The sequence below is a fragment of the Malus sylvestris genome, chromosome 7, assembly GCF_916048215.2.
Source record: "Malus sylvestris chromosome 7, drMalSylv7.2, whole genome shotgun sequence".
Taxonomy (NCBI): Eukaryota; Viridiplantae; Streptophyta; class Magnoliopsida; order Rosales; family Rosaceae; genus Malus; species Malus sylvestris.
The window spans coordinates 16787570-16931748 of record NC_062266.1 but is presented as its reverse complement, the minus strand read 5'-3'; the positions used below and the strand labels follow the sequence as shown (position 1 = coordinate 16931748).

The 144179-nt window shown below is 37.4% G+C and overlaps 2 protein-coding genes and 2 pseudogenes across 3 annotated transcripts; 3 read left to right on the top strand and 1 right to left on the bottom strand.

The window, feature by feature from the left end:
• The first annotated feature begins 50755 nt into the window (after nt 1-50755).
• On the top strand, nt 50756-57191 carry LOC126628807 (lysophospholipid acyltransferase LPEAT2-like). Its single transcript, XM_050298643.1, has 14 exons — nt 50756-51320; nt 51838-52018; nt 52132-52191; nt 52762-52925; nt 53011-53074; nt 53175-53243; nt 53377-53478; nt 53697-53741; nt 54468-54538; nt 55177-55243; nt 55964-56014; nt 56309-56419; nt 56530-56577; nt 56685-57191. The coding sequence occupies exons 1-14, from the start codon at nt 50857-50859 to the stop codon at nt 56853-56855; spliced, it is 1668 nt and encodes a 555-aa protein (XP_050154600.1). The 5' UTR covers nt 50756-50856; the 3' UTR covers nt 56856-57191.
• Nucleotides 57192-82571: 25380 nt separating this feature from the next.
• LOC126628809 (MADS-box protein SOC1-like) lies at nt 82572-99499 on the top strand. 2 transcript variants are annotated; one of them, XM_050298645.1, is made up of 9 exons: nt 82572-83165; nt 83342-83559; nt 97615-97702; nt 97789-97850; nt 97968-98067; nt 98188-98229; nt 98428-98469; nt 98828-99000; nt 99266-99499. In XM_050298645.1, the coding sequence occupies exons 2-8, from the start codon at nt 83378-83380 to the stop codon at nt 98957-98959; spliced, it is 648 nt and encodes a 215-aa protein (XP_050154602.1). In that variant the 5' UTR covers nt 82572-83165; nt 83342-83377; the 3' UTR covers nt 98960-99000; nt 99266-99499. The 2 variants fall into 2 exon arrangements, with proteins under 2 accessions (XP_050154602.1, XP_050154601.1); XM_050298644.1 differs by lacking the exon at nt 99266-99499 and having other exon boundaries at nt 98828-99210.
• Nucleotides 99500-100656: 1157 nt separating this feature from the next.
• Nucleotides 100657-128713, bottom strand: LOC126630136 (probable fructokinase-7; annotated as a pseudogene).
• Nucleotides 103705-109499, top strand: LOC126628808 (uncharacterized; annotated as a pseudogene).
• Nucleotides 128714-144179: the final 15466 nt, after the last annotated feature.

Below are 144179 nucleotides of genomic sequence, written 5' to 3'. Positions count from 1 at the left end.
TTCGGTCATAGTGATGATATTCAACAGAGTAAACTCACGCCGAATCGACACCAAAGTGTAAGGGCACAAATACTCAAAGCGGATATAAGTCTTAACAGTAAATATGGTTCGGCCGTCGAAATGCCTAACTCTAAATCCCACTTGAGAGTATCCAATCATAAAGTAACTCGACGTGCATTGTGCCGAGCCTAATAAACTGTAACACCTGACTTTGTCGAGAAGGCTGATAAGATGACCTCGACCAATAAGGATTCGGAAATCCTTCTCGACCGAGACTTGGATAGATAACCAGTCGCCCTCGACGCAGTGCTGCCTATGCCGACTAAAGATGTTGCGAGATCGGCTAATTCTACGGCGACAATGCTATTTATGCCAACTGAAGATATCACCGGTTACCTTCACAGTGCTATTTATCCAAACTGAAGGTGTGTCGGCGAAAAGAGAAAAGAAAAATCTCAAGGTTGTTGAGAGAATTTGTGCAGGGCAGTTGTGTGTTGAATTGGAGGGGCTTCTTTCAATGTCTTCCTTCCCTATTTATAGCAGCCAACCTGTATTGAATCCTAATCACTCCCAGATTAAAACTCCTTCTCATTATCCAATTTCATTTTGGCCAATCCTATTCCTACTAGGACTCCAAACATAACTCGTTATCAGACCGTATTCAATCTCAGCATCCTGATCCCGTTGAGACTCCCTCTCACAACAGGATTCGTCCACATTCTACTTTCCAATAAGATATGGCCAATTTCGACCGTGCGGCTCATGGGCTAAATATCTCCCATTGACACCTGTACACGACTTCTGGGCTGATAAAGGATTTAAACCCGGCCTATCCAACACTGGGCCGAGTTAGCTCTAACTCGGCCCAAACAATATTTTTGGGTCCAAACAAAAGGCCAAATAGAATCTGCATGGACCAACAATAAAATAATAATTACACAAATGTAACAAAATGTGATGAAAACATTTAAAGTCTTTAATAATGAATTAAGAGACAATATACACACATGTAAGTGACCAAATAAAAAAATAGAAAAATTAAAAATCACATGCCATTGACTAAGTAATTAATTGACACAATTTAAAATATAATACCACCAAAAATTTGGAATAGATAATAACAAACATGCAAATTAAATGACAATAATGAATGAGAATAACTTACTATAGTTCAGTTTTTTTTTAACTTGGGGGGGAATTGAGGTTGATAGATGTTGAGAATAACATGAGCATTATATTTTGTTTTGGAGAGAGGTTGAGAATAAGGGACGGCATGAGACCATTTGATTTTATTTGTATATATAGAAATAGAACTACCTAACCATATATATAGAAATATGACTACAACTAATTAGTTAGGTGAGTGAACGTGGTGAGTAGTTCAAAAGTAGATACTTGAAAAGAAATTGTCAAAGATTCATTGTCATGTACAAATTTGTTTCTTGTAAAAAGAATTCAAAACAAAACCATATATATAAATATTTTAGCATATTTTCACAAAAGCATAAGTGATATGGTGGTCAAGGTGTTGAAGGAGTAAAATTGGAGGGGTTCGAGTCCCCTTGGTGTTTTTTTTAAATATAGAAATTTATCCTAGATAATAAATATTAGCTTGCAGACGTCTTAATAACTATATAAATATTACAGGCTGAATATGTAATATCAAACACATATGTAGCAAGTTGGATAAGGCTCAGGTGCGTGGTTGACAAAGGGAGGGGTTTGAATCCCTCTATGCTCAAGATTGAGACTTTTCAGCATTTTTCAAGTATTTTTGGGTTTCATCTTACGATATTTATAATATCGCGATATATTGCCCAAATAATGCATTAAAATGTTGAAAATATTGTCTCCGATATTATCGCCGATAATATCGATATTTAAATTACTGGTCAAAACCAGATAAAATTGGTTCGAATATTTTTGTTGTTGATATAACGATATTATGACACTCAAGAGTGGAGAAATAAATTGATTGCGAACTTACTATTAATGAGATTTGAGCTTAAAGTCTCTTACTTACAAGTAAGAAATAATACTACTAAATTAAATGGGTTTTCAAATTGGTATTATTTAGTTGATTTAAACAATTTCGTTGTTTTCACCTACACCACTAACCCAACCTTCCAATTGCATCATACTGCATATCAACAAAGTGGCTAGGAGATGCAGAACCACACATCACAAAGCAAAAGCTTTATTTGTTTAGTTATTTGGTTCGAAACAAAGCATGTTTCAAAAGTTAAAAGTAGATTATTTTTCAATAGCAGTGGCCCAGTGAGACTGGCTTTAATGACGTTGTGAAGCTGCTTGCTGCGGCCGCGCGGCTTTCGCATCCACGTAATTCACATGTTGCGTTTGCATTGGAATGACTTGTATGAAATTGGTTTATACTGTTATGTGAAATGTTACAGTATCCCTAATGAGAATTTCTAACAGAGGTTTTATTCTTTATGAGGCTATTACATTTTAAGTCTTAATGAAAATTTCAGAATAAATGAGTCGAAAAAATGAGGCTAGATCCACCACTTGAGCTAAGAGCATCCCCAATTGGGACTTTATCCTCCATGAGGCTACCACATTTCTAGCCTTAGCGATAAATTTCATCCCCAATGAACCAGAAAATGGGCTAGATCCATCGCTGGGGCTAGCAACTTCTGATAGGGATTTTACAATGCATGAAAACGAGCTAAAAACTCCTATAATACTAGCAAGAATGACAAGGTTATTGTAATATAAATGGATCTCGCAAGATTGTTCTCCACATGGATTATTAAATAAATCAAAGCAAATCAAATTCCAGTTAATTGTTGTAAAGGAGAAAATTGAGGTGATTGATATTTATGACCTAATTTAATAAAACGAATTTAACTAATAAAAATAAGACAATCTGCAATATTAAAACTGAAAGGAAAAAGGAAACAGTTTTGTCACAATTTGAACTTTTTAGCTTGAAGGGTTCACAAAAAAAAAATTAAGATATCACGTCCAAAAATAAACTTAAGAAAAGCTAACATAAAAAAAATCATCGCTTAATCAAATTACAACATAAATAAATATATATAGCCCCATATAGAGCCCGAAAAATATAGCCCCTAATTGAGAGAGATTCTTTTATAAAAACCTCAATGATTCTTTGGAGCTCTAAAATGGGCTATATCCACCACTTTTCCAGCCCCATATAGAGCCCCTCAATAGGGATGCTCTAACAACTTACTTTTTTGATCAACATAAAATTGGACTACATTTAGCCCCAAAAAATAATGGGTCCCACAAAAAATAGCAACCCATGTGAACAAAATTCTATCACTCTCCATCAACTTGTGAATACACTTATACTTTCTCCTTTTATTTTTTTAATTTATTTTTCTTGCAATTTTGCTAATTAGTGATTGTTTTAAATTCCATAAGAATTAAAATTCCAAATTGATTTAACGTTCATGGGTATTGGTGGGTGAAATTTTCAAATATTTTATTTTTCAAAATTGTATGATCCTAATTTACCAATTGGTGGTAGGTAAATTGTTGTGTTGGACGCGAAAATCAAACTATGTCAGATGACGAAGTGAGGGTTTGTTTCTCTCAACGGATGAGATTGAGATAAGAGAATCTAATCCAATGAACAATTCATAAGTGATGAAATCTAACTTTGTCAGAACTTGAACCATTATAGATTGAAAGGTTCATAAAAAAATTTAAGATAACACGTCCAAAAATCAACTTAAGAAAAGTTAGCATAAAAAAAATATTATCACATAATAAAATTGCATAAATAAATATATACAGCCCCATATACAGCCTAAAATAAATAGCCCCTCATTGGAAGAGATTATTTTATAAAACCCTAAAGATTCCTCGGAGCTCTAAAATTGGCTATATCCACCACTTTTACAGCCTCATATAGAGCCCATAATTGGGGATGCTCTAATGAGGGGTCTTATATAAGGCTGGAAAAATGGTGGATATTAACACACCCTAACTTAGATCGAGGCGTGATGGCCGTCACGTGAGAGTGACGTAGCCATTTGCACAGTGCGGAAGCAATATTAATCTAAGGAAATGCGAATAAATAAAAACCAAACTAACTAGAGCACTAGATAAGGTAAGGTGTAAGTGCGATGATAAGAGCATAAGTAGCCTAAGTGCAGTTCAGTAGGACAAATACTAATTATACAATACCAAAGATGATCCTACATTAGTTATAATCTGTCAGGGATGCCGTGAGTTCCTCGTGAGCCAACAACGAGCACTCCTACCTAAAACTTGGAGGGGCGCAAAACAGAAAGTGTGAGTGGGCAAAAATAAAACTTTCCAAAACCATTTCATTTATCAAAAGTAGTAACCCCTCGTCATAAAACCTGTATAATTTCCAGAAAATAGCATATACAATTATATCTCAAAATCATATTCAAAATAACAAATCCACCGAATATACCATGTCAAACCTTAGAAACAAATAAGTAAGCCAGGTGCAATAAATCAATATGAAACAGTATGCCAGCCGAAGTCACCTAAAGTGACCTGTATGGCTGGGTCCACAACTCATCAATCAAATTTTGCACATGAGTCGGAACCACTTAATGTGGTCTGTACGACAGGCTAGGTGTAAATAAATACGCTCAAGTGCTACGGTCGCGTAAAGGCTGTGCGAAGTATATCAAGTCACCTACGAGTCGGAACCACCTAAAGTTGTTTGTACGACAGGCTAGCACCTGCCGTGGATCCAAGGTAAGCGTGTGGTGCGAGAGGTGAACGATCACGTGAAGGCTAGGCCCTGTCCTAGGGCGGAGCACTAACACCGGGGTATAGGATAATAATCTCGAAATATATCTTAGCACTAATGTATTCACTACCATTATTACCATCAAAATACTCATATGAAGCTTACCTGAGCATCCACAACATTGAGCAATAATACACACACACACACACACATATATATATATATATAACCATACTAATGCACAATTAAACATAGGGAGCATTTGACATGGCATTTCAAAATATAAAACCATTTAATTAATTTTTTTGGGAAAAATACCAAGTATATAAATATATACTGAAAACCAAAAGCCAACTCACTGATAAGTGGAAGGGTCATAACCCCCGAGCCTTGCTTGACTACGCTCATCCTCAGGATAGGTCTCACCTATATGCGAAACAACTATTTAAACGTTATTTTTAAGCACATAAACTTCTCATACATTGCTCAATTGGGTATTTGAATATACCACCACGACCTACTCAATCTCATGAACATCCCCATATTTTTAGAAAATTTTTCCGACCACTCACGCGCTGACCAAGGCACGGCCAGATGCAAGGCCCACGCGCAGGCACGTGCCTGGCAAACTGATGGATTCCCTAACGACATTAGGGAATATTCCGTTAAATAAAATCATATGCCATTAAAGATACTTAACGCCATTAGAATATTCCGTCAACTTTGATGGAATATTCTCCTCCTTCTTCCTTGGTTTGCCGGAGTTCGGCGCCGGTCACCGCTGCGATCGCCAGATTCTGGAAAAATTTTAAAACTTCATATCTTTTCCATTTCTCAACCAAATTCGATGAAACTTAAACCAAAATGAAGCTTAGGACGAAAGGAACAAGTTCTTACCACTTAAGAGTCATAAAACCAACGGGAAGTCGCTAGAAAATCCTTCGATATTTCGGTCACTCCTATAACTCGCCAAACCCAAGCTTCCTGACGTTCAAAACCATCCAAAATTCTTCTAAAAACTTCGTGAAGACGATTTAAGACCTTCAAAAAACTCAAAACTTTAAGAAACACTCGCGATCACGTCGAGTGAACAATGTACCTCCTTGGAGCTTCTTGGTTCTTGAGTTCTCGACGTCCTCATGTCCCACCAAGGGTATGGATGAGCTCCTGAACTAGCAGGGAACACAAAAATCAACTTCACAACCTCGATCTGTGCAAGGAAAAACTGGTTTAGCAAATGACCGTACGATTGTACAGAAATGGAAGAAAATATAAGAGAGAGGAGAGAGAGAGAGTCAACGGGATTGGTTGGTGTGTGTGTGTGGTCCAGTTTGTAGCTAATCAACCAAAACCTTAGGCCTTTTAGTTCTAATTAGGTCTAATTAATTAGTAATATAACTAATTGGTCCAAAACCTTAGCCTATACACACACACGGCTCAACGATTAAAGGGCATAATAGAAATTTCCACGCTCTCGAGGATAAAATAATATATATGTTCAGGATGGGCTGTCACAGAAATACTCCAATTTAGAGCTCTTAGGAATCTTCGGGGCTCTAAAAAAATCTATCCCAATGAGGGGCTATATATTTTTCGGGCTGTATATATATTTATATTATGTAGTAATTTGATTATGCAGTAAATTTTATTTTTGTCTTAACTTTTCTTGTTGATTTTTAGACATGTTATCTTAAATGTTTTCATGAACTTTTCAACCTAAAAAATGTTCAAATTTTGATAAAGTTAGATTTGATCACTTAAGTGCATGGTATCTTAAAATTCATCACTTTTTTTTTATATGAATTTTTAACCTAGGCATGCAATTAAACTCAAAGCACAACACTTTCTTTATCAATAACACAAAGTGCAATATTTTTGGATAAGTATAAACAGAAACACAAACTACAACATTAACAAACTATATTAGAACAATACATAATAATCAAATCTCTCCATGATACTCTTCCAATGCAAATGGGAGTTGAAAGGCATGCATTTCTTTTTCTTTTTTTTTGGAGAACTGAGTTTTGTTCCTCTTATCCACTCCTAGCCGGAGTCTCAATCTTTGATGTTTTCGTCATCATAAATTTAAGCTCTTGTTTGTTGTCAAAACTCTCTTTGCAAGCCATGAACGAGCTAGCTAAAAGTTTTGCTTCTTAGCCAATATCATGTGCAATACCGTTTTCTTTTTGTGCTTTAGCTTTTTTGTTTCCAATAGGCCTTTGATGTTGGGTTGATATTTGTGCACTGTTTTGAGTTTTCGAAACCGACTCCATAAGATCCTCATTGTTGACAAAAAAACTATTTGCTATTGGAGATAACTCATTAATGAAGAGTGTTTCATTCCACTTCGGGGAAGTGATAGGAGCATATTTATGCGACTTAATTGGCTTGTTCTCATGCATTTATGTTGTTTTTCCTTAGTTAGTTTAGTGTTTAAAGTCATTTTCGTGCAATTTCAGGTTTCATTGTCAAAGTATGCAAAAAGGAGCATTTTGGAGCTTTTAGGAGCAAAATTGGGCTTGGAATGAAGTGCATATGCATGGAGCAAGGAGTTTGGACGAATTTGAAGTCAAAAGAGGCTAGGAACATGCTAAAAATCTGGTGAAACAAACATAAGTTGCAAGAAGGGATAGGTTTCTAGAAGGATTGACCAAAATTTCACTCAAAACCATGCCTACCCCAGAAATTCATCAATGCCGTGGGTATTGACTCACTTCCACCAGAAATTTGAGTGATTGTTCAATACCTAACCCACTAGGAAATTGAGAAGATGATTCATCCCTAAAATCACAGAAATTCACATCCTTGCCGTGCATCCTTGTTGCTTTCCACCAGAAATTTGAGTGATGATGCAATGCCTAACTCACCATGACATTTGAGATGATGCAATGCCTAACTCACCATGACATTTGAGTGGATGATTCATCCCCAACTCAACAGAAAATGAGTAGATTGTGCACAGAAATTGAGTGGATGATTCAAGACCTAACCCACCATTATTCTCCACATCAATGCCGTGTGTCACCTACTTGTTTTCCACCAGAAAATTGAATTAAACAAGTCCATCCTCTCCCTATAAATACCCATGGCAGCAGCCTCGTTGAAGGCATCCAGAAATTAACCATTCTCCAAGCCTTGCCTTGCCTCTCCCTACATATCTAAACTCCTTCCCATCCATTCCTCCACATAACCAACCCTTCAAAACATCACTCCAACCTTGTGTTGCAGCAAAGAAGAAGAGGAAAGTTCTTGTACGTGCTTGCTATCCAACATGGATCGTTGGAACGTTTAGGTGTTTTCTTTCTTTTGTTTTCAATGTATAATTCTGTTTATCTTTGTTTTGTGAACATGAGGAACTAAACCCCTATTTAGTTAGGGGGAAGTTTGAAGCCATGAACATGCTTGTGATATGAATTGATTTCTTCCAATTGTGATTTGATAAGTTGTGATTGCAATTCAATTATCTATTTTCTTCATAACTGATTCTTGTATGTTTATTAAGGATGCATACTTAGTTTTCATACATAAATTAGATGCTAGAATATAAATGAGTTTCACCTAATTGTTACAAGTTTATATTCATGAGTAGTGAAGGTTGCTTGTCACAATCGCGTTAATTGAATTCTTGGCAAACGTATCATGCATTCATAGTTACAATTGCCTCGTCAACACTTATGATTTTCATTGAACGTAATGATCTCTGATTGTATCTCTATTATGCATTCATATAGGGGACTTTTAGAGAATAATTTGGATTGTCGCATGCATTCATCCAATTCAATAAGTAAAGGAAAATCTGAGGGTTAATTTGTGCATCACGGTCAATCTGGGGTGTTGAGCATTGATGCGAAAAATAAGTTAACACACAAATTAAACCCTCTTTTTGACAATTGTAGTATAGATGTAAGTAGGGTATCGTTCTAGGCCGGGGATTAGGAGGGATTGCTAATCTATTCTAAATTAATTTAAAAATATTAAATAAGACTCAAGGACATAAAATTAGGCTAAAAACTCTAATAACTCGAAACACACTTAAAATGACTCAAAATAATGAAAACAATTAAATTAAACACTAGGAACTGAAATGGACGGAAATTAAATTAAAAGACTAACAATAAAGAAAACTAACTAAATAATATAATTTAATAATGGATGGGTGTTTGGTTTTGATGAAAAGTAAATTAAACTTAATTAAATTACAGAATTGACAAAAACATAAAATTAAGGTAAAATGATAAATGACGGACTAGCTAGAGGGTTCTTCTCCACACATGACACATATGCAACCTAAATTGATTTTCAGTTGTTCTTTCAATAAATTGTGAATCTCAATACTCCAGATTAACCGTGAACAGCACTTTTTTAATCTTCAAGTTTTCCTTAAGTTATTGAATTGGACGGAAAAACGCATACAACAATTCAAAACATTCTTCAAAAGTCCCCTACGTGAAAAGCACAATAGAGATACAATCAAAGATCATTAAACTTTGTGAAAACTATAAGCATTGACGAGGCATTCGTAACTATGAAAAGCATGATACTCTTGCCAAGAATTTACTTAACGTGATTGTGACTAGCAACCTTTACTACTTGTGAAAATAAGTTCATAACGATTAGGTGAAATTCACTTATATTCTAGCATCAAATTCATGCATGTAAATTAAGCGTGCACTCTCAACCAACATACACAAATCAGTTTTTATACGAACGGATAAGTAAATTGAAATCACAACTTATGAAATCACAACCGAAGGTAATCAATTCATATTACAAATATATTCATGGCTTTGAATTAACCTCTAGCCAAAATAAATTTAATTACACATTATTAAAACAAAAATAAAATAGAAGTTTGGAAAGATTAAACCGAAAGAAAGGATCTGCTGCTTGGACTCTGAACTGCATGGACTCTGAACTGCATTTTCATGCTGACCTCCTGTCCTCCTCGCCACTGACTTCCCTTCCTCAAGCTGCCCAATGGCAGCACTCTCCTCTCGGTCCTCTTCCTGCGTCTCTGCGAGCTGCCCAAAGGGCAGCTCCCTTCTCTCGCTCCCCAGACCGCCTTATCTTTCCGTCTCCCCCCTTAACCTCCCGAGGCTCCCTTTCTCTTTATTCCTAGCGCCCTCATGCGCCCTGCGTCAGCCCCTTCTATTCTATTATTTCTTTCTGTTTCTGCGCCAGCCTGCACCACCTTCTTTCTTTCTTTATTCTTAGTGTCTCTCCCACTCGGTTTCTCCTGCTTTTGTGCTTCTTCCAATCAGTTTTATTTTATTTTCTTTTCTTTCACACTTCTGCTCGTTTCTGCCTTCTCTCTATCCCTTTTCACACGCTGCCCACATGCAGCTCCCTTCGTTTGTCTAGCTGTCTCTCTCCCATGCTGCTTTCAAGCTGCCCAAAGGCAGCCCTCTCTCCTTTTGCCAATCCCGTATATCCTATTTTTCCTCCTGTCCTTGGATTCAGCCTTTTTCGCTGCTAACCTCTCACGTCCTGCCCTTTCTCTTCATGCTTTGCCAGCTGCCAAAGCAGCTGCTCTCTTATTTTATTATATCTCTTCCATGCTTCACACTCCCCGCATCTTCTCCTCCTTTGGCTGTGGATTCTTTTGTTGTCTAATTGAAAAGCCATGCTTGGTAAACAGATATTGGAAAAATCAATACCGTGATGCATATATACATTCTGCATAGATTTAAGGACAGAGATTTAGTTCAATTATAATCGCAATGAATAAACTAAATTAATTGATCTAAAAAAAATCATAATGTTCGAAGTAACTATTCTGTTTATTATTTAAAACTCATTTTTGCCATTTTTATTTTCTTTGCATAACAAATCCTATAAACACAAAAATAACGTAAATAGCTCAAAATATAAAGAACTAACTAAGAAAAGACGAGTGAATTTGAAGTAAAAATATATATAAATATGATCCGATCAAGCATCATAGTTTATTGAAAAGCAATTGGAAATCGATTCATGTACAAGTGTGTCATGTGTGAAGATCGGACCTCTAACTAATCCATCCATCATCTTATTTCTCAAATTCGTTTTACAATCTGCCTAGCTAAAAATCTATTTAAGTTTTAGTTTATTTGTTTTACTTTCAACTTCACCAAACCCAAATCCCCCTTTTACTTTCTTGTTTTAAAGTCTTTTGTTTACATTTTTCACTTTGTTTTTGAGTTAGTTTAGAGGTTTTAGCAAGCCCTCCTAATCCCCGGTTTAGAACGATCCCTACTTACATACTTTGCTACAATTATCAAAAGAGGGTTTAATTTGTGTGCTTATATTATTCGCATTAAAATTTTGGCGCCATTGCCGGGGATTAGCAACTTTGCTAAATCCCCATTGTTTCTTTTTATTTATTTATTTTATTTTATTTTATTTTATTTATTTATTTTTATTTTTTATTTTTTTTTGTGTGTTTTAATTTTAGTTTTAATTTTATTTGATTTTGTTTATTTCAGGTACTAGTTTATGACTCGTGGTTCTCAACCAGTTCGTGCACATATATCGGAGTTTGACGACAATTTTGAACGAACTTTGAGAAGGAAAAGGAAAGTACCAGAACCTAGTCCACCTAGTTCTAGTTCTGAATCCGAATTTGAAGAAAAGGAGGAGGCAGAAAAAGACATGGAGGTGGACAATCGAACAATCAAAGAACTTTCAGCCTCGGGATTGGACAATGTCGCGCCTCTATGCATCCAATACCCCGCAGCAGCCCGAGGAAAGACAGAAGAATTTGAATTGAAGTCAAGCTTGTTACACCACATTCTGAAATACCATGGGTTGTCCATGGAAGATCCTAACAAACACTTGAAAGAATTCGAGGTGGTGTGTTCGAGCATGACCCCCGTCAATGTCGATGGGAGTATTTTGAAGATGAAAGCTTTCCCTTTTTCTCTCTTGGAAAAGGCGAAGGATTGGTTGTACGAATTGGCGCCCGGAACCGTCACATCATGGGAAAGCATGAAATGGGCCTTCTTGGAGAAGTTTTTTCCCAACTTCTCGAGTCATCCTCCTACGGAAAAGGATAAGTGGAATTCAACAAGAGGAAGGTGAATCTTTTCCTACTTATTATGAACGTTTTAAATCTCTTGTTGCTTCTTGTCCATAGCATCAGATGAAGGAGGAACTTCTTTTGCAATACTTCTACGAGGGGCTACTACCTATCGAACGTCAAATGCTAGATGCCTCGGCGGGAGGAGCCTTGGTGGACAAGACCCCCACGGCAGCAAAGACTTTAATTTCCAACCGTGCGTTGAATGCTCAACAATACGAAGGCGTTGGACAAAGGAGTAACCCACGACCACATCAAGTCAATGAGGTAAGTGCCATAACCAAACTTCAAAATCAAATGGCTAACCTTACTACTTTGCTTTCTCAGGTGGTGAAAGGTCCAAAAGTGCAAAACGTGGCAGCTTGTGGCGTGTGTTCCATGCAAGGCCACCTTACGGACAAGTGCCCACAGTTGATAGAAAATGGAGGGTGGGAGACCCTCAATGCCGTAGGATTTGGCAACCAATACCAACCAAGGAATGACCCCTTTTCCAATACTTACAATCCCGGTTGGCGTGATCATCCAAATTTCAAATGGCGAGAACCCCAACAAGGCCAACAACAAAACGGATTTAGGCAACAACCCCCGAGTTTCTATCAAAAGCCGTTTGCACCAACTCAACCCCAAGCACAACCTGCCCAAAAGTCAGGTACTTCTATTGATAATGATCAGATTTTGAATTTACTAACTTCTATGGCGCAGAGCATGCAAACTAGGGACAAGAAGGTGGATGAGTTGGAGAAGCAAGTGGGACAAATTGCCGAGTTTATGGGGCAGTTTCGTGAGCAAGGCAAGTTGCCTAGCTCAACCGTAGTGAATCCAAAGGGTGGTTTCGAATCTGCAAAAGCCATAACTTTGCGGAGTGGGAAGCAAGTAGGATCTGACCCCCAACCTTCCAAATCACGTTCTAACGAGGTGGAGGAGTTGATAATTGAACAGGAGGAACAAGGGAAGGCCACGGCAAGGGTGGACACACCAATGCCGCAAGCTTTAAGTGGGCCTAAACTATCCAATTCATCCAAGGAAGGTAAGAACGTGTCAAATTCAGTTCCTACTAACGTTTTTCCTTCGAATGCTCCTTTTCCAAATAGGTTTAAGCAAACAAAGAAAGAAGAAGCTGAAAAGGACATTCTAGAGACATTCCGGAAAGTTCAAGTCAACATTCCCCTTTTAGACGCAATCAAGCAAGTCCCGAGGTACGCCAAGTTCTTAAAGGAACTTTGCACCACAAGAAAGAGGATTTCGACCAAGGAAGTTGTGAAAGTAGGTGAGAATGTGTCGGCCATTTTGCAACGCAAACTGCCCCCAAAATGCAAAGATCCGGGTAGTTTTACGATTCCTTGTGTCATTGGTAATATTAGGTTTGAATCTGCCATGCTAGACTTATGTGCATCAATAAATGTTATGCCATATTCAATTTATGCATCTATGAACCTAGGAGAGTTGAAAAACGATGGGGTAATCATACAATTGGCCGATAGATCTAATGCCTATCCAAAGGGAGTTTTGGAAGATGTTTTGGTGCAGGTTAATCATTTGATCTTCCCGGCGGATTTCTATGTACTTGAGATGGACGAATCGAACCATGCCCCGTCATTGCCCATCCTCCTTGGAAGGCCATTTATGAAAACTGCTCGTACGAAGATTGACGTATTTAATGGCACTTTGACGATGGAATTTGATGGGGAAGTTATCAATTTCAATCTCTCTGATTCTATGAAGTTTCCTAATGAAAATCATTCATGTTTTGCTATTGACATAATTGATTCTTTGGCGCAGGACCATTTTGACAATTTGAAGGACGATGCACTTGAATTGGTCATTGCACAAGGAATGGACATGAAAAACATTGAAACAGCCACCAAGGAACCCCACGGCAAGAATGAGGAGTCCATTGCCGTGCCCCCTAGTGAGGAAGTCATTGAGATGGTGGCTGCCCTTGAGTCATTGCCATCACAATCCGGTAAGTTTTTGAAACCCATTTTAAGTTCAGTTTCGACTAATAAACTGCTTCCCTCAGTTGTGCAACCACCTACACTTGAACTTAAGCCGTTGCCTAGTCACTTGAAATACGTTTTCTGGGGAGAAGATGAGACATTGCCCGTCATTATCTCATCCTCACTCACGGTACTAGAAGAGAGCAAGTTAGTGAGGGTGCTAAAGGAGTACAAAACGGCCATTGGATGGACATTGGCCGACATCAAGGGAATTAGCCCAACAACGTGCATGCATCGCATACTTTTGGAGGAGGGGTCTAAAACATCTCGAGAGGCTCAACGCCGTCTTAACCCTCCTATGATGGAAGTTGTGAAAAAGGAGATCATAAAGCTTCTAGATTGTGGAGTTATCTATCCAATCTCGGATAGTAGGTGGGTTTCACCCGTGCAATGCGTACCAAAGAAATCCGGAGTGACAGTGGTAACTAATGCCGAGAATGAGCTTGTTCCTCAACGCATTCAAACCGGTTGGAGGGTGTGCATCGACTATAGGAAGCTAAACGCCACCACGAGGAAGGACCACTTCCCATTGCCATTCATTGACCAAATGCTTGAGAGGTTAGCGGGTTATGCTTTCTATTGTTTTCTTGATGGTTATTCTGGTTATAATCAAATTGTCATTGCACCCGAGGACCAAGAAAAAACCACTTTTACATGTCCATTTGGTACATTTGCATATCGTCGCATGCCTTTTGGTTTATGTAATGCACCTGCTACATTTCAAAGATGCATGATGAGCATATTTTCCGATTATGTAGAGAAAATAATTGAAGTTTTTATGGATGATTTTAGCGTCTTTGGTGATTCTTTTGATGGTTGCTTGCATAATCTAAGTTTGATCTTAAAACGTTGCGTTGAAACTAACCTTGTTCTTAATTGGGAAAAGTGTCATTTCATGGTTAAACAAGGCATAGTTTTAGGACATATTATCTCTGAAAACGGCATTGAGGTGGATAAGTCCAAAATAGATCTAGTACGTCACTTACCCTCTCCGACTTCGGTTAGAGAGGTTCGTTCGTTTCTTGGTCATGCAGGATTTTATCGTAGGTTTATCAAAGATTTTTCGAAGATAGCACAACCTCTTTGCCGTCTCCTACAAAAAGAAGTGGCGTTTGAATTCACCAAGGAGTGCACGGCATCATTCAATCAACTCAAGGAGTTGTTGACCACGGCACCCATCATTGTTCCACCAGATTGGAGCCTACCTTTCGAGCTTATGTGCGATGCATCCGACTACGCTTTAGGGGCTGTTTTGGGACAAAGGAAGGACAAAAAGCCACACGTCATCTACTATGCCTCACGGACGTTGAATGATGCACAATTGAACTATTCCACTACAGAAAAAGAACTTCTTGCCGTTGTTTTTGCTTTAGATAAGTTTAGATCATATCTAATTGGTACTAAAGTAATTGTTTTCACTGACCATGCAGCATTGAAGTACTTGCTCACCAAAAAGGAGGCCAAGCCACGGCTAATTCGATGGATGTTGCTACTTCAAGAGTTCGACATAGAGATTCGTGACAAGAAGGGAAGTGAGAACGTAGTGGCTGACCACCTGAGCCGAATGGTGCATAATGAGGAGGCTTTGCCGATTTTGGAGACATTCCCCGATGAACAATTGCTGTCCATAAAGGTTAGTGAGCCTTGGTATGCTGATTTGGTGAACTTTTTGGTGACAAAACGAATTCCAAGCACTTACACTAGGCACCAACGTGATAAACTTAGGCATGATGCACGGTTTTATGTGTGGGATGATCCATATTTGTGGAAATTTTGCCCGGATCAAATTGTTCGTCGTTGTGTGCATGATTCTGAATTTCGTTCAATTTTAAGTTTTTGTCACACATATGCATGTGGTGGGCACTTTGGCACACAAAGAACTGCCCTTAAGGTATTACAATGTGGATTTAATTGGCCTAGTATTTTTAAGGATGCTAGAACTTTTTGCTTAGCATGTGATAAATGCCAACGAATGGGTAACATTGGTGCTAGGGACCAAATGCCGCAGGTTTCTATCCTAAATGTTGAAATTTTCGATGTTTGGGGTATTGATTTTATGGGTCCCTTTCCTTCTTCATATGGTTTTATATATATTTTGCTTGCGGTTGATTATGTGTCAAAGTGGGTGGAAGCAAAGGCCACCCGAACTAATGATTCTAAAGTGGTTGCAGATTTTATTAGAACTAACATTTTTGCAAGGTTTGGCATGCCACGAGTGATCATTAGTGATGGAGGGTCACACTTTTGCAACCGGACCATTGAGGCGTTATTGAGGAAATACAATGTCAATCATAAGGTTTCTACGCCTTATCATCCTCAAACTAATGGCCAAGCCGAGGTTTCCAACCGTGAGATCAAGCAAATCCTAGAGAAGACCGTTGGGCCAACGAGGAAGGATTGGAGTTTACGGTTAGATGATGCACTTTGGGCGTATCGTACGGCGTACAAGACACCCATTGGAATGTCCCCCTTTCGGCTTGTCTATGGCAAACCGTGCCATCTCCCCGTTGAGTTGGAGCACAAAGCTCATTGGGCCGTCAAGAAGTTTAACATGAACCTCGATGAAGCGGGAAGTCACCGGAAGTTCCAATTGAATGAGCTTGATGAGATACGGCACGAGGCATACGAGAACGCAAGCATTTACAAGGAAAATACCAAGGCGTTCCATGATAAGATGATTAGAGGCAAAACGTTCGCAATTGGGCAGAAAGTGCTATTGTTCAATTCCCGTTTACGTTTGTTTCCCAGTAAGTTGCGTTCCAAGTGGATTAGACCTTTTGTTATTACTAATGTTTTTGTTCATGGTGCAGTCCAAATCCAAAGCTTGAGAACGGGACACGAATTCAAGGTGAACGGGCATCGTTTGAAGCCGTACTACGAGAACTTTGAGGAGCATACCGTGGATGACATTCCCTTGCATGCCGTGGACTCCATTGATGAGTGAATGGGTTCTTCGTCCGGCTGTACGACGTTAAAGCAAGTGCTTCTTGGGAGGCAACCCATGTATTCAAATAAGGAAGATCTATGAATCGCTTCACAATCGGTTTTGCGTTTCTAAAAACCTTCCATTTACTACGTTTTTTTTTTTTTTTTTTTTTACCTTGTTTGTCATTTTGAGTTGTTGCTTGTTTAATTATTTTTGGTTATGATTTTCTATTTTGAAACATTAACAAATATGCAAGGGATTTTTGACATTCAACTTCATGGAAATAAACAGGAAACTGGGAAATAAAGAAACATAGCATAATACAAGAGGGAGCCTTCACAAAGGCTGCTTGGGAGAAGTCGCAGTAGTCGGCGGAATCTCAACAGTAGGTGGGGCCACGGAAGGAGGAGGTATCGAAGGTTGATCAGTTGGAGCTTCACTACGCGGTGCCGCCCCAGAAGACGAGGGCAGATGCTGTTGGAACAAACCCACAAACCTCTGATGATCAAGTAAGATCTGACCATCAAATTCCTGCATCTGGTCAATTTTCCTCTTCATGTTTGTGGCATAGTTGTGTGCGAGCTTGTGCAGCTGTTTATTCTCGTGCTTGAGCCCTCTAATCTCCTCTTTGAGACTCATTACTTCAGTCGCCAACGATTCAACTTGACGGGTTCGAGCAAATAGGCGTTGGGCCATATTGGACACAAAACCCGCACACTGCACGCTAAGAGCCAGAGACTCCTTCACAGCCAACTCATCAGATCGTCTAGAGAGCAGTCTGTTATCTCTAGGGGTGACAAGGTTCTGGGCCACCACCGCAGCGGTCATGTCATTTTTCATCACCAAATCCCCAACGGTAAGAGGACCAGTAGGGGATATGAAGGATGGGCGCCATATGTTGTCTAGAGAAGGCAGAGCTGCCTCTTCACCAAGGTTCAAGTCAAATCGACGGTCGGAAGGGCCAGACATTTTCAGAGGTGTTAAAGAAAGAAGAGGTCGGACAAGTCAAGATCGTAGAAGTGCAAGAAGGGAGTTTTTACAGGCAGAAATTCAAGTGTGCTTTGAACGTCCTGCATACCTCTATAAAAAACAGCACGCGATGGGATTTCAGAGATCGAATAGGCCAACTCAAAGATCGAAGAGGCGCCAGCTTTTCTCAAAAGTTGGGCTTGCTCACAAACCACCGATTCCAGATATCAAAGAGTGTCAGCTTTCTCAGCCTCGTCACACGCAAACTCAGCTTTACGAAAATCACGGGCAGTCTGTCGTAGCGCCGATTCCAACCATCTGTCTCTTTCAGCCTCGTCAGCACTGGTCACATGCAATCTCTGCCCTCAATGAAGCTCATAACTCGAAGCGCAAATTCCGGATATTAAAGAGGCCTCTGCTTTATCGAGACGTGTCAGTATCTGTCAAACTGCACATCTGCGTTGCTTAAATCACGCGCAATCTGTTGAATATTTCTGGAGAAGCAGAATGCACGTGAAAACTACTGTTAAATTATCCCAAACTTGCCGACACGAGTAATGGAACAATGCCTTCCCAGCCATTAAGAAAATTCTATAAATGTTGAACTTCAAAGTGAGGCAGCCTCACCCAACTTTCAGCCGCACTTAAACTTTCATCCTCTCTGAAATGGCTTTCCAACAAACCCTCTCGAGTCACTCAGTGTTCCTCATCCCCTGGGATACCTCTGCAAACAAATCTTCAAGAGCAAAAGTATTTCATATCATGAAGGTAGAGAGCAAGAGTATCTCATATCATGCATTCTCCATGTCCTTTTCCTTGTCTTTGTTCTAACCTGCAGGACATGGAGAAATTGCTCTCAAGTACTCGTCTTCCACTGCTGATGTACTTCCAAAGAAGCTGCCACATCTACCTGAAGAACAGATAAGGCAAGCGAAAATGATACCAGCAGCATGTGGAGACAACGTGCAGAAGAAACAAGCAGAGAAGAATGCAGCTTGCTCATTCAACACAGCACAAGGAGTCTGAGTTGAAGAACTAAAGAAGCTACCACATCTGCTTGGAGAACAAATAAGGAATTGAGCCTGCACAATCAACTCGAGAGCAGAAGGAGTCTGAGTTGAAGAACTCAAGAAGCTTCAACAACATCGCCAAAGAGCAAAGCTTCGCCGTACAATTCCAATCCAGTTCAAGATCAAAGCTGTGGAAAGGCAACAAGATCATCTACCTCCATAACCAGATTTGCGTTCCTAAACTCTACTCTGTTTAATTTTTACTTTGCCATACTTGTCATGTTTATTCGTTGTTTGTTTGTGTGAATTTATGCTTGAAACATTGAGGACAGTGTTTGATTTAAGTGTGGGGGGGTAACCATTGTTTTGCATGAAGAAATTCTTTGTATGAAATTCGTAGGAATTTATCACCCATTACTTCTAGTGTTGTTCCTTGCTGTTTTAAGTGTTTTTAAGCTATTTTGGAATGTTTTAGTGTGTTTTGACACAAAAATCCGAAAATATCATAAAAATTTGAAAAATTGTTGTGAAAAGCCTAAAAAGAGTGTTTTGAGTCGTTTTTGTTTATTTTGTGTCTTAGGGTACCTTCCAACAGAATGATGAGGATTTGGTTTTTAATTACATGACTGTTAAAGAGAGTTATAAACATGGATGAACATTTGATTTACTCTTTGGTGTATGCTTGGTTGTGGTTATAATTTATGAATTCACATGCAATCATAAAGGAAAAATTAGTTTTTGTAACATGCTTGAAGGAAGGAACTCAAACAAACGCTACAACCTTGTGAGACTTGATAATCTGTGCATTATTGTTTTCTAAGTCGTTGCATGATCTCATTATTCTTTGCTTGGTTACTACTTAGAAGGCGTTTCATCATTTAGTTCCAAATGCTAGAACTCATGCCCATTTCATTCAAAGCATGTTATTGATTAGCATAACACATATTCAAGATAAAGTTGTGTAGTGACCACCACCTTAGCCAAAAAGCCGTGAATCCCTATGTCATTATGTTTTGTAGGTATTAACCCCATTGAGCCTTGTTTAGCCTTTTCTTTGTTAACCCACATTACCCTCACCTAGCCTAGATTAGGACTATCCATACCCTCGTTCTTAAAGTATAGTAAGCATGATTCAAATTGAATTCCTTTGTGGCAGAAACCAAGTGTGGGGGAAGTTTTTATTTTGTCAATTGTGTGCCATAGGCACGGGTAGAAAAAAAAATAAAGAAAAAAGTATGAAAAGTATGAAAAAAAAGAGTTGAAAAGATGTGAAAAAGTGTTCCAAAGTATTGTTTGTTAAAGTAAGGGTCCAAAACAATGAATTCGACCCTAAGGAGTTGTCTAAGTCTTCCCCTTGTGTTTTAAAGTTAATTTCTGTAATCTAAGTGAATTCTAAGTCTTAATTTCATTACTTTGCGTACTAATGCTTGAAGAACGTTTGTTTTCCCTATCCTTTCTTTGTTAACCAATACCCCAAGCCCCGTTGCAACCCTTAACTTCTTTCTTGAGTGTTATGTGTTTCAATTTGTGGAGTTTGAATTTGGTATGAGCATATGGTGTCACTGGTTCTCGTATCTAAGTAGTAGCGTTCCATTCATGAGATCATATCTAAACATGCTTGTTAACTCCGGAAATTGCGTTCTTTGTGATACATATATGTGAGCATTCGTTTTTATATCTACATCAATTCTCTCACATATAACTAGTATAGGGTGTGCAGTTAGAAAATCTGAGTGAAAATAGAGTGCATATCTTGTAAGGATTGAGGGAATTCTCTAAGGCATGTTACTACATTCAAAACATTGTTTTAATTGGTTAATTGTGAACTAGTAAGTAGTGACTATGATTAAGTATGTGCTTAAGTGTTAAATTCACTCAAATCTGTGGGAATGATAATCTTTAACATGTCATGTGCATTGGAAATCCCTGAGGCAAACGTTGGAAGGTTTAGGTTATGTTTGTTGGTTTTGTTTTGTTTTATTTCTTTGTTTTGCTCGAGGACTAGCAAAAGCTAAGTGTGGGGGAATTGAAGGAATATTTTGTGAAAACATGTTCATTTAAGCAACATCATATAGCATGCAATTAACAATTAAAGGCGGAATCATGCTAGCATGCACTTAAAAACAAAACATTAACCAAGAAATTCAAAGCCTAGTAGATTGGTGAACCATTAATCAACTCAAAACAAAGTGAGTTGAGATTTATACCTTTGTAGATTCCTCTTTGCATAAGCAAAGGCTAATCACCCAAAGAGAGGGCCTTCATTCCTTGCATCTTAAATCTATATTTTTGGATGGAAGAATAGGTTTCTCCAAGTTCCCAAAGTAGGGAACCTCTAAGTCTCTTCACCAAGGAGAGATTGGAGAAGAAATGAGTGACCTTGGAGTAGTGGGATTGCAAGATGCACCCCCCAAGGGGCCGGCCTCCTAGAGAGAAAATGGAGAGACAAGTTCTCACCAATTTTCTCTAAAAGAAACCCTAATGAATAAAAGGCTATAAAGTCATATTTATACCTTTATTCATTTGAGTGGCAAACTTGTAATTAAAGCAAGTTCACTACCCTTCCTCTAAATGGCCGGCCATGGGGTGTTGTTTGGGCTTTTGGGTCTTAGTGAATCATTATTCATTAAGTTGTCATACAACTTAAGTCAATGGGCTTGACGTTCAAAGCCCATTGGGCCTTAAGTCCAAAACCTATCTCGAGGTCTTTAACGAACTTATTCGTTTGATTAATTAACATATTAATTAATCCTTGCCATAAATAAATGATTAAACCATTTAATCATTCTTACTCATCTCCGTTTAATCTCCAATCTCCACCTCTTATGGTGTGCGATCCATTAGGTTCCTTTTAGCGAGGCAGTGGGCGATTAAAACCATTTCAAATCGATTGTGAATTGAAACTTACTTTCAATTCTCCCTTTAGTGATTACACACGTTTAGGGCTTCCACAAACCATGAGTGACACCTTGCAGCATATCATGGTTACCCAAGCTAATCAGAAGAGGTAGAGAAAACCTATTCAGTTTGGGATTACAAATGCAATACGGTCTTTCTCTAATCTAATACTCTTGACCACATTGTTTGGTTTGATAGTTTATTTATTCATGTCTACTATCCAATGTGATTCGTGTGCTTATATGATTTCATTGAATGTGATTTAGAACGACTTTTCTAAATCTCATTCATACTCTGGCCAGAGATTCTAAATCATATCATAGAGTATTCTCCCTCAAACGGTTTGAAGGTTAGAGATCCCTTGTTGCGCATTCACTTGCCTCCATGACTAAGTGGCTTAACCCCAACGATGCCGTGGACACCCCGATGGGGTGACTTTGACATAATCAAAGATCAAGGACTTAACCACAAGACAATTGTGATGCCTCAGGTCAAAGGACTAATTTGCATTATCCCAAACATGAGTTCTCATGTGACATGAGTATGAGAACTCTTCGTTGATCACGTTCAGTGAACTCATTCTCTACTGAGCACCTACGTACTTGTCTTGATGTCACACACACCAATGACTCGAGACTAGTCACTCTCCCTGAGAGAAGACATAGCACGTACCGATCTTGACGGACTGTCAATGCCCAATTGGCAATCCTATGATCAGGAACATTTAGGATGTGTCTACGAAAGAATGGTCTCATGAATCTAACTTCATTAGATTACATTCTTCCAATCACATATTCCTTGGACTTTATCGTTTAAGCATATAACATTTATATGAGACGGCTCAAACAATAATCTTTGCCCTTTATATTAAACTAGATTAGTTTAACATGTGAAATGTCCGTAAAGTATCATCACATGATTGGTTTTAGGGCACATTTCCAACAATCTCCCACTTGCACTAGAGCCAATCAGCTTGGTCATTAGTGATGATACCTCTTCTGTAGTCATTTCATAAATGGCTGAATAGTAGACCTAGACAATGGATATCTATATGTTATCCATAGAAGCAACCTTGAGAATAATGACGTCACCATTATACATGATTCTCAATCATGTGGTTCAGTCTCTCATTTGAGTTCGGACCTTGATGAGACCTTGATTCCCTAGCTTGAGCTATCGCCCCATTAGTGTCATACACTTTCTGGTTGGAACCGAATAGAGAGTTCATAAATGAACTTTCCCATCCAAACAACATTGTTGTAAACTTCTATATGGCAATATATTTTGCATTCATAATGGAACACACTAAAGTCATTACTTTAATGTTTCCATCCAAATATCTCTTTAGTCATAATAAAGAGATATCCGTTTATCTCTTCATTCATAATGAAGAAACATCCAATGATGTATTAGATTCATAATTTAATACATTTACGCTTCCATTACGTTACTCTAATTCTTCCTCAATCTTTGAGGAATTTATCCTTTAGTATTTCTTAAATACTTAAGGACTTACTTGACAGTTGCCATGGTTCTGATCCTGGGCTTACACTGATATCGTCTTGTACCTTTCTAGGTACAACCCATATCAATGTTTTTCATACAATATGAAATACATAAATCACCTTTCTGCTTACGCATAAAGGATTCTATTTACGCATTATTTCTTTGGGAGTCAAAGGGTACGTTCCCTTTGAGAAGAGCTACCTCCTAGTCTCACTAGAGTTGTTCTTCTGATTAAAGTTTATCATCATATAAGAAACTTCCTAGCATCTTTTGTCTATTATTAGGGATTTATATAATCAAATTATATCCTAAAATCTATCAATATAGATTTCCATCCCATGTATATAGACTATGTCTCCCATATACATTCTATCTTCATATAATGTTTAAAGTCATAACTTTAACGAAGAAATATTCTTTTCATTTCCAAAATTAATATATCATACATATATTCATATATATCACATATATATTTATATATATATATATATACAAATTTAGGAATATGATTAACTCCCACTAATCTTTTGTAAAACTAGTAAACAAAAGATTCATTTACATCTTTATGAGAAATCAAACGATTTGACCTTTCTCTCATAAGACGCTTATAGCTCCCACTAGCTTGCTAAGATCCATGATGGATGGATCTCTACAACTTATATGTCTTGTGATTCATAGTTTTAGACATATATTATCAAGACTATCTTAATAATGGTTTCGGAAACCCATATTATGTCCAAACATTGAATCACCATTTAGTTGTAGCTAGCAATCTTCGAATTAATTGAAACTAAGACTACGTCAAAAATGGTTCCTTCAAAGTCAACCATTCTATTTGATTGTAGTCACCTTAAGCTACCAATTAGCTTATTTCGGGTCAAATGGTACTTTACCATTCCCATGAGTATATATCGTATATGCACTCAATGTAGTCATAAGGATTTTCATTCTTATTTCTTTCGAATTAAGAGGTGCAACTCTATGACATAGTCATAAAGTTCAAACCATTCAACTGAGACGGTTTATAAATCCTTCTCGACTACCTTGGAGCTTGTGGTATAGGAACTAGGTTGTTATATTTGTTGATTACTTTCTTGTCTCTCAAAGAACCATTCTTTGAGTTCTATCCTTCGTTCATTTGCTCTTAGGCAAATCACATTGTAGGATTACAATGAACTACCCAACAAAACAACATTTGTTAGTTGGTTTATAGAAGCGATATCCAAAAGTTAATTTAAGGATATCCTACAAGATTGTTATCAAACAAATATTGTGTATTAACACACAACCCCAAATCTTAACATGCTTAAGATTTGTCTTTCTTTCCAACTACATCTTATGGAGTCATGAAAAATTTGGAAGATCTTCTAATTGACAATCATATTGTTTTTAGAAGTATATATCCTATATATATGGGTAATTGATAATATCCAACGAACTAAATCTTATTCAAGTTCGTTCTTCTCCTAATGGAGAAATCCATTATCTTATGATGCTTCTTTCCTTGATATCTTTCAAGAAAACTATTCTAAAGTGTTACCATTCCTTGGATCAAATCTGAGGATGTAAATACTTTAGACGTCTTACTCATCAACTTACATTTCTTGAATTCTTTGAAACATTTTGCAAAGTATTCGGACTTGTGTTTATTCAAAAATAAACTATAGTCCAACCGAGAGTGATCTTCGGTGAATGTTATCCAACATGAGTAGTATTATGTTTGTGGACAAGTGCCACTAACATCTAAGTGAATTAACCTCAACAACTTTGTGATTCTTTCTTCTTTCCAAAAGAATAAAGATTCGAACATTTCGCCTCTATACAATTTTAACAAGAAGGTATTGGATCCGGATCTAATGATCCAAAGCGTCCATCTATGACCAACTCGTAATTTATGTTTTAGAGGTATCACAACTTTAGTTGGGATTAGTCACTACTTTGCAACCTTTTGGGTTTTTAAGCATCATTATATTCTAAACAGTTAACACTACCATATCATCTCTACTATAGAGATAATTAATTAGATTACAATAATCTAATCATTGATTAATAAAGAACAATGTTTTGTCAAACAAAACATTCATCCATCTCTACTATAGTGACGGAATTAAATTCCTTAAAATTGGAATGTAAAGACAATCTTTGGTTTTTCCAATTTCTTTGGTAATTCATATGAGGAAGTAAGTACCATCTGCTTTCGCAGAAATCTATATTTTATTCACTTTCCGAATGTGAAGTACTTTCTCTTCTCTCATATATCTTCTACTTCTTATTAGCCATACTTTTACAACGATTGTAAAACTTAGTTACTAATACGGAATCAAGCATTCAAGTAGAAGAACCAACTGTTTTGAACTATTCAAGAACAATTTACAACGCCTTCGAAAGGTGTGTTCTTGACACTTGCAAGACATTTCTTGCAAATACCCCTTCCAATGTCCATCCTTTCATAAAGAAAGTTTGTTCCCTTGGAGTTATTTCGCTTTCTTCATTTGACTTCTCCTTTGACTACCATAGTCAAGGTCCCTAAACTCCCACTATCTCTCTTGAAACTTATTTCAATTGTGTTATACACATCAAACATTTTTGGAGAGCAAGTGGTTATTGTTCACTACATAGTTTACAATAAACTTAGTGAACCATTAGTGTAGGGAAACAAAGGTGAAGTCCTTGCCTAGTTTCCGTCTCGCTAAGTGGTTTATCACTTCAACACTCAATGATTCAAAATCATCTTAAGTCCATGTTAATGGACTATTTTTGTCAACCAACCATTATGTTCTAAACATAATTACAAATCTTCAAGAGTTGTTCAAAGCAACTCTCATTTCTTCATATAACAATTTGTAAGTGAAGAATCATGGCACATTAAGTGTCCATGCCTTTGTGCTTTCTTCTTAAGTTCTTTGTTCATTTAACAAAGAAACAAGCACTAAGTGTTTGCATTGACTAAGAGTTGTTCAAAGCAACTCCTATTTCTTCATACAATAATTTGTAATTGAAGAATTATGACATTTGAAAGTGTTGTCCTCTTTATGATAGACCTTTTCTAACATGTTCTTCTAATGATACATTATCAATAGGAAGATTGTGAGGATGAGACTACTTAGGTACATTTACAAGCCATTATAGACAATCTATGGTTTTGTAGTACCAAGTCCGGAAACTAAATATTCGGTTTTTATTTGTCAAGTGTTGGATAGCGTTTGCAAATATATTGGTAAACAAATACATAACGAATATAAATTGATTAATTTTAAGCCATTTGATTCGGGTCTTTAAATCAAATAGCACCACCCACTATTTTTGGCAAATTCCATATCCCTCATTGGAATTCGAGAGTTTTGGATGAAACTCCTAGTAGGTTATGGGAGGCTCACTATTACCAAGCCCACCTCACAATGATATGATATTGGCTAGCATTAATAATAATGAGAGAGTACGCTTACTCATTTGCAACTAATGCAAGTACCCATCTTATTTGGCCTCTAGAGAATGTCACCTCACAATGATATGATATTGGCTCCATTGCACTTAGTTAAGTCATTCCCACCATGCTTAGTTCGTGAAGGGGTTCAAGAATAGCCTCACAATGATATGATATTGACTATCCTCGTTGCCTACACTAACCTCATCATATGTTTATGGATTCCTCCTGAGTATAAGCATGCACTTTGTACTCCCCCATGATAGGGTGAAGCCGGTGTACAAGTCATAAACGATTGGAGCCCACCACGGTGGAAGGCCTACGAAAGAGTGTTCTAAGCACTCTCACGCTTATCAACTTAATAATGGTTTGGTTGAGGGTTTTAGGTCTCATCACATATAAACATACATTTTAATCTCTATTAAAACAATTTTGGTCCTATTACAACTATTGGTCCATATGATTGTTTTTAGTTGTATATAATACTCCCACTATGCTTATAAAACGGTTTTTAAAGCAAGAGTATATGATACTACTAACATAACCTTTGCATTCATTTGATGGACTATATAGTTGCCTTAGGGCCTTAGGATGATTATGAACCTTTGTTTAGATTCAACACGAGCCTTGTGTTGAATCTCGGTCTAGGGATGGTGATTGATTTTAGTTACGCGTTTAATCACATTAAGGCGTGTTGTCTTAGGGGCGTTGGACCCAACTACTTCATTTTCATGCATATCAAATAAAGCAAGAAAGAAGTACTTCAAAGTAAAGGTGAGCTTATGCTCATTACAACATTTGCATATAACAAATTACTTTAAAGTAAAGAAGAGCTTAAGCCCTTTTACAACATTTGATCAAATCAAATTACAACCAAAATCTAATCTACACATTCCCATGGTTCAAACAAATTTGAAACGGCCTTTCACATAGCTCAATTATATTAGGCTTAGGTTCATAATCACCCTTTAATTAATTAACACTTTAACTAATTAAATTGAATGCAACATTTTCATTTGGTTTTTGTATCCATAAAATTGATTTAAATGGAGCTAAACAAAATGAAAATCCAATTCTCATTTAAAGAGACAAAACAATTTTGTTCTCAACCTAATTTGGGCCATCATGCAATAACCACAACTTATTTGGGTCATAAAGCAATTAACCTCAACTTTTGGGCTATGTTGCAAAACTTTTGGGGTCACTTTGTAAAGACACAAAAGTCCACTACTTCATGTAATTACAATAGAACCCAAAATTTAATCAATGCAAAAACTTCATTAAAGGATCAAAACAATTTGTCCTTTAGCGTTTTTGGACCTAAACGTAAAAACGTAAACTTTTGGGCCAAAGTGCAAATACACAAAAGTATCAAAACTTTATGTAATTGCATAAAAGCCCCAAAAGTACCCCACTTGCAAGGGTGGCCGGTTTTGGAAGAGGATAGAGTGATGTGTGTGTTGATTTGTGAGTTTTAGACATAAAGCAACAAGTGGTGCAAGTGGTGTGTGTGAAAGGAAATTAATCCTTACACACCCATCACCATTTCCATCACCCTTCAAATAAATATCTTATGCATTAAAACATTTGAAAAACATAAAACATAAACTTAATGTAATAAATCAAAACTTTGAATCAAAACACAAACCTTTTTGTTCTTGGCAAAAATGTCAAGAACAATGAAGAACACTCATGAAAAAAACTCAAAATTTTCCATGAACATTTTTCACCCAAAAACATTCCAAAACCATTCAAACTTTAGGGAAATAACATCTAACCAAACTAGGGTACATAAGGGTTCCAAAAGTCACTTGAAAACACATTTAACAAGTCAAACAAGAACCCAAAAATCCACCCTTTGGATTTGGCCGAAAATCCCCAAAGTCATGGCACCAAATTTTAGCTCCAATATTCATGCTCATATGAACTACATCTACAACATTTGAGATGGCAAATTTTCTAGCAAAATTTACATTCAAAAAACAAGAATAAAGCTTGTAACATATTACAACTTTTAAATCACAAACTATGAACTACAAAACCCAAAAGGATTCACCAACTACTAGACCTAGGCTCTGATACCACTTGAAGGAATATTTTGTGAAAACATGTTCATTTAAGCAACATCATATAGCATGCAATTAACAATTAAAGGCGGAATCATGCTAGCATGCACTTAAAAACAAAACATTAACCAAGAAATTCAAAGCCTAGTAGATTGGTGAACCATTAATCAACTCAAAACAAAGTGAGTTGAGATTTATACCTTTGTAGATTCCTCTTTGCATAAGCAAAGGCTAATCACCCAAAGAGAGGGCCTTCTTCCCTTGCATCTTAAATCTATATTTTTGGATGGAAGAATAGGTTTCTCCAAGTTCCCAAAGTAGGGAACCTCTACGTCTCTTCACCAAGGAGAGATTGGAGAAGAAATGAGTGACCTTGGAGTAGTGGGATTGCAAGATGCACCCCCCAAGGGGCCGGCCTCCTAGAGAGAAAATGGAGAGACAAGTTCTCACCAATTTTCTCTAAAAGAAACCCTAATGAATAAAAGGCTATAAAGTCATATTTATACCTTTATTCATTTGAGTGGCAAACTTGTAATTAAAGCAAGTTCACTACCCTTCCTCTAAATGGCCGGCCATGGGGTGTTGTTTGGGCTTTTGGGTCTTAGTGAATCATTATTCATTAAGTTGTCATACAACTTAAGTCAATGGGCTTGACGTTCAAAGCCCATTGGGCCTTAAGTCCAAAACCTATCCCGAGGTCTTTAACGAACTTATTCGTTTGATTAATTAACATATTAATTAATCCTTGCCATAAATAAATGATTAAACCATTTAATCATTCTTACTCATCTCCGTTTAATCTCCAATCTCCACCTCTTATGGTGTGCGATCCATTAGGTTCCTTTTAGCGAGGCAGTGGGCGATTAAAACCATTTCAAATCGATTGTGAATTGAAACTTACTTTCAATTCTCCCTTTAGTGATTACACACGTTTAGGGCTTCCACAAACCATGAGTGACACCTTGCAGCATATCATGGTTACCCAAGCTAATCAGAAGAGGTAGAGAAAACCTATTCAGTTTGGGATTACAAATGCAATACGGTCTTTCTCTAATCTAATACTCTTGACCACATTGTTTGGTTTGATAGTTTATTTATTCATGTCTACTATCCAATGTGATTCGTGTGCTTATATGATTTCATTGAATGTGATTTAGAACGACTTTTCTAAATCTCATTCATACTCTGGCCAGAGATTCTAAATCATATCATAGAGTATTCTCCCTCAAACGGTTTGAAGGTTAGAGATTCCTTGTTGCGCATTCACTTGCCTCCATGACTAAGTGGCTTCACCCCAACGATGCCGTGGACACCCCGATGGGGTGACTTTGACATAATCAAAGATCAAGGACTTAACCACAAGACAACTGTGATGCCTCAGGTCAAAGGACTAATTTGCATTATCCCAAACATGAGTTCTCATGTGACATGAGTATGAGAACTCTTCGTTGATCACGTTCAGTGAACTCATTCTCTACTGAGCACCTACGTACTTGTCTTGATGTCACACACACCAATGACTCGAGACTAGTCACTCTCCCTGAGAGAAGACATAGCACGTACCGATCTTGACGGACTGTCAATGCCCAATTGGCAATCCTATGATCAGGAACATTTAGGATGTGTCTACGAAAGAATGGTCTCATGAATCTAACTTCATTAGATTACATTCTTCCAATCACATATTCCTTGGACTTTATCGTTTAAGCATATAACATTTATATGAGACGGCTCAAACAATAATCTTTGCCCTTTATATTAAACTAGATTAGTTTAACATGTGAAATGTCCGTAAAGTATCATCACATGATTGGTTTTAGGGCACATTTCCAACAGGAATTTGATAGGAACATTTTTATACGACTTAATTGGCTTGTTCTCATGCATTTATGTTGTTTTTCCTTAGTTAGTTTAGTGTTTAAAGTCATTTTCGTGCAATTTCAGGTTTTATTGTCAAAGTATGCAAAAAGGAGCATTTTGGAGCTTTTAGGAGCAAAATTGGGCTTGGAATGAAGTGCATATGCATGGAGCAAGGAGTTTGGACGAATTTGAAGTCAAAAGAGGCTAGGAACATGCTAAAAATCTGGTGAAACAAATACAAGTTGCAAGAAGGGATAGGTTTCTAGAAGGATTGACCAAAATTTCACTCAAAACCATGCCTACCCCAGAAATTCATCAATGTCGTGGGTATTGACTCACTTCCACCAGAAATTTGAGTGATTGTTCAATACCTAACCCACTAGGAAATTGAGTAGATGATTCATCCCTAAAATCACAGAAATTCACATCCTTGCCGTGCATCCTTGTTGCTTTCCACCAGAAATTTGAGTGATGATGCAATGCCTAACTCACCATGACATTTGAGATGATGCAATGCCTAACTCACCATGACATTTGAGTGGATGATTCATCCCCAACTCAACAGAAAATGAGTAGATTGTGCACAGAAATTGAGTGGATGATTCAAGACCTAACCCACCATTATTCTCCACATCAATGCCGTGTGTCACCTACTTGTTTTCCACCAGAAAATTGAATTAAACAAGTCCATCCTCTCCCTATAAATACCCATGGCAGCAGCCTCGTTGAAGGCATCCAGAAATTAACCATTCTCCAAGCCTTGCCTTGCCTCTCCCTACATATCTAAACTCCTTCCCATCCATTCCTCCACATAACCAACCCTTCAAAACATCACTCCAACCTTGTGTTGCAGCAAAGAAGAAGAGGAAAGTTCTTGTACGTGCTTGCTATCCAACATGGATCGTTGGAACGTTTAGGTGTTTTCTTTCTTTTGTTTTCAATGTATAATTCTATTTATCTTTGTTTTGTGAACATGAGGAACTAAACCCCTATTTAGTTAGGGGGAAGTTTGAAGCCATGAACATGCTTGTGATATGAATTGATTTCTTCCAATTGTGATTTGATAAGTTGTGATTGCAATTCAATTATCTATTTTCTTCATAACTGATTCTTGTATGTTTATTAAGGATGCATACTTAGTTTTCATACATAAATTAGATGCTAGAATATAAATGAGTTTCACCTAATTGTTACAAGTTTATATTCATGAGTAGTGAAGGTTGCTTGTCACAATCGCGTTAATTGAATTCTTGGCAAACGTATCATGCATTCATAGTTACAATTGCCTCGTCAACACTTATGATTTTCATTGAACGTAATGATCTCTGATTGTATCTCTATTATGCATTCATATAGGGGACTTTTAGAGAATAATTTGGATTGTCGCATGCATTCATCCAATTCAATAAGTATAGGAAAATCTGAGGGTTAATTTGTGCATCACGGTCAATCTGGGGTGTTGAGCATCATAGTTTATTGAAAAGCAATTGGAAATCGATTCATGTACAAGCGTGTCATGTGTGAAGATCGGACCTCTAACTAATCCATCCATCATCTTATTTCTCAAATTCATTTTACAATCTGCCTAGCTAAAAATCTATTTAAGTTTTAGTTTATTTGTTTTACTTTCAACTTCACCAAACCCAAATCCCCCTTTTACTTTCTTGTTTTAAGGTCTTTTGTTTACATTTTTCACTTTGTTTTTGAGTTAGTTTAGAGGTTTTAGCAAGCCCTCCTAATCCCCGGTTTAGAACGATCCCTACTTACATACTTTGCTACAATTATCAAAAGAGGGTTTAATTTGTGTGCTTATATTATTCGCATTAGGAAGGTCGTAGAATCTCCCAACATTTCATGAACTGGAATGATTTGCCCTCTTTCTTATAATATGAGGACTCTACATCTTCTAGCTATGAATGTGTGGATTAAAGTTTAAAACTAGTAAATAAAATAATATACTAAAATGCAAATAAATTACCAAAACAAGTAAAATCAATAAAAAATCACATGGTTCTTTTCACAACTACCACTCTTGTGAAGGAATATTTTGTGAAAACATGTTCATTTAAGCAACATCTATAAGCATGCAATTAACAATTAAAGGCGGAATCATGCTTGCATGCACTTAAAAACAAAACATTAACCATGAAATTCAAAGCCTAGTAGATTGGTGAACCAAGACTCAACTCAAATCAAGGTGAGTTGAGAAATATATACCTTTGTAGATTCCTCTTTGCATAAGCAAAGGCTAATCACCCAAAGAGAGAGCCTTCATTCCTTGCATCTAAAATCTATGGATTTGGATGGATGAAAAGGTTTCTCCAAGTTCCCAAAATTGAGAACCTCTAAGTCTCCACACCAAGGAGAGATTGGAGAAGAAAATGAGTGACCTTGGAGTAGTTAGTATGGCTAGATACACCCTCCAAGGGGCCGGCCTCTTTAGAGAGAAAAGGAGAGACAAGTTCTCACCAATTTTCTCCAAAAGAAACCCTTAATGAATTTTTGGCTATAAAGTCATATTTATACCTTAGTTCATTGGAGTGGCAAACTTGTAAATATGTCCAAAACCTACTCCAAAACCAAATGGCCGGCCATGGGATATTATTGGCCTAATTGGGCCTTTGTGAATTAAGTTGTCATACAACTTAAGTCAATGGACTTGACGTTCGAAGCCCATTGGGCCTTGAGGCCCAAAACTATCCCGAGGTCTTTAACGAACTTTATTCGTTTGATTAATTAACATATTAATTAATCCTTGCCATAAATAATTAAACCATTTAATTATTCTTACTCATCTCCATTGTTTCTTCAATCTCCACCTTACACGGTGTACGATCCATAAGGTTCCTTTTAGCGAGGCAGTGGGCGATTAAAACCATTTTACATCGATTGTGAATTGAAACTTACTTTCAATTCTCCCTTTAATGATTACACACGTTTAGGGCTTCCACAAACAATGAGTGACACCTAGCAGCATATCATGGTTACCCAAGCTAATCAGAAGAGGTGAAGAACCTATTCAGTTTGGGATTACAAATGCAATACGGTCTTTCTCTAATACAATACTCTTGACCACATTATTCGGTTTGATAGTTTATTTATTCATGTCTACTATCCAATGTGATTCGTGTGCTTATATGATTACCTTGAATGTGATTTAGAACGACTTTTCTAAATCTCATTCATACTCTGGCCAGAGATTCTAAATCATATCATAGAGTATTCTCCCTCAAACGGTTTGAAGGTTAGAGATCCCTTGTTGCGCATTCACTTGTCTCCATGGCTAAGTAGCTTAACCCCAATGATGCCGTGGACACCCCGATGGGGTGACTTTGACATAATCAAAGATCAAGTACTTAACCACAAGACAACTGTGATGCCTCAAGTCAAAGGACTACTTTGCATTATCCCAACTATGAGTTCTCATGTGACATGAATATGAGAACTCTTCGTTGATCGTGTTCAGTGAACTCATTCTCTATTGAGCACCTACGTACTTGTCTTGATGTCACACACACCAATGACTCGAGACTAGTCACTCTCCCTGAGAGAAGACACAGCACGTACTGATCTTAACGGACTGTCAATGCCCAATTGGCAATCCTATGATCAGGAACGTTTAGGATGTGTCTACGAAAGAATGGTCTCATGAATCTAACTTCATTAGATCGCATTCTCCCAATCACATATTCCTTGGACTTTATCGTTTAAGCATATAACATTTATATGAGACGGCTCAAACAATAATTTTTGCCCTTTATAGTTAAACTAGATTAGTTTAACATGTGAAATGTTCGTAAAGTATCATCATATGATTGGCTTTAGGGCACATTTCCAACATCTTGGGCCTCCGTTTAATGTATGAAAGTTTGAAAACCAAGATACTTCAAGGTAGTAACTGAGAATTAACCTTCATTTATTTTGTCAAAATAGAAAAAAAAAAAAAAAAAAAGGAAAGAAAGATGTACATATGTTTATCATTTGGGGAATTTACTTGTCCACTCATTTATGACCAATGTATTTTTATCAAACAAACATCATAATCAGAACTGTTCATTCTCTTTACTATTATTTAAAGATCATCTTTACCAAATATCACTTTTTGATGCACAAAATCAGTGAGGACTTTGGTACAACAGAAAGTGTTAAGTTTGTGACCTTCGCTAGATTGCTCTGGTCACTAGTATGAATAAGTATGTAAATAGATAGAGATAGGGAAGCAAACACAAGATGTACGTGGTTCACCCAGATTGCCTACGTCCACGGAGTAGAGGAGTTCTCATTAATTGTGAAGGGTTTACACAAGTACATAGGTTCAAGCTCTCCTTTAATGAGTACAAGTGAATGATTTAGTACAAATGACATTCAGAAATATTGTGAGAGAATGATCTCTATTTATAGAAGAGAGTTTCTAGTTTCATTCTGACATTGACACATGTCATGTTGTGATTGGCTTCTGATGTTGACACGTGTCGCGCTATGATTGGCTTCTGATGTCGACACGTGTCGCACTGTGACTTCTGGGTCCTTGACGGTATAACGTTAACCGGTGCTCAATAGTTTCGGGGTTGGTCAAGTATGGTACAAATAGTGCTCCCCTAAGTTCCTGAGTGAGGGAAGCTCATCGGTTGGGGACTTGCAAGATCCAAGCCATTGAGTAATCACGAAACTTCTAAGTACCAAAGTGTGGTATCATTTTCACTTGCCTTATGTGTCTCATATGTAGATGTGGCATCTTCTCTGAAAGTACTTTTCCTCCATCCAAGGGTGGTATCTTTAACCGATGAAGATGCACAAGGTAATGTATCAATTTCACTTGAAGCTTACTTGTAGTTTCGGGCTTGGTCAAGTGCGATACAAAACCCTATAGTAGAAGTCCCCCAAGTCGTCGAGCTAGGCGATTTGCCGAAAGAGGTAACAAACAAGGTAAGCAATCAGACTTCCAAGCAAGCAACCTCAATCGGAGGTTCGACTTCAACTTCTGGTTGATTGTTCTCCTCTTCCTTGTGTCGTAAACAGCAACAAGGATAAAGAGAAGCAAATGGAGAAGAGATGATATGAGATACTTTTACTTTTGAATAAGTAACTTTCCACAGGCTTATTCTTAAACTGGGCTGGATGGTTTTCTGGTTTCCTCCAGAGTATAAGGCCGACTCACGAATTTGAGGGTCAAAACAAGTCCATCAAATCAAGAGTGCGTTCAACCTTGATGATATGGGATAATTTTGCTGTTGACGAAGTAATAGATGAATCAGCATGTGTTCTGTTGCGCTTATCTCCACATGCTTCCTTGTATCCTTCTCACTTGCCCTATCTGTTCCTCAGGCAAATGTGGTATCTTTTCTAGAAGCATAAGATGTTGAAGATGAGTACTCGAGAGCAATGCCAGGTAAGTAATCAGGCAAGGGGTTCCAGGCAGTCAGTTCCTGACTGGAAGCTTAATTCCAAGTGTTGACTGATTGCTCTCTTTCTCCTTGTCTTGCAGGTAAGAACAAGGGCAAAGGAAAAGACAGGGAAAAAGTATGATATGGAATACTCTTGCTTTTGACCCTGATGATATGAGATACTCTTGCTCTAGTGTGGCTGGTTTGCATAGGTATTATTGGGGGAGGGAAGAAAGCTGAGTATTTCAAGAGGCTTCGTTGGGAGTGCCCTCTTAGATATGAGGAAGGGTTAAGCATTTTTGCAGGTCTGCCTGTCCGTGGAGGATGGAGGTTGACATATATAGGAGTATCTCTAACAACAAGTAGTAATGCTATTCCTTTACCCTTCTTGGTCGTAGCAATGTAGTGGGAGTTGCAAGCTTCACGTGTTTTAACTTTGTCAGAGCACTTTGAAAAAGTGGTATGTGGTATCTAGAAAGTTGATGTTGCGTGTGAAGATTGCAGACAAGCTTTATCCAAGGAAATCTGGCTCTCGAAGTTTGAAGAACGATGCCTTTTTGGTTTTCGAACAAGCAATCATGTCAGGGATCTGGCTCTCGAGATTTGGAGGGCGGTACCTCTTCGATTTTTGAGCAAGTAATAATGCTATTCCTGTACCCTTCTTAGTCATAGCAATGTAGTGGGAGCTGCAAGTTTCAGATGTTTTAACTTTGCCAAAGCGTTTTGAAAAAGTGATCTGTGGTATCTGGAAAGCTGATGTTGCGTGTGAAGATTGCAAAACAAGCTTTATCCAAGGAAATCTAGCTCTCAAAGTTCGGAGAACGATGCCTCTTCGGTTTTTGAACAAGCAATCCTATCGGGGATCTGGCTCTCGAGATTCAGATAACGGTGCCTCTTTGATTTTTGAGAAAGCAATCATGTTGGGAGTCTGGCTTTCGAGATTTGGAGAGTGGTTCCTCTTCAATTTTTTAGCAAGCAATCTTGTTGGGAGTGTTTTCTCGAATGTGAGTAAAGGTTGGGCATTTTTGCCAGTCTGCCTTGCCACAGAGCATGAAGGTTGACACACATTGAGACTTTCTAGTTATCAAGCAGTGGTGCTGTTCCTTTACCCTTGTGGGTAATAGTAGGGTAGCTGGACCTTCAAAATTTATGTGTCTAAAATTTGTCAAAGATCTTTGGCAAAGTTATCTGTGGTACCTGAGGAGCTGATGTTGCGTGTGAAAAGTGGTGCCTCTTTGAAATCCGAATAGTGGTGCCTCTTCGAAATTCGGAGAGTGGTGCCTCTTCGATTTTTGAACCAACGGCCCTGTTGCCCTTTCTTTTATAAGGGCACCAATTGTGTGCAAAGAGTTCATTAAGAGAGTTATTGCTTGTAGGAATTTTCCCCTTACTTCAGAGATTTATTGCACCTTATTTCTCCTTCATCATTTCTAAGAATGTCTGGCCCATCCGACCGTCGTTTTGACTTGAACTTTGGTGAAAAGGCAGCCATGCCTTCTCAAGACAACATATGGCACCCATCCTTCTTATCCCCTACTGGTTCTTTTACTGTTAGGGACTCTGTGATGAAGAATGATATGACCGTTGCGGTGGTGGCTAGCAACCTTCTCACTCCCAAAGATAACAGACTACTTTCCAAACGGTCTGATGAGTTGGCTGTTAAGAATTCTCTGGCTCTCAGTGTTCAGTGTGTAGGTTCTATGTCTAATATAGCCTAACGCTTATTTGCTCGAACCCGCCAAGTTGAATCATTGTCGGCTGAAGTGATAAGTCTTAAACAGAAGATCAGAGGGCTCAAGCACGAGAATAAAAAGTTGCACAGGCTCGCACATAACTATGCTATAAACATGAAGAGGAAGCTCGACCAACTGCAGGAATCTGATGGTCAGATTTTACTTGATCATCAGAGGTTTATGGGTTTGTTCCAAAGGCATTTATTGCCTTCGTCTTCTGAGGCTGTACCGCGTAATGAAGGTCCAAATGATCAACCTTTGGTGCCTCCTCCTTCTGGGGTTCTACCTAGTACTGAGGCTCCGAATAATCACCCTCTGGTGCCTCCTCTTTCTGGGGCTCTGCCGACTACTGAGACTTCTCATGAGTAACCTTTGTGAAGGCTCACTCTTGTTTGTTTATTTTGATTCATGTATATGTACATATTTGTAACTTATCAGAGATATCAATAAACAAGCTTTGCTTCATTTCAACGTATTGTGTTAAATACACCAAGGCCTTCTTCACTAAGTTCTTTGAATTTTTCTTTTTGTTGAAGCTTGTATATTGAAGCTTTGTGAGTGAAGCATGTAGGTTGAGGTAGTGCTCCCTTACTTTCCCAAGTGAGGAAAACTTCTTGTTTGGAGACTTGAAAAATCCAAGTCACTGAGTGGTCGTGAGACTTCCGAGTATCAAGGTGCAGTAGCATATGGTAGGAGTCCCCCAAGTCTCTGGTCGAGGAAGTTAACAAATGAGGCATTTCCTTTCTAAGTGGTAGCCCAAAACTCCTTCTTCATATATATTTGTTATGAAAGTTGTTAGGCCCAAAGAAGAGGATGCCTAGGATTTTTTTTTTTTTCGATTTTTCGAATTTCCGAATTTCCGAATTTTTGAATTTTCGAATTTCTGAATTTTTGAATTTTCGAATTTCCGAAAAAAAGAAAAAATATATATATATATTTTTTAAAGCTTTGTAGGTGAAGCTTTGGTGTTGAAGCTTTGTAGCTGAAGCTTTGTTGGGCACCATGAATTGATTTTGCTTCACACTACCTTGATCAAGATAGTGTGAAGCTTTTGTAGGTGAAGCTTTTGTGTTAAAGCTTTGTAGGTGAAGCTTTTGTGGGTTAAGCTTTTGTGGGTCAAACTTTTGTAGGTGAAGCTTTTATGGGTCAAGCTTTTGTAGGTGAAGCTTTTGTGGGTCAAGCTTTTATGGGTGAAGCTTTTGTAAGTGAAGCTTTTGTGGGTCAAGCTTTTGTGGGTCAAGCTTTTGTGGGTCAAGCTTTGTGGGTGAAGCTTTTGTAGGTGAAGCTTTTGTGGGTCAAGCTTTTGTGGGTCAAGCTTTTGTGGGTGAAGCGTTTGTAGGTGAAGCGTTTGTGGGTCAAGCTTTTGTGGGTCAAGCTTTTGTGGGTCAAGCTTTTGTGGGTCAAGTTTTTGTGGGTGAAGCTTTTGTAGGTCAAGCTTTTGTGGGTCAAGCTTTTGTAGGTGAAGCTTTGGAGTTGAAGCTTTTGTGTTGACGCTTTTGTGGGTGAAGCTTTTGTGTTGAAGCTTTTATAGGTGAAGCTTTAGAGTTGAAGCTTTGTAGGTGAAGCTTTGGAGTTGAAGCTTTTGTTGGGTACCATGAATTGATTTGCTTCACACTATCTTGATCAAGATAGTGTGAAGCTTTTGAGAATTTGTAGTTGTCCTCCATTGATGAAGCTTTTGTTGGTGAAGCTTTGGAGTTGAAGCTTTTGTTGGTGAAGCTTTTATGGGTGAAGCTTTTGTGTTGAAGCTTTTGTAGGTGAAGCTTTGGAGTTGAAGCTTTTGTGGGTGAAGCTTTTGTGTTGAAGCTTTTGTAGGTGAAGCTTTGGAGTTGAAGCTTTGTAGGTGAAGCTTTTGGAGTTGAAGCTTTTGTTGGGTACCATGAATTGATTTGCTTCACACTATCTTGATCAAGATAGTGTAAAGCTTTTGAGAATTTGTAGTTGTCCTCCATTGATGAAGCTTTTATTGGTGAAGCTTTGGAGTTGAAGCTTTTGTTGGTGAAGCTTTTATGGGTGAAGCTTTTGTGTTGAAGCTTTTGTAGGTGAAGCTTTGGAGTTGAAGCTTTGTAGGTGAAGCTTTGGAGTTGAAGCTTTTGTTGGGTACCATGAATTGATTTTGCTTCACACTATCTTGATCAAGATAGTGTGAAGCTTTTGAGAATTTGTAATTGTCCTCCATTGATGAAGCTTTTGTTGGTGAAGCTTTTGTGTTGAGCTTTGTAGGTGAAGCTTTGGAGTTGAAACTTTGTAGGTAAAGCTTTGGAGTTGAAGCTTTGTTGGGTACCATGAATTGATTTTGCTTCACACTATCTTGATCAAGATAGTGTGAAGTTTTTGAGAATTTGTAGTTGTCCTCCATTGATGAAGCTTTGTTGAATTTCCCAATATTTTTTTTTTTTGGGAAACTAGAAATTTGAAAATGTGGGAGAGACAACATATACAAATTTTGCTTCCACACTGTTGAGCAAGAGATTGTGATACAAGCCACACCTTGTAGTAGTCGAAGGTTTGGATGAACCATATAAATAGAATTTGCTTCGAAGGTCTGAGAATTGTAGTTGCCCCCCATTGATGAAGCTTTTGTTGGCACCATAAATTGGTTTTGCTTCACACTATCTTGATCAAGAGTGTGTGAAGCTTTTGAGAATTATGGTTACCCTCCATTGCTCTTGTTGGCACCATAAATTGATTTTGCTTCACACTGTCTTGATCAAGAGTGTGTGAAGCTTTTGAGAATTATGGTTGAACTCCTTTGATGAAGCTCTTGTTGGCACCATAAATTGGTTTTGCTTCACACTGTCTTGATCAAGAGTGTGTAAAGCTTTTGAGAATTGTGGTTGCCCTTCATTGATGAAGGTCTTGTTGGCACCATAAATTGGTTTTGCTTCAAACTGTCTTGATCAAGAGTGTGTGAAGCTTTTGAGAATTGTGGTTGCCTGATGCGAAAATTAACTTAACACATAAATTAAACCCTCTTGTTGTCAATTGTAGTAAAGAATGTAAGTAAGGATCGTTCTGGACTGGGGATTAGGAGGGCTTGCTAATAACCTCTAAACTGACTTAAAAACATATAAACAAAGTTAAAAACACTAAACTAGACTCAAAGAATTCAAAACAAACTCAAAGAACTCAAAAGAAGCTAAAAACACTCAAATCTGCCTAAAAACACAAACTGGGCGGATTTGGACTCTAAACACACTTTTGGACGAATTTTGGTTTCAACTTGGTTTGAAATACTTAAAAGCACAAACTAAATCAGTTTCTAACTAATATGACTCAACAAGGTAAAGGGGGTTTTGGTTTTGATGAATTTGAAAACAAAACAAGTAAATTAAAGAACTAATGAAATCTGCACGAATTTGAGTAAATTGAATGGATGGAAGGCTAGCTAGGAGGTTCTTCTCCACACATGACACACTTGTAAACAAAACGATTTCCAGTTGCTTTTCAATAAACTACAAATTCTCAACGCCCCAGATGAACTGTGAATTGCACTAATTAACCCTCAAATTTTCCTAATTTCATTGAATTAGATGATTACATACAACAACCCAAAGCATTCCCTACAAGTTCCATACATGAATTGCATAATAGAGATACAAGCAAGAATCATTAAGTTCTATGAAAATCATAAGCATTGACGAAACACTTGTAACTATGAATTGCATGAAACTTATGCCAAGAATTTACTTAACACGATTGTGACGAGCAACCTTCACTACTTGTGAATATAAGTTCATAACGATTAGGTGAAACTCCCTTATATCCTAGCATCAAATTTATGCATGAAAATTAAGCGTGCACTCTCAACCAACATACACAAATCAGTTTTAATTCAAATGGATAAGTAAATTGAATTCACAACTTATGACTCACAACTGAAAGTAATCAAATCATATTGCAAGCATGAACATGGTTTCGAATTCCCCCTAGCTAAAGGGGTTTAGTTCCTCATACTCACAAAGCAAAGATAAACAAATTTAGATATTGAAAATAAAAGAATGAAAACACCTAAAAACGCTCCAACAATCCAACTTGAATGGCAAGCACGTCCAAGGGTCCTCCTTCTTCTCTTTATTGCGGCACAAGTTTCTAGGATGTGTATGGATATATGGAAAGGTTAGGAATGTATTTAGGATTGGTGAATGTCTCAGCCAAGGAAAGGAAAATGTATTTGTGTTTGTGAAATGTGGGATTTATGGATGTATGGATGGAATGGATCTCATGGCATGGAAAATGGAAGTGTATGGAGATGTGTTTGAATGTATGGATGAAATGGAATGGAGCTCACGGCAAGGGACTTGTGTTTGTGAATGAAGCTTTTTTTTTATGGATCGAGATTGTTCTCCTTAGGAATGGGAATGGTGGATGCATTTATAGGCTAGGGAGAGGACCACTCCATTTCCTTTGCATGTACAGTTTGCATGGGTGTGTGCTGTCCATGTTTCCTTCTACATTTGCACACACATGCACTCATCATTTCAGCCATAAATCACTACACTTTCTGCCCATGTCGTGTGTCTTTCTTTCCCTTTGCATGTATTTGTTCCATGTTCTTGTGGCAGAAATGTTAAGTAATGATGAAGGGTTGCTGATGCACAAGTGTGAAGGATGGTGCTCAAGACCTCTTTGCATGTGTCATTGCTGTCATGTTATCATTATTTCCACTTCTTCATTCTTCATTTTCTGATTTCCTACTGCCCATGTGCCTTCATTCTACATTTCCTGCCGCCCATGTGCCTTCATTCTATGTTTCCTGCTCCCCATGCCATGCCTTTCCATGTTGTCTCTCCTTTATTTTTCCAAACTATCCATGTAGAGTGTGTGTATGCCCTCCAACCTGTGCAGTTTGCATGTGTGTATCTGTCCATGTTTCTCTTTTGCATATGTTGTACCTTCTCTTTCTAGCTGTACATTTCCACTTGCTCCAAAGCCAAATGAGTGCAATCATAACCCCATTTGCTGCTGAGTGTTGATGACAAAGCAAAACACAAAACAAGTGCCTTTACTTTCTCATTTTATTAGCCAAATCTGCTTAGCCCTTTTCTGAACCTTTCAGTGTTATAATGCCCATAACTTCTTCTAGAAAAAGGATATTAGCAATCCGTAAATTGCTCCAGAAAATAGACATCCGTAGCTTTCCAAGCATATAAGGCTAATTCTCTCATTCATTCTGAGCTGTTCGTAACATGCTTCCAAAGTCAGCTAATCTGTACAAGCAGTTTTGACGAATTTGTTACTTAATATCTCACTTGTGCTACTTTTCTTTTCTTTGCTTGATAAATCACACAAAACACAAAAACATAGTAAATAGCTCAAAAATATAAGGAACTAACTAAGAAAAGACAAGTGAATTTTATGTAAAATATGTATAAATATGAGCTTATCAATGCCCTCTATTGATGAAGCTCTTGTTGACACCATAAATTGGTTTTGCTTCACACTGTCTTGATCAAAAGTGTGTGAAGCTTTTGAGAATTGTGGTTGAACTCCTTTGATGAAGCTCTTGTTGGCACCATAAATCGGTTTTGCTTTACACTGTCTTGATCAAGAGTGTGTGAAATTGGTTTTGCTTCACACTATCTTGATCAAGAGTGTGTGAAGCTTTTGAGAATTGTGGTTGCCCTCTATTGATGAAGCTCTTGTTGGCACCATAAATTGGTTTTGCTTCACACTATCTTGATCAAGAGTGTGAAAATTTTGAGAATTGTGGTTGAACTCCTTTGATGAAGCTCTTGTTGGCACCATAAATTGGTTTTGCTTCACACTGTCTTGATCAAGAGTGTGTGAAGCTTTTGAGAATTGTGGTTGCCCTCTATTGATGAAGCTCTTGTTGGCACCATAAATTGGTTTTGCTTCACACTGTCTTGATTAAGAGTGTGTGAAGCTTTTGAGAATTATGGTTGAACTCCTTTGATGAAGCTCTTGTTGGCACCATAAATTGGTTTTGTTCCATACTGTCTTGATCAAGAATGTGTGAAGCTTTTGAGAATTGTAGTGTTTGCATTGTTACAGAGGGGAAATGTTTGAAGCAGATGCAAAAGGGCTGAATAGCTTAATCTTCGTATGCCATGCACTGAAGTTGTTGTTAGCTTGCAATAAGACTTTGTTGGTGACTATAACTCTTGTTGGGCATAAGTGCTCCCCTAATTGAGTTGTCAAGCTTGAGGGTTTTTGATTATTTGTGAATGCTAGGAGTTCACATGTACAAGTTGTACCACTCGTCTTCTGGTAGGTGGAATGAATGGTGAGTTGCTTTCATCACTTGGTTGGTGGTACGAAGGTGAGTTCCTTCATTACCTTTCATCACATTTCATCACTTGGTTGGTGGCACAAGGATGAGTTCCTTCTTCACCTGGTTGGTGGCATGAATGGCAAGTTGCCAAATGATATTAGAGTACGGGTTGTACATTTTATCACCTAGTTGGTGGCATGAAGGAGAGTACGGGTTGTACATCTCATCACCTGGTTGGTGGCATAAAGATGAGTTCCTTCTTCACCTGGATGGTGGCATGAGTGGCAAGTTGCCAAATGATATTAGAGTACTGGTTGTACATTTCATCACCTGGTTGGTGGCATGAAGGAGAGTACGGGTTGTACATTTCATCACCTGGTTGGTGGCATGAGTGGCAAGTTGCCAAATAATATTAGAGTATGAGTTTTACATTTCATCACCTAATTGGTGGCATGAAAGAGATTACGGGTTGTACATTTCATCACCTAGTTGGTGGCACGAAGATGAGTTCCTTCTTCACCTCGTTGGTGGCATGAATGGCAAGTTGCCAAATGATATTAGAGTACGGATTGTACATTTCATCACCTGGTTGGTGGCATGAAGATGAGTTCCTTCTTTACATTTCATCACCTGGTTTATGAGAATAAGGGCAAGGTGTCGAGGCACATTGTAGCAAGTGTCGAAGACACAAAGTATGTTGAACCCTTTCGAAGCACAGTTGGCTTATGTATGGATGTGTTGGAATGTATGATGTTTATGTATGGATGTGTTGGAATGTATGATGTTTATGTATGAATGTGTTGGAATGTATAATGTTTATGTTGATTGATATGAGTGATGCTTATGAATGTTTTGCTATGCATGAAGGGATCCATGCTTTTAATATGTGAACCATGTTGGTTGTAACACTTAGTATCACATACTTTGTGTCAAAGTACGCATGTTGAAGCTCTAAGTTATAGTATAGGGGTAGGTCAGCGTAGACCAAGTGTTCCAATACTAGGAACACAAAAGACTCAGAAGAAGTTGTCTGAATTCCCTCTTCTTTAAATATTTGCCGAATGGCTTGTGTGACAAAAGATCGCAAGCGGTTGAGAGTAAAAACATTTGTAATGTGTATGCCTTCTTCTAATAGCATTTCCTTTAGTACCTAGTCCTCCACTTTGAAAGAGTGAAGCTTAGCCCCATAGTCATAATAGTCGACGGTACGTTAACCCCTGGTTGTCTTGATACGAACTTTTATCCCTTTTGTTGTAATGGGCTTACTGAGAGTAAAAATCCTTTCTCTTACCTAGAGACAGATACGTTTGGTGACTTAGCGAGTAGCTAAATGAGGCAAGAGATGATGCAATGGGTGTCTGAATGGCCAATATCTCCTCACTTGGTAGAACTTTACTTCCACTTCCCATTTATTGATAGGGGTTAACCATATAGGGGTTCCTTTGGTATGTCCTTGCTTCGGCGGAAGCGTGGTTGTAAGCCTATGCCATCACCTCAGAGTAAGTTTTCCAAGTGTTGGCATTGATCATATATTTGAAGAAACAATCATGTAGGCCTGCCGTGAAGGCCTTAAGGGCGGTCTTGTCATCTACCTCAGCGCAGCGAGAATACTTATGGCTGAAGCGACCGACACTCTCGTAGTGACTCGCCCGGCTTCTAGTAAATAGTGTACAAGTCATCTGCATAATGCAAGTGATTGGTCTGGAAGATGTGTTAAGAGACAAATAGTTTCCTCAATTCCTCAAATAAGTCTATTGTCTCAGGTGGAAGACAGTAATACCAGTTTAGAGCTCTGTCAAATAGGGTGGAGGGGAATAGAAGACATCGCTCTTCGTCGGTGTGCATCCGATATGCCATGGTGGACTCAAATAGGTTAAGGTGTTCAATTGGGTCATCCCTTCTAGTATAGGGTTGTAAACCAAGCTTTTGTTTTGTTTACGCTTAAAGGGGGTGTCGAGGATCCTTCTTATGAGAGGGCCAGGCCTGGGTTGGTTCCAGTCAGGTATCTCGCCCTGACGTTCAGCCTTCAACTTGTTTACTTCCTTAAGGAGCTGTAGGACAAGAGGGTCATGAGTAGAGTTATGTACCACTGGAATTTTCTTTCGTAAGTCTCCATCGCCTCTTGGAAGTAGGAAAGTTTGAGCATGGGCATGTGGTTTTTTCTTGGACTCGTTGTACTGACTTCTAGGGCTAGTCTGTCGGAATACCTCAGAGTCCCCCGTACCTTCATGTTCCTTCCCTAGATTGGCAGCTGGCCCGGGTCGTGGGAGGGGACCGAGTCTTTTAGAAACCCTTGGGTCATTGATCTTGGAGCATATGTGGAAAGGATTCTCCCGACGTTGCTTTAAGAAGTCTCGACAGTCATGATAAACAGCTTTCGATCCTTCCAACCCTTCTGCAAGGAGGTGTCTTCCTCCACTTCTTCTACTTCGGGTCGAAGCATCTGGGTTGCAAGAAGTCTCATGTTGATCAATGTTTTGATGAGTAGCTCGCTCCTCATCAAGGATACCCATGTCGAAGGGAGGTGACCCTCCCTGTTGGGAGGCACCCAGATGATGGTTGACGTCCACAGGGGCAACGAGCTCGTGTGTTTGAGTGCGCCTAGTTTCGTGGAGTGCCTCAAAGAGCTTCTCATATTGCTCCTGGAGGACCTCATTCTTCATTGCTATCTTGTTGTTCTGAGCTTCTAGCTCATCGACTTTTGCTTGAAGAGCAACCCTCTTTCCGTCCTTCTTTCATTGTTTCACACTAGGTGCAAGAGGGGTGTCATTTTGTGTGTTGTGGCTTCCTTCGCTCCCCATGTTGGAGAGGGATGCCTGGTCAAAAGAGAGTACGAATGGTGGAAACTAGCTTGGCAAAGCTGAAGAGAGTGGGAATAAGTGTCGTTTCCCACAGACGACGCCAAATGTTGATGCACAAAATCAGTGAGGACTTTGGTACAATAGAAAGGGTTAAGTTTGTGAACTTCGCTAGATTGCTCCGGTCACTAGTATGGATAAGTATGTAAATAGATAGAGATAAGGAAGCAAACATAAGATGTACATGGTTCACCCAGATTGGCTACGTCCACGGAGTAGAGAAGTTCTCATTAATTGTGAAGGGTTTACACAAGTACATAGGTTCAAGCTCTCCTTTAGTGAGTACAAGTGAATGATTTAGTACAAATGACATTCGGAAATATTGTGAGAGAATGATCTCTATTTATAGAAGAGAGTTTCTAGTTTCATTCTGACATTGACACGTGTCGTGTTGTGATTGGCTTCTGATGTTGACACGTGTCGCGATATGATTGGTTTTTTATGTCGACACGTGTCGTATTGTGATTGGCCTCTTGGTTGGAGGGAAACTTTTCTGGGTCCTTGACGGTATAACGTTGACCGGTGCTCAGTAGTTTCGGGATTGGTTAAGTATGGTACAAACTGAAGGAAATTTTGTGAAAACATGTTCATTTAAATAACATCTATAGCATGCAATTAACAATTAAAAGGCGGAATCATGCTTGCATGCACTCAAAAACAAAACATTACCCATGAAATTCAAAGCCTAGTAGATTGGTGAACCTTGACTCAACTTAAAACAACATTTGTTAGTTGAGAAATTATACCTTTGTAGATTCCTCTTTGCATAAGCAAAGGCTAATCACCCAAAGAGAGGGCCTTCATTCCTTGCATCTTAGATCTATGGATTTGGATGGATGAAATGGTTCTCCAAGTTCCCAAAATTGAGAACATCTAAGTCTCTTCACCAAGGTTAGATTGGAGAAGAAATGAGTGACCTTGGAGTAGTAGGATTGCTAGCTAAACCCTCCAAGGAGGCCGGCCACTTTAGAGACAAAGGAGAGCTTATGTTCTCATCCTTTCCCAAAAAGAAAACCCTAAATGAATTTTGGCTATAAAGTCATATTTATACCTTAATTCATTGGAGTGGCAAACTTGTAAATAAGTCCAAAACTCACTCCATCTCTAAATGGCCGGCCTTAGGGTATTATTGGGCTAATTGGGCCTTTGTGAATCATTATTCATTAAGTTGTCATACAACTTAATTCAATGGGCTTGACGTTCGAAGCCCATTGGACCTTAAGGTCCAAAACTATCCCGAGGTCTATAACGAACTTATTCGTTTGATTAATTAACATATTAATTAATCCTTGCCATAAATAATTAAACCATTTAATTATTCTTACTCATCTCCATTGTTTCTTCAATCTCCACCTTACACGGTGTACAATCCATTAGGTTCCTTTTAGCGAGGCAGTGGGCGATTAAAACCATTTCAAATCGATTGTGAATTGAAACTTACTTTCAATTCTCCCTTTAGTGATTATACACGTTTAGGGCTTCCACAAACCATGAGTGACACCTAGCAGTATATCATGGTTACCCAAGCTAATCAGAAGAGGTGGAGAACCTATTCAGTTTAGGATTACAAATGCAATACGGTCTTTCTCTAATACAATACTCTTGACCACATTGTTTGGTTTGATAGTTTATTCATGTCTACTATCCAATGTGATTCGTGTGCTTATATGATTACCTTGAATGTGATTTGGAACGACTTCCTAAATCTCATTCATACTCTGGTCAGAGATTCTTAATCATATCATAGAGTATTCTCCCCCAAATGGTTTGAAGGTTAGAGATCCCTTGTTGCGCATTCACTTGCCTCCATGGCTAAGTGGCTTAACCCTGACGATGCCGTGGACACTCGGGGATGGGGTGACTTTGACATAATCAAAGATCAATGACCTAACCACAAGACAACTGTGATGCCTCAGGTCAAATGACTACTTTGCATTATCCCAACCATGAGTTCTCATGTGACATGAGTATGAGAACTCTTCGTTGATCGTGTTCAGTGAACTCATTCTCTATTGAGCACCTACGTACTTGTCTTGATGTCACACACACCAATGACTCGAGACTAGGCACTCTCCCTGAGAGAAGACACAGCACATACTGATCTTAACGGATTGTCAATGCCCAATTGGCAATCCTATGATCAGGAACGTTTAGGATGTGTCTACGAAAGAATGGTCTCATGAATCTAACTTCTTTAGATCGCATTCTCCCAATCACATATTCCTTGGACTTATCGTTTAAGCATATAACATTTATATGAGACGGCTCAAACAATAATCTATGCCCTTGATATTAAACTAGATTAGTTTAACATGTGAAATGTCCGTAAAGTATCATCATATGATTGGTTTTAGGGCACATTTCCAACACAAACATCATTCAATTTGAAAATGTTTAGTCATCTATGCGTGTCAAAAAAATTAATAATTTGATAACAAGTAGCTTTCCCAAGATGACTTGTCTATTGTTTGATGCATATTGATGGCTAACAAGTAGCATTCCGAGCATAGATTGTCTGGCATCTCCAATTTGAAGTTGAAACATAAATTTGGGATTGATATGAGATTTGAGTTGAAGGTGGATCCCGTGCCAAATATGAACAATATTATTCAACAAAGAAAAATGAGATTTGAGTTTTGAGTCAAATTATCTCCTATGCACATAACCAAATTCTTAAAACTCAAATATGAGTTGAGTCCAATGTTTTCTTCTCTAATGTAAAGACTCAAATCTTAAAACTCAAAATAATGTTTTGGTTTTTAGGATTTGAGTCCTTGCATTGGAGAAGAAAACCAAAATGCATAAATCTCTTACGTTTTTGGACCCAAATATAAAAATAGAACAATGCTAAGGAGAATATTTATATGTGGGATCATGAATTTTTAGGCCGAAATAAGGAGGATCAGAATACAAGCACCTCATAAATTTGGGCATGGACTAACCGGCTCCAATTATGTTGGACTGTATAAATGGACCGACTGTCGCAACACACCTATTAGGCTCCGAAATAGTACGTAAGGCTTGTAGATCTTGTCGAGAATGATCATGCTTACTCTGCAAAGTACAGAGGCTTGTTCTGATGAACTCGTTTCCTATAATATTGCAGATTCCTACAATTTAGAAATTGACTTAAGCCTCAAGTAACCACAATCCTACAAGGAAAGAATATATATTGCTAGATATTCTCTAGGATCTCCTGGTTTACTTCGGATATTACTATCCTAAATGACTCTCTCTCGACTGGTATAAATACATCTCCCTAAGATTTAACATGGGTAACACCTACTTTGTCCTCAATTGCTCTCTTACCTACCGCTTGGGTTTTAAGGTTTTTATATTAACTTAACCGTCAGATAAACTTTGGCCGGTATCACCCCGGTACCTTAGTAATTTCATGGTTGCTTGTTCATTCTTGTACATGACTATTCTTGCTTTCCTCTATACACGGGCATAAAGTTGGTTCCAACATATACCAAATTGGTGTACCACCGCTTGCCACACGAATGCTGTATAAAACTTCCTAGCATTTTCCATAAGGATGTAGGCCAGGATTTGAGTCTTGTAGAGGTGCTCTTTGATGATGACAAAGAATATATGATTCTGATTATAAAATTTATACAATAAAAATTATATTGATCACAAGTGGGTGGATAAGTAAATTTCTTGATCACATTGCGTAAGTAAATTTGTGTTCTCCAATAAAATATTAAGAAAACGGGGCAAAATAAATAATATTGGATAATGCTAGGAATATCAAGTTTTTAAACAAAACTTTGTAAACCAGATAATGAGGATGTTGATGATTGTTCATTACTTAAGTGTTATTAATGTGCTTATTTATTGGTGACACTTTTTTTTTTAACAAACAATATTATTTACGGGGATGAAGCTATCAATAATGTGGTTCAAATTTTCCTTTGGCAAGAATCGAACTTAAAAAATTCTCACTTACTTACCATTATACCGTAGTAATAAGTAACTATTGATCACACATATTTAATTTGTAAATTTAATTTAAAAAATTTAAATTTCCCAGCATTATCGAATAATATTCCACCGCATGTAGAGAGAGAGCTCCATGCCTTCAATAGCGTTGTACGAACCCATTGTAAATATTTGTTTCTCTCTCTCTTACTTACAGAAGCTAGCGTGTAGCTTCATTAGCCTTACTGCCACTCTGCTCCCCCAAGAAAAAACACCCACTTTAATGGCAGACCAAGATCTCACCTCCCCCTTCCTCTCTCCTCCACCGTCCGATCACCCCCACTTGATCCTCACCATCCAAGACGACACCGATACCGAATCCCACCACAACCACAACGGCATCCACACCCATCAGAGCACCAGCGCCGACCACCACCACCACTTTCGCAACCCATTTGCATTTCTCGGGTCCGATGGGTTGACCGTGCCCGTTTCCATCACCGCCGACCCTTTTCGGAACCACACCCTCGAGATTACGGGTATTTACGAGTGGTTAAAGATCGGAATTTGCCTGCCCATCGCGCTTGTTCGGCTGGTGCTGTTTGGGGTGTCTTTGCTGATTGGGTTTTTGGCGACGAAATTGGCTCTTCAGGGGTGGAAGGATAAGAAGAGCCCTATGCCGAGGTGGAGGTGCAGGATTATGTGGATCACTAGGGTCTGTACTCGATGCATTCTCTTCGCTTTTGGGTAAGTTTACTCATAAATTTTGTTGGGTTTTTGTTATTTTGTTTGTTATTCTGTTCTGGGTTGGTTTAGCTGTGTTTGGTTGCTGGGAAAATGGAGGAATGGACTAGAAAGTGGAATTTGGAATTTTTATTTTAATTGAAGTGAAGTAGTTAGTTTGATTGGAAAGGGTCAGATGGAAGCCTAGGATTCTGGTCTGTTTGGATGCTGAAAAGTGAAAACTTGAGCAAGGAATGTGAACTTTGATTTTTGGAGATTTAATTGCTGCAATCAAAGTGAAGTGAATGGTTTATTAGATTCAATTGAAAGGAAGGATAAGGATAGTATTGGAGTAAACTATTAAACTCTCTTGGAAAATTGAAATATACAAACTGGAGCGAAATGATAACCAGTGGTAATCGCTAATAAGTAATCGTTTGATAGTTTATCTCTTTCATGTTATAGTTGATTTTCGTTGTAATCTCTGTTTCCTTGTAGTTTTAAAAAATTTGATTTTTCCCTTTTGCACCTCTTGTTGCAGCTACCATTGGATAAGACATAAAGGAAAACCTGCTCCCCGAGACATTGCTCCAATAGTTGTTTCTAACCATGTGTCTTTTATTGAACCTATCTTCTTTTTCTATGAATTATTCCCTACAATTGTGGCATCCGAATCCCATGATTCCCTACCTTTTGTTGGGACGATCATCAGAGCAATGCAGGTAACTTCACAGTAATTCTGCACTTCATTTGCTAGCAAACTTTTTACATTCTCTTTAGTTGATAGAATTTATATTCTGTTCTCATTATTTGCCTTATTGTTTTATGTTCTCAGGTGATATATGTTAACAGGTTTTCAGCATCATCAAGGAAGCATGCTGTCAGTGAAATCAAGGTAAAAAGTTTCTGTTAGTTCTTGGTTATTTGGCAACCATTGTCACTGCCTGTCGTTTATTATAGAAGTAAGCACATAGATGCTTCTGTGTTCCTTCTTATAATTAGTAAGTTTTTTTGTTTTATGTTGTTGTTGTTGTTGTTTTTATTTTATTTTACTTTTTTAATTTTTTTTTTTTTTTTTAAGTTTGGATACCCTTGAAACATCTCTTTTTCAACTGTAAATTGTTGTTTCCTTAAAACTATAATTGTATTCCTTGTGGAGTGGTCTAGTTCTTAGATGTCTTGACTTGGATACTGTATTCTGTGAGATTTTAGCCTGCATCACTATGTTAATGTATTTCTTACTCATGTGTTCCATAGAATGTAGTACATGCACGCTTTTTTAGTCCAACTCCAGCTGGAATACTTGTACTTCACCTTTTAGGTATTTATCTTCGGTTAATTAGTTACATGTTGGATGTAATTGTATGAGCCTATAATAGTGTAGGAGATAAAAAGTCAAGTGTTTTTATCACCTTTATAAGCTATTTGATACAGAAATGTGCTTTCAAGGATCTGAAATATACAGAGAAAAGCTTCATGTGGTAGATTTCCTCGAGTTCTTTTATTTCCCGAGGGAACCACAACCAATGGGAGATATCTCATTTCATTTGAACTTGGTGCATTCATCCCTGGTTTCACCATCCAACCAGTAGTTGTACGATATCCCCACGTACACTTTGATCAATCCTGGTAGGACACTTTTCTAATTTGAAACTTTCTGTTGGTGCTGTCTTCAGTGGTATCTATTAATGTTTTCATGTGAACTACTGTTCAGGGGGCACATTTCTTTGGCAAAGCTCATGTTTAGAATGTTCACACAGTTTCACAATTTCATGGAGGTAATCTCTTTCTCCTATTTGATTGTGGTTCACTGTGTGGTGTTATAACATTTTGTACTGCATCGGCATTGATTTAGGTATTTTGATCTGAATTGAACAGGTAGAGTACCTTTCTGTTGTTTCACTCTTTGATAACAAGAAAGAAAGTGCTACCCGTTTTTCGGAGAGGGTGAGAATCTTGGTGAAATTAATCTGCTGTCTGTTTTTCTTGAGCCATGAGTTTAGTTTTGTATTGCACATTTTCTGTTCTGCCATTGTTTTGTAGATTATTAATAGAAGTTGGCACGTATGAATATATGCAGACTAGTCATGCTATTGCAACTGCACTCAACGTTGTACAGACATCTCATTCATATGGAGATTTAATGCTTCTCATGAAAGCATCTCAGTCAAAATTGAAACTGGTAAACATCTTGGTTAATACTTATTTAAACTTTTTTTTTGTTTGAAACCAACCTATCAACCTGAGACTGACTCTAACCCCGCTACATTCGTTTATCCTAGCCAAAGCCCAACAATTTTTAGAATTACAAGAGCTTCTATTTCTTAATTTATGTTTAAATGTTTTAAGAGCTATTCACAACCTATTTATAGTACACTAAACGTTTTTATATGTTCACAGGAGCAACCTTCAGTGTATATGGTTGAAATGGCAAGTGTAAAGTCAGTAAGTGATTGCATATAATTGCTCTCTCTCTCTCTCTCTCTCTCTGTATACATATATAATATTATAAACTTCAAGAGAATTTATAGCTGTACATCCTGGTGTGTAGATTAACATATATAGTTCTATAAAATAGAACTGATTTTGGATATGTCCACAGGAGCGACATTCAGCTTATATGGTTGAAATAACTTGTGTTTTTCTGAGAAAAAAGTTACATTTGGAGATTCGTCTAATATTTTCTTGCGCCTCATTTATTTCCTCTGAATACTTGTCAAATTGTGGATGATTTGCAAAATCAGCCATTAGCACTTATAGATCTGATCAAATATGCCCTATAAAAGCATTCAGTAAATAAGGGCAAGTCTGTTGAAATGGTATAAGATGACTATTTAATTCCCTTGGTCATGACCGTGTTGCTTGTGGGACTGTATTTGAAAACAGAATAGTTCACAAGTATACCAGGGTGAGGATAAAGTTGCCAATATTATCCTACTTAGTTCATTGATTCAAGGCATTGACAAGTTATAGTAGTTTGAAATTCTACCAGAGTGGCTATAGCTCTTTAATAGGCTGATGCATTAACTTTTTGCATGGTATATGCTATTTCTATCTGCTGCCAGTACATGAGTGTCTAAGTTTTATGTCCTTTTTCTATTCATTATTGTGCCCTTTGCTTTGTTTAACGATATATGTGAGACCTGATAGAGTTTATGTCTTATTTTTCAGTTACTCCATATAAGCAGCATAGAGGCTGTGGACTTTCTAGATAAGTTTCTTTCTATGAATCCAGACCCAAGGTATTCTTGAAACTATTGTTAAAGTGAAGTTGTCGCTACATCACCCTTTTGGCTAGTGGTGTTCGTCAACTATTATTATTATTTTTATTATTAAGAAAATGACACGGTTATTTAAATTTAGCATCTGTCATCTGAATAGGGTTCATATATAGTTTTTATCTCCACCTTGTTTCTTGTAAGTATCTTCCCTCCCTCCATATGATCTTAACACGTATGGTGGAAATTCTTGTTAGATAAATGCAATTAGTTATGGTAAGATTGCTTGTTCAGGACAATATATTAAATGCTATTGGGCAAATATCAGTCCTTCTGCCAACCAAGAAAACCAAAAGGGTACATATGTATGTGTTCATCCTGCTTCTATTTTGTATGCGTTTTGACAATATTTTTTTCCTTTCATGATTGTACAATGTCATTCCTGAAGCTTGTCTTATGTTTGCAACTTCAATACTTCACTTAACAATGCTTAGAACCTTGAACAATGCATCTAACATCATTTAGTAATTAGATTTCTAGCTAATAATTTAGTTAAATGCCGCGGCATTTGAAATGCTTAACATACTAGAGCTTTGAATCTATGCAAAACTTATCGCAAACACAAGACTTGTAGGATTCTTATTGTTGTGTCCTGTTTGCAGAGGTCATGTTCACTACCATGATTTCCTAAGGGTGCTAAGACTCAAGGATTGTAGCTATTCCGAAGAGGTCAGTTGCCGTATAGTTTTGTGCTAAACAATTTCTCTTATCTCTTGGTTTGCTACCCTCTTGAACTTAATGCTGAGTTTTAGAGTTTATAAAGGTTATATGATATGTTCTAGCTTTTCTGATATGAACTTTGGCATATAATATAAGAGATATCCAAATGAGAATCGTGTGTAATGGGATTTAGAATAGTAAGAGTTGGTAGACGTAACATGAATTGATGCTTCAAAGTAACCTAATTTTTTTTTCTCCTCTAGGATAGGAATATGGTTGCATGGCTTTTGATACCATTCTCTTGGTCCTCGGGTGAAGTTACTTTTTTTTCTATATCCTGCAATTGTTTGCTCCAAGTGTTTGTCCTCCTCCTGTGGACTTACTTCAGTATCCTCTATTACAACTAGCTTAGTGGTTAGTGTGTTGGAATGGTGTCTAAATGTACAAGGACAGGGGAACATGTGTTTTTTTGGCAGGGTGCACAAGGTCTAAATTATAGGCAGGGTACAAAAGGCTTTAATTATGGGGAGAATGCATGATAACCTTTCTGATATTTATATTTTTTTTATATTTTGTCGTCTTTTCCTTATTTTAACTACCATGATTCCTGTCTGTTTCTGACTGTACAAAGTATACACGTGATTGGGCATCACAGCATGTCAAATGTTTTCTTGAGTGGATTTAACTTTCAATTCTCCGTCATTCTCATTGAAAGATTTTGTGTCACAGATATTTGCATTCATGGATGTTGAGAGAAATGGAGTAATAACGTTTAAGCAGGTAATCGAACACCCCCAAGCCCTCTCTCTAGAAATCCACAAAGTTACTTTAGAGAGTTCAATGCATGTTGACAGGCATATATTGAACTACCGTAATAGCTTTGTATATTTCATATTTGGTTAGATACCAAATAATTTAGTTTCACAACTGGAATAACTTATTACTCATGCATATATGGGAATTGGCTATAGATGCAATTGTTTGTGCATCTTCTTTGGTTTTGGTTTTTCTTTTCTAAATGCTAAATGTCATGATACCAAGTTGAGCATAATCATATCATTCTGTTGCTTTCAGTTCTTATTTGGATCAGCGCATGTCGTTAAGCGGCCATTGTTCCGCAGAGCCTGTGAATTAGCCTTTTCTGAATGTGTTTCTGGGGAGAATGACTACGTTTCAGAACAAAAAGTATGCTGCTTGCACTGATTTCCCTTCTTTTTTCCTTTTCAAGTCCCCACATAACCTTTTTATGACGAATTGACATGTGATTCCTTGTTTCTTAATTGCTTTTCAATCAGTTTGGAGAGTCCATCGGACATGCAATCCCGGATTTGAATGAGGATGAGGTGATGGCCATACCCTTTTAGGCTAGGATTTTCAAGATATATTACCATGAAACATCTTCAGGTTGCCCCTTTTGCAAGATGAGTAATGCTTAATTGAGTGCTTGCAGGTCCGTGGACTGTTCAATCTATTTGATTCTGATAATGATGGAAGAATCAGCAGGGAAGATTTTTTGACCTGCCTAAGAAAAAACCCACTACTGATTGCAGTTTTCTCGCCTTGTTTGCTTAACAAAGACATTTCAGAAGATGGAAATAGGTTGGTGGAGGAGATTGTGTAGTGGATGGATTTCTCTATTAGGTTTTGTGGAGATTTTGGGCAGCATTTGTAAACTCCGATGGTCTGGTATTATTTTGGGTGGAGAAGGGAGTGGAAAGGGGCGGAGTTTCGGGATTGCAAGTATAGAGGAGGGAGCAGGGGGCATAATATTTTTACCTTGCACCCTTAAGCTGCTCATATCATACCAGAGTTTTGATTTAATTGCTGTTTCTTTGGATTGCTTATTATTAAGTGTTGCATAATCAGTTGGACATTAATTGAGAGAAATTCTTTGTAGCAACCTTCACTGTGAAATTTGCAATTTTTCTCCCATTAACGTGTTGAATTTGGGAAGATACGTGATCTTGTTTTTTGTCCTGGAAATTATCTTGTCTTGTATTGTACCTCCCCAAAATTGTTATTTAGATTCCATTTTAAGCAAATGCATGTGAAAGGGGCAATAATGGAAAACAATGGTTATCCACCCCAAACCAAATTCACATAAGGCTATGTTTGTTGTTCTGGACCATCTCATACTGGACTAATTTCAAGGACTAAGTTGGATTGGCTTAGAATAGACTAAGCTGGATTAATTTAGTGATGTATTTGGTGTAGTATCGGACAACAAGCAGGATAATAAAAAGTAATTTTTTTTGTCTTTCTAGAACTATCTCCCTCTCTCGTGAAGCCCCTCTCTTCCTTCTCCCTCTACCTTTTTTCCCGTCAAACCCTATCTCTCGCTTCTCATGAATCGCAAAACATAAAGCCCAAATTCTACAAGTTTCTCACATATCACAAAATTCAAATACCAAATTTCATAACTTTCTACTAAATCTCACAAGTTTCTCAGCTTCTTCCCCACGATCGAAGAAAACCCCAATTGGTACTTGGGCATTTGGTACGCTTTTGGTCCTGACTTGTGTCTGGGTCGCGCACGAACGCAGAGATCGACATCGAGCTTTTGGTGATGGTCGTCTGGTGGTGGTCTGGTGGTTGCAGTTGAGCAAGACAAGGAGAGAGGAAGAGAGTGTTGATGGTTTGATGGTGTTTTCTCGCCAGAGATAGGACATAGAGCAAAAAGGGGTCGGAGTAGGAGAGAGGACATAGCATAGACGAATCCAAGGTCTTAGCTAGTCCCATGATTTTTTGGGTGTGATAATTTGGAAGATTTGTATATTGATTGTGTGTAAGAAATTACAAGGGCATGAAATATATACAAGAGAAGAGGTACTGTGAGTCACACGGAAGACATCGCACACCATACTTAGACCCATGCTTTGCACAGTCTAAGTCCTAGCTACTTTACATCATGACGCTAATTGCTATAACCCATGCTGACCCATACTTAGATATTAGGTATTCTAACACTCCCCCTCAAACGAAGGCTAGGATATTCATCAAGCCAAGTTGGACCAAAAGAGTGTTAAACTGAACACAAGACAATCCTTTGGTGAAGATATCTGCTAGTTGATCTTTGCTTCGAACAAACACAGGTTGAATGACATTGGATTGGGTTTTTTCTCGAAAAAAATGACAGTCCATTTCAATGTGTTTGGTTCTTTCATGGAAAACAGGATTTGATGCAATGTAAATAATAGCTTGATTATCACAAAAAAGAGGCATAGGCTATGTTGTCTTGAACCCTAAGTTGTGGAGCAAACCTTGCAGCCAAATCAACTCATAGGTAGTAAAGGCCATGGCATGGTATTCAACTTTTGCACTTGATCGAGCTACCACATTTTGTTTTTTGCTTTTCGATGTCACCAAATTTCCCCTAACAAATGTACAATATCCAGTAGTAGACCTTCGATCAATTTTGGAGCCACCCCAATCTGCATCTATATAGCCAACGATGTGAGCATTTCCAACCTTTTTCATCACAATCCCAGTCCCAATTGTACCCTTCAAGTAACGCAAGATCCTTCAAACAGCTTGTAAATGAATTGATCATGGAGAATGCATGAACTGACTAACTAGGCTCACAACATGCATATATCAGGACAAGTAATGGTAAGGTAAATAAGTTTCCCTACCAATCTTTGGTATAAACCAACATCTGTCAACAAATCTCCATCTAATCCTAGTTTCTCTTTGCAAGCAATTGGAGTTGCCACTGGTTTTGCTTCAAGCATTTTTTATTCTTAGAGTAAATCTAGTATGTACTTGCGTTGATTCAAGAGCAAGCCTTTACTAGATGAAGCAATTTCAATTCCTAGAAAGTACTTCAGAGTTCCTAGATCCTTGATTGCAAACTTTCTGTGGAGAAAACCCTTAAGCCTCTAAATTTTTGTCAAATTGTCACTAGTCACAATGAGATCATCAACATAGATGAGAACGACAAGTTTACTTGCTGAACTGTTTCTCACAAACAATGAGGAACCTGAATTGCTCATTTTAAACCCAATGCCCTCTAACACTGAACTTAGCTTGGCATACCAAGCTCGAGGTGATTGCTTGAGACCATATATGGCCTTATGTAATTTGCAAACCATGCCCTTTCCTTCTTGTGGATGTCCCGGAGATAATGCATGTACACATCTTCTTTAAGTTCTCCATGCAAGAAGGTATTCTTAACATCCACTTGGAATAAAGGCCAATCATGGTTGACAGCAACTGAGAGAAGCACTCTCACTGAGTTCATCTTTGCCACATGAGCAAAGGTTTCCTTGTAATCTACACCGTAGGTTTAAGTAAAACCTCTAGCCACCAATCTAGCTTTGTATCTCTCCATTGAACCATCACTCTTGAATTTGGTCTTGTACACCCATCTACACCCAACAGCTTTCATCCCTTTAGATAGCTTAGTGATGCTCCAAGTTTTGCTTTCATTTAGAGCCTTAAACTCCTCATCCATCGCTGTTTGCCAGATCAATTGGGAATTACTTATTGTAATGAGCTTGGTTCATATAAGGCTGAGATTTTGCTTAAGAAAGCAGCATGAGAAGGAGATACCCTTGAGTATTCAAGATACTTTTCTATAGGATATCTTGAAGTGTAGCTTACATAATCTTTAAACCAGGCTGGCTTACCTCGATTTCAACTCCTTGGAATGTTCACTTCAGGAGTAGTAGCAAGATTCTCTTCGGACGAAATGTGATTCTGGTCAGTGCTTTCAACTAATTCATTATCAACGAGTATGTCAGATGGTTGATCACACTCATTTGGAGCAATTGAAGTTTCGTTATTGCTTGGTAGGTCTAAAACGGAAGGGTGATGAGGTTGCATGTTGGTTTCCACAATTGGCATGGGAATTTGGCCAAGAAAATCCTCCCCCAGAAGATCTTCATCCCTGGTACTTGCAAAGAAAGGAACTTTCTCATCAAAACTCACATCTCTAGACACAATGAGTTTCCTGCATTTTGTATCATAACACTTGTATCCCTTTTGAACATATGAGTATCCTAAGAACACACACTTTGCAGCTCTAGGATCCAATTTATCTCGATGCAATCTTTGAATATGAACAAAACAAACACATCCAAACACTCGAAGATGAGACAAGTTGATTTTCCTGCCCTTAAGTGTTTCAAATGGTGACTTGAACTTGAGAACCTTACTTAAAAGTCTATTAATCACATATGCAGTAGTAAGAATCCCATGGGACCAAAATTTCTTGGGTACACTCATTTGAAGCATAAGTGATAGAGTTTTTTTTTCTAGAAGATCACGGTTCTTCCTTTCTGCCACTCCGTTTTGTTGTGGAGTACCAACACAGCTTGTTTGATGAATTATTCCATGGCAAGTTAGATATTGAGTAAAGGCATTGAACATATACTCAGTACCATTGTCTGACCTTAAAACTTTAAGTTGGGTTGAGAATTGATTTGTAACAAGACCATGAAATTCTTGGACCACATAAATAACTTCATTTTTTTATTTCAACAAATACAACCAAGTACATCTTGAGAAATCATCAACAAAAGTGACAAAATATTTAAAACCATCACAGAAATCCAAGGGTGCAGGCCCCCAAACATCAGAGTGCACAATCTCAAAAGGTTTACATGACTTGGTTGATGAGGAATCAAAGGGCAACCTCGTCCGTTTTGAAAAATGGCAAACTTCACAATCTTGAGTCATCACATTCCCTGAAGTTCGGAAGAGATGTGATTGCACAAGATTAGAAAGATGCCCTAATTGTCTATGCCATAATAGATGATTCTGCAAAAATCCAACTTGAAGACCTCTAGCTTCAACCGGTTGCAAGGAGAGCATATAGAGGCCATCTGTATAAATGCCTTCACCAATCTTCTTCTTCGTGATACGATCTTGGAAAACCACATTGAATGGCAAGAATATAACATCACAGTTTAAAGAATTGGTCAACTTTCCAACTGATAGAAGCTGGAATGGAAAAGAGGGCACATATAGAGCAGTTAATTCAACATTTGTATCAAATATCTTAACTTTTCCTTCACCCAAGACTGATACACCATTTCTATTAGCAACATAAACAAACTGTGGAATAACTGCATCTTTAAACTCATGCATATCTCTTTTTATATTTGTCATGTGGTCAGTTGCTCCAGAGTCTATTATCCAAACATTTGCAAGATTTCTGGATGCAGGTGCAGTACTAAATGAGTTTAGAATACCTGACATATCAGCGGAAGATGATGCCTTTGTCTGAAGAAATTTTATGAATGGCCCAAATAAATCAACAATGCTGACTTCACTGTTTCGCTTATGAGGATTGTTTCCATCATTTTCCTGAATGAAGGAAGTGAACTCACTCAAAAGAACCACGGGATTAGATGTGAAGGTCTCAACAGTTGAGGCAGTCTATGAGCGAGATACCTGACTTGCACTACGACTAGACTTGGTTTGCTTGGCAAAGTTAGGTTTAAGATATGGATACAAAGCCTAACAAGTGTCTATGAGATGATTCTTCTGCCCACAATGGTTGCATTGCATCTTTCCTTTCTTTACTTTGAAGTTTTTCCCTTCGAACCTTTTGTCACTTGCAACGAAGGCTCTGGACTCAGGGTTACTAACCTTAGTACTCATAACTTTTCTTCTTACTTCTTCTCGCCGGATAATAGTGCATATAGTATTGAGAGATGGCAATTCAACACTCATCAATATGTGGCTTCGCAGGTCTTCATAGGAGCTAAAAGATCTTGTCTTCTTCAGCTCGTTTAAGAAGAATTGTTGGATCTGTGGTGTGAGGACGATAAAGATTCAACTCATTCCACATAGACTTCAGTCTTCTTAAGACTTTCCATCTTAATTTAGAACAGAAATACTTTTTTTACAATTGAAATATCCTGGCTGTATTGTTTTGATTTCTATACATCTCATTGACAACCTTCCATAAATTAAAGGCTGATTATGAGAAGCTGAAGATTACTGATACCTTTAAGCCCATTGAGTTAAGCAACCAGGACATGACGAGTTGATCCTTGCACAACCACTCCTCATACTTGGGATCACCAACCTCGAGAGTTACGACAGTTCCATTGATGAAATCAAGCTTAGATCTTCCTCCAAGAGCTAAAGTAACAGCTCTTAACCAAGTAAGGTAATTAAACTCAGTTAGAAGTATGAAGCAAAGACGTTGATTGGGATTTCCATTAGCTTCACTTGAGGAGACTGATGAAGGAACAAGGGCATTCTCGGATAAAACATCAAGAATATTTTCTTCTTTCATTTCAAAAGATTTCAGAGAACATGTTCTTTAGGAAGCCTACTTTGATACCATGTGATAATTTGGAAGATTTGTATATTAATTGTGTTTAAGAAATTACAAAGGCATGAAATATATAAAAGAGAAGAGGTGATGTGAGTCACACGGAAGACATCGCATACCATACGTAGACCCATGCTTTGCATAGTCTAAGTCCTAGCTACTTTACATCAAAACCTTAATTGCTATAACCCATGCTGACCCATACTTAGATATTAGGTATTCTAACATTGGGGGACTCGCTAAGAACCTCTAGCGACCCTATTAGTCTGGGTGAGTCCGGGCTAATCCTATTAACGTTTGTCCAGCGCAGTAACAAACACGAGATTGGGCAATTGTTATGGCAGCCTCCTTAACAATTTTTGGGAGCGTTATTCATATGAGTTTTTCCTTTATAGTGATTTGCATTCTTAAAGCTTGAGACTGGATCATTCTTTAGATGTCACATCCAGACCCGGGCCTCCACCACATCCCAGACTCAACTCCACCGTAGCACGATATTGTCTACTTTGGGCCTCAGCCACACCCTCACGGTTTTGTTTCTAGGAACTCACGCGAGCAGAACTTCCCAGTGGGTCACCCATCCTAGGAATGCTCTGGCCCATTTCTCACTTAACTTCTGAGTTCCTACAGAACCCGAAGCCAGTGAGCTCCCAAAAAGCCTCGTGCTAGGTAGAGATGGGAATATACATATAAGGCTTAGAGGATCCACTCCCCTGGGCGATGTGGGATGTTACAATCCACCTCCCTTAGGGGCCCGACGTCCTCGTTGGTACACATCCAACCAGGGATTAGCTCTGATACCAAATTGTCACATCCCGACTCAGGCCCCCACCATATCCCGGGCTCAACTCCACCATAGCCCGATATTGTCCACTTTGGGCCCCGGTCAAGCCCTCGCGGTTTTGTTTCTAGGAACTCACGCAAGAACTTCCCAATGGGTCACCCATCCTGGGAATACTCTGGCCCCTTTCTCGCTTAACTTCGGAGTTCCTACGAAACCCAAAGCTAGTGAGCTCCCAAAAGGCCTCGTGCTAGGTAGAGATGAGAATATATATATAAGGTTTAGAGGATCCACTTCCCTGGGCGATGTGGGATGTTACATTAGACCCTGGTTATAACTATGAAAATCCTGGATTTTACCAATTTCATTCCATTGGCCTCGTTTATGGTCAAGTCCTCGTTTGTAGTTACTGCCACGAAATGAGGTAGTGTTTGCTTCAAGGGAAGCAACATTCACTTTTTGAGTATGGTGTTGATCTACTTGGTCGAAATCGATGATTTTTCATCAAAACCTCATTGTTCTGTTTGACCACAAGAAGTACTGTTATTAGTTAATTGTACTTTATAAAATCGTGTTATCTATATATTGCTGCTGAATGTTTTTTCCAGAATGTCGGCTTCAATGACATTCTCCCCACAAAGTTTCATTTGAGAGTTGATTCTAAACATTGGAGAATTATACTTAGCAACTGACTTAAAATCTTAATTTCGCAGGTGTCCAATCATAATGAGCTCTCGGGAGAATCACCGTTATTCTGGTCATTATATCCATCTCTCAAGGTATTCCAAAGAGCCAATGGGTCTTCAATTGTTAAGTATTGGGTTTTCAACCATCAGGTATTCGCCCTTTAATCCTTAATGGATGTAGCGACGAAAGATCATGGCTTTCGCCCGATCTTAAGATCTACGACTCATGTAAGGTAGTTCTTTCAAGTGATGTCAAGTGCGACAAAATCAAAATTTTCCAAGTTCATCACCATATTATTTTTCCAAAAGAAAAATGAAATATATGAGAGAGAATGTGATAGGAGCATATTTATGCGACTGAGTTAGCTTGTTCTCATGCATTTATGTTGTTTTTTCTTAGTTAATTATGTATTTTAAGCTATTTTCGTGTGTTTGTAGGTCCATGGGCCTTATAAAGCAATAAGATGCATTTTGGTGCATTTTGGAGCAGTTTTGGACTTGGAATGGATATCACATGCATGGAGCAAGGTGGATGGACGAAATTGAAGACTAAAGAGGCTAGGAATGTGTTAAAGAGAAAGAAGAATTAATGTAAAAAGGATAAAGAGCTCAGCCACAAAGGGGTGTCACTCCACCATTCACCTTTCCATCATTGTCGTGCACCACCATTGCACTCCCTTTGGATTCCTATGCCGTGCATCATCATCCATGTTCCCTCCATTGACTCATTTGTTGCATCATTCCACTTCCTTTCCTTTGTTTACCATGTGCACAATATCCTTTCACCTCCTTGCACTCATTGATTCACCACTTACTCACATTTCCACCCATGCCATGCATAATCACCCTTGTCCCCTTCATGCACCAGATTTCCAGCACTCATTTCATGCACCATTACACTCATTATCCACCCATGCCGTGCACCACCCTTGTCTCCTTCATTATTTCTGATTTCATGCATCAAAACATTGAATCATTGCACTCAATTGCTGCACATTTCTTGTCCCCTTCACCCATTAGATTTCATACAACTTTTACCTCCACTACATGCACTCATTGATGCACCATCCACCACATTTGGAATCCCATGCCATGCATCATGAGTCTTGCTGCACCTTTGACTCATTTATGCACCATTCCACCTCCCTTTCCTTTCTCTACCATGTGCACAATCATTCATGTTCCCTAGCTGTAACACCACTCCATTTTACCCTCCATGCTTTGCATCATCACTTCACTTTCACCTTTGAATCATTTCAAACACCACTCAATGCACTCATTGCTACAACACCACTCCATTTTACCCCCCATGCTTTGCATCATTACTTCATTTTCACCCTTGAATCATTGCACACACCACCAATTTCCCTCCATTGTCGTGCACTTACTCTATAAAAGGAAGTGTGTGTGGCAGCCATATAGTTTAGTTTTTGCTTGATCATTCATCCCTATTTCAATACAACCTTCATCCAAACACATCCATTCATCTTTACATCCATTCCTCCATACAAACAAACCTTCAAACACTCACCAACACCTTGTGCCGTAGCAAAGGAAGGGAAGGAAAATGCTTGGACGTGCTTGCTGTCCAACTTGGATCGTTGGAGCATTTATGTATTTTCTTTCTTTTGTTTCCAATGTTTAAATTCATTTTCTTTCGTTTTGTTATGAATATGAGTGGCTAAACCCCTCTTAGCTAGGGGTGATTTCAAAGCCATGATTATGTGTGTAATATGATTTGATAAATTCCAGTTATGAACTCTTGAATCGTGAATGCAATTGGCTTAACTATTTGATTGATAACTTATTTGTATTTGTTAATTAAGGGTCGACACTTAATTGGCATGCATAAATCCGTTGCTAGAATATAAGGAAGTTTCACATAATCGTTACAAACTTATATTCACATGTAGTGAAAGTCGCTTATAAACGATCACGTTAAGTTCAATTCCTAGAATGAGTGACATGATGTCATAGTTGCAAGTGCTTTGTCAATACTTATGATTTTCATTAAACGTAATGATCTTTGATTGTATCTCTATTATGATGTCATGTATGGAACTTTTGAAGAATGTTTTGGGTTGTCGAATGATGTCATCCAATCCAATAAAACAAGGAAAATCTGAGAGTTAACTAGTGATGTCACGGTTAATTTGGAGCATTGTCATTCATAATTCAATGAAGTAGTAACTGGAAATCGAGTTGTTTGCATACATATCATGTGTGGAGAAAAAGCCTCTAGCTATCCCATCCGTCATCTTATTTCTCAAATTCGTTTTACAATCTGTCTAGTTTTTCATACTTGTTTGTTTGTTTCAACTTCGTCCAAAACTCCATCCCCCTTTACTTTAGTGTGTCTAATTACTTAGAATCTGTTTTAATTTGTGTTTTTAAATGTTTTGATTCAAGTAAAAGTCAATTTTCGTCCAAAGTCATTCCTAGTGTCTAGTTTAAGTTTATTTAGTTGTTTTAAGTTGTTTTGAGTATTTTAAGTTTGCTTTGAGTCTTGTGAGTCTTGTTAAGTATTTTTAAGTTTAGTTTTATGTTTTTGATTCAGTGTAGAGGCTATTAGCAAGCCCTCCTAATCCTCGATCCAGAACGATCCCTACTTATACTCATACTACAGTTGTCAAAAGAGGGTTAAATTTGTGTGTTAAGTTAATTTTCACACCAAGTTTTTGGCGCCGTTGATGGGGATTAGCAACTTTGCAAATCCCTCGTTATTTCTTTTTCGTTTCGTTTGTTTTAGTTACTGACTTTGTTTCTGCTTGTGTCTTTTATTTTTACTTTTGATATTTGATTTAGTTTTGTTGATTTCAGGTACTAGAGAAGTAAGACATGGATTTTGCTACCATTCAAGCTCAATTGGCGAAACTTACTTCTTAATTGTCACAATATGCCGAATGTCCCTACATGTGGAATGTTCTATGGGTAAGGATATCCAACTCATCAATGTTCTCAATTCGCTGTGAATGAAGATGCTTGGGGTTATCAAGGCCATAGCCAATCATGGGACAACATGTTTTCCAATGCTTACAATTCGGATTGGAAAGATTATTCAGATTACATAGAACCTCATCAATTCCAACAAGGTGGATATTGGCAGTAAGAATAGGAGTTCTATTCAAGACCTATGCAGCCATCACAACCTCATATATAATATGCTCAATCAAACTCAGGTATGTTAATAGATTATGATCGAATTTTTGATGAAATAAATTCTTTGGTGCAGGGCTCACAAAATCAAGCCAAGGAGGCTCAACAAGATGGATATTGGCAGCAATCTGAGGAGTTTTATTTAACACCTATGCAGCCACCACAGCTTCCCCTATAACAATTCCAATCAAATTCAAGTATGCCCACGGATAGTGATCAAAATTTTCAATTACTAAGCTTTTTGGTGCAGGGGCAGCAAAATCAAAATGAAACAATGCTCAATCAAGCTAAGGAGATGAGCGAATTGAAAAAATCAACTTGGAGAGATTATGGAGTTCACGGCACAAATTCAAGAGCAAAGTGAACTCTCCAACTCAACTATTGAAAATTTGAAGGAAGATTTTGAAATCCATGATGCTATCACTTTGGAAAGTGCTATGGAGGTTGGAGGTGAACCCAAGACATCCAAACCAAGCCAAAACATGGATGAACAGCTGATGCTCGAAGAAGAGGAGAATAACTTGACACACAAATTAAACCCTATGGATGACAATTGTAGTATATGAGCAAATAGGGATCGTTCTAACCGGGGATTAACTAGGGATGCTAATCAATGTAAAACTGACTCAAGAACATAAAAATATAATGTAGAACACTAAACTAGACTCAATTAATGCAAAACTAGGGTTTAAAACACCTAAACAAACTAAAAACTCAAAACAGCAACTAAAAGGCTCAAAACTGCCTTAAAACCACTTTCTGGGCAGTTTTGAGTACCTAACACTAGTTTGGACGAATTTGGACTATGACTTGACTCAAAACACTTAAAAACACAACTAAATGGATTTCTAACTAATCTAACACTTTAAAATAAATGGGGGAATGATTTTGACGAAATTAAAACTTTAAAACTCAAACTTTAAAAACAAATGTAAAGCAAAACAGATTGTGATTAAATAGAATGGTGAGAAGCTAGTTAGAGGATTCCTTATCCACACATGAACATATGCATACAACTCAATCTCCAATTACTCTTTCAACAAACCATGAATGACAATGCCCCAAATTAACTAGATTGCACCAATTAATTCTCAGATTTCCTTAGATTCATTGAATTGAATGGAATACGCATTACAACCAAATTATTCTTATCAAGGACCCTAACTATGGAATACGCATGATAGAGACACATATCAAAGATCATTAAGTTCAATGGAAATCATAAGCATTGACGAGGCATTCATAACTATGGGATACGCATGTTACTCTTGCCTAGGATTCACTTAACACAATCGTGACTAGCGACTTTCACTACTTATGAATACAAGTTAATAACGATTAGGTGAAATTCCCTTATATCCTAGCATCAAGTTTAGGCATGCAAATTAAGTGTCGACCCTCAACCCACATACATAAACAAGTTATCAATCAAATAGATAAGTAAATCACATTCACAATTTCTGAAATCATAATTGGAAGAAATCAAATCATATAAAACATATGTCCATGGCTTCAAATTCACCTCTAACTATAAAGGAATTAGTTCCACATGTCTAACATAATTGAACAACAATTTAAATTAAACATGAAAACAGAAACAAAGAAAGAAAGAACTCCAAACACTCCACTAATGGCAGATTGCATGTGCAAGGTGTCTTCCTCCTTTGGACTGCACGGCACTCCTCCTTTCTCCTCCTTTGGTGGCTGCGCAAGGTGGTGATGGTGGTGGGAAGGCACGGCTATGGTGGATGGATGGCTATGGAAGAGGGTAGAAGGGTTAAAAGGATTAGGGAGGCACGGCTAGGACTTAGAACTAGGGAGAATGGGACTGGTGGTTGCGGCAAGGGTTTAGAATGATTTTCTGGAGTGAATGGATGATATGGGGGGTGATAGATTCGGCCAAGAGGTTTAAGAGAGTATATATAGGCACTTAAAAACCCTAGCAATCAGATTAGGGTTTCTAGAAACCCAAATCCACCAGAAAATAGGTTAAAACAATCAGAATTTGCAAGGGAAAAGGCCTAGGGTTCGGCTGGTTTAGTGGGCTAGGGTTTAGGCTTCTAGAATGCCTTGCAAGGCAAGGAAATCAGAAATTTTAAAGGCCTAGGTGCGGCAAATTAGTGGGCTAGGGTTAGGGTTTGTAGATAGGGCTTCTAGAAAGCCCAAAACCAAGAATAGAAACTCTCGAAAATGGAAACCTCCAAGAATAGAAACTTCCAACTTTAGAAACTTTGGTTTCTAATTCTGAATTCTTTGTTCTTCACATTCATTTCTTCATTTCTTAAGCTCCTTTGCCCTTCAAACTCGTCCATTCCTTGTGCTCCAAGCATGTACTTTCCAATCTAAGCTCCATTTTGCTCCAAAAGGCTCCAATTTGCATCCTTTTATGTCATATGCCCTTTAAGCCTGAAAACACATGAAAGTAGCTCAAAAGACTACTTTAACGACGAAAACATAACGAAAATGCATAAGAACTAGCTAACTAAGGCGCATAAATATGCTCCTATCAAATTCCCCCACACTTAGCTTTTGCTAGTCCTCGAGCAAAACAAAGAAACAAAAGAAAAACAAAACGAAACAAAACAAACAAAAATAACCTAAACCTTCCAACGTTTGCCTCAGGGATTTCCAATGCACATGACATATTTAAAATCATCATTCCCACAGATTTTAGCCATCTTTACACTTAAGCACATACTTAATTAGAGTCACCACATACTAGTTCACATTTAACCAATTAAAACATGATTTTGAACTTAGTAACATGCCTTAGAGAATTTGCTCAATTCCTCACTAGATATGCACTCAATTTTCACACAGATTTTCTGACTACACACCCTATACTAGTTATATGTGAGAAGATTGATGTAAATATAAAAACGAATGCTCACATATGTTATAACAAGGAAAGCTTTTTCTGAATTTAATAAGCATGTATATGATCTCATGAAAGGAATGCTACTACTTAGACGCGAGAACCAGTGACACCATATGCTCATACCAATCCCAAACTCCACAAATTGAAATACACAACACTCAAGATAGAAGTTAAGGGTTGTAATGGGGCTTGGGGTATTGGCTAACAAAGAAAGGTGAAGGGTAACAAACGTTCTTAAAACAATAGTAAGCAAAGCAATGAAATTGACACTTAGAATTCACTTTTGAATGCAAAAATCAACTTTTAAACTCAAAGGGGAAATTCATGCAACACTTAGGGTCAAATTCAATGTTTTGGACCCTTTCTTCAACAACCAACACCTTAGAGCTCATTTTCATGCTCTTTCACTCTTTTTCACACTTTTCACATTTTTTCTTCTTTTTCCTACGAATTTTTTTTTTTTTCTTTTCTTTTTCTTTTCTACCCCATGCCTCATTTAAGACTTTGGCACACAATACACAAGGCTCACTTTCCCCCACACTTGTTTTCTGCACACCCTTGATCAAAAGGAATTCATTTTAAGTCATGCTTACTATGCTTTAAGAACAAGGGTATGGATGGTCCTAATCTAGGCTAGGTAAGGATAACGTGGGTTAACAAACAATATAGGCTAAACAAGGCTCAACGGGGCTACAACCTACAAAAACAAATGTATGGAATGAAGGCTTTTTTGGCTATGGTGGTAACTACTAAACAACTTCATCTTGAATACGTGTTATGCAATTCAATGAAATGTTTTGAATGAAATTGGCATGAGTTCTAGCATTTGGAACTAAAGGGATGAAACGCCTTCTAAGTAATAACCAAGCAAAGAATAGTGAGATCATGCAACGACTTTACAAAACAAGAATGCACAGATTTTAACTCTCCAAATAATGTTTAGGCTCAAGTCTCACAAGGTTGTAGCGTTAGTTTGAGTTCCTTCCTTCAAACATGTTACAAAAACTAATTTTTTTTTTCTTTATGATTACATGTGAATTCATAAGTTATAACCACAACCAAGCATAAACCAAGAGTAAATCAAACTTTCATCCATGTTTATAACTCTCTTTAACAGTCATGCAATTAAAAACCGAATCCTCATCATTGTGTTGGAAGGTACCCTAAGACACAAACAAACACACAAAAACAACTCTTTTTGGGTTTTTTGAAACAATTTTTCAAATTTTTATGGTATTTTCGGATTATTGAATCAAAACACATTAAAACACACCAAAACAGCTTAAAAACACCTAAAAACAGCAAGAAACAACATTGGGAAGTATGAGTGAGAAAACCCTACGAATTTGCATCAAAACACTTTGGTTACCCCCCCACACTTAAATCAAACATTGTCCTCAATGTTTCAAAGCATAAACTAACACAAAAACACATAAACAAACAAACAAATACTAACAAACTAAACATGGCAGAAACTAAATAAGCAACAAAGAGAAGGGTTTAGGAACGCAAATCTGGAATTGGAATGCTCTCTAGGTCTTCCTTTGTCGAATGCATGGGTTGCCTCCCACGAAGCGCTTGCGTTAACGTCTTCCAGCCGGACGGTACCTCCGTTTAAGCTTGACTAGGTGCCACGGCATGGAGGGGTACCTCCTCCACGACATGTTCCTCAAACATCTCGTAATAGGGCTTCAATCGATGCCCATTCACCTTGAATTCTTGTTGCGTCCTTGCACTCTTGATTTGCACTGCACCATGAGGGAAAACATTAGTGACAATAAAAGGACCAACCCATTTGGAACGCAACTTACCCGGAAACAACCGAAGGCGAGAATTGAACAACAACACTTTCTGCCCAATATAGAACGTCTTGGCACGAATCATCTTGTCATGGAATGCCTTCGTCTTCTCCTTGTAAATCCGGGCATTCTCATAAGCTTCATGTTGGATTTCCTCAAGCTCACACAATTGGAGCTTCCTATGTAAACCTGCGGCATCAAGGTCCATATTAAACGTTTTGACGGCCCAATGTGCACGATGCTCTAACTCAACGGGAAGATGGCATGGCTTCCCATAGATGAGCCGAAAAGGTGACATCCCAATGGGGGTTTTGTAGGCAGTGCGATACGCCCACAATGCATCGTTTAAACGCAAACTCCAATCCTTCCTCGTAGGCCCCACGGTCTTCTCAAGAATTTGCTTGATTTCCCTATTCGAAACCTCGGCTTGCCCGCTCGTTTGAGGATGATAAGGTGTGGCCACCTTATGCGTGACATTGTATTTCTTGAGCAACGCCTCGATGGTTCGATTACAAAAATGGGAACCTCCATCACTGATGAGCACGCGTGGCATTCCGAACCTTGCAAAAATGTTAGTTTTCACAAAATCTGCAACCACTCGAGAATCATTAGTTCGGGTGGCTCTTGCTTCCACCCACTTCGACACATAATCCACAGCAAGTAATATATAAAGAAATCCATGTGACGAAGGAAAGGGACCCATAAAATCAATACCCCAAACATCAAATATTTCAACACTAAAAATGGGGGTTTGCGGCATTTGTTGTTTAGGACCTATATTGCCCGTTCTTTGGCATCTATCACAAGACATGCAAAATGTTCTAGCATCCTTAAAGATGGTAGGCCAATAGAAACCACATTCTAATACCTTAAGTGCTGTTCTATTAGTGCCAAAGTGTCCCCCACAAGCATAAGTGTGACAAAATGTTAGAATAGCATTAAACTCAGAATTGTGCACACACCTACGTATAACTTGGTCAGGGCAATATTTCCATAAATACGGGTCATCCCACACATAAAACCGTGCCTCTTTCTTCAATTTATCACCTTGGTGTTTAAGTAATTCACTAGGAACATGTTTAGACACCAAATAATTCACCAAATCAGCATACCACGGTTCACTTACCTTGACGGACATCAGTTGCTCATCTGGGAATGTCTCCATGATAGGTACGGCATCCTCCTCATGTACCATACGGCTCAAGTGGTCAGCCACCACATTTTCACTTCCCTTCTTGTCCCGGATTTCGATATCGAACTCTTGGAGAAGAAGCATCCAACGAATGAGTCGTGGTTTGGCCTCCTTCTTGGTGAACAAATACTTCAATGCTGCATGGTCAGTATAAATAATAACTTTAGTACCAAGCAAATAAGAACGGAATTTATCTAAAGCAAATACAACAGCTAGAAGTTCTTTTTCAGTGGTGGAATAATTCAATTGTGCATCATTTAAAGTCCGAGAGGCATAATAGATAGCATGCGGCCTCTTGTCCTTCCTTTGCCCCAAAACAGCTCCTAATGCATAATCGGAAGCGTCGCACATAAGCTCAAAAGGAAGGCTCCAATCCGATGGAACTATGATAGGGGCCGAAGTTAGCATGTCCTTTAGGTGATTGAACGCCTTCTCACACTCCTTGTTGAAGTCAAACGCCACATCTTTCTGGAGGAGACGGCAAAGAGGGTTTGAGATCTTGGAGAAGTCCTTGATAAATCGCCTATAAAATCCTGCATGACCAAGAAACGAACGAACCTCTCGAACCGAAGTAGGAGAGGGTAAGTAGCGTACAAGATCTGATTTATCCACTTCAATTCCTCTTTCTGAAACAATATGCCCTAGAACTATGCCTTGTCTAACCATAAAGTGACATTTTTCCCAATTAAGCACTAGGTTAGTTTCTACACATCGTTTCAAAATTATTGTGAGATTTTCCAAACATCCATCAAATGAATCACCAAACACACTGAAATCATCCATAAATACCTCAATAATCTTTTCCACAAAATCTGAAAAGATACTTACCATACACCTTTGAAATGTGGCCGGAGCATTGCATAAACCAAAAGGCATGCGACGATAAGCAAAAGTACCAAAGGGGCATGTGAAAGTTGTCTTTTCTTGGTCATCCAGCGCTATGACAATCTGATTATATCCAGAATAACCATCAAGGAAACAATAAAAAGAATGACCGGCTAACCTTTCAAGCATTTGATCAATGAACGGCAAAGGGAAGTGGTCCTTCCTTGTGGTGGCGTTGAGCTTCCTATAATCAATGCACACTCGCCAACCTGTTTGGATACGGGTTGGCACAAGCTCATTCTCGGCATTCTTCACCACGATCACTCCGGACTTCTTTGGAACACATTGCACCGGTGACACCCAACGACTATCAGAGATCGGATAAATCACTCCACAATCAAGAAGTTTGATAATCTCCTTTTTCACAACTTCCATCATTGGAGGGTTGAGACGGCGCTGAGCCTCTCGAGTTGGTTTAGCCCCCTCCTCTAGAAGTATGCGATGCATGCACGTAGTTGGGCTAATTCCCCTAATATCGGCCAAAGTCCACCCAATGGCCGTCTTGTGCTCTTTCAACACTCGAATCAACTTCTCCTCCTCTATGGCCGTGAGTGATGAAGAGACAATGACGGGCAATGTCTCGTTGTCTCCCAGAAAAACGTACTTTAAATGATCGGGTAACGATTTAAGCTCAAGTACGGGTGCCTGAATCACTGAGGGTAACATCTTATTAGTGGAAACTGGAATTGAAATTGGGTTAGAAGGCTTACCATGGTGTTGAGGGAGTGACTCAAGGGCAGCCACTATCTCGGCCTCATCCTCACTTCTAGGCACGGCAACACCATTTTTGTGCCCAATTCCTTGTACAATTGTCGTTTCAAGTGTATCCATCTCCAAACAATCGAGAAAATCCTGCGCCAAATCATCAATTATATCAATAGAAAAGCAAGAATGATCGTCCTTAGGAAATTTAATACTTTCAGAAAGATTAAAATCAATGACTTCCCCATCAAATTCCATCGTTAAAGTTCCTTTAAACACATCTATCTTGGTGCAGGCTGTTTTCATGAAGGGCCTCCCTAATAGAATCGGCAATGGGGTGGAATGGGGTGAATCCTCCATGTCAAGCATGTAAAAGTCCGCTGGAAAAATCAAATTACCAACCTGCACCAAAACATCTTCCAAAACACCCTTTGGGTATGCATTAGAACGATCGGCTAATTGAATTATCACACCATCATTTTTAAGCTCACCTAAGTTCATAGATGCATAAATCGAGTATGGCATGACATTAATCGAAGCCCCTAAGTCTAACATGCATTGTTCAAACTTAGTATTACCAATAACGCACGGAATTGTAAAATTACCCGGATCTTTGCATTTAGGGGGTAATTTCCTTTGTAACACAGCAGAGACGTTTTCACTTACCTGGACCACCTCTTTGTTCGAAATGCTTCTCCTTGTTGTACAAAGTTCTTTTAAGAACTTAGCATACCTCGGGACTTGCTTAATCGCATCAAGGAGCGGGATATTGACTTGAACTTTCCGAAAGGTCTCTAGAATGTCCTTCTCGGCCTCTTCCTTCTTTGATTGCCTAAACCTGCCAGGAAAGGGCACATTCAGTGGAATAGAACTAGAAAAAGTCGAATTTGGACTTACCTTGGTGGTTGAGGACGATTTAGGAGGGTTAGATGGTGGCGGCAAGGATTGGTCATCCTTGGCCGTGGGCTTTGCTCTTTGTGCCTCCTCTTGCATCAACTTGTCCTCCTCGTCTTGACTTGATTTGGATGTATTTGAGTCCGCTCCAACCTGTTTACCACTTCTCAATATGATGGCCTTAGCGGTTTCAAATCCTCCCTTTGGGTTCACAACGGTTGAACTAGGCAATCTGCCTTGTTCTCTAATTTGCCCCATAAACTCTGCAATTTGACCCATTTGCTTCTCCAAGTTGTCCACCCGTTTGTCTTGGATTTGTCTCTCCTTATTTTGAGTTTGTACTTCCTGCGTCAAAGTAGTAAGTAACTTAACAACTTGATCATTATCCAAAGACGTACCTGAGGTTAGTGGGGCGGTTTGCACTTGGTTTTGATTGGGGACGAATGGCTTTGTATAAAAGCCCGGTGGTTGCTGCCTAAATCCTCCTTGTTGTTGTGGTTGTTGAGGATCCCGCCATTTGAAATTCGGATGGTCCCTCCACCCCGGATTATAGGAATTAGAGTATGGATCATGGCGTGGTTGATTTTGGTTCCCAAAACCCACGGCATTGGCAGCTTCCCAACCCCCATTCTCAATCAATTGAGGGCATTGATCATTGGCATGTCCTTGCATCGAGCACACGCCACACACACTTGGTCCATGAATCTTCATTCCCTCGGCTAACTGAGAAACAATAGAAGTAAGGTTAGCTAATTGGGATTGAATCTCGGGCATAGAACTTACCTCATTCACTTGTGGCCGTGGGGGGTCCCTTTGTCCAACACCTTCGTATTGTTGTGCATTATGTGCTCGGTTGGCAATTAGAACTTTTGCAGCCCCCGGAATTTTATCCACCAACGCTCCTCCCGCCGAGGCATCAAGCATTTGGCGTTCCATGGGAAGGAGTCCTTCGTAGAAATATTGAATGAGCAGCTCCTCCTTCATTTGATGATGTGGACAAGAAGCAACAAGTGATTTAAAACGTTCATAATAAGAAGGAAACGATTCACCTGGGTTTTGTTGGATGCCACTAATCCGTTTCCTCAAGAGAATGACTCTTGAAGTTGGGAAAAACTTCTCCAAGAAAGCTCTTTTCATACTATCCCAAGATGTAACCGTTCCGGGTGCTAACTCGTAAAGCCAATCTTTCGCCTTTTCCAAAAGTGAGAATGGAAAGGCCTTCATCATCAGAATACTCCCGTCAACATTGATGGGTGTCATGCTCGAACAAACAACCTCGAACTCCTTGAGATGCTTGTTGGGATCTTCCATGGAAAGCCCATGGTATTTCGGAATGTGGTGCAACAAGCTTGACTTCAGCTCGAATTCGTCGGTCTTGCCTTGGGCAGCCGCGGGGTATTGAATGCATAATGGTGCGGCATTGGTCAACCCCGAGGCCGAAAGCTCTTTAATGGTCCGATTGTCCGCGGCCATAACTTCTTCTTCCACTTCTTCAAACTCAGATTCGGCCTCTGAACTTGAACTAGGTTCACTAGGTTCGGGATGCCTCCTCTTTCTTCTCAAATCACGTTCAAAATCGTCGTTAAAGTCCAAGATATTTGCATGCACAGTTTGAGAACTCCGCGTCATGCACTAGTACCTAAACCAAGAAAACAAAACAAAATCAGAAAACTAGGTAAATTAAATCAAGACACACGGCAAAAACACAAGGGATTAGCAATTTTGCTAATCCCCGGCAACGGCGCCACAATTTGATGTGAAAATTAACTTGACACACAAATTAAACCCTATGGATGACAATTGTAGTATATGAGCAAATAGGGATCGTTCTAACCGGGGATTAACTAGGGATGCTAATCAATGTAAAACTGACTCAAGAACATAAAAATATAATGTAGAACACTAAACTAGACTCAATTAATGCAAAACTAGGGTTTAAAACACCTAAACAAACTAAAAACTCAAAACAGCAACTAAAAGGCTCAAAACTGCCTTAAAACCACTTTCTGGGCAGTTTTGAGTACCTAACACTAGTTTGGACGAATTTGGACTATGACTTGACTCAAAACACTTAAAAACACAACTAAATGGATTTCTAACTAATCTAACACTTTAAAATAAATGGGGGAATGATTTTGACGAAATTAAAACTTTAAAACTCAAACTTTAAAAACAAATGTAAAGCAAAACAGATTGTGATTAAATAGAATGGTGAGAAGCTAGTTAGAGGATTCCTTATCCACACATGAACATATGCATACAACTCAATCTCCAATTACTCTTTCAACAAACCATGAATGACAATGCCCCAAATTAACTAGATTGCACCAATTAATTCTCAGATTTCCCTAGATTCATTGAATTGAATGGAATACGCATTACAACCAAATTATTCTTATCAAGGACCCTAACTATGGAATACGCATGATAGAGACACATATCAAAGATCATTAAGTTCAATGGAAATCATAAGCATTGACGAGGCATTCATAACTATGGGATACGCATGTTACTCTTGCCTAGGATTCACTTAACACAATCGTGACTAGCGACTTTCACTACTTATGAATACAAGTTAATAACGATTAGGTGAAATTCCCTTATATCCTAGCATCAAGTTTAGGCATGCAAATTAAGTGTTGACCCTCAACCCACATACATAAACAAGTTATCAATCAAATAGATAAGTAAATCACATTCACAATTTCTGAAATCATAATTGGAAGAAATCAAATCATATAAAACATATGTCCATGGCTTCAAATTCACCTCTAACTATAAAGGAATTAGTTCCACATGTCTAACATAATTGAACAACAATTTAAATTAAACATGAAAACAGAAACAAAGAAAGAAAGAACTCCAAACACTCCACTAATGGCAGATTGCATGTGCAAGGTGTCTTCCTCCTTTGGACTGCACGGCACTCCTCCTTTCTCCTCCTTTGGTGGCTGCGCAAGGTGGTGATGGTGGTGGGAAGGCACGGCTATGGTGGATGGATGGCTATGGAAGAGGGTAGAAGGGTTAAAAGGATTAGGGAGGCACGGCTAGGACTTAGAACTAGGGAGAATGGGACTGGTGGTTGCGGCAAGGGTTTAGAATGATTTTCTGGAGTGAATGGATGATATGGGGGGTGATAGATTCGGCCAAGAGGTTTAAGAGAGTATATATAGGCACTTAAAAACCCTAGCAATCAGATTAGGGTTTCTAGAAACCCAAATCCACCAGAAAATAGGTTAAAACAATCAGAATTTGCAAGGGAAAAGGCCTAGGGTTCGGCTGGTTTAGTGGGCTAGGGTTTAGGCTTCTAGAATGCCTTGTAAGGCAAGGAAATCAGAAATTTTAAAGGCCTAGGTGCGGCAAATTAGTGGGCTAGGGTTAGGGTTTGTAGATAGGGCTTCTAGAAAGCCCAAAACCAAGAATAGAAACTCTCGAAAATGGAAACCTCCAAGAATAGAAACTTCCAACTTTAGAAACTTTGGTTTCTAATTCTGAATTCTTTGTTCTTCACATTCATTTCTTCATTTCTTAAGCTCCTTTGCCCTTCAAACTCGTCCATTCCTTGTGCTCCAAGCATGTACTTTCCAATCTAAGCTCCATTTTGCTCCAAAAGGCTCCAATTTGCATCCTTTTATGTCATATGCCCTTTAAGCCTGAAAACACATGAAAGTAGCTCAAAAGACTACTTTAACGACGAAAACATAACGAAAATGCATAAGAACTAGCTAACTAAGGCGCATAAATATGCTCCTATCACCCTCCATTGCCGTGCACTTCCTCTATAAAAGGAAGTGTGTATGGCAACCATATAGTTTAGTTTTTGCTTGATCATTCATCCCCATTTCAATACAACCTTCATCCAAACACATCCATTCATCTTTACATCCATTCCTCCACACAAACAAACCTTCAAACACTCACCAACACCTTGTGCCGTAGCAAAGGAAGGGAAGGAAAGTGCTTGGACGTGCTTGTTGTCCAACTTGGATCGTTAGAGCGTTTAGGTGTTTTCTTTCTTTTGTTTTGTTGTGAATATGAGTGGCTAAACCCCTCTTAGCTAGGGGTGATTTCAAAGCCATGATTATGTGTGTAATATGATTTGATAAATTCCAGTTATGAACTCTTGAATCGTGAATGCAATTGGCTTAACTATTTGATTGATAACTTATTTGTATTTGTTAATTAAGGGTCGACACTTAATTGGCATGCATAAATCTGTTGCTAGAATATAAAGAAGTTTCACATAATCGTTACAAACTTATATTCACATGTAGCAAGTGCTTTGTCAATGCTTATGATTTTCATTAAACGTAATGATTTTTTATTGTATCTCTATTATGATGTAATGTAGGGAACTTTTGAAGAATGTTTTGGGTTGTCGAATGATGTCATCCAATCCAATAAAACAAGGAATATATGAGAGTTAACTAGTGATGTCATGGTTAATTTGGAGCATTGTCATTCATAATTCAATGAAGTAGTAACTGGAAATCGAGTTGTTTGCATACATATCATGTGTGGAGAAAAAACTTTTAGCTATCTCATCCATCATCTTATTTCTCAAATTCATTTTACAATCTGTCTAGTTTTTCATATTTGTTTGTTTGTTTCAACTTCGTCCAAAACTCTATCCCCCTTTACTTTGGTGTGTCTAATTAGTTAGAATCTGTTTTAATTTGTGTTTTTAAATGTTTTGATTCAAGTAAAAGTCAATTTTCGTCCAAAGTCATTCCTAATGTCTAGTTTAAGTTTATTTAGTTGTTTTAAGCTGTTTTGAGTATTTTAAGTTTGCTTTGAGTCTTGTGAGTCTTGTTAAGTATTTTTAAGTTTAGTTTTATGTTTTTGAGTCAGTTTAGAGGTTATTAGCAAGCCCTCATAATCCCCGGTCTAAAACGATCCCTACTTATACTTATACTACAGTTGTCAAAAGAGGGTAAAATTTGTGTGTTAAGTTAATTTTCGCACCAGAATGCAATGTTACAACTTTTGGTTCTTATGAAAACAGATTGTCATAAGAACCATAACTTTCTTCATGTTAGCAAAACAAATTGTCTTAAGTGTGAAGTTTATAGGCCACATGTGCTTTATGGCACTTGATTTATGTTTTTCACGTCCTAGATTTCAAAATTCACCACACATGAAAGATGTGTAGAGAGTATGAATCTAACATTTGTAAAAGAATATACCTGCATATATTTATAAATAATTGAATTGAATCTAACATAAAAAAAAAAGAAGAAGATATTTTATGTATTTTTAAGTAATTATAAATAATTGAGTAGCTCCTCGTATTACGAATTGCTTTCCGGGTGTACTTGATTCATGACATCACACCCAACCAATCCATCAATTCAAATGATAAATATATATATTTATTATTTTGGCATTAAAAACGTTAAAGGACCAAAACTGGGGAAAAGGGGAAAATGTGATGTGCCAGACAAGGTGGTGGGCTGTGGGGACTGCACCCATTATATTTTGAAAGGGCAACTAATGATATAGGCTTGTTGCGTTTTCGACTTCTAATTGGCTGGAGGAGTACGATTCGTACGGACGACGTTGATGTTTTGCTAACCTTGTACGATCTTTGCCATTTTAAACTCTACCCCTCCAATATTTTATACTTTCTTTCTTTTCTGTTTTTGCCCTTTTCCTTTACTTTCATTTGTGGGCGCCTTTCTTTAGTTAATTGTCCATCACAAGAAACCAAATAATAATCAACGCATCATACCATTAATATCAAAAGTTAATGTGAAAATGATGAATATTTATGGTGGTTGGGGTCTTTTTATTTAAGACACGGCGTTTCGAATTTTTTCCTTTTTTTGATGTAAATTGGTGTAAAATATTAATTTTAATAAAAAAAGTAAGTTATTATTTAGTATTATGGTCTAATGATATTTTTCTTCATTTGTAATCAAGAGATTTTAGGTTCGATTCTCGCCAAAAATGAATTTGAATCACGTTATTGCTAACTTATTGTGTGGCTAAGAGTAAATAATATCGTTTATTAAAAAAAACAAAATTCAGTACATACTAAACAATAATAATATGGGTAACACTAGAAAGATCAAAATTTTAAACCAAACTTGCAAATCAAATTATGTATCACTAATAAAAAATAAGTATGTTAATCAATAATTAAAAATTAATCTAATCCTCCACAATCACATTATTTAGTTTGCAAATTTAATTTAGAAAATTTACTTTCCTTAAAGCATCATCTAAAAAATATTAATAGAATAACGTACCAACCCAGAGACTCAGTACCTTTCTTTAGTTTTTCTTCTCAGAACTTTCATCAAACAAGCACTTTTATGTTCCTTGCTTTCTGCATTTCAGAAAAAAAGTTCCTTGCTTTCTCGTAGTATTTGCCTTTTGTGTCCACAATTTCTTTTTCTGGTGTGTTTTGTGGGGTTACCAAAACAAGCAAAGGATGAAACATTCAACCTTCGATTTTTATATTGTTAAAGTGTATTTTATTTGATAGGCTTCCCCCTTCCTAACGGACTACTAAAGTACGGCGGATTAGTGATACTATTTTGTTTATACAAATTTTCACACGTTTTGTAGGATTTATTTCTTAGTATATTTTAACGATCCGAACTTTTTTATATTTTAGAAATCATTCATAGATTATTTTTACAAAAAATTAGATAAATCTAAAACCATTAATACATTCATTTATAGTGAAAGAAATGGACGAATATAGTTTTATAAAGAAACCTAAATTGAATTTAATGGTCATACGGTTTTAGATTTCAATGATTTTTGATACATATAATATTTTGTAAAAGACTTAAAAAATAAACGGTTCGAATTATTAAAATATGTTATGGAATAGATCTACAAAAATGTGTGTAAAAATAATGGTGTCACAATTTAATGTTTCCTTTTCAAGGTGGGGTTTGAAGAGAGGATGGAAGGAGGAAGAAGAAAAATAAGGCAAGAAAAAAACAAAGAAAAAGGAAAGGTAGGTCTGTTGTTTGGCTATGCTTACCCCAAGTAAAAGGTCAATCAACTCCACCCACCTTCCTTATAATTTCCTTCCCTTCTTGGTTTTTTTGTATTTTCCCTCTCCCCTCTCGTTTTTCTTTCTTTCTTTGGCATCTTCTTCCTCTCATATTTGTCCATAACTTTTTTCTGGGTCTGTTTGCATATTTGGTAAATTTGCTCATTAAACTTTTCCACTACTCTGAAGAAGATTTTCTCTTTTTCTTCGAAATCAATCAATCAATCACAAAACACCCACCTCCTCCTCCTCCTCCTCCTCTCTCTCTCTTTCTCTCTCTCTCTCTCTCTATATATATATATATACACACATATAATATGCAAATATATGTGTTTTTTCAGGGTGGAATCATAGTCTTTGCTCAAAAAACTTAGAGAAGAGATCTCTCTCTTCCCACTTTTAGTATTCCTTTGCCCCTCTCTCTGTCGCATCCACTTTCTTTGGCTGTTTTTGTTTTACTCTTCATATATATCTTCATTTTAATATATGCACTCCTCCTTTGTTTACACAAATTATATCTATCTATATATATATATTGATTGCTTGCAACCCTTTTGAATTGAAGAGGATCTATTGCCTTCCACCTGATCTATACCATCACTCCAACTCACAAAACCTATATAAAAAAAAAGCTTTCTGGGTTAATTTTGCTTATTTGGTAAGATTTAATTATCTTCTCTTCTTCTTTTAGTTATTTTCATATATATCTCTCTTTTGTACACATTGTTTTTTTTTTTTTTTTTTAATCAAGTTTTTGTTTTGATGATTTCTGCAAAGACAAAAAAAAAAAAAAAAAAAAAACTGATCTCGAGTTTCATTTTCTTGTGTTAAAAGGGTAGAAGGAAATTAATATAATTAAATCATAAAAAAATGGTGAGAGGAAAAACTCAGATGAGGCGCATAGAGAACGCGACGAGCCGTCAGGTGACATTCTCAAAGAGGAGAAGTGGTCTGCTAAAGAAGGCCTTTGAGCTCTCAGTTCTTTGCGATGCTGAGGTTTCCCTCATCATCTTCTCTCCCAGAGGAAAACTCTTCGAATTTGCAAGTTCCAGGTATTTTAATTTAATTTAATTAACTATAAATCCCTCACATAGTAATTTAATATTAAACTGCTCATAAAATGACTATTTAAACCCTAAAATGTTATAAAAATTAAAAAGAAGTTTCTAAATACACCCCCAAGTTCTTTCTTTGAGTCATGCTGAAAATTTACTTCTATGCTCTCACATAAGCAATATGACTATTTTTTTTTCAAAAAAGAATGAACAAGTTTTCTGAAAAAGTTTGAAAACTCAATGGGAAACTCTATCACTTCAATACATATACATACAACTGCAAGACCTTCAACACATATACATACAACTGCAATACTTGCCCTTGAGTCCGTTTGGGTGAGGCTTGAGTCCTTTTGTCTCTGCTTTAATTAAAGCCCATTTCGACTAAAAGAAAGATTGAAGAATTATATAGATTACTAATATGAAAATTGAAAAGAAAACTGGAGGAAACAAGTTTGGGAAGATGAATATCCAGGTTTGATGTGAGGTGTATGGGAAGAGTTTCGGATGTGAGGGTAGTTTGGAAAATAATGGGTGTATTAAAACATTTTTTAATTTAAAAAGTAGGTGTGAGTTGTTTTTAGGACATGAGATGTAAAATATGAGGTACCAATAAAACAATTTTTTTTTAAGAAGAAAAAACAATAAAAATTGTTTATTTAATTTGCAAGAGAATAGCAGATCATTAAAATGAATAATGTCATGCATACTGTGATGATTTGTACGAGCCTTTTTGGCACACAGTAGTGTTATGAATAATGTTAGAAAGATTATTTATTTAAATATATTGTGTAAATCATATGACGTGGTTAGTGATGAATAATGTAGTGTTGTGAATAATGTTAAAAAGAAAAGAAAAAATAGTATTGAACCAACATATGATAATAAAAACCAAAAAAATATAACATTGGACTCATTTGGATCAAGGAAGCTTGTTGTATGATCAATGGCATTGAGCTTTTTCAATGATAAAATGAATTACATGAGATAAAATGAATTAGAGCACAAAACTCCCCTAGGCTAGAGCCCAGTGTAGCCCTCTACCTAGCCTCGTCGTTGGTAATGATTGAAATATTACTTAAATGTTGATTAATGTACTTATTTCTTGTCGGTGACAAATCAAATAGTTTACAAATTTATCGTACGATCTCCCTAGCATTACTTTAGGTTATATATTTGGTTATATTTAGGAAGTCCTTTTTTACTTTTCATCCAGAAACAAGTTGCATAGTTATTTATTTTTGGTAGCAGTCCTTGCATTACTATTTATAGTAAACTTTAATATATAGTCTGTAGCAGTGGCTCATTTGATCTGGTTACCTATGACCTTTACTTCCACTATCTTTGGCTGCCTATTACCTTTTTTTTCTTTTGGTCAAGGAAGATATCTTTCATTACATTAAAAACTAGTGTAAGGCAAAAAAGAACTGGACAAACAACTACAGATAAAGTAAAAGACCCTAGCAAAATGAGAGCGGCAAAACAAGATATAACGGGAGGCCCATACAAGTTTTGGTTCGAAGGTTGCAAAAACAAACAACAAAAAACCCTAATCTCCAACAGTAAAGACCACACCACCGTTGCTTTGACATCCTCGGGGGAAGCCAAACACGGAACCAAGAAAGTAGACACTAGATCCAAGTCCCCTTCAAGAACCCTTGCAAATATATACAAAGTATCATATGTGTAGAGAGACTAAGGGGGTATGTAAAATATCCAACACTTAGTCTCGATGGGGATCTGGCATGCCAGTTGGGGGAGGGAAATTGAGGTAAGGAAGTGGATCGGATATCCAATTTCTTATCGGACCCTTTGATCCGAGCACATGATGGGATGAGGATGAAGTATCACAACTAGGAAGGAAGGAGGAAGGAAACTTAAAAGATAGAAAGCAATAAAAGCGGACGAAAAACATCAGATAAGGGGACATGAAACCCAAATATGAGACAAACTCATGGATAGATGAGACCCGACTCAGGGAAGACTGAGATAAAACTTAGAGGAGAACCAAGAATGAAAACGAAGGAAGGAGACTAAAAAGGGGGAAGGAAAATGAGGTGGATGTAGGGAGGAGTAGAGGAGATGAGAGGGGAAGAAAAAAAACCAATTAATTCTTTTGTATCTCCTCCTTTTCCTCCTCCGTTCCTCCTCTCTTCTTTGCCTTTCATTTTCAGTAATAGAAGGTAGGAAAAGATGCAAAAGAATTAATGCAGTATGGTTAGTTCAGGAGCGAGGGTGAGTCGAGTGATAAGTAAGAGTAAGCTAGCAATTTGGAGTTGAAAACCTTCTTTGTGACAAAAATAAAGTTCAAATGAATTAATATTAGGGAAATGGGTTAATCACAAGATCTGGGGTTAACTAAAATTAATATTCAATTATTCTTGGATTAATCACAAAGTTTGGGTTAACTGGTATGACTTTTAAAATTATTTAGGATCTTGTTGACAAAAGAGAATTTAATAAGGGATTTTATTAGCAGAAATAACAAAAAAGGACGCTGATTTACAAAATTTTATTTTGTCTTTTATGGGGATTTTACCAAACCTCATTGACATCATAACCACGTCATCTTCCTTGCAATTCACGGATGAAGATCTCGATTCATTACTTCGTTTTCTCAGTTCATTGTACATTGTGCAGTTAGTTTTAGTCAGGTATTGTTTGTATTCAATTTTAAATAATAAAATTCAAAATAATTTTTAGTCATAAGATGACAGATAAACGGATACGATGAAGTGAATCCGAGATCTTCACAAAGAGGATCCGGATTCGATCCAATTCCATATTTCACATCCAGAAATCTACTTTGACACAAATGTGTTATCTCCACTTTTCTCTCAACATGATTTTATATTCATTTCATTAGGGTATTGTTTGAAAAATGTAAAGATTACATTTCATTTTAGAAAAAAAAAAAACTACAAAAATTACAAAAAATAGGATTTCTTTTAGGGTTGTGTTATCCAAACACTTATTTTTACTTTTCACATACCCCTCTTAAATTCGGCTTTTGGATCTAATAAGTTGATAAAGATCAATGAACAAATATTAATAAGTGTGCATGAGAGGTAAAAAGAGGTATATGAATAAAACTACATTTTTTTAAATTATCAAACAAGACTCACAAGTAATATATCCTTTATGCTATTCACACACTCATTTTTATTTCCCATACACCCTTATTAGTTTTTTGTTATTGATCTTCAATTCATTGAATTCGATGACTGTAAATAAGTGTGAGAAATGAAAATAAGTATGGATAACACTATCCTATATTAAACTATCTAAGTTTAGCTGTAAATCTCTTTTCATAATTGAATATGTCATAAATTCGAATACCTTTCTTCTCATAGAAAGAAGAAACAAAATATATATGAAACTATGTAGAAAACAGTAAAACAATCTACTTTTGGCATAATGCATTACATAACCTAATTCTATGTGATCCAATTTTTACAATATGGTATACGTTATCTGGACATAAATAATGCAAATTAGTTAGCAGTTTTTGGTTTTTTAATATATCGATATATGATGTCCTATGTACTATGTACTATCTATAAGACGCAGATTTTTTTATATTTTATTTTATAGAAAATTAGATTTTAATCTTTATATAAGATGAAATTTAGAAAAATGTCTTATACATGTTTAAAAATTGATTTTAGTCCCTAGACTTTATTTAATGCCAGCATATTAAATGTCTCTCTTTTTATTTATAATTTTATGGTTCATAAATTAAATTTTATGAAAATATTATAAATTTTAATTCTCATTGTGGTAAGTATCTTATATAAGAAAATATTTTCCTAAAGATTTTTCGGTACACATGTTTTTGCATATTTTCTTTTGTGCCACTAATTCATTACAATATATTTGGGTACGAACATTTCGGTACATTAGGTTAGTATAATATGTTTAGGTACTGACATTTCGGTACATTAGTTTATTATAATATATTTAGGTACCAACATTTCGATACATTAATTTTGACACACCCCGACCCAGAAATCAGGACGTGCTGGCCGTCACGTGAGTGTGACGTAACCAAAAGTGCGATACGGAAGCAAAGGATATAATAAATACGAAGGAATAAAAACCAACTACTAACAGTAAAAACCAACTAGCGTGCTAGAGTGAGTTATGTAGTAAAACACACAATTCAGAGCGTAGGTACTAGGTGCAGTCAAGTAGGACTATAATTAAATTACAACACCCGCAGGTGAGTCCTACATGCAAGGTGTCTGTCAGAACGCCGAAGAGAACCTCGTGAGCCACCAACTGCTAGCTAGAACCTGGAGGGGCGCAAAAAGAAAATTGAGTGGGTCAGTAAAACCAAAGCTTTCCAAAACATTACATTTAAAACGTCTCTAACCCCTCACTGTAAAACCTGTACACTTTCCCAGAAAAATAGTATATAAACATATATATATATATATATCATCAAAAGCTCAACTCACAATCCTTCACCGCTTTTCAGAAAGAAGATGCCACGTCATGCCAAAATATAATATGAATGCATCAATATAAATCAGGTGAAATAATAAATCAACCGGAGACCCTACAATGGTCCTGTACGGCTGATTCTATAGCTCAATATCCCATCCAGCCGGAGTCACCTACTGTGACCTGTACGGTACTGCCGGAGTCACCAACTGTGACCTGTACGGCACTACACTGCACATAAGTCGGAACTACCTATAGTAGTTTGTACGACTATGATGGTGAAATAATACGCTCTAGTGCTTCTCTCATCAATCATCTGCACGTGTAATCTAAGGTCACCGACTAGTCGAAACCACCTCTAGTGGTCTGTACGACTAGCATGTCGGAACCCTCTCGGGGTCTGTACAACATGCACTTACTTGGATCCAAGGTGAGCGTGCGGTGCGGTGAATAATATAAGCACTAACACCAAGGGTGCAGATTATAGTTCTCAACACAATTCACATTATCGATAATTCACATGATTAACATAAAATTCACCTGATACTTACCTATGAGTCCACAGTACCAATTCACACATATATATGCATTAATATCAATTCATAATATTCATAATATGCGTGCATGGTAATTGAAAACATACTTTCATATAAATTCAATTTCTGGGAAAATTAATAGTATATAGGTATATACGAAAACAAAATTGCCCTCGTCCTCGGGATAGGTGTCACCTATATGCGAAACAACTATAAAAACGTTAATTAATGCACATAACCGACAATTTGAAATAACTTCTCATACGGTGCTCAATTTGGGTATATGAATATACTACATCGACCTACTCGACGTCACGGAAGTCGTGAAATTTTTAGAATTTTTTTTTGACGTGGCACGCGCCCCTACGCGCCAGGGCATGCACGGGTACACGCGCCCCCCATGCGCGTCTTCTTCCTTGGTTCGCCGGACTGTGTTTTCCGGTGGCTGGAAAACTGGGGATTTTTCAATCCCCTTGTTCTCCCTCATTTCTCAACCGTTTTCTTCGTATTTTATATCAATTTGAAGCCCTCAACATGTAGAATCACGATAGACTAGTTTCAATGTCTAAAATCCACTAGATTTTACCTGAGAAAGCTCGATAATCCGGCCAAATTTGAAACACTCTGTTCTCAGTCATCCGACGTCCAAATTCTACCAACGAAGTACCCTGAAGCTCGTGAGGATCTCCTTAAGCTCACTGTGAGCTTAAAATTCCCTGAAATGCAAGATTTTACGTGTGCATGAATAGTGCACATTTTCGGGGTTAGGGTTTCACGACGATTCTGAGGGTTTTAACTTCCAAAAATCACATATACGAACTCACAAGCTTACTAGGAGTTCAAATCTTACCTTAGAACCTTCGATCCGTGAAGAAATGGGAGGTTCCTAGCTTGTCCGTACAATTCGAGAGAGAGAGAGAGAGAGAGAAAGCCGTGAGGGAGGAGAGAGAGAGACACGAGGAAGGGAGAGAGGGAAGGAAGTGTGTGTGTGTGGTCCATCACAACCCCTCACCATCCATTTCTTTTTCCTAACTCCCTAACCACATAAATTACAAACCAACATTTTAATCCCACTTAATAATTTTATAAAAACTTATGAAATAAATGTATTTAGTCCAAAAGATATGTCACACATACACATACCTTAATACCCGTCAAGGGTAATTTCGTCATTTTATGTCCCCAATATATAAAATCTCGGAACGGGCTGTGACAATCTCCCCTCCTTGTAGAATTTCGTCCTCGAAATTCCTACGACCAAACAATCCGCTTAATACCCATAAAATAACCTTGGATACATCTCTCTCATTCGATCTTCTGTTTCCCAAGTAACTTCTTCTATTGAATGGTTCCTCCACAATACTTTCACCAAGCTCACTGTCTTATTCCTCAGAACCTTATCTTTTCAATCCAGTATAGTCACTGGTTCTTCATCATACGTGAAATCCGGATTAATCTCCAAAGGTTGAGGAGGAGGAACCTTATCTTTTCAATCCAGTATAGTCACTGGTTCTTCATCATACGTGAAATCCGGATTAATCTCCAAAGGTTGAGGAGGAATTACATGTGAAGGATCTGAGACATAGTGTCGAAGCATCGAGACATGAAACACATTATGTACCTTAGATAACTCCGGAGGCAATTCCAACCTGTAGGCAACTTCACCAACCCTTTCGGTGATCTCATAAGGTCCTATGTACCTAGGACTTAATTTGCCTTTCTTTCCAAATCACACCACACCTTTCCAAGGTGATAATTTCAAAAATACAAAATCACCCACATTATACATTCTATCAGTGGCATGTCGATCCGCTAAGCTCTTCTGTCGATCCTGGGCCGCTTTCAGGTTAGACTTAATCACCTGAATATTCTGAGTAGTCTCATCCACAATCTCTGGGCCTTCTAACACTCTTTCGCCAACCTCTGACCAACACAATGGTGTACGATAAGCTCTACCATAAAGTGCCTCAAATGGTGACATACCAATGCTCGAATGAAAACTATTATTATAGGCAAATTCCATCAAGTCTAGGCGGTCATGCCAAGAATCACCAAACTGTAACACTGAAGATCTCAACATATCCTCCAACGTCTGAATAGTCCTCTCTGATTGACCATCGGTTTGAGGATGATAAGCAGTGTTGTAAAGCAGTTTCGTACCAAGAGCTTCCTAAAAAGCTACCCAAAACTTAGAAGTAAATATTGGATCTCGATCAGAAATAATATTCACTGGAACTCCATGATACTTCACAATCTTCGTGATGAACAACTTAGCTAATTTATTCAGGGGATACTTTTCCCTTACTGAAATGAAGTGCGCTGACTTGGTAAGGCGATCCACAATTACCCAAACACCATCAAATCCATTTCGTGTACGAGGGAGCTTATACACGAAATCCATAGTTATATTTTCCCATTTCCACTGAGGAACAGGAAGTGGTTGCATTCGCCTAAAAGGCTTCTTTCTTTCAGCTTTAACTTGCTGACAAACAATACACCTACTTACATATTCAGCAATTTCTCACTTCATACCCGGCCAATAATAAAATGGTTGAATGGTATGGTACATCTTAGTTCCTCCTGGGTGCATCGCATAAGCTGAACAATGTGCTTCATCCAAAATTTCTTTCTTTAATTCCTCATTATTCGGCACATACATTCTGTTCTCCTGCATAAGCATGCCATCTGATTCTCGAATTCTGAGGTCTTTCTTTTTCCCTTCATTTCTCAATTGAATCATTTCTTGAATTTCTTCATCAACCATCTGAGCTTCAAGTACACGATCAACCAAAACTAGCCTGACTTGGAAATTGGCAAGAAAAGCTTCTCTTCGATCTTCTAACTCCAACTTTACTCCAGTAGCCCTCAGTTCTGCAAGAAGAGGGACACGACAAGCATACAAAGCATAGAGGCGACCTTGAGGTTTCCTACTCAGTGCATCAGCTACTACATTAGCGCGACCCGGATGATACTCAATAGTGCAATCATAATCACTTAGCAATTCCATCCACCTTTGTTGACGAAGATTAAGATCATGCTGAGTAAATAAATACTGAAGACTCTTATGATCTGTGAAGATTTTACACTTCTCACCATAGAGATAATGCCTCCAAATCTTCAAAGCAAAAACAATGGCTGCCAATTCAAGATCGTGAGCAGGATAATTTCTTTCATGAATCTTCAACTGTCGAGAGGCATAGGCGATCACTCTATTATGCTGCATCAAAACACATCCCAAACCATTCAAAGAGGCATCACTGTAAATTTCAAAGTTACCACTATCATCAGGAAGTACCAATACTGGAGCATGAATGAGACAATATTTCAATTGCTGGAAACTTTGCTCACAATTCTCATCCCACTCAAATTTAACATCCTTCCTGGTTAACTTCGTTAATGGCAAAGCCATCATAGAAAAATCTTGAACAAACCGTCGATAATAACCTGCTAGACCAAGAAAACTACACCTCAGTGACGGTTCGCGATTGTTCCCAATTTTCCACTACTGCTATCTTTTTAGGATCTACTTGAATTCCTTGTGTCGACACTACATGCCCCAAAAATGCCACTCCATTGAACCAAAACTGACATTTACTGAACTTGGCATACAACTGGTGTTCCCTCAATTTCTTTAATACCAAGTTAAGATGTCGAATATGATCTGCTTTAGACTTGAGTATACCAGAATATCATCGATAAAAACAATAACAAATTTATCAAGATATTGTTGGAATACCTCATTCATTAACCTCATGAAAGCTGCAAGTGCATTAGTCAATCCAAATGGCATCACCAGAAATTTATAATGTCCATAACGGGTCCTGAAAGCCATCTTAGGTACATCTTCATCTTTAATCTTCAACTAATAATAACCAGATCTCAAATCAATCTTAGAGAACACCCGATTCAATTGCCTATAATCGATGCATAATCTCAGGGTTCCATCTTTCTTTCTCACAAATAATACCGGAGCTCCCCAAGGTGACGTACTAGGTTGAATGAAACCCTTATCAAGTAATTCTTGTAACTAAATTTTCAACTCTCTCAGTTCAGCTAAAGCCATTCTGTATGGAGTTAAAGATATAGGATCTGTACCTGAAAGCAAATCAATGGAAAATTCCACATCTCTATCTGGCGGCAATCCCGGCAAATCATCTGGAAATACATCAGGATAGTGCCTGACTACTCCAACTTCCTCTACACTGCTAGGAACAACATCATTTAATACCACATGTGCTAAGTATCCTTGACAACCCTTCGATAATAACTTCTTTGCTCTTATGGCAGAAATAACACCATGTCTCACCCCACTTCTTTCACCCACAAAAGTAACCTCTGGTAATCCAGGACGATAAAAGGTAACAGATTTCCCGTAACAATCAATATGGGCACGATTATAATGCAACCAATCTACCCCTAGAATCACATCAAAATCCACAATATCTAACGGGATAAGATTAGCTGGCATAACTACACCCTCTACCATCACTGGACATCCAAGATAGACACTATCAACATAACATTTATCCCCTCTAGGCATGGCAAATTCTAAATCAAATCCTAGAGGCGAAGGGTGAGGTTGAGTCATTTGAGCAAACGTATGAGAAATCACATAATGTGTCGCACCACAATCAATCAAAACTCTAGCAAAATGACCAAGAATATTTAACGTACCTATGATCAAATCTGGATGGTTCTGAGCATCTTGTAGTGATATGTGATTAACACGTCCATGAGTTTGCTGTCGTTGACCACGACCTCTGTTGCCTTGGTTACCTCGCCCCTGAGAAGTACGTCCCTGACCTGACTGATTAGACTGCCTAGATGATTCTGCACCACTGGCAGCAACTTCTCCCTGTCGGGGCTGACCTTCCTGGTGCCACTGAGATCCACTAGCTGGCATGGAAGAATAAGAAGGAAAACCCCCAGGGTCTTGGGAATACCCACTCTGAGGATAAGGATCCAGGGAATACTGATACTGTCCGGGAGCATAAGGAGCAGCATCACCTTGGTAATGGTAAGCACCACCACGACCCGTCTGACCATAACTGCCTGAACCAAAGCTCTGCTGAGTCGGTGCTGGTGGTGGCATAACAGGCTATTGAGGCCTCTGCTGACTCTGGGGACACTGTGCCACTCGATGTCCCATTTGTCCACAAGTGTAGCACACCCCACTATTCCTCCTACACTCTTCATGATGTCTGAAGTTACAATGGCGGCACAACGGAGCACCAGATCCACCAGCACCACCAAAATCTCTCTGTCTCTGAAATCTGGGCCCGCCAGCAAATCTTCCACCTCTCTTCGAGCCTGTGACATTAAATCCTCCACTGGAAGAACTCGAACTCGCTCCACTTTTCTTAAAATTCTGTGTCTTATGGGGTCCCTGAGTGGAGATACCCTTGCCCTTATCATCTTTCTTCTGACCATCATTCTTGTCCTCATCATCCTCACTGTCACTAGGAAGGTTGTCGAAATCCTCCATCCGAACCAAGATCTCGAAAAACTCATGATAATCATTGCAAGGAAGTGCACTAGCAAAAGTCCGCCATTTCCTTTTAGTTCCCAGCTTAAAACGGCGAATCATCTCTACCTGATTACCAGCTGTATCAGGATCATAACGAGACAAGTCTGTAAACTTCCTGTAATATTTTTATGCTGACATATTCTTTTGCTTCAATCGACTGAACTCCTGCTTCTTGCGATCAATGTACTCCAGATGGACAAATCTTTTCTTAAAATGTTCCTTGAATACTTCCCAATCAGCTGCCATCTCAGGGGACATAAACTCAGTTTGATTTTTCCACCAACCTGCAGGCTCTCGTCCCAAAAACCAAGTAGTGGTCTCAACCCATCTATTAGCAGGAAAATTTCCTTGACTCTGCATCACCTGAAAAGTCATCTCAATATGGTCTAGCCATTTTTCTGCCCCTTCATGACCTTCATTACCCATAAAACGATCCAATTTCAAATTATACATAGTCTCCAGGGGTGTCCTCTGAGGAGGAGGAGGAGGGCGGATTGCATTCTGAAAGGCCTGGGCCATCGCTTCCCCTAGTTGAGTTATATCAAGGAAATTAGGTTCAGAAGCACGGCGTGACTCCTTACGAGGCGGCATAATTCTGACAGAACACATCAAAAGATCATTAGAGCATTAACAATTATACAGGACTGCAACTTAGGCTCTGATACCAAACTGACACGCCCTGACCCAGAAATCAGGGCGTGCTGGCCATCACGTGAGTGTGACGTAACCAAAAGTGCGATACGGAAGCAAATGCTATAATAAATACGAAGGAATAAAAACCAACTACTAACAGTAAAAACCAACGTGCTACAGTGAGTTATGTAGTAAAACACACAATTCAGAGCGTAGGTACTAGGTGCAGTCAAGTAGGACTATAATTAAATTACAATACCCGCAGGTGAGTCCTACATGCAGGGTGTCTGTCAGAACGCCGAAGAGAACCTCGTGAGCCACCAACTGCTAGCTAGAACCTGGAGGGGCGCAAAAACAAAATTGAGTGGGTCAGTAAAACCAAAGCTTTCCAAAACATTACATTTAAAACATCTCTAACCCCTCACTGTAAAACCAGTATACTTTCCTAGAAAAATAGTATATAAACATATATATATCATCAAAAGCTCAAGTCATAATCCTTCACCGCTTTTCAGAAAGAAGATGCCACGCCATGCCAAAATATAATATGAATGCATCAATATAAATCAGGTGAAATAATAAATCAACCGGAGACCCTACAATGGTCCTGTACGGCTGATTCTATAGCTCAATATCTCATCCAGCCGGAGTCACCCACTGTGACCTGTACGGCACTACACTGTACATAAGTCGGAACTACCTATAGTAGTCTGTACGATTATGATGGTGAAATAATACGCTCTAGTACTTCTCTCATCAATCATCTGCGTGTGTAATCTAAGGTCACCTACTAGTTAACCACCTCTAGTGGTCTATGCGACTAGCATGTCGGAACCCTCTCGAGGTCTGTACGACAAGCACTTACTTGGATCCAAGGTGAGCGTGCGGTGCGGTGAATAATATAAGCACTAACACCAAGGGTGCAGATTATGAGTTCTGAACACAATTCACATTATCAATGATTCACATGATTAACATAAAACTCACCTGATACTCACCTGTGAGTCCACAGCACCAATTCACACATATATATGCATTAATATCAATTCATAATATGCGTGCATGGCAATTGAAAACATACTTTCATATAAATTCAATTTTTGGGAAAATTAATAGTATATAGGTATATACGAAAACAAAACTGCCCACTCACTGGTAAGTCGTTGGGTCGTAGCCCCCGTGACGTCCTTGGATGCGCTCATCCTCGGGATAGGTGTCACCTATATGCGAAACAACTATAAAAACGTTAATTAATGCACATAACCGACAATTCGAAATAACTTCTCATACGGTGCTCAATTTGGGTATATGAATATACCACATCGACCTACTCGACGTCACGGACAGGGCAGGCACGGGTACACGTGCCCTCCACCCGCGTCTTCTTCCTTGATTTGCCGGACTGTGTTTTCCGATGGCCGGAAAACTGGGGATTTTTCAATCCCCTTCTCCCTCATTTCTCAACCGTTTTCTTCGTATTTTATATCAATTTGAAGCCCTCAACATGTAGAATCACAATAGACTAGTTTCAAGGTCTAAAATCCACTAGATTTTACCTGAGAAAGCTCGATAATCCGGCCAAATTTGAAAAACTCCGTTCTCAGTCCTCTGACGTCCAAATTCTACCAACGAAGTACCTCGAAGCTCGTGATGATCTCCTTAAGCTCACTGTGAGCTTGAAATTCCCTGAAATGCAAGATTTTACGTGTGCATGAACAGTGCACATTTTCGAGGTTAGGGTTTCACGACGATTCTGAGGGTTTTAACTTCCACAAATCACATATACGAACTCACAAGCTTACTAGGAGTTCAAATCTTATCTTAGAACCTTCGATCCGTGAAGAAATGGGAGGTTCCTAGCTTGTCCATACAATTCGAGAGGGAGAGAGAGAGAGAAAGCCGTGAGGGAGGAGAGAGAGAGACACGGGGGAGGGAGAGAGGGAAGGAAGTGTGTGTGTGTGGTCCATCACAACCCCTCACCATCCATTTGTTTTTCCTAACTCCCTAACCACATAAATTACAAACCAATATTTTAATCCCACTTAATAATTTTATAAAAACGTATGAAATAAATGTATATAAAATCCCAGAACGGGCTGTGACAAATTTAGTATCATATATTTACGTAAGGACATTTTGGTACACTAATTTAGTAAAATATATTATAATAAGGACGTAATAGAGGAAGTAAAATAAATGTAATGAATTAAAATGTGTATAATAATAAATAATTTTAATTTTAATGTAATGACATTAAATAAGATATCTATTAAATATTAAAACAAAAATATAATATAAATTTGAATTAAGTACTCATTAGAGGATTAAAATCAATATCCAATCTAACACCAGATTTTTATTGAATTTTAATCTTCTTCAAAGATTAAAGTTCAAAAACTCCTGATTGTTATGTTGTAAGCTTTTGGATAGCTTTATTATGATGTCCTATGTACTACTGGTGTTTGAACAAAACATATTTTCCAACTAAAAAAATACAACTATTTATTTACAATGACAGGGAAGATTAATATGGACTAAGTCATAATAATTTGATATCTAACTGCCATTAACGAATTGGAATCTAAGACCTCTACTTACAGAGTAGAGAGGAATACTAAATTAGTCAAACTAGTTAACGTATGAACTTTATGCAAACATTTTGGATATTATAGCAACTATAGGGTTTCTATGTTAGCCGATATAGGGACCTATTATATATGGTGTAGCTCATGAATAGTAATATATATTGTCACCAACCTTTTTCAGAAATGTAGAGTTTAATAGTGTAAAGAGGGAAAGTTTTATGAAGCAATACTAAAACAACAGACATGCATGCTGAAGTATTCAATTTGCATATATGCTAATATAAAAGAAGGATTTATCATTACTTGGAATTGGTTATAAACTCAGCATGCAGGGAACCATAGAGCGATATCAGAAGCACGCGAAAGGCAATCAAACCAGCAACAAATCCAGTTCCAATGAACAAAATATGCAGGTACGTAAGCTCATCCCAGAAATTGTTCACAATTCAGTCCCACGAAATATTCGGTGATGAGTTTTCGTTTAAATCGGAACATGCAGCATCTGAAGCAAAAAGCAACTAGCATGATGAAACAGTTAGAGCTTCTTGAAGTATCAAAACGGTTCATGGCCTTGACTGAAACTTTTCTTATATCTTAACATGTCGTCGAAATATTCAGTTTTTTTATCCTTTTCAAAAGGCTTCTTTTTTAAACGTGGAATTGCAAATTATGCCTCAGGAAACTCTTGGGAGAGGGTCTAGGATCATGCACTCTTGCAGAACTACAAGAAATAGAGCACCAGTTGGAGAAGAGCGTGAACAACGTCCGAGCCCGAAAGGTTTATCTGAGAATTAAAGATAATTAAGCACCAGTAGATTCTGACAGTAGCAGTTTCTTATCCTTGATTAAATAGATATTAAACAAACTTTATTTTTTTTGTGTGTAATTAATACTACAGAGTCAGGTTTTCAAGGAACAGATTGAGCAACTGAGAGAAAAGGTAAAACTGCTACAACATAAAGTTAAAAAATAAAAAAATTGCATGTCTGTTGTGCTACTGCTAGCTGACTAAATATTACAAAATGCGTAGCTAAAATTAAGAAATCTACAGACAGTGCAGAACAATTAATTCCAACAAGAGGTTGTGATTATGGTAGCTAACTAAATAAGTTTTTTTTTTTTTTTTGATAAAATTCAGGAGAAACTCCTCAAAGCTGAAACTGCACGACTGGTTGAGAAGGTAAACCCTTCTTAAGTTATCATAATCTTCTTTTATAATGTATATTGTAATTGTAGTCACCGGTGTTTCCTTATGTTGCACAAATCCGAATACAGAGATACGGCATCTGAGAAAGAGGAAAGAAGCTCAATTTCTTTGTGTTCAAGAAACATGAGTGATTGTTCCAAGTCAATTTTATTTACAAATTCTCTAAAGTAGCAAAACCTAGCATTTATATCATGTTAACTATTATTTCAATGCCATAAGCCTGAGTTATATAATTTGGTTACCACTTGAGAGGCTTAAATCGTATTTATCATCGATAAAACTTCATGTTAATGGTTGAACAAAAAATAACAGTTTCACTTTTTCTTTGTAGTGTGGTAGTTTCCAGCCAAGGAAAACATTGGACGAGCGAAGACAAAACACAACCTACACTGATAGTAGTACAAGCTCAGATGTTGAGACTGAATTGTTCATTGGACTGCCAGAAAGTAGAGCGAGGCGCTAGCTTCCACTCCGAGAGAGGATGTGAATAATCTAAAATCCATGGTTGAGCAGATCTATTATTTCTATAGTTTCAGATTGGACTTTTGATCTGCATTAGATTGTTGTTCCACTAAATTAATACTGTAATGTTGCTCTGCAAGTAATATATAACAACTATATTGTAAGAGGGATCATGGTGCCGTTGTGGAAATGACTGATGAATATATATGGACTATTTGATTTTTGTTATATATCTTTTATGTTTTATTGAAATTCTCCAGTGTTCTTTTTATCTGGTCCTTATACTGTGTTCTTTCATCACATGCAGAGCATCTATCATCAATTGGCTACTCGGTCGCATCTCTACTTTGTTGAGGAGGTTATGAGTTCAAATCCCATAAACGACACTTGTTGAATGAAGATAAGAAGAGTAATAAATATGTTGACTGTCATCACGGATACGTCGTCTCTTTTTCTTTTTCAGCAAACAATACAAAACATTTTTAATGTTGGAGAACATTGGAAAGCATGTGTATACAGAATACATTGCAGTTTTGTTAAAGTCCCACATCGGTGGGTTTAAAGAAACCCAATGGGTTTAAATAGGATTACCCTACTCTAACTAATATTGAGGTTTTTTTTGTCGTAAAACTCCACATCTGACGAATTCGACAGGTGGTAAAGTTGAAGACAATATCGGTGTTGTTAGAGTGGGACAGGTCCGGCGGCGATCCAAAAATCCAACATGGTATCAGAGCCCACGGTTTCGGGCCCATGCAAGCCAATGAGCTTGTCACCCATAAGGAAAAAGTCTGAAGTGGCGTGCTATCCACACACTCCTTTTTACTTTTCCCACACCCCTTGTTAATTTGTGTCATTTGATATTCTTCAATTCATCCGATCCAATGGCCGAAAATTAAAAGGGTGTGAGAGACGTAAAAGGGGGTGTGTGGATATCACTAGGCCTGGCATTTTGGACCCAACCTATTAATATTTGTATTTGGGTGGATGCTTAACGGGTTGGGTCATTAACGGGTGAACCCGTTAATAACCCGTTAAATAACGGGTCACTTTGGGTCAACCCGTTAGACCCGTTAGGACCTGTTAACACCTGTTAGCATCCATTAGTTAAGGATATTTTAGAAATTTTAGTAAAGTCTTAATAACAAAAAATAAACTTTATGCAAAAATAATAATAATAATAATTGTTAATGGGTGAAACGGGTGACCCGTTAGCTTAACGGGTTGGGTTCGGATGACCCGTTAACTTAACGGGTCGGGTTGAACCCGACCCAAACCCAATAAACCCGATCCATTTACAGGTCTAGATATCACATCCCAAGTCTGAACTCTTAATATAGAGACGACCATTGAGTTCCTTTGAACACAAGTGGGCACAATGTGAGCTGACCTCTGAGTTTCAATTACCGATGTGGATCTCTACGTGTGAACCATTAAATGAGATTACATGTGAGAGAGAGTGTTAAAGTCCCACATCGGTGAGTTCAAAGAAATCCAATGGGTTTAAATAAGATTACCCCACTCTAACTAATACTGAGGTCTTTTGTGATAAATCCTCACATCTGATGAATTAGGCATGTTGTAAAGTTGGGAACAATATCAGTGTCGTTAGAGTGAGGCGAGCCCGATGATCCAAAAATCCAACAAGCTTTGCTACATGAATGTGAATAAAAGAAAGTACAGTGTTTGGGAGTTTTATCAAGCAGTGGTTTGTTGGAGAAGTTGGTTAACAGCTTCTTTTGTGGGCAGTGCAGGAATAACTCCTTCTTTTTAGCACTGTGAGAGCACCACAGCCATTGGCAAACAAGAGAGCTTCTCTCAGCTTTTGTTCATCTTGGATAGGTAAAAGAATTCAAACTTTCAGTTCCATATAAGGTGACATGTGTTAAAAAATTGAATGAAAAAGGATTGGGCTTGTTTGAATACGGCATAGCTCAACAAGTTTATAGAGAGTCCAGTACAACTTTTGATTACAAAATGGGCTATCGTGTCATGGTAAGCATGACACTGAAGCCCAATTTGTTGTGCCAGCTCGCTCAGCCGATCTATATTGTTTAGGGGTAAAAAAAAAGGAAAACTAATGAAAAAGGCTTGAAAACTTTGAATTTTAATGATAAGGACAAAATAAAGGGTAAAGTGAATAGTACCAGGTTTAACTTTTTAGTGTAAAAATGTGGTTTTTCGTTAAAGTCAACAGTACCGTGGACTTTTCGTTAAAACTTCCTAAAAAAAAATCTTGCAAATGCGTACTTTGTACAGATTAATTTCTGAACCCAAGCTATTGAGCATAGCAGCAACAAAAGAATCACCAGCACCACTATCAACAACATCGGCTTTGATACCTGTAACCTTACCCTTAAATTCCTGCACTCCACAGTAAAAAGAGGGATCAACAAAACCAAATTAACTGCAGATAAAAATCCAATCTGCTATTTACATCAAGATGGATGTTAACCTTTGTGTAGTATCTACAGCCTGCTGACCCTTCAGTTACAAGCAGAAGCTTCAAATTCGGATGGTAAAGTGATAAGGGAATTTTATATTATATATTTAACCTTATTCTTAGTATATTTTGGTTCATATGTTGGAAGAATTTTGATACTTTGAATTGTATTTTCAATATAGGACTTTCGACTTCCTCTGGAGCAAAACGTGGTCAAATGGACGAATTTTGGAGTAATTCTAGTTGGAAGACGTTCGTGAGTCACTTAGCTTGATCGTATCAAAATTTGGGATTTTTCCACTAAGTGGTTATTTTCTGGCAATAAAATAAAGGAGGGTTGCACGGTGCTGGAAAATGACGTTTTTGGGCTTAAATTGCGTTTTCAAAGCTCAAGATGACATCGGATGGTTTCGTGGCCTTCTGGATATGTGTTCGGAACGTCCTGATCTTAAAAACAAGCTATCTTGGGCCAGATTTGGAGGAGATCTGAGACTAAAACGTGGCTGGACAAGTACTTGGCAGATTCTCCTAGTTTAATTAGGGTTTTATTTTCTAAGATATTTTATTATTTTTCTTAGTTTCCTAATTGGAATAAGAGACCTATGTTTTAGGGTTTGTGATGGCTTAGCAAATATATTGCTTTGCCGTCTACAGTTTTTCGGGGGACGCTTATTATTATTCAACTTCAGAGACAAAGAACTTGGCTAGGGTTCTTGGGGATTTTCTACTTTAAGGTGCTTTCATTCCTTTTATTTTGAATAATATTTTCTATGATTTCAACTATGAATATGCATAACTAATTCTTGTTGCTAGGGTGAAGCCTTGAGTCTTAGCATGAATATGTAATTTTTATTTAATTGCTTATGATTGATTGCATGCACACTTTGAATTATTGATCACTGTTTTAAACTATCTAATTATCTTGATGACTGGCCACCATTAGGATGTTTAGACAAGTAATTGGATGCAATTTGGTCGGAATATCACCGGAGAATTGAGTATTGCTTCTTGTGATTGATGATTGTAATTTCATCTAAGGCGAATATCACGCTCTTAGGGGTTGCATGGTTCTTCAAAAGGTTTTCATAGAACTTAATAAATCTTGCATGTTCATATTTGATCTGAATATCACAGACGGATTGCATGTTAGATATATGTTCTTGCTTGAATATCACGAGGAGAATATATATTAGGAAAACCTAACATTCAAAGTGGCATGTGTAAGTCATGAGTAATTGGTAGAAATTCGTAGGATTACTAGGTGATGGTGGAACCCTAGTGCTATTATAAATTGGTATTTAAAACTATTTTCTTTTTTCATATTAGTTTTTAATTAAAATTCGTTTTTAATATTACCCAATTTAAGAATCTCTTTTCTCAAGTTTTAATTCTAAGTAGTTGATTAGGAATTGTTTCTACGTAAATTATTAAAATAGTCCTTGAGGAGAACGACCTTGCATGAACATCTGTACTACAACATCCTCGTATTCTTGCAAGTATTTCATGTGATTTTGCACCTGTTTGCATAGATGGTAAAAATCCTATCATAAAGCTTTTTCAAGACCACCCCATCATCATAAGGATCATCACCTCTGGTCAAGAATTCAATTTTGTCCTCGCTTATCTGCAATTTTGTGAATACATTATAACACATGGATTGGTAACACCAGGTAACTCTGTATGGCCGTTATACCAAACAGCATAATGCACCTTAATAATGTCAGCTTGGTTCCATATAATAATAATACCTTTTTCGAGCAGCCTCTGTAGATGGCCATAGTGGCAATCTTAGATTCGGGTCGCATGATAGGATACAACAAGCGTCCATTGCGGCAAGATGAGCTGATCTGCATGGTTCCTCAATCAAACTAATTGATCCATAGTGAAATATGCCAACCTGCATCAGTAAAAATTGTCACGAACTGAAGGAAAAAAAATGACTATTTCAGGTTTATAGTGTTAATGTTTCACCTTTTTGATTAAATTTACATCAAGTTATTTTTCATGAGGAAGCATATCAGCACTAGGGGTGCGATAGAACATAAATTCGCACTCCCTGTCACTTCTGAGTGTAACAAACGCCAGTGCAGTCCTTGCATGCGGATCAAAGCGCATGCCAGAATTGTCCACATTGTTTTCTTTCAGAATGTCAGCCAATATGTATCCAAATTCATCCTTACCAACCTGGGATGCAATTGCTAGACTTTACACTCTGTTTGGATATGGTAAAATAAAACAAAATTTCATTTTAAAATACAAAATTTGGGATGGGAAAGCAGTTTTCCCTCGTTTGGGAACTTGTAGCGTGAGAATAGCCAATTTCTATGGGAAAAAAAGGGGGAAATTGGGGATGAAAATTACCGAGTTTAATTTCTGTCTAAATAGGAGGAATTTCAACCAGGAGAATCCTAAATCCATCGGTTGGAAATCATGCACCCGCCAAATTTCATGATTAGGGCGCCAAACGGGGATGATTAGCGCCAAAGTTCACAATAAAAAGGGCTTCACTCAGTTAGCTCTCCAATCTTTGAAGAGATTCTCGCGCTTCATCTTCTTCCTTCGTTCTAGGTCAGCCTCTTCTCTCTTCTTTTTTGAATTATTTTAAGCTTTTTTGGTATACTCTTTATATCAATTGTGAATTTTGTTGATAGTCATATGCTTGGTGTGCTTATTAATTTTTTTTTTATCCGATTGAATTGTGTTGTCTGTAACCTCATCTGGGAAACAATTCAAATTAAGAATCAGAGTATAATTGTCTTGTTAATTAGTGAACGCTAATTCAATCAAATTTATCCAATTGAATTGTGATATCAAACGATAAGGAATCAACTCACAATGGGCATCATATAATCGTCTTGACGGTTAACATCTAACTAATCGAGAAAATCTGATTAGCAGACCAAAGTTCTTTAATTATGATGTATGACAAGCAGAAGCAGCGACAAGAAAAAACGCTAATTTCTTTAAAGTAAGTAATCAAAGGAACAATTAGCAGGTAGCTCGTAACACTCTTTTTGGGTCTGTAACCTTGTATGGGAAAAATGGAAGGTTTTTGGTGGTGGTGGGTAGGGGGGATACATACTACTGGCTCTTCCCTTGAATTGTTTCCTTCACTGGAAGAAAAGAAAACTTAGATTAGCAGTCCTCCATTTTTAGTTTTTGATTGGCTTTGGTGTTAGTTTAGAAAGTTCCTTTTTACAGATGTTCTTTTGAAGGTTAACAATAGCTAAGATTGAAAATGATAATTTTGTTAAGCCACTAGAGCAGTAATTGAAAGAAGGAATTACTCTCATGATACTAATGCTAGATTGTTCTATCTTTACGAATCAACTGTTGATTTGAATGTGACTTGTATGGCTACTCATTTTTTTTTTGTTCACTTTTGCCTCATTTGTTTTTTGGTTGCATAGCCTCACTCTTAATTTCTTGTCTCAAAAACCTTATGCATCTACTACATGTATATCTACAACTTTTGGTTAAAACAGAAAGTTGCATATCCCATAACTGTTGTTGTATGTCACAATATATCTTTGTTCATATATTCAAATAGGTATGGAAAATACTGATGTTGTAGACATGCTAACGAGGTTAAAGCGAAAGTGTGCTATAAATGAAGAGGAAAATAGGAAAAAGTGGAAAATTATTGTCGGTACAATTATATATGTTATTGTCATTGTCATGCGTTGGTATAGTAAAAGTGTTCTTCTCAAAGAACCTTCAAATGATTGGGATCAAGAAAGACAATCTTTCCTCGGTCGATTGTTTAATGGAAAAGATTCAACTTGCATTGAACAATTACGAGTTAGCAAGAGTGCATTTAAACGGTTATGTGAAATTTTACAACGGATTGGTGGATTAGTTCGCACTAGACATGTGTCCATTGAAGAATCTGTTGCAATTTTTTTTGTATATACTTGCCCACAAATTGAAGTTTAGAGTCGTCGGTTTACACTATTATCGTTCCAAGGAAACAATTAGTCGGCAATTTCACAATGTATTGCATGCAATGATGAAAATAAGTCAAGAATATGTGAAATATCAACCATGCGTTATTAGTAATTATGAAAGAGAGAAGTGGCGGTGGTTTGAGGTAATCAATCAACACCTAAACCAAAAAAATTATGTATTTGTTTGATATCTTCACTAGCTTTTTAGACTTTAATCTTTTTTTTTCATTGCATGACATTTTTATTTAGAATTGTCTTGGAGCACTTGATGGAACTCTCATTCCAGTAACAATAACGACTGAGGAAAGACCAAGATATCGAGATAGAAAGGGTGATATATCCACTAATATGTTAGGAGTTTGTGGTCCAGATTTAAGATTTTTTTATGTGTTACTTGGATGGGAAGGTTCTGCATCTGATGCTTGTGTTTTGCATGATGCTTTACAAATGAGTAACCGGTTTCATGTTCCAAATGGTAATGTGTGATACCAATAAGTTTTATGTTAGAAAAACAAAACTTTAAAATATATCTAAATTTGTTCTCTAAATTTTTATTGTAGATAAGTATTATCTTGTGGACGTTGGCTATACTAATGGACCGGGATTTTTAGCACCTTACCATGGAACTAGATATCACTTGAAAGAGTGGGTTGGAAACTGTTGACCTGAACACTACAAAGAATTATATAATTTGCTTCATTCAAGGGCAAGGAATGTTATTGAGAGGGCATTTGGATTGTTAAAAAAACGATGGAGCATATTACGCACACCATCCTTTTTTGATATTAAAATGCAAGTAAGGATTATAAATGCATGTTGTATCTTGCATAATTTTATTAGAATTGAGCAAGCAGGTGATCCAGTTTTAGAAGCTCAAGATTTACAATTTTTAGTATCTGTGGACTCAGAGTTGTTAAATTGTTAGGAAAATGAAAATAACTCTGATAGGATTACATCTGTTCAAGCTATTGCCGAATGGACAACGTTTCGTGATACATTGGCATTGCAAATGTTCCATGATTACCAAGCTCAGAGAGCAGCCAATACTTCTTAATCTAAAATTAGTTGTTTTTCTTAGCATGTTATCTTTAACGTCTTAGTTAATAATTTTGTCAATGACATTATTGATACGAAATGCATTAGTTTTTAAATTTTATGGAATGCCCTGGTTTTCAGATTTTAGTTTGATTATGTTGTCTTAGTGAATGCTAATACTCTGATTCTTGATATTCATGCTATGAAATGCATTAGTTTTTATATTTTATGGAATGCCCTGGTTTTTAGATTTTATTTTAATTGTGTTGTCTTAGTGAATAATGATACTTTGATTCTTGATATGCATGCTATGAAATGCATTAGTTTTTATATTTTATGGAATGCCTTGGTTTTCAGATTTTAGTTTGATTATATTGTCTTAGTGAATGCTAATACTCTAATTCTTGATATGCGTGCTATGTGTTGAAGTTTCTTTCGAGTGCAAATATAAGGATAGTATAGTGGCACAAGTACGGGTGTAAAACCATAGGGACTAAGAAACAACTTAGTAAAACCTTTGACTCTTACAAATTAGCATTAGTTAAAGACTCCTATGACTTAAAATGGGGGGTTCGAGTAATTTTGGAAAAGAAATAAAGACAGAAAGAAAAGGGAAAAATTAGAACTATCTAAAAACAAACCTAAGACATTGAATAGGTTAGAAATGTTTTTAGGACATAAATCTGATTTCAAATAAACAAAGGCCTTCCCCAAACATTCATGAATCAGTGATATGATCTTTTCACTTATCCCTTTCAAATGCATAACTAAGATGTTCACATATCTAGCATGACATATAACTAGATTGTATGAATCCTCTCTTACTTTGCATGTTAGATGCATGGCATATACATAACACTTATGTTTGCAGGTGCAACCTAGCATGGCATATACTCAGATTTAGCACCTAGAAACTCATTAAGAATGAAGAGGATTATGAACATCACATGAACCCTAGAACATGGCATTTATCCTAGAACTTCATGGAATCAATTTACATGATTAGTTAACCTAACCACATGTTGCTAATGAATGAAAGAAGTTATGGCAGTCATCCTTATCATTCTCAACAGAATGCAAACATAAACAAGGTAGCTAAGCTTGAAAATATGTGCTTGAAATGATTGAAACAAAAAACTGATTCTAGCTTGTAAATGAAATTGATAAACTAAAACAGCATCATAACATTAATTCAATCATGTCTAGGGCTTCAAAGCAGCCCTAAGTATCCATAAAAAAAAAAATACATAAAAAAGTCAGGAAAGCTAGAACCTAGAAACTGCTTAAGGCCGAAGAATCTTGCTCTCTCTCCAGATTCTCTTCCTTCTGTTGAGTATTTGTCTTGTATTGAAAGGCTTAGGACTTAACTAACATCTGACACATTTACATCCTTAAATTGACTCTCATTTATAACTCATAACAACCAGCTTTTAGTATTAGAGTAACTAAAAACTAGCTGTTATCAGAATTTGTAACCGAACAGCTCTTCTTTATTCTGTCATAACTTCTTGTCGAAACCTCCAAATCATAAGCTGTAAAGACCATCAGAAAGAAGAGTTCCATGCTTTCCAACCATATATGGCCCATTTTCTAATTCATTCTGAGCACTTCAGGGCAAAGCTTGTAAGTTGGCTGTTCTGCAAGGGCCTCTTTTGGCGGATCTTGGGCCACTTGTTACAATATTCAAAATAAGATGATTTCTTCAAGTCCTTACTTTCATCTTGAAATACAATACAAACAACAAAATACCTTGTGATGCATGGAGATTTTAAGTCAAAAAGCTAAGAAAAAGAGGGCGTAAAAGTATAACTTTATGCACTCAACACTATGAAATGCATTAGTTTTTATATTTTATGGAATGCCTTGGTTTTTAGATTTTATTTTGATTGTGTTGTCTTAGTGAATAATGATACTCTGATTCTTGATATGCATGTGTTTACGAATGACTTAAAATTTCAATTAATATTTGTTTAATGTCAGGAGCAATGGAAGGATCCGATATAAAACCAGTATGTAAACAAAAACCAAGGAGAAAGAAAGAGAACCAAGAAATTGAAAATGAAGGAGATGAAAATAATTATTTTAGATGGAATGTAGATATGAAACGTGCTTTGGCTGATATACTTTACGAAGAACGAAGATTGGGTAACAAAGGAGATGGTGGTTGGAAGATAGCTGCTTATAATTCTGCTGCATTTATATTATCTGCTCAATTTGATATTCATGTAACTGCCGTTAGCATTCGAAATCATGTGAAGTTTTGGAAAAAGTTCTATGCCATAATGAGTGATATACTAAGTCAAAGTGGATTTAGTTGGGATGCAACCAAAAAGATGATAAGTGTAGATGAAGATCATGTTTGGCAAGAGTATGTGAAAGTATGGTAAATTCATTAATTTTCTTTTGTGTGTGTGATATTCTTTTAACTCTTGTTATACTTACGGTTTGCTTTTTGATTTTTATGTTTTGATTGGTAGTCACATAGTGGTGCTAAAAGTTTTCGTTGGAAGGTCATTCCAATTTGGGATAATGTACTGGATTTGTGTGGCAAAGATAGAGCTACGAGTGAGGGTGCTGAAACAGGTGTGGAAGCTGTTGAGATTATGACTCCTCCATATAATGAAATTATTAATGATATTTCACCTACTTCAGCCAATGGTTAGAAGACTCAAAGCAAGAGAAAGCTAACAAATTTTGTTGATGTGCCTCATACAAAGAAAAAACCAACCACCCTTAAAGATATGATTGCAGATTCACTTGCCAAGATGGCTATATCCTTTCAAGACTATATTTGTATGGACACAAAGAAGCTTGATCCAATAGAGGTATATGATGAAGTAAATGCAACACCAGATCTCAGTGAAGAAGAACAAATCAAAGCATGTGCTTGGTTGATCGAAAATGACAAGCAATTTCTCATGTTGAAGACACTCCCAGTTGAGAAGAAAAAGAATATGGTATTATTGTTTACTTCATGAGGCACATAGGATTATTTTCATTATATTACCCATTTTAGTGTTTTTCAGTAAGATTTTAGTTAGGATAAAAGCCTTGCATGTCATGAAAGTTCATTGATATTTGCAAGTGTGCTTTACTGGGATGTTTCTACTTCAATGAATTTTATCATATTATTGCAGACTCATCACATTATTACAGCTATTAATTGTTGGAAAATTTACTCTGATTTTAACTAATGTCTTGCTGATGTATCATTTTGACGCAAACTGATGAAATGCCTGAGAGGGATGTTGTTTCTTGGACTGAGTTGATTGTTGCTTATACCAAGGCTGGGGATATGGAATCAGCCCGAGAGTTGTTTGAGGGGTTGCCTGCAAAAGATATGGTGGCATGGACTGCAATGGTTAATGGTTATGCTCATAATGCCCATCCAAGAGTGGCATTGGATTGCTTTGAGAGAATGCATTGTGTTGGTGTAGGGACTGATGAGATTATGTTGGTTGGTCTCATTTTGGCTTGTGCACAATTAGATGTGTCTAAGTATGTTAATTGGGTTCGAGACATTGCTGAGAAATCCAGTTTTGGGCCTACTGAAAATGTTCTTGTGGGTTCTGAATTGATAGATATGTACTCTAAGTGTGGAAGTTTGGATAATGCATTCAAGGTTTTTCAGGGAATGAAGGAAAGAAACATATTTTCTTATAGCTCAATGATTTTGGGGTTTGCAATGCACGATGCAAGTGCAGCGATAGAATTATTTCATGAGATGTTGATGACTGAGATAAGACCTAACAAGGTTACTTTTATAGGAGTGCTGACAGCTTGCAGCCATGCCGATATTGTTGATTATTGAAACCGGTTTGTATAAGATCGCAAGGGATGGGTTTTATGTATGGGTTGTCATCCTCACCTTACCTTTCTTTTGTCAACCTTTCTTAGTTGCTTGTAAAACTTGTTTCCTTGTAATTTGGTTTTGGCTTTTCCACTTGTTAGGGCAGATTTTAAGGATTGTGTTGGGGTAGTTAGCCTATAATCTCTTGTAGCTTTCTTTTTGGCTCTCTATAAGGGTTGCCTTCACTCTCTTGTAATCTTCATAATGAAATATACAACAAATATTAAAACCAAAACTCAACATGGTATCAGAGCAGGAACCATAGGGTCCTGACTCTGTTCATTTTTTTTTTATTTCTTCATTTGCTCATCATCGATAGAGATGGCCGAAGAAAATACGTCTAGTGCCGATAGTGCCTCATATTCCTCCCCAAACTTAACCTAAGGGGGTGAGAACAATCCAAATCAATGACTCTACTTGGTGTTACTGAACGAGTTCAACTACCTTTCTTGGTCAAGAGCTGTGTCACTTGTTATAGGAGGAAGATCGAAGCTAGGGTTTATCAATGGAAGCTCTTGGCCCCTAGAATCCACTTCACCAACCTATGATGCATGGCACACTACTAATCAGCTGGTCATATCCTGGATACTTAACTCCATGGAGCCAAAACTTTCTAAGCTTTTCAGTTATTCAAAGTTTTCCCTTCTCCTCTGGGAGTCTGTCAAAGACATGTATGGCAGCCAAAACAACTCAGTTCGCATCTTTCAACTGAAAAAGAGTGTGGCTAGTTTAAAGTAAGGTGATCACTCATTTGTTCAACACCTTGGAAGTATGAAATCCATGTGGAATGAACTCGATATGCATCGTCCACACACCACTGATTCCACTGTGCTACTGAAGAGGGCTGATGAAGACAAGGTGTTTCAACTCTTAGCAAGCTTGGGAGCTGAGTATGAAGACCTGCGTAGGCATTTGCTAATGACTCAAGAGCTGCCCTCATTTACCAGTGTGTGTCATGCAGTCCAGAGAGAGGAAACTCGATGAAGAATGATGAACATTAATCCTAAATCCAACTCTGAGGCTAGGGTTTTCACAATAAATCATAAAGCAACTGGTGATAGGGTGCTAGGGAAGAAAGCAGACTAGAAATGTTCTTATTGCAACATGAAGGGACATTTAAGAGAAAAATGTTGGATTCTTCATCCAGAGTTAAAGCATAAGTTTGATAGGGAAGGCGAGATGATCAAAGATGGGAAGGGAGGAGTCACTCCAAAAGCATTTCACTCAGCTTGTTCCTCAACTGATGGAATGGCCAATTTCTCAACAGATCATGTGTCCTTAATCAACGAGTTTGCTGATATTCTTCAAAAGAAGCAAGGAAGCATTGAGCCTGATGAAATGACGCCTGAAAACCTTACTGCAATGCTAGGGAAATTTGTTAGATTCTTGGCTGACTCAGAGAACACATTGAAAGGCAATATTCCAGGTATTATCAATGCCATTTCCACTACTCTTATTGTAAATGTTACACATGATTTTTGGATTATTGACTTTGGTGCCACTGATCATAAAACTAATAAACCCTCTAGTCTCCATGAATTTCAAAGAACTATTGATCCAATTCATTTATCTGTTGCAAATGGGAAAGGGGAACCTATTCTAGGGAAAGGAAAGGTTAGATTGCTAAGTGAGCATACTGATTCCACTGCTTTTTATGTACCTTCTTTTCCTTTTCAGCTCTTGTCAATAGGAAAAATCACAAAAACCTTAGATTGTCTTGCCATATTTTCCCCTCACAATGTTGTGTTTTAGGATCGAGTTACTCAGAAGAAGATTGCTGAAGGGTTCTTCTTGAACGAACTTTACTATCTCTTAAAGGAGTCCAATTTGTTAAGAAGCTCAATGTCAACTTAAGTCAAGTTCAGGAACACCAACTCTGGCATCAATACCTTACTCATCGCTCAGAACTTGTGATGACCAAGTTGTTTCCTATTTTTTGTAGAAACACACTTGAGTGTGAAACTTGTCAAATATCAAAAGCCACTAGACTTCCCTTTGTTTACTCTAATTGTAGAACTAGTAAACTTTTTGAGCTTGTTCACTCAGATATCTGGGGTCCTTCTTGTGTAGAATCCTTTGATGGGTATAGATATTATGTTACATTTGTTGATGACTATTTTAGAGTGACCTGGTTGTATCTTTTAAAACTTAAAAGTGATTTGGTTGATGCTTTTAAGGACTTTCACAACCTAATCACCAATCAATTTTCATCTAAGTTATATACGTTAAGATAAGATAATGGCACCGAGTACACTTCCAATAACATGAGTAATTACTTAAGCAATCATGACATTTTGCATCAAACTAATTGTGTTGGTACACCACAACAACATGGTATGGCAGAGAGGAAGAATCGAGACTTATTGGAGAAGACTTGATCACTTTTGATTCAAATGAATTTTCCTAAGAAATTTTGGTCTCAAGCCCTACTCACTGCCACTTACATCATTAATAGACTGCTAACTCGGGTGTTGAATGTTAAATCTCTTTTTGAAGTTATGAAGGGCAGGCCTATAAACTTGTCTCACCTCATGGCCTTTAGTTGTACTTATTATATGCACATTCAAGCTCTCCATCTTGACAAACTCGACCCTCGAGCTGTCAAATGTGTGTTTATGGGATATGCCAGTTCTCAAAAGGGTTACAAAGTGTACAACCCTAACACGGGGAAGCTGGTAGCTCTAGAGATGTGCGATTTGATGAATATTCACCTTATTTCCACAAAAGGTTGGAGACTAATGCTAATATGGAAAATCTTATGGACCTATTTCCATTACCTATTTCAGCAGAAATTCATGAAGTCATTCTTGCTCATATCAGCACTGATAGTTCTCAACTCATTGAGAGTGTAATTGATGCAGTGCCAAGCTCCTCTAGACCTTCAGAAGCTCAACCAAATCAGCAAGCTATAAGTGCACCAAGAAGAAATCCTACACAAGATAGACATCCACCAGTGAGGTTACAAGAGTACGTTACTTACATTGCAAGGCATCCTATCTCTATAGCCATTTCTTATCACAGATTCTCATATTCTCATGCTTCTTTCCTTAACAAATTGTCCCACACTTTTGAAACAAGGAATTTTCATGAAGCCACATGCATGCCTGAGTGGCAAGATGCTATGACTAAAAAGCTTCAAGCTCTGAATGACAAATAGACATGGAGTGTGTTAGACCTTCCAAATGGCAAGAAGGTAGTGGGAATTAGGTGGATATATAACACCAAATTCAACTCCAATGGAAGCATTGAGAGACGCAAGGCACAATTAGTAGCTCAAGGCTCAATTAGTAGCTCAAGGCTTTACTCGAACCTATGGCATTGACTACAAGGAGACTTTTGCTCCTGCTGCCAAAATGAACATAGTGAGGGTATTGTTGTCTATGGCAGTCAATAATGCATGGCCCTTATTCCAAATGGATGTGAAGAATGCATTTCTTCATGGGGATTTTGAAGAAGAAGTGTACATGAAGTTGCTTCCTGGTCATCTAAGAGAAAATGTTAGTTCAGTCCTTGAAGCTGCAGGGTTCAAAATGAGTCATCCTTACTCTTCTTTGCTTGTTAGAAATGGTATTGTTGGAAAATTGATTGTGCTTATATATGTTGACTACCTAATTATTGAAGGAAATTTTATGAAAAACATGTTCATTTAAGCAACATCTATAGCATGCAATTAACAATTAAAAGGCAGAATCATGCTTGTATGCACTTAAAAACAAAACATTAACCATGAAATTCAAAGCCTAGTAGATTGGTGAACCTTGACTCAACTTAAAACAACATTTGTTAGTTGAGAAATTATACCTTTGTAGATTCCTCTTTGCATAAGCAAAGGCTAATCACCCAAAGAGAGGGCCTTCATTCCTTGCATCTTAGATCTATGGATTTGGATGGATGAAATGGTTCTCCAAGTTCCCAAAATTGAGAACCTCTAAGTCTCTTCACCAAGGTTAGATTGGAGAAGAAATGAGTGACCTTGGAGTAGTAGGATTGCTAGCTAAACCCTCCAAGGAGGCCGGCCACTTTAGAGAGAAAGGAGAGCTTATGTGCTCATCCTTTCCCAAAAAGAAAACCCTAAATGAATTTTGGCTATAAAGTCATAATTATACCTTAATTCATTGGAGTGGCAAACTTGTAAATAAGTCCAAAACTCACTCCATCTCTAAATGGCCGGCATTAGGGTATTATTGGGCTAATTGGGCCTTTGTGAATCATTATTCATTAAGTTGTCATACAACTTAATTCAATGGGCTTGACGTTCGAAGCCCATTGGGCCTTAAGGTCCAAAACTATCCCGAGGTCTTTAACGAACTTATTCGTTTGATTAATTAACATATTAATTAATCCTTGCCATAAATAATTAAACCATTTAATTATTCTTACTCATCTCCATTGTTTCTTCAATCTCCACCGTACACGGTGTACGATCCATTAGGTTCCTTTTAGCGAGGCAGTGGGCGATTAAAACCATTTCAAATCGATTGTGAATTGAAACTTACTTTCAATTCTCCCTTTAGTGATTATACACGTTTAGGGCTTCCACAAACCATGAGTGACACCTAGCTGCATATCATGTTTACCCAAGCTAATCAGAAGAGGTGGAGAACCTATTCAGTTTAGGATTACAAATGCAATACGGTCTTTCTCTAATACAATACTCTTGACCACATTGTTTGGTTTGATAGTTTATTCATGTCTACTATCCAATGTGATTCGTGTGCTTATATGATTACCTTGAATGTGATTTGGAACGACTTCCTAAATCTCATTCATACTCTGGCCAGAGATTCTTAATCATATCATAGAGTATTCTCCCCCAAACGGTTTGAAGGTTAGAGATCCCTTGTTGCGCATTCACTTGCCTCCATGGCTAAGTGGCTTAACCCCGACAATGCCGTGGACACCCTCCTGATGGAGTGACTTTGACATAATCAAAGATCAAGGACTTAACCACAAGACAACTATGATGCCTCATGTCAAAGGACTACTTTGCATTATCCCAACCATGAGTTCTCATGTGACATGAGTATGAGAACTCCTCGTTGATCGTGTTCAGTGGACTCATTCATTATTGAGCACCTACATGCTTGTCTTGATGTCACACACACCAAAAACTCGAGACTAGTCACTCTCCCTGAGAGAAGACACATCACGTACTGATCTTAACGGACTGTCAATGCCCAATTGGCAATCCTATGATCAGGAACGTTTAGGATGTGTCTACGAAAGAATGGTCTCAAGAATCTAACTTCTTTAGATTGCATTCTCCCAATCACATATTCCTTGGACTTATCGTTTAAGCGTATAACATTTATATGAGATGGCTCAAACAATAATCGTTGCCCTTTATATTAAACTAGATTAGTTTAACATGTGAAATGTCCGTAAAGTATCATCATATGATTGGTTTTAGGGCACATTTCCAACAATCTCCCACTTGCACTAGAGCCAATCAGCTTGGTCATCAGTGATGATACCTCTTCTGTAGTCATTTCATAAATGGCTGAGTAGTAGGCCTAGACAATGGATATCTATATGTTATCAATAGAAGCAACTTTGAGAATAACGACGTCACCATTATACATGATTCTTAATCATGTGGTTTTGTCTCTCATTTGAGTTCGGATCTTGATGAGACCTTGATTCTCTGGCTTGAGCTATCGCCCCATTAGTGTCGTAGTGTCAGTACACTATAGACACTTTCTGGTTGGAACCGAATAGAGAGTTCATAAATGAACTTTCCCATCCAAACAACATTGTTGTAAACTTCTATAAGGCAATATATTTTGCATTCATAATGGAACACACTAAAGTCATTACTTTTAATGTTTCCATCCAAATATCTCTTTAGTTATAATAAAGAGATATCTGATTATCTCTTCATTCATAATGAAGAAACATCCAATGATGGATTAGATTCATAATCTAATACATTTACGCTTCCTTTACGTTACTCTAATTCTTCCTCATTCTTTGAGGAATCTATCCTTTAGTATTTCTTAAATACTTAAGGACTCACTTAACAGTTGCCATGGTTCTGATCCTGGGCTTGCATTGATATTGTCTTGTACCGATCTAGGTACAATTCATATCAATGTTTTTCATACAATATGAAATACGTAAATCACCTTTCTGCGTATGCATAAAGGATTCTATTTATGCATTATGTTTCTTTAGGAGTCAAAATGGTAAGTTCCCTTTGAGAAGAACAACTTCCTAGTCTCACTAGAGTTGTCCTTTTGATTTGATGTTTGTCATCATATGAGAAACTTCCTAGCATCTCTTGTCTATCATTAGGGCTTGATATAATCCAATTATATCTTGAAATCTATCATTATAGATTTCCATCCCATGTTTATAGACTATGTCTCCCATATACATTCTATCTTTATAGAATGTTTATAGTCATAACTTTAACGAAGAAGTATTCTTTTCATTTCCAAAATTAATATATCATATATGTGTGTATATATATATATATATATATATTTAAATTTAGGAAAATGATTAACTCCCACTAATCTTTTGTAAACCAAGTAAACAAAAGATTCATTTACATCTTTATGAGAAATCAATTGATTTGATCTTTCTCTCATAAGACGCTTATGGCTCCCACTAGCTTGCTAAGATTCATGATGGATGGATCTCTACAACTTACATGTCTTGTGATTTATAGTTTTAGACATATATTATCAAGACTATCTTAATAATGGTTTCGGAAACTCATATTATGTCCAAACATTGAATCACCATTTAGTTGTAGCTAGCAATCTTCGAATTAATTGAAACCAAGACTACGTCAAAGATGGTTTCTTCCAAGTCAACGAATCTCTTTAATTGTAGTCACCTTAAGCTACCAATTAGCTATGGAGGTTTCATTATTTCGGGCCAAATGGTACTTTACCATTTCCTTGAGTATTTATCGTATATACACTCAATGTAGTCATAAGGATTTTCATTCTTTATTTCTTTCGAATTAAGAGGTGTAACTCTATGACATAGTCATAAAGTTCAAACCATTCAACTGAGACGGTTTATAAATCCTTCTCGACTACCTTGGAGCTTGTGGTATAGGAACTAGGTTGTTATATTTGTTGATCACTATCTTGTTTCTCAAAGAACCCATTCTTTGAGTTCTATCCCTCCTTCATTTGCCCTATCTTAGGCAAATCCTAGTGTAGGATTACAATGAACTACCCAACAAACAACATTTGTTAGTTGGTTTATAGAAGTGATATCCAAATGTTAATTTAAGGATATCCACAAGATAATTCTCAAACAAATATTGCTTATTAGCACACAACCCCAAATCTTAACATGATTAAGATTTGTCTTTCTTTCCAACTACATTTTATGGAGTCATGAAAATTTTGGAAGATCTTCTAATTGACAATCATATTGTCTTAGAAGCATATATCCTATATATGGGTAATTGATAACATCCAACGAACTAAATCTTTATTCAAGTTTGTTCTTCTCTTAATGGAGAAATCCATTATCTTTTGATGCTTCTTTCCTTGATATTTTTCAAGGAAACTGTTCTAAAGTGTTATCTTTCCTTGGATCAAATCTAAGGAGGCAAATACTTTAGACGTCTTACTCATCATCTTACATTTCTTGAATTCTTTGAAACCTTTTGCAAAGTATTCGGACTTGTGTTTATTCAAAATAAACTATAGTCCAACTGAGAGTGATCTTCGGTGAATGTCATACAACATGAGTAGTATTATGTTGTGGACAAGTGCCACTAACATCTAAGTGAATTAACCTCAACAACTTTGTGATTCTTTCTTCTTTCCAAAAGAATAAAGATTCGAACATTTCGCCTCTATACAATTTTAATAAGAAGGTATTGGATCCGGATCTAACGATCCAAAGCATCCATCTATGACCAACTCGTAATTTATGTTTTAGAGGTATCACAACTCAGTTGGGATTAGTCACTACCTTGCAACCTTTTGGGTTTTAAGCATCATTATATTCTAAACAGTTAACACTACCATATCATCTCTACTATAGAGACAATCAATTAGATTACTATAATCCAATCGTTGACTAATAAAGAACAATGTTTTGTCAAACAAAACATTCATCCATCTCTACTATAGTGACGAAATTAAGTTCCTTAAAATTGGAATGTAAAGACAATCTTTGGTTTTTCAATTTCTTTGGTAGTTCATATGAGGAAGTAAGTACTATCTGCTTTCGCAGAGATCTTTATTTATTCACGTTCCGAATGTGAGGCACCTTTTTCTTCTCTCATATATCTTCTACTTCTTATTAGTCACACTTTTACAACGATTGTAAAACATAGTTACTAATACGGAATCAAGCATTCAAGTAGAAGAACCAACTGTTTTGAACTATTCAAGAACAATTTACATCACCTTCGAAAGGTGTGTTCTTGACACTTGCAAGACTTTTCTTGCAAATACCCCTTCTAATGTCCATCCTTTCATAAAGAAAGTTTGTTCCCTTGGAGTTATTTCACTTTCTTCATTTGACTTCTCCTTTGACTACAATAGTCATGGTCCCTAAACTCCCACTATCTCTCTTGAAACTTATTTCAATTGTGTTATACACATCAAACGATTTGGAGAGTGTGTGGTTATTGTTCACTATATAGTTTACAATAAACTTAGTGAACCATTTGGATAGGGACATAAAGGTGAAGTCCTAGCCTAGTTTCCGTCTCGTTAAGTGGTTTATCACTTCAACACTCAATGATTCAAAATCGTCAGAAGTCCATGTTAATGGACTATTTTTGTCAAACAACCATTATGTTCTAAACATAATTACAAACTTTCAAGAGTTGTTCAAGGCAACTCTCATTTCTTCATACAACAATTTGTAAGTGAAGAATCAGGGCACATAAAGTGTCCATGCCCTTGTGCTTACTTCTAAAGTTCCTTGTTCATGTAACAAAGAAACAAGCACTAATGTTTGCATTGACTAAGGGTTGTTCAAAGCAACTCTTATTTCTTCATACAACGATTTGTAAGTGAATAATTATGACATTAAAAGTGTTGTCCTCCTTATGATAGACTTATCTAACATTTTCTTCCAATGGTACATTATCAATAGGAAGATTGTGAGGATGAGACTACTTAGGTACATATACAATCCATTTAAGACAATCTTTGGGATTGTTGTACCAAGTCCGGAAACTAAAGCATTCGGCTTTTCTTTGTCAAGTTTTGGATAGCGTTTGCAAATATATTGGTAAACAAATACATAACGAATATAAATTGATTGATTTTAAGCCATTTGATCCGGGTCTTTAAATCAAATAGCACCACCCACTATTTTTGGCAAATTCCATATCCCTCATTGGAATTCGAGAGTTTTGGAGGTAACTCTTAGTAGGGTATGGGAGACTCACTATTACCAAGCCCACCTTACAATGATATGATGTTGGCTAGCATTAATAATAATGAGAGAGTATGCTTACTCATTTGCATCTCTTGCAAGTACCCATCTTATTTGGCCTCTAGAGAATGTAGCCTCACAATGATATGATGTTGGCTCCATTTCACTTAGTTAAGTCATTCCCACCATGCAAGTTCGGGTAGGGGTTCAAGAACAACCTCACAATGATATGATGTTGGCTATTCTCGTTGCCTACCTTTCACAACATCAAGTATGCATATAGACTCCTCCTGAGTGTAAGCACGCACTTTGTACTCCCCCATGATAGGGTGAAGCCGATGTACGAGTCACAAACGATCGGAGCCTACCACGGTGGAAGGCCACGAAAGAGTGTTCAAAGCACTCTCACGCTTGTCAACTTAATAATGGTTTGGTTGAGGGTTTTTAGGTCTCATCACATATAAATATTCATTTTAATCTTTATTAAAACAATTTTGGTCCTATTACAACTATTGGTCCATTTGATTGAATTTAGTTGTATATAATACTCCCACTATGCTTATAAAACGGTTTTTAAAGCAAGAGTATATGATACTACTAACATAAACTTTGCAGTCATTTGATGGACTATATAGTTGCCTTAGGGCCTTAGGATGACTATGAACCTTTGTTTAGATTCAACACGAGCCTAGTGTTGAATCTCGGTCTAGGGATGGTGATTGATTTTAGTTACGCGTTTAATCACATTAAGGCGTGTTGTCTTAGGGGCGTTGGACCCTCTACTCCATTTTCATGCATATCAAATAATACAAGAAAGGAGTACTTCAAAGTAAAGATGAGCTTATGCTCTTTACAACATTTGAATAAAACAAATTACTTTAAAGTAAAGAAGAGCTTATGCTCTTTTATAACATTTGATCAAATCAAATTACAACCAAAATCTAATCTACACATTCCCATGGTTCAAACAAATTTGAAACGGCCTTTCACATAGCTCAATTATCATAGGCTTAGGTTCATAATCACCCTTTAATTAATTAACACTTTAACTAATTAAATTGAATGCAACATTTTCATTTGGTTTTTGTATCCATAGAATTGATTTAAATGGAGCTAAATGAAATGAAAATCCAATTCTCATTTAAAGAGACAAAACCATTTTGTTCTCAACCTAATTTGGGCCAAAATGCAATAACCTCAACTTTTTGGGCTATGTTGCAAAACTTAAACTTTTGAGCTCATTTTGTAAAAACACAAAAGTCCACTACTTCATGTAATTACAACTAGAACCCAAAAATTTCAACAAATTCAAAAACTTCATTAAAGGAACAAAACAATTTGTCCTTTAATGATTTTGGGCCTTTACGTAAATATGTAAACTTTTGGGTCAAACTACAAATTACACAAAAGTACCAAAATTTTATGTAATTGCATAAAAGCCCCAAAAACACCCCACTTGTAGGGTGGCCGGTTTTGGAGAGAAGGGAGTGATGTGTGTATTGATTTGTAGTTTTAGACATAAAGTCATGCAAGTGGTGCATGACATAAATGTCATGCAAGTGGTGTATGTAAAAGGGAATTAATCCTTACACACCCACTAATATTTCTTACACCTTTCTAAATAAATATCTAACACATTTAAACATTTGAAAAGCATAAAACAAAAAACTTTATGAAATAAATCAAAACTTTGAATCAAAACACCAAACTTTATGTTCTTGGCTAAAACTCCAAGAACAATGAAGAACATTCATGAAAAACTCAAAAAATCTCCATGAACATTTTTCACCCAAAGACATCCCAAAACCACTCAAACTTAAGGGAAATAACATATAACCAAACTAGGGTACATAGAGGTTCCAAAAGTCACTTGAAAACACTTTTAACAAGTCAAACATGAACCCAAAAAACCACCATTTGGATTTGGCCGAAAATTCCCAAAAACATGGCACCAAATTTTAGCTCCAATATTCATGCTCATATGAACTACATCTACAACATTTGAGATGACAAATTTTCTAACAAAATTTACATTCAAAGAAGCAAGAATAAAGCTTGTAACATATTACAACATTTAAATCAAAGACTATGAACTACAAAACCCAAAAGGATTCACCAACTACTAGACCTAGGCTTTGATACCACTTGAAGGAAATTTTGTGAAAAACATGTTCATTTAAGCAACATCCATAGCATGCAATTAACAATTAAAAGGCAGAATCATGCTTGTATGCACTTAAAAACAAAACATTAACCATGAAATTCAAAGCCTAGTAGATTGGTGAACCTTGACTCAACTTAAAATAACATTTGTTAGTTGAGAAATTATACCTTTGTAGATTCCTCTTTGCATAAGCAAAGGCTAATCACCCAAAGAGAGGGCCTTCATTCCTTGCATCTTACATCTATGGATTTGGATGCATGAAATGGTTCTCCAAGTTCCCAAAATTGAGAACCTCTAAGTCTCTTCACCAAGGTTAGATTGGAGAAGAAAAGAGTGACCTTGGACTAGTAGGATTGCTAGCTAAACCCTCCAAGGAGGCTGGCCACTTTAGAGAGAAAGGAGAACTTATGTTCTCATCCTTTCCCAAAAAGAAAACCCTAAATGAATTTTGGCTATAAAGTCATAATTATACCTTAATTCATTGGAGTGGCAAACTTGTAAATAAGTCCAAAACTCACTCCATCTCTAAATGGCCGGCCTTAGGGTATTATTGGGCTAATTGGGCCTTTGTGAATCATTATTCATTAAGTTGTCATACAACTTAATTCAATGGGCTTGACGTTTGAAGCCCATTGGGCCTTAAGGTCCAAAACTATCCCGAGGTCTTTAACGAACTTATTCGTTTGATTAATTAACATATTAATTAATCATTGCCATAAATAATTAAACCATTTAATTATTCTTACTCATCTCCATTGTTTCTTCAATCTCCACCTTACACGGTGTACGATCCATTAGGTTCCTTTTAGAGAGGCAGTGGGCGATTAAAACCATTTCAAATCGATTGTGAATTGAAACTTACTTTCAATTCTCCCTTTAGTGATTATACACGTTTAGGGCTTCCACAAACCATGAGTGACACCTAGTAGCATATCATGGTTACCCAAGCTAATCAGAAGAGGTGGAGAACCTATTCAGTTTAGGATTACAAATGCAATACGGTCTTTCTCTAATATAATACTCTTGACCACATTGTTTGGTTTGATAGTTTATTCATGTCTACTATCCATTGTGATTCGTGTGCTTATATGATTACCTTGAATGTGATTTGGAACGACTTCCTAAATCTCATTCATACTCTGGCCAGAGATTCTTAATCATATCATAAAGTATTCTCCCCCAAACGGTTTGAAGGTTAGAGATCCCTTGTTGCGCATTCACTTGCCTCCATGGCTAAGCGGCTTAACCCCGACGATGCCGTGGACACCCTCCTGATGGAGTGACTTTGACATAATCAAAGATCAAGGACTTAACCACAAGACAACTATGATGCCTCAGGTCAAATGACTACTTTGCAATATCCCAACCATGAGTTCTCATGTGACATGAGTATGAGAACTCCTCGTTGACCGTGTTCAGTGGACTCATTCATTATTGAGCACCTACATGCTTGTCTTGATGTCACACACACCAATGACTCGAGACTAGTCACTCTCCCTGAGAGAAGACATATCACGTACTGATCTTAACAGACTGTCAATGCCCAATTGGCAATGCTATGATCAGGAACGTTTAGGATGTGTCTACGAAAGAATGGTCTCATAAATCTAACTTCTTTAGATCGCATTCTCCCAATCACATATTCCTTGGACTTATCGTTTAAGCGTATAACATTTATATGAGACGGCTCAAACAATAATCTTTGCCCTTAATATCAAACTAGATTAGTTTAACATGTGAAATGTCCGTAAAGTATCATCATATGATTGGTTTTAGGGCACATTTCCAACAATTATTACATGTGACAATATGAGTGAAATCAAGGCGCTTAAGCAGTCACTTCACCAAAAATTTTCCATTAAAGACTTGGGACCCTTAAAATACTTTCTTGGAATTGAGGTGGCTACCTTTCTAAAAGGATTGTTCTTGAATGAAAGAAAGTATGTTCTCGATTTTCTAGATGAAGCTAACATGATGGAATGTAAACCAGCTCGGACACCCCTAGCTAGCAAGCTTCAGTGGCATGAAAAAGGTGAACTTCTCTCGAACCCTAGTGTTTATCAGTGAATGGTTAGGAAACTTATTTATCTCACCATTACTAGGCCTAATACCTCATATTCAGTTAGCCTAGCCAGTCAGTTCATGTATTCTCCTACTCTAGTTCATTGGGAAATCGTCAGGAGAATACTTCGATATCTCAAGGGCTCAGTAGGAAGAGGGATAATTATGAAGAACAATGGATCAAATCACATTTTGGCCTACATAGATGCTGATTGGGTTGGAAATGCCCTTGATTGAAAATCCACAACAAGTTTTTGCACATTTGTTGGAGCGAATCTTGTCACTTGGAAGAGCAAGAAACAAACTATTATTGCTCGATCTAGTGCCGAAGCTGAGTATAGAGCCATTGCAGCAACGACCTATGAACTCATATGGTTGAAAGGTATTCTTTCTGAGCTTGGATTCACAAGCATGACACCTATGTCCTTGTATTGTGATAACCAAGCTGCCATGAACATTGCCTCCAATCCAGTATTCCATGAAAGAACCAAACATATTGAAGTTGACTTCCATTATATTCATGCTCAAGTTCAATCCAAGGTGATAGACACCGTGTTCACACGTAGCCATGATCAACTTGCTAATATATTCACAAAAGCACTAGACTCTACTCAGTTTCAACGTTTGTTGTGCAAGCTTGGATCAATCAATCCCCTTGATCCAGCTTGAGGGGGTGTATTAAAACCGGTTTGTATAAGATCTCAAGGGATGGGTTGTATGTATGGGTTGTCATCCTCACTTTAGCTAAGTCATAGGCTAAAGTGGTGGTCTTAACCCTACTTTCATGACTTCCCATAACTTGTCATTCACCTTACCCTTCTTTTGTCAACCTTTCTTAGTTGCTTGTAAACGCTTCTTTCCTTGTACTTTGGTTTTGGCCTTTCCACTTGTTAGGGCAGATTTTAGGGATTGTGTTGGGGGTAGTTATCCTATAATCTCTTGTAGCTTTCTTTTTGGCTCTCTATAAGAGTTGCCTTCACTCTCTTGTAATCTTTATAATGAAATATACAACAAATATTGAAACCAAAACTCAATATTGATGAAGGTCGGTAGTTATTTGCAACCATGGAGAAGTACTATGATGTTGTTCCAACAACTGATCATTACACTTGCATGGTAGACCTACTTGGTCGAGCTGGGCGCTTGGAATATAACTAATGTCTCATTTTTGTTTGATGACTTTAACCTTGATGATTTATAACCAGTTTAACGTTTTTATTCAAATTTGTATTCCTCTATATAATACAAATTTTAGAAAATATCCAAACATTGAAATTTGGAATTCCTGTCATTTTGTATTTTCTATGTATCTAACATCCAAACGATGAAATTTCAATTAACGGGAATTTAATTACTGTCAATTGTAATTCTCGTCATTTAAAATCTGTGATAATTTAGAAATTCTCCATCCAAACATAGTGTTAGTTTATCAAAAACGGGAATGACTCAATAGAAAAATCTGAAACAAATGAGACCTAAAGACAGATCTTAATGCTATGTACAATACGCTTAAAAAAGTGCAGTCAAATTTGTGCACGCCATATTGACAACCACATTAGTTGCATATGGACAACTGTAAAGTTGAAGTATCAACAATATCAATAGAATTAATGACATATCCACATTTCAAAAAAGTTGAGTTAGTGCACGTTTAAAAAATTCTACGGATAATGTGACCAAAGCGAAATAACAGAATCTTGATAAAACTGGTGGTAATACAATGAAGCAGAAAAGTTAAAAGTGATTTTGGATGGCTAGAAAAAGCACCTTGCCCATAAAAGCTGCAAAGCCTCCAAATCTTGAAATTCCAACTGCAACATTTGCAGGAGCTCCACCAGCAGCTTTCTTGAAACCATCTGCATCTGTAAGAGAAACTCCGGCACTAGTCGCAACGAAGTCGATCAACATCTCACCAAAGCAAACAATCAACTCTGAGTTCTTCTATTGGATACTACTCTTTTTCTTTAAGGATAATGTTTTAGATGAACCTACAAAGAACCAATTGGTTAAGAACTTGAGATCAGTTCAGAAAGCCAAGGAAATTATGACTCTAACATTCTTGTTATTAAACAAAATTTCAACATAAAGAAAATGACGTGATACATTAAAGTAAAAGTCCTAGATATTACATAACCAATAATTTATTAATTAGGATCGTATTTTGTAGCTTTGGGAAAATGTTCTTGATCAAATTTTGCCAACAACTATTCTCGATATCGTTAAACAATCAATATGCTCTCAAAGCTTAAGTTGTCAAGAAATAAGTCAACGGTGGATATCGAACTAACTCTCTTTCACGTGCAACTCCATCTGCACATGAAACATGATCACGAAAATCTTAGTTTTCAAGAAAATCGACCAACAATGTATATCTAGTTGACAAGTATCCTATCATTTACCTCGAGAATCCAATTGGGTACAAATAAAATCCAAGATTTACAACAGTAAAACACAGTTTTACTGAAGAATCAAAAAGGGATATCAACGAACTTAAAGAAAGTGGAAATTATTACCAGAAAGAGAGGAAGAATTCCTAGCAAACTTGAAGCTTCCCTTTTTGGATCGCTCAAGTGTGACGGGGAAGCAGCTGCATCCTGTTCGTCCATTATTATAATTAAATTAATCAAGAGTGTTGTTAATTATGCTTGAAACCTAACATTGACTAAAAAGTTGAAAAATTGAAACGCAAATCAACGCTGGTTTTTTTTTTTTTTTTTCAAGAATTAAGATTAATTAATTAATCGAGAGTTTATATATCTCCAACTGAATTCTAATTTAAAGTAAAAAAAACACTGAATTCTGTTGTAGGCATAATTTACTGATCAATTATGGAAGCCATAGAGAGAGGGTGCAGCAATAGTAGAGAGAAGAGAGAGATATGTAATTTTGAGGTGTGTTGTTATTCCACCCCATTGTGTCTTTATTTATAGTAGTAGGGAAGATTAATTCCTTACCCTTTTAAGATTACAACTCTAATAGGATATTAACTACTAAAGGGAATATTCAAAGATATCCCTAGATACATTAGGATTTACACAATCACATTCCTAATCTAATAGGACTGCAACACCCCCCTTTGAGTGTGTAAATACTCAAGTAAATGGCGCATCAGGTCTTCAGCGATGAAGTAAGTACAGTTAATGAAGTTGTCGGCATAATGTGCGAATGCGAGTCTCAATCTCCTGATGCTTTGATGATGTGATGTAGACGCAATATGTCTTGGCGTTGACTTTGTTGATGTATCATGTCTTGGTCGGGTGGATACATGCGACATAGTCTTCATGGATCATCATTGTGACTCAACGATGGATGAAAGCAGCAAGTACTTCAAATATGCTCAACAAGAACTCCTAGCCATGTCTCACTTGTGGCGTAGTGAAGCGAGGTGAGTCTTGGAATGATTCGAAGATTTCGCAACTAAGGTCATATCATGGACCTCCAAGATATTGCGATGTCCCTAATGGTAAAGACATAACCATTCGGGGATGTGCCTTGTGCGGGTTTGATAAGTAACCTACGCCAGCATAACAAACAAGGCAAGCATCATTCCGAGGATCAGGGGGTCGAATCCACTCGAGATGCATTAGGGCTTGCCCAAATCCGTAGTGCCTTCAGGGCAGGCGAAAACGTCTTTAATACCAATTCAGTGGTTGTGTGTAGGCACGGTGCTGCATCTTTACCAATAGATCAATAGCAAAGGAGATGTCCTTTCTAATTGCAACGAGCTAAGTACAACAAAGCGCAAAGTTGAACTCAGATATGGAACTTCGGATTCCATAACCTCTTCAAGGGTCTCGTTTGCATATAATGTATGGACGATCATAGGTATACTCTAAGACAACACATTCGAGGTGTAGTTCGACTGGTAGACCAAAGTACCGTCAAAACAATGCTTCAACTTCAGGTCAAGGCATAAATGAGTTTTACCAAGATCCTTCATCTAAAATTCCATCTTCAGGTGCGAGGTAGTTTTCTCAAGCTCTTCTAGAGTCTTAGTGGGATTCATGTTAACGACATAAATTGTAACTCTAGCAATTCGGAATAAGACTTCATAGTTTAACACGTAAGGACATTCATTCATATCTTTAACTGATCAAATAATCACTTAGACAGGTATACCTCATTAGCCAGATTGCTTCATTTCGTAAGTGAACGCCTCAAACAAGTTGAGAGGGTGTTCCGTGGTTCAGAACTATTTGAGCCAATCCATGTAATTCTTCGGGAACTTATATGTAAATCTCCGTATCTATATCCCCATGGAGAAAACACTAACCACATTTCATAATGCTGCTATCAATCACATGATGTTTGAGAGAAACCTTGCGCCGTAAGGCATGCATCATATCGCATTATTTTATTCATCTTATAACGCTTCCTTTCCCATTTGTAACATAACGGGGTTACCTTGGGCAGTGTAGGAACGATAGGTCCAAAACACACTTTGTGAGGAATTTAACCTGGATTGTAATTTCTGTTTGTCCAATCAGTTCTACATCATCACTTAATCAACGGAACACAGTTCAATATCATCGTTTTTCATTTATGTTGGTAACTACCATATAAGTGAAAACATCATCGATGGTAATCTTATTTCAATTCCATTTTCTTATCCAAACTAGTATACTGGACCAAGAACTTCAAGTGTCGGGAGTACTCCAGATTAATCTCATGAGATGGAAATTATTTGGGACAGCAATCATGTATATATTCATTTTGTGCCATGTTTTCCACTTCTAGGGAAGTGAATCCTATGAACTAAGTGATTTGTCGTGCTCCAGGCCAAGATAAAGTGATTGGCTATCCGTCGGTGTACCAGACCGTTTAACAGGGACGACACACCCTTTGGGGATGTCTTGACATCCGTTAAGTATGTCTATCCTTGCAGGCATTTCTACAGCTGGTATATAATCTCTTCACTTTAGCTAGATCAGGGGAATGTGTCTGGTGCAACATTCTGAATGCTAGAATTCATCGTACTTGCTTATCACACTTGTGCGGTATGGGGATCGAGGTGAGACATAGTGGGTAACGTCCATGCAAATTCACGCTGTTTTACAGGAACGTTAATGTTCTTATCTCCCCCTAACGACGGGAATACTGTCTTATTAAATTGACTACTTGTAAATGAGCGGTAAAAAGATCGTATGCAAGGGCTCTAAGAGAGTGAAGGTAAAGGAGAATCATAAACGATAAAGATTCACATCATTCTTTGAGGGTACATTGCTGCGGTGCAACTTGGCACATGGAATGCACACCCAAATGCGTAAATACGAAAGACGTCAGGTTCGTACCCAGTAACCAATTGTAATGTTAAATAGGTTGGGTGGCAATAGGCCTTAGGTAGACCAACATAGCTGCGTACAAGATTGCATAGCCCTCGGCAGAAATCGAAAACTTGGTACGTTTACCAAGGTCCGGGCGATCAATTAAATTGTGCTTTATGATCGCTACACGAGGTTGTTTTGGGGTGAATATGGGAATTCGATGTCCAATTATAAACCCAATAGACATGTAATACTTTATCGAAAACCATCGATACAAACTCTTCGGCATTATCCAGTCTCGCAGACTTTAAGGGATAAGTAAGGTGGTGAACCCTTAATCGGCCAGGGGATTTAGCAGTAATGTTTGTGGACAAACATGTGACCAGTTTGTCGATTCATCAACCAAAACCATAAGTATTTATATGGTCCTCATTTTGGTTGGATTAGTCCACATATATTCCCTTGAATTCATTGTGAAAAATGGTGATTTCATATCTTTGTGAGGGATGATTTAGAAAATCAATTTCCCTAATGAGCAGCTTTAGCAAAGTGTGCTTGTAGGCACAAGGTCCTTACTTCGGGTAAGGAGATGCGTAGTAGCATCATTGTTCGACCTAAGTGTCCTAAATGGTTATGCCAAAGCAAGTAAACTGCTCAATCACCAGGCTTCAGGCTGGCCACATGTGGTGCATTCCCAGTTGAGAGACAGCCCATTGGCCCCAAATCAAAGCCAATGCTTTTAATCAGGTTGGATAGACCTGAAGTCATTGCTAGACATGTGATTTACGTGTAAAGTTAGTGTGCGTAGTATCGCATTCATCCGACAACTAACTTTCCGACATTCCTACCTAATCAAGTGTTTAATTGAATTCAATCGCATGTATACAAGAAACATGATTCAATTAACTCATGTTCGAGGACAATATCAATAAGATTATCCATAACTAAAACATACACCAAACTTGAATCAAAGAACATGGAAAAGTGTTCACAAAGTAAATGGTTTACTAAGAGGATTCGGCCAACAAGGCCACCTATGTCAAAATTTTTCTCTTCCAATGATATTTGGTGAAGCAAAATTAGTCTCACATATTGACTACGAGAATAGTATTCCTTAACGACATTGGTAGGGGCACAAACAGGTACATAACCCTCTATTCCATCAAAACAGAAGTGGATTCTGCAGGTTAAGGTTTGGAAATATTATCGCTTATTCTTGAAGTTTTAGGTCTTAGGAGTGAAAGATCACACCTTGGGCATGATGCCACACCTTGGTAGGCCCTGATTATACCATATGTTGTAAAAACAAACTCGAAATTAGATCATGAGAGAGATAGACCCAAACTTGGGTTCAGTATTGGGCAAGTTGCCACTCGTTGTTCAATACCCTAACTATAGTAAGTAGCTTTCAACAAGGACACCGAAAAAACCTAATTCAGCTCCACGTAAGATGGCTCCAGTCGAAGCTGGAGGGGTTTGTTTAGTAGGCCTTTGCCGAAGTAGAGCAATTTTGTTTGGTGCATCCTTGCCGAAGGAGGGCACCATTGTTCGATCAAATTGGGCTAAGTCATTCGGTAGACTCCAGTCAAATTGAATCTATACCGTTCGGTAAACTTCAGCCGAAGCTGGGTCTATACATTTCTCTCACATTTGTGGTAGTAATCAGAACCAAGAATTTGGTAAACTTCTGCTCTTTACACTGCTGCTTTAGGAGCAAGTTAGAAACATGGAAGGACGAGAAAAGCATTCTCCAGTCAAAATTCGATTGAATTTATAAACTTCAGAATCGTACTTATTCATGGACATAATCATGGTGTGCTTCAGGCAATGTTTTTCATAATTAAACGGTCCATAGAAGCGAGTCAAAGAGCCATGAAATCCTTGATCGGGAGGTATTTCCGTTTGTAATGCTTCAGGCATAAGTCTTCGAGTGAAGATCATAGCAGATGCTTATTCAGCTCTTCCATGCCATTGTTAGCTACAATGATTTCTCAGCTTCTTGATAGTCAAGTGGAGATTCACGTCTTGTACCCATTTAAAGTGGTTTCTATTAGAAACGTCCAAATAAGGGAAATCGAACTTGTGACGGTTTTACAATCCACTGAATTGGAGGGAACAAGATTGTGATTGGTGGTATGGGCATAAATCATCCATAAGCATCAAAGTTAGAACATTCGAAATCTAAGACATGATTTTCATGAAAAACGTCGGGTTTTCATAGGTCTATTGTTTTAAGAAAACTTTGGGTTTCAAAGACACTAAATTCGAAACTACAGGTTCAAGTTTAGTTATAAACTTCTAGTTCTTAAAAAGGAAGTACCTATAAGCATACATAATACAATATACAACTAAGTTTAGTGGGTTGCTTCAGAAACTCGAGTGTGAATACTTCGGGACTACGAAAGTGAGTCAACTGTTTAAAGAAACGAATAATTTATTGAATCGTTAATGTCCAAAAGTGAGCTTCAGGCCAGTAATTTTGGATTAATTGTCAGATTAATGGACTGCTGGTCACTTTAATTAATTTAATAGATCGGACCATACAGGGTCGATTGTAGAAGCAAAAAATAATAATAACATTTGGGTTAAAATTATAGAGAATGCTAAAAATAACATTAGATTCGAAAAACCACAGCCCAATATTTGTAGGCTTGGGTGCTGTGTAAAGGGCATGGCCCTAAAAGGATTATTGGGCCATGGGCCTGTTGGAAATGTGCCCTAAAACCAATCATATGATGATACTTTACGGACATTTCACATGTTAAACTAATCTAGTTTAATATCAAGGGCAAATATTATTGTTTGAGCCGTCTCATATAAATGTTATACACTTAAACGATAAGTCCAAGGAATATGTGATTGGGAGAATGCGATCTAAAGAAGTTAGATTCATGAGACCATTCTTTCGTAGACACATCCTAAACGTTCCTGATCATAAGATTGCCAATTGGGCATTGACAGTCCGTTAAGATCAGTACGTGTTGTGTCTTCTCTTAGTGAGAGTGACTAGTCTCGAGTCATTGGTGTGTGTGACATCAAGACAAGTACGTAGGTGCTCAATAGAGAATGAGTTCACTGAACACGATCAACGAAGAGTTCTCATATTCATGTCACATGAGAACTCATGGTTGGGATAATGCAAAGTAGTCATTTGACCTGAGGCATCATAGTTGTCTTGTGGTTAGGTACTTGATATTTGATTATGTCAAAGTCACCCCATCCGCGGGTGTCCACGGCATCGTCGGGGTTAAGCCATTTAGCCATGATGGCAAGTGAATGCGCAACAAGGGATCTCTAACCTTCAAACCGTTTGGGGGAGAATACTCTATGATATGATTAAGAATCTCTGATCAGAGTATGAATGAGATTTAGGAAGTTGTTCCAAATCACATTCAAGGTAATCATATAAGCACACGAATCACATTGGATAGTACACATGAATAAACTATCAAACCAAACAATGTGGTCAAGAGTATTGTATTAGAGAAAGACCGTATTGCATTTGTAATCCTAAACTGAATAGGTTCTCCACCTCTTCTGATTAGCTTGGGTAACCATGATATGCTGCTAGGTGTTACTCATGGTTTGTGGAAGCCCTAAACGTGTATAATCACTAAAGGGAGAATTGAAAGTAAGTTTCAATTCACAATCGATTTGAAATGGTTTTAATCGCCCACTGCCTCGCTAAAAGGAACCTAATGGATCATACACCGTGTAAGGTGGAGATTGAAGAAACAATGGAGATGAGTAAGAATAATTAAATGGTTTAATTATTTATGGCAAGGATTAATTAATATGTTAATTAATCAAACGAATAAGTTTGTTAAAGACCTCGGGATAGTTTTGGACCTTAAGGCCCAATGGGCTTCGAACGTCAAACCCATTGACTTAAGTTGTATGACAACTTAATGAATAATGATTCACAAATGCCCAATTAGCCCAATAATACCCTAAGGCCGGCCATTTAGAGATGGAGTGAGTTTTGGACTTATTTACAAGTTTGCCACTCCAATGAATTAAGGTATAAATATGACTTTATAGCCAAAATTCATTTAGGGTTTTCTTTTGGGGAAAGGATGAGAACATAAGCTCTCCTTTCTCTGTAAAGTGGCCGGCCTCCTTGGAGGGTTTAGCTAGCAATCCTACTACTCCAAGATCACTCATTTCTTCTCCAATCTAACCTTGGTGAAGAGACTTAGAGGTTCTCAATTTTGGGAACTTGGAGAACCATTTCATCCATCCAAATCCATAGATCTAAGATGCAAGGAATGAAGGCCCTCTCTTTGGGTGATTAGCCTTTGCTTATGCAAAGAGGAATCTACAAAGGTATCATTTCTCAACTAACAAATGTTGTTTTAAGTTGAGTCAAGGTTCACCAATCTACTAGGCTTTGAATTTCATGGGTAATGTTTTGTTTTTGAGTGCATACAAGCATGATTCCGCCTTTTAATTGTTAATTTCATGCTATAGATGTTATTCAAATGAACATGTTTTCACAAAATAATCCTTCAAGTGGTATCAGAGCCTAGGTCTAGTAGTTGGTGAATCGTTTTGGGTTTTGTAGTTCATAGTCTTTGATTTAAAAGTTGTAATATGTTACAAGCTTTATTCTTGTTTCTTTGAATGTAAATTTTGTTAGAAAATTTGCCATCTCAAATGTTGTAGATGTAGTTCATATGAGCATGAATATTGGAGCTAAAATTTGGTGCCATGTTTTTGGGAAAATTCGGCCAAATCTAAAGGGATTTTTGGGTTCATGTTTGTCTTGTTAAAAATGTTTTCAAGTGACTTTTGGAACCCCTATGTACCCTAGTTTGGTTATATGTTATTTCCCTTAAGTTTGAATGGTTTTGGGATGTTTTTGGGTGAAAAATGTTCATGGAATTTTTTTGAGTTTTTCATGAGTGTTCTTCATTGTTCTTGACATTTTTGCCAAGAACAAAAAGTTTGGTGTTTTGATTTATTTCATAAAGTTTATGTATTATGTTTTTCATATGTTTAAATGTATTAGATATTTGTTTAGAAAGGTGATGGAATTATTGGTGGGTGTGTAAGGATTAATTCCCTTTCACACACACCACTTGCACCACTTGCATGCTTTATGTCAAACTTACCAATCAACACACACATCACTCCTTTCACCTCTCCAAAACCGGCCACTCCCTCAATGGGAGTACTTTTGGGGCTTTTATGCAATTACATAAAGTTTTGATACTTTTGTGTATTTGCACTTTGGCCCAAAAGTTTACGTTTTTACGTTTAGGTCCAAAAACGCTAAAGGACAAATTGTTTTGCTCCTTTAATGAAGTTTTTGCATTTGTTGAAATTTTTGGGTTCTAGTTGTAATTACATGAAGTAGTGGACTATTGTGTTTTTACAAAGTGACCCCAAAAGTTTATGTTTTTGCAATATAGCCCAAAAGTTGAGGTTATTGCATTTTGGCCCAAATTAAGTTGAGAACAAAATTGTTTTGTCTCTTTAAATGAGAATTGGATTTTCATTTCATTTAGCTCCATTTAAATCAATTTTATGGATACAAAAACCAAATGAAAATGTTGCATTCAATTTAATTAGTTAAAGTGTTAATTAAATAAAGGGTGATTATGAACCTAAGCCTACGATAATTGAGCTATGTGAAATGCCGTTTCAAATTTGTTTGAACCATGGGAATGTGTAGATTAGATTTTGGTTGTAATTTGATTTGATCAAATGTTGTAAAAGAGCATAAGCTCTTCTTTACTTTAAAGTAATTTGTTTTATTCAAATGTTGTAAAGAGCATAAGCTCATCTTTACTTTGAAGTACTCCTTTCTTGTATTATTTGATATGCATGAAAATGGAGTAGAGGGTCCAACGCCCCTAAGGCAACATGCCTTAATGTGATTAAACGCGTAACTAAAATCAATCACCATCCCTAGATCGAGATTCAACACTAGGCTCGTGTTGAATCTAAACAAAGGTTCATAGTCATCCTAAGACCCTAAGGCAACTATATAGTCCATCAAATGAATGCAAAGTTTATGTTAGTAGTATCATATACTCTTGCTTTAAAAACCGTTTTATAAGCATAGTGGGAGTATTATATACAACTAAATTCAATCAAATGGACCAATAGTTGTAATAGGACCAAAATTGTTTTAATAAAGATTAAAATGAATATTTATATGTGATGAGACCTAAAAACCCTCAACCAAACCATTATTAAGTTAAGAAGTGTAAGAATGCTTTGAACACTCTTACATGGCCTTCCACCGTGGTAGGCTCCGATCGTTTGTGACTCATACACCGGCTTCACCCTATCATGGGGGAGTACAAAGTGCGTGCTTACACTCAGGAGGAGTCTATATGCATACTTGATGTTGTGAAAGGTAGGCAATGAGAATAGCCAACATCATATCATTGTGAGGTTGTTCTTGAACCCCTACCCGAACTTGCATGGTGGGAATGACTTAACTAAGTGCAATGGAGCCAACATCATATCATTGTGAGGCTACATTCTCTAGAGGCCAAATAAGATGGGTACTTGCAAGAGATGCAAATGAGTAAGCGTACTCTCTCATTATTATTAATGCTAGCCAACCTCATATCATTGTGAGGTGGGCTTGGTAATAGTGAGTCTCCCATACCCTACTAAGAGTTACCTCCAAAACTCTCGAATTCCAATGAGGGATATGGAATTTGCCAAAAATAGTGGGTGGTGCTATTTGATTTAAAGACCCGAATCAAATGGCTTAAAATCAATCAATTTATATTCATTATGTATTTGTGTACCAATATATTTGCAAACGCTATCCAAAACTTGACAAAGAAAAGCCGAATGCTTTAGTTTCCGGACTTGGTACAACAATCCCAAAGATTGTCTTAAATGGATTGTATATGTACCTAAGTAGTCTCATCCTCACAATCTTCCTATTGATAATGTACCATTGGAAGAACATGTTAGATAAGTCTATCATAAAGAGGACAACACTTTTAAAGTCATAATTCTTCAATTACAAATCGTTGTATGAAGAAATAAGAGTTGCTTTGAACAACCCTTAACTAACGCAAACATTAGTGCTTGTTTCTTTGTTACATGAACAAGGAACTTAAGAAGAAAGCACAAAGGCATGGACACTATATGTGCCATAATTCTTCACTTACAAATTGTTGTATGAAGAAATGAGAGTTGCCTTGAACAACTCTTGAAAGTTTGTAATTATGTTTAGAACATAATGGTTGGTTGACAAAAATAGTCCATCAACATGGACTTATGATGATTTTGAATCATTAAGTGTTGAAGTGTTACACCACTTCTAGAGACGGAAACTAAGCAAGGACTTCACCTTTGTGTCCCTATCCAAATGGTTCACTAAGTTTATTGTAAACTATATAGTGAACAATAACCACACGCTCTCCAAATCGTTTGATGTGTATAACACAATTGAAATAAGTTTCAAGAGAGACAGTGGGAGTTTAGGGACCATGACTATTGTAGACAAAGGAGAAGTCAAATGAAGAAAGCGAAATAAACTCCAAGGGAACAAACTTTCTTTATGAAAGGATGGACATTGGAAGGGGTATTTGCAAGAAATGTCTTGCAAATGTCAAGAACACACCTTTCGAAGGTGTTGTAAATTGTTCTTGAAAAGTTCAAAACAGTTGGCTCTTCTACTTGAATGCTTGATTCCGTATTAGTAACTATGTTTTACAATCGTTGTAAAAGTGTGGCTAATAAGAAGTAGAAGATTAATGAGAGAAGAGAAAGTACTTCACATTCGGAACGTGAATCAAATGTAGATCTCTGCGAAAGCAGATGGTACTTACTTCCTCATATGAACTACCAAAGAAATTGGAAAAACCAAAGATTGTCTTTACATTCCAATCTTAAGGAACTTAATTCCATCACTATAAGGGATGGATGAATGTTTTGTTTGACAAAACATTGTTCTTTATTAATGAATGATTAGATTATTGTAATCTAATTAATTATCTCTATAGTATAGATGATATGGTAGAGTTAACTGTTTAGAATATAACGATGCTTAAAACCCAAAAGGTTGCAAGGTAGTGACTAATCCCAACTGAGTTGTGATACCTCAAAAACATAAAATACGAGTTGGTCATAGATGGACGCTTTGGATCGTTAGATCCGGATCCAACACCTTCTTATTAAAATTGAATAGGGCGAAATGTTCGAATCTTTATTCTTTTGGAAAGAAGAAAGAATCACAAAGTTGTTGAGGTTAATTCACTTAGATGTTAGTGGCACTTGTCCACAACATAATACTACTCATGTTGTATGACATTCACCGAAGATCACTCTCAGTTGGACTATAGTTTATTTTGAATAAACACAAGTCCGAATACTTTGCAAAAGGTTTCAAAGAATTCAAGAAATGTAAATTGATGAGTAAGACGTCTAAAGTATTTGCCTCCTTAGATTTGATCCAAGGAAAGATAACACTTTAGAACAGTTTCCTTGAAAATATCAAGGGAAGAAGCATCAAAAGATAATGGATTTCTCCATTAGGAGAAGAACGAACTTGAATAAGATTTAGTTCGTTGGATGTTATCAATTACCCATATATAGGATATATGCTTCTAAGACAATATGATTGTCAATTAGAAGATCTTCCAAAATTTTCATGACTCCATAAGATGTAGTTGGAAAGAAAGACAAATCTTAATCATGTTAAGATTTGGGGTTGTGTGCTAATAAGCAATATTTGTTTGAGAATTATCTTGTGGGTATCCTTAAATTAACATTTGGATATCACTTCTATAAACCAACTAACAAATGTTGTTTGTTGGGTAGTTCATTGTAATCCTACACCAGGATTTGCCTAAGATAGAGCAAATGAACGAGAGATAGAACTCAAAGAATGGGTTCTTTGAGAGACAAGATAGTAATCAACAAATATAACAACCTAGTTCCTATACCACAAGCTCCAAGGTAGTCGAGAAGGATTTATAAACCATCTCAGTTGAATGGTTTGAACTTTATGACTATGTCATAGAGTTGCATCTCTTAATTCGAAAGAAATAAGAATGAAAATCCTTATGACTACATTGAGTGTATATACGATATATACTCAAGGAAATGGTAAAGTACCATTTGACCCGAAATAATGAAACCTCCATAGCTAATTGGTAGCTTAAGGTGACTACAATTAAAGAGATTGGTTGACTTGGAAGAAACCATCTTTAACGTAGTCTTGGTTTCAATTAATTCGAAGATTGCTAGCTACAACTAAATGGTGATTCAATGTTTGGACATAATATGGGTTTCCGAAAACATTATTAAGATAGTCTTGATAATATATGACTAAAACTATGAATCACAAGACATGTAAGTTGTAGAGATCCATCCATCATGGATCTTAGCAAGCTAGTGGGAGCTATAAGCGTCTTATGAGAGAAAGATCAAATCGTTTGATTTCTCATAAAGATGTAAATGAATCTTTTGTTTACTAGGTTTACAAAAGATTAGTGGGAGTTAATCATGTTCCTAAAATATAAATATATATGATATATTAATTTTGGAAATGAAAAGAGTACTTCTTCGTTAAAGTTATGACTTTAAAACATTATATGAAGATAGAACGTATATGGGAGACATAGTCTATATACATGGGATGGAAATCTATATTGATAGATTTTAGGATATAATTGGATTATATCAAGCCCTAAATATAGACAAAAGATGATAGGAAGTTTCTCATATGATGATGAACTTCAATCAAAAGGACAACTCTAGTGAGACTAAGAAGTTGCTCTTCTCAAAGAGAACGTACTCTTTGACTCCCAAAGAAATAATGCGTAAATAGAATCCTTTATGCATACGCAGAAAGGTGATTTATGTATTTCATATTGTATGAAAAACATTGATATGAGTTGTACCTAGAACGGTACAAGACGATATCAGTGCAACCCTAGGATCAGAACCATGGCAACTGTCAAGTGAGTCCTTAAGTATTTAAAAAATACTAAAGGATAAATTCCTCAAAGATCGAGGAAGAATTAGAGTAACGTAATGGAAGCGTAAATGTATTAGATTATGAATCTAATCCATCATTGGATGTTTCTTCATTATGAATGAAGAGATAAACAGATATCTCTTTATTATGACTAAAGAGATATTTGGATGGAAACATTAAAGTAATGACTTTAGTGTGTTCCATTATGAATGCAAAATATATTGCCATATAGAAGTTTACAACAATGTTGTTTGGATGGGAAAGTTCATTTATGAACTCTCTATTTGGTTCCAACCAGAAAGTGTCTGACACTAATGGGGCGATAGCTCAAGCCAGGGAATCAAGGTCTCATCACGATCCGAACTCAAATGAGAGACTGAACCACATGATTAAGAATCATGTATAATGGTGACGTCGTTATTCTCAAGGTTGCTTCTATGGATAACATATAGATATCCATTGTCTAGACCTACTACTCAGCCATTTATGAAATGACTACAGAAGAGGTATCATCATTGATGACCAAGCTGATTGGCTCTAGTGCAAGTGGGAGATTGTTGGAAATGCGCCCTAAAACCAATCATATGATGATACTTTACGGACATTTCACATGTTAAACTAATCTAGTTTAATATCAATGGCAAAGATTATTGTTTGAGCCGTCTCATATAAATGTTATATGCTTAAACGATAAGTCCAAGGAATATGTGATTGGGAGAATGCGATTTAAAGAAGTTAGATTCATGAGACCATTCTTTCGTAGACACATCCTAAACGTTCCTGATCATAGGATTGCCAATTGGGCATTGACAGTCCGTTAAGATCAGTACGTCTTGTGTCGTCTCTCAGTGAGAGTGACTAGTCTCGAGTCATTGGTGTATGTGACATCAAGACAAGTACGTAGGTGCTCAATAGAGAATGAGTTCACTGAACACGATCAACGAAGAGTTCTCATATTCATGTCACATGAGAATTCATGTCACATGAGAACTTATGGTTGGGATAATGCAAAGTAGTCCTTTGACCTGAGGCATCATAGTTGTCTTGTGGTTAGGTACTTGATCTTTGATTATGTCAAAGTCCCCCCATCCACGGGTGTCCACGGCATCGTCGGGGTTAAGCCATTTAGCCATTGAGGCAAGTGAATGCGCAACAAGGGATCTCTAACCTTCAAACCGTTTGGGGGAGAATACTCTATGATATGATTAAGAATCTCTGATCAGAGTATGAATGAGATTTAGGAAGTCGTTCCAAATCACATTCAAGGTAATCATATAAGCACATGAATCACATTGGATAATAGACATGAATAAACTATCAAACCAAACAATGTGGTCAAAAGTATTGTATTAGAGAAAGACCGTATTGCATTTGTAATCCTAAACTGAATAGGTTCTCCACCTCTTCTGATTAGCTTGGGTAACCATGATATGCTGCTAGGTGTCACTCATGGTTTGTGGAAGCCCTAAACGTGTATAATCACTAAAGGGAGAATTGAAAGTAAGTTTCAATTCACAATCGATTTGAAATGGTTTTAATCGCCCATTGCCTCGCTAAAAGGAACCTAATGGATCATACACCGTGTAAGGTGGAGATTGAAGAAACAATGGAGATGAGTAAGAATAATTAAATGGTTTAATTATTTATGACAAGGATTAATTAATATGTTAATTAATCAAACGAATAAGTTTGTTAAAGACCTCGGGATAGTTTTGGACCTTAAGGCCCAATGGGCTTCGAACGTCAAACCCATTGACTTAAGTTGTATGACAACTTAATGAATAATGATTCACAAAGGCCCAATTAGCCTAATAATACCCTAAGGCTGGCCATTTAGAGATGGAGTGAGTTTTGGACTTATTTACAAGTTTGCCACTCCAATGAATTAAGGTATAAATATGACTTTATAGCCAAAATTCATTTAGGGTTTTCTTTTGGGGAAAGGATGAGAACATATGCTCTCCTTTCTCTCTAAAGTGGCCGGCCTCCTTGGAGGGTTTAGCTAGCAATCCTACTACTCCAAGGTCACTCATTTCTTCTCCAATCTAACCTTGATGAAGAGACTTAGAGGTTCTCAATTTTAGGAACTTGGAGAACCATTTCATCCATCCAAATCTATAGATCTAAGATGCAAGGAATGAAGGCCCTCTCTTTGGGTGATTAGCCTTTGCTTATGCAAAGAGGAATCGACAAAGGTATAATTTCTCAACTAACAAATGTTGTTTTAAGTTGAGTCAAGGTTCACCAATCTACTAGGCTTTGAATTTCATGGGTAATGTTTTGTTTTTGAGTGCATACAAGCATGATTCCGCCTTTCAATTGTTAATTAATTGCATGCTATAGATGTTATTCAAATGAACATGTTTTCACAAAATAATCCTTCAGGGCCGGGGTTTTTGGGATAGGCCCAACAACCCAAGCTACTGGTTGTGGGCCAAATTTGGTGCGGGGGATACAGGCCCAGCATGGAAGCTGGCCTAGATGGTACGTGAGAAGCCCAGCCGTGGGCTAGCTTCGATTTAGGGAGTGGGGAAATAAGCTTGGCTATCTGGGCTGGCTTTGGTAATCGTGGGTTATGATAGGTGTTGAACCCAGCAAACAAAACTTGCTGCAAGCGGGTCGGATTGTGCGAGCGAAGCCCAGTAAGGCTTTTAGGGCTTGTTGGTGGACTCAAGGCTTTAGTCCTGTATGGAGACAAACCCAATTCGAGGCCTGGTGCTGTGCAGTGGTTTCGAAACAATGATGTCTTGGAGATGGCGTGGTTGCAAGCTAGCCATGTTGGCTCGGCGGCGCAGCGGCTCAGTCGCAACAAATCCCAGATTTTTTGTTTTTTGTTTTCTTTCAAATTCTAGCGTTAAAAACCCTAATTGCTTCTAAATGAATTTCGATGCTTTTGTAAACATGAAAATTTTGTAACGAATGAAACGAGAACATGTGTACAAAGTAGATTTGTATTGATGAATTTATAGGGTTACAATCTTTGTTTACAATTTCCTCTAATTCAGTCTTCAAATTTGATGTAGATGTGTAAGTTGTTGATCCAAGGGTCGTGATGACTTGATCTCGAATGAACGATTGAACAATTGCTTCAAGTTTTGAGCTTGAAACAATGTGTTGATAGTCTCCACCTCTAGGTTTGTGTATGGCTTGCAACAAAGGTGATGTTGATATGGGATTTTGTTGATTCAAGGGTCTTGGCAACTTGATCTTGAATTGAGCGTCGTTACAAGTTTTAAGATTGCAACAAAGTCTTGAAGGAATTGGCACAAGGATTCTTCAAGGGAATGCTTCGGCTTTGGTCGAAAGAAAGCTTCGGCTTTGGTGTATGTTATTCGAAGAGAGCTTTGGCGGCATATTAGTCTTCAAAGATTTGGCAAAGGTTCTTCTCAATGTGAGAATTTTGACCCTTCAATGTAGAAATTGTCAACCAGTTATGCTTGCCTTATGATCTTGCATTTATAGACTTCCAAAGATTTGGCTTTGATTTGTGCCTTGATTCATCCATTGGAGAATTTAGGCATGTTTTGTGTCTTGTCTTCAACCACTTTCCCTTGCTTGGCCGAAATCTATAGGGCATGTTGCCTATTTTGTGAACAATATTCAATTCTTGCTTGTTTTGTGAAGATGCTTTAGCTTTCTTTTAAATCTTGGGAGCAATTTGGGCTCCTTGCCGATTTTAAGGAGATTTCTTCCCCTTTGCCAAATTTTAGGAATGCTTTTGAGTTTCCTTTGCTTGATTTGTGCCACATGTCATTGACGACTTGTCCATTTGTGATGAGTCATATGCCACGTGGAGCTTTGTGATGCATCATTTGTATGCAATGAAATTTACATGTCTACAAATGCCCCCACTTCAAGGTGCGTTGTAGGCATGTGCTTGTCACATGTAGGAAACATATTTTGAAGTCCTGCAATGTGAATGTTCTAACTCAAGGGTCGTTGAGACTTGAACTTGAATTAGTTTGCTTCTTCAAGGGTCGTAGAGGCATATTTCTTGAATGCAAATGATAAATTTCATCAAGGGCCATTGAGGTGTATTTCTTGAATGAAACATTTCTTTAAGGGCAGTTGAGGCTTGATCTTGAATGAATTGAAAATTTTCTTCAGGGGTAGTAGACGCTTAATCTTGAATGAAAATTTTGAAAATGGATAAATCGGCACATACTTATTTTGCGTATTGATTTTCCATAATTTTTTGACAAAAGACATTTGGTATATTTTGGGACTTGAAATTTTTCCTTGTGGGTATGGGAAAAAAAATGCTTTTCCTTCCTTAGGTAGGAATCTCCTTCAATTTTGGGAATGAGGGTGATTTCCTTCAAGATGTTGGAAAGCTTTAGTGATTTCCTTTAAGGTTTTGGAAAGATTTAATGCTTGTCCTTGGGTAAGTAGGATTTGCATTTTTTTTCCTTTTCCTTTCCATTTTTTCGGCCAAAGGGGTGTTTTCCCTTTTGGTTTGGGAAACTTGAAGACTTGTCCTTGCCTTGGAGGGGTTCCCTTTAGTATGTTGGCAAGGAAAGATACTTTCCTTTGATGCTTTAGAAATTTTAAAGCCCCTTCCTTGTTTCTTTGTTTCCTTTTCTTCTCTTTCTTGATTTTGTTGCAAAAATAGCATGTTTTTATTTTATTTTATTTTATTTTTATTTGTACTGAAATCAGCTTGCCCTTTTTTTGCTTGGAATTTGCTTCCTTCTTGCAGCTAGAATGTGCTTCCTTCTTTTGATTTTCCTTTTGCTATTTGCTATGTATTCTCCCTATAACATTAGGAAGCAATTGACCCTTATTTATAGGACACTTGGGTGTGAGTTTTTATCACAACAACTCCTTGCCGTGTGCACTATTCTTGCTACTGCCGTGAGTTGTAGTTGCTTGAAGCTTGTTGCAGTGCGTCACTTTTTACTGTGTGGTGTTGTTCAAAAGACTAGAACGGTGTTACGTCGTGTAGTGCCTTTTGGTCGCAGTTTGTCCTCAGTGGTGACATTGCCGTGCAATGAAAGAAACTACTTGTGTAATTGTTGCGGGGTTGCGTAGTGCAATTGCGTATCATTTTGATTTTCTTTGCTACTGTAGCGTGCTTTGAATGACTGTCTTGTAGCTGCCCTCTTTGCCTTTCTGCTCAAGCTTTGTGGCTGG

Excerpts from the sequence above, each read along its gene's own strand:
- LOC126628807 (XM_050298643.1), top strand. The coding sequence starts at position 50,857 with ATGGCAGACCAAGATCTCACCTCCCCCTTCCTCTCTCCTCCACCGTCC. Across the intron at positions 53,244-53,376 it reads CTACCCGTTTTTCGGAGAGG|ACTAGTCATGCTATTGCAAC; the intron begins GTGAGAATCTTG and ends GAATATATGCAG. Across the intron at positions 56,420-56,529 it reads ACTACGTTTCAGAACAAAAA|TTTGGAGAGTCCATCGGACA; the intron begins GTATGCTGCTTG and ends CTTTTCAATCAG.
- LOC126628809 (XM_050298645.1), top strand. The coding sequence starts at position 83,378 with ATGGTGAGAGGAAAAACTCAGATGAGGCGCATAGAGAACGCGACGAGC. Across the intron at positions 83,560-97,614 it reads TTCGAATTTGCAAGTTCCAG|CATGCAGGGAACCATAGAGC; the intron begins GTATTTTAATTT and ends TTATAAACTCAG. Across the intron at positions 98,068-98,187 it reads ACAACGTCCGAGCCCGAAAG|AGTCAGGTTTTCAAGGAACA; the intron begins GTTTATCTGAGA and ends TTAATACTACAG.